This window comes from Castor canadensis, chromosome 6 (assembly GCF_047511655.1).
Source record: "Castor canadensis chromosome 6, mCasCan1.hap1v2, whole genome shotgun sequence".
Taxonomy (NCBI): domain Eukaryota; kingdom Metazoa; phylum Chordata; class Mammalia; order Rodentia; family Castoridae; genus Castor; species Castor canadensis.
The window spans coordinates 22,313,555-22,457,733 of record NC_133391.1 but is presented as its reverse complement, the minus strand read 5'-3'; the positions used below and the strand labels follow the sequence as shown (position 1 = coordinate 22,457,733).

The 144,179-nt window shown below is 37.6% G+C and overlaps 5 protein-coding genes and 1 long non-coding RNA gene across 10 annotated transcripts in view; 4 read left to right on the top strand and 2 right to left on the bottom strand.

The window, feature by feature from the left end:
• Positions 1 to 17,210, top strand: part of Pyroxd1 (pyridine nucleotide-disulphide oxidoreductase domain 1) — a 21,875-nt gene extending 4,665 nt beyond the window's left edge. For all 3 annotated transcript variants that reach the window (XM_074075914.1, XM_074075916.1, XM_074075915.1), the window contains 10 exons: positions 2,753 to 2,872; positions 5,442 to 5,570; positions 6,658 to 6,731; positions 9,551 to 9,711; positions 10,322 to 10,416; positions 12,382 to 12,517; positions 13,386 to 13,498; positions 13,967 to 14,089; positions 16,085 to 16,222; positions 16,796 to 17,210. In XM_074075914.1, the coding sequence (XP_073932015.1) occupies positions 2,753 to 2,872; positions 5,442 to 5,570; positions 6,658 to 6,731; positions 9,551 to 9,711; positions 10,322 to 10,416; positions 12,382 to 12,517; positions 13,386 to 13,498; positions 13,967 to 14,089; positions 16,085 to 16,222; positions 16,796 to 17,044 (1,338 nt within the window). In that variant the 3' untranslated portion in view covers positions 17,045 to 17,210. The remainder of the gene's footprint in view (positions 1 to 2,752; positions 2,873 to 5,441; positions 5,571 to 6,657; positions 6,732 to 9,550; positions 9,712 to 10,321; positions 10,417 to 12,381; positions 12,518 to 13,385; positions 13,499 to 13,966; positions 14,090 to 16,084; positions 16,223 to 16,795) is intronic.
• On the bottom strand, positions 17,198 to 45,691 carry Recql (RecQ like helicase). The gene is made up of 15 exons (XM_074075913.1): positions 45,605 to 45,691; positions 43,511 to 43,556; positions 35,976 to 36,173; positions 35,068 to 35,247; positions 33,937 to 34,043; positions 30,194 to 30,392; positions 25,058 to 25,224; positions 24,203 to 24,284; positions 22,971 to 23,119; positions 22,762 to 22,879; positions 22,012 to 22,150; positions 20,581 to 20,672; positions 19,407 to 19,626; positions 18,654 to 18,783; positions 17,198 to 18,073 (listed from the first exon to the last, which is right to left on the bottom strand). The coding sequence occupies exons 1-15, from the start codon at positions 45,644 to 45,646 to the stop codon at positions 17,924 to 17,926; spliced, it is 2,019 nt and encodes a 672-aa protein (XP_073932014.1). The 5' UTR covers positions 45,647 to 45,691; the 3' UTR covers positions 17,198 to 17,923.
• A 113-nt stretch (positions 45,692 to 45,804) lies between these two features.
• Positions 45,805 to 58,436, top strand: Golt1b (golgi transport 1B). Of its 2 annotated transcripts, XM_074075911.1 has the most exons (6): positions 45,805 to 45,962; positions 50,740 to 50,831; positions 52,650 to 52,828; positions 55,286 to 55,367; positions 57,796 to 57,828; positions 58,208 to 58,436. In XM_074075911.1, exons 1-5 carry the CDS (start codon positions 45,938 to 45,940, stop codon positions 57,802 to 57,804), a joined length of 387 nt encoding a protein of 128 aa, XP_073932012.1. In that variant the 5' UTR covers positions 45,805 to 45,937; the 3' UTR covers positions 57,805 to 57,828; positions 58,208 to 58,436. The 2 variants fall into 2 exon arrangements, with proteins under 2 accessions (XP_073932012.1, XP_020016058.1); XM_020160469.2 differs by lacking the exon at positions 57,796 to 57,828.
• Positions 58,437 to 65,057: 6,621 nt separating this feature from the next.
• On the top strand, positions 65,058 to 76,520 carry Spx (spexin hormone). The gene is made up of 5 exons (XM_074075912.1): positions 65,058 to 66,760; positions 67,166 to 67,246; positions 67,466 to 67,523; positions 68,151 to 68,213; positions 69,922 to 76,520. The coding sequence occupies exons 1-5, from the start codon at positions 66,755 to 66,757 to the stop codon at positions 70,122 to 70,124; spliced, it is 411 nt and encodes a 136-aa protein (XP_073932013.1). The 5' UTR covers positions 65,058 to 66,754; the 3' UTR covers positions 70,125 to 76,520.
• Positions 76,521 to 77,730: 1,210 nt separating this feature from the next.
• Gys2 (glycogen synthase 2) lies at positions 77,731 to 128,103 on the bottom strand. 2 transcript variants are annotated; one of them, XM_020160479.2, is made up of 16 exons: positions 127,676 to 128,103; positions 118,293 to 118,474; positions 115,391 to 115,582; positions 113,799 to 113,981; positions 108,956 to 109,100; positions 102,883 to 103,000; positions 102,395 to 102,515; positions 101,058 to 101,164; positions 100,048 to 100,107; positions 99,488 to 99,566; positions 98,630 to 98,743; positions 86,243 to 86,369; positions 83,145 to 83,240; positions 82,045 to 82,208; positions 80,480 to 80,560; positions 77,731 to 78,239 (listed from the first exon to the last, which is right to left on the bottom strand). In XM_020160479.2, the coding sequence occupies exons 1-16, from the start codon at positions 127,794 to 127,796 to the stop codon at positions 78,018 to 78,020; spliced, it is 2,112 nt and encodes a 703-aa protein (XP_020016068.1). In that variant the 5' UTR covers positions 127,797 to 128,103; the 3' UTR covers positions 77,731 to 78,017. The 2 variants fall into 2 exon arrangements, with proteins under 2 accessions (XP_020016068.1, XP_073932010.1); XM_074075909.1 differs by lacking the exon at positions 83,145 to 83,240.
• Positions 101,840 to 108,962, top strand: LOC141424022 (uncharacterized). The gene is made up of 3 exons (XR_012448814.1): positions 101,840 to 101,971; positions 104,708 to 108,028; positions 108,282 to 108,962. It is a non-coding gene; the product is annotated as an uncharacterized lncRNA (long non-coding RNA).
• Positions 128,104 to 144,179: the final 16,076 nt, after the last annotated feature.

The window sequence follows — 144,179 nt, the reverse complement described above, 5'->3', positions numbered from 1 at the left end:
GCACTGAGCTAGGCTCTGGATCATGCTGCTGTTCCAAGGGTGTAGGGCTAGGCAGAGGGAGAGGTGACAGCTGGGGACTTCTGCTGCTAGAAACTCACTCTTGGTGATGTCTGTCTCCTTAAGTAACCCATCTATTGGTTCTTTAAGAGTATGATGTTTAATTTTCCAAAATTCCTTCAGTTAATTAGTTTTTAGTTTCATACTGTTGAAACTTGGAAAAGATGACTTCAGTCTTCCTGTGTTTGTTAACACTTGTTTTGTGGACTGTCTTATGATTTGTGCTGCAGTTCTGTGTGCATTTAAGAACAATGTGCATTCTGCTTCTGTTGTATGAAGTGTTCTGTATGTATGTGTTGTTCATTTGATACAAAGTGTAGTTCACATCCAGTATTTCCTTACTGGTTTTCTGTCTGGATGATCTGTCCATTCTTTTAAGTGGGATATCGAAGTCCCTTACTACTACTATCTTATTACAGTCTCTATCTTCAGACCTATTAATTCTCTTGCCCCCTGGTTTCTGCAGGGCAGTGGTTCCAGGACCTCCCATGGATGTTGCATTTTCATATAACCTGTGCACATTGTCTCCAGATTACTTACAATACAACAGCAGTGCAAATGCTGTGTAAATGGTTGTTGGGGTACATTGTTTAGGGACTGACAAGAAAAAAGTGTGCATGTGTGATACTGATACAACTTTTTGAACATCTTTTGTCTGTGGTTAATTGAATCCACATATGAAGAACCCATGGATATACATAGCTGACTGTATTTTCTTTTTTTATTTAGGTGGTCCAACACTGAGTTCACATATTTTTGTAATATATATTTATAATATTGCTAACCTGATAAATTGGCTCTTTTACTATTTAATAATTACCTTTATCTCCTTTGCAGTTTTTGAGTTAACATTTATCTGATATAAATACTTCTCTGCTCTCTTGCTTTCCATTTGTATAGAATGCCTTTTTCCAGCCTTTCACTTTCAATCTATGTAGGTCCTTAAGGCAAACTGAGTCTCTTATAGCAGCATTAATTGGATCTTGTTTGTTTAAACTAAAGTCATTCTATGTCTTTTTGGTGGAGAACTTAATCCGTTTCACATTCAGGGTAAATATTGATAGGTATGGACTTTCTGCTGCCATTTCATTATTTGTTCTCTGGTTTTTTCTTCCTTTCCTTTCTGTCATCCTTTGTGACTAGATGATCCTCTCTGATAGCATATAACTGAACCATCTTGTATGATGCTACAAGATCCATTCTAAATTCAGAACACATCAGTAGATTTCAAATTAAGAGTGTGAAAAAAATCTTTGCTATGGTCTCAAATTCTACATTGCCACTAATCATTAAGAAACTATCACTTGCCATTTTTGTATAATATCATAAAAGAATGTATAATTATCTGAAACAGCTCCCTGTCTGTGTGAGGCCTGTGTTCTTCATATACTTCACCCAAAGCAGCATGTTACCATAGAGAAAAAACAGAACATATCTTCCATTAAATTAAAGTTTAAAGAGATTTGCAAAAAATGTAAAAGTGCCATTCTTGTCACTTAATTTGTTTTGTTTTGGAAAATATAGTTGTTTTTCATTAAAAGAATATTAATTTAACATATATAAGATTTATCATTACTTTTAAGTGAATTTGGAAATTCTTAGATTTTTTTCTCAACTTGAATTCCTAATGTGGCAAATGTATCTCTGTGTAATTCCTATAAACAAAAGGTCTTTAGAGACTTCAGTAACTTTCAAGAATGTAAAGCAGTGTTAGAACAAAAGGTTTGAGAACTCCAAGGACCAAGTGGCCATGTGGTAAGGTTTCCGTGCAGTGTTTAAAGAGCACCTTAGGCCAAATACTGATCTACAAGGCTGTATGGCCCTTCTGTCATTCAGACTTGTAGGTTGATATCTGCTTCTGGGTTTTCAGGATAATTAAGGGTAAAGGATAAGATAGCAAAGAAGTGAAGGGTTTGCACACAAGATAAATGATCTACAGTAGAGTTCTAGCTGGATAGGAAAGAAAGAGTGTCCAGGAGAATGCTGACAATTTTAAAGAAGAGTTCAAAGACTTGATTACAACAAAGTTAGCTCGTAAATAGAATGAAATGTTTGATTAAACTGTAGAAAAGTAAGTAGTACCCACTATCATTTTACAGGGAAAAAGTAAAGCCCAGAAATGACAGGACTAGTAATTGAGTTCAAGGCTTAAAATGCCAAAGCCTAGTTCTTTCTGCTGTAAATTCATGTGTAAGTCAGCTTACCATCTGTGTGACAAAATATCTGACATAATCAACTTAAAAGTAAGCAAGGTTTATTGTGGGTCATAGTTTTAGTCTATGGTCATTTGGTCTATTGCTTCTCAGCTTGTGTGAAGGCAAAATACCATAACTTGGAATATGTGGTAGCAAAGCTGCTCACGTCTTGGTGACTGGGAAGCAAAGGAGAGAGGAGGGACCAGGGTCCCAATATCCTCTTCAAGGTCATGCCCCCAAATGACACAGCTTCCTCCATTAGGCCTCACCTCCTGAAGGTTCCACTGCCTCCCAATAACACCACATGCTGGCCACCAAACCTTTAGCATGTTCCTTTTGGGGACATACAAGATCTAGATATAGCAGTGCAGTTGGCTAACTTTCTTGTTTTATGAACATGAAATGATAGAATATAAAAACAAATGAAAATATTTTACTAAGGATTTGCAAATAAAATATCTTCTAAATATATACATTCTTACCTCTTTGATATAATAAAGGTTTCCAAAATATTGGAAGAATTTGATGTTGAAGAACAACCAGGTACCATGTTAGAAAATCGCTTTCCCAACATTAAGATTATAGAATCTGGAGTCAAGCAACTGAAGAGTGAAGAACACGTAAGACAATGTTTATAAAATGACATTTTCCAGTGTTAAGTCTTGGTGAGGTTTTGCCAGTGTTCTTTGACCCCAGCTCTATCACCACCACCATTTAGATTGTAAAGTACAGTGGTATTGAGTTCCCTTACTAGAAAATTCACACTTTTGGGGAATTTACTGGGATTATAAAATTTTAGTTTCCACATTTCAAATTCATTACTCTCTATGAAGTGTCCACTGTGGACACTGCCTCGGGTATTGGGACACAATAGGAGTTGTACAGGGTACCTGCCCCTATGAGCTGTCCATGTCATGGGAGATATAGATTTGCATACTGTGTAGTCACAGATATGCAGAAAGTACAACCACGGAACTATTACCAAAGCTGAAGTGTCAGGGATTTAAGAAAACTTCTTCTATTTTTATTTATTTATTTATTTATTTATTAGCAGCATTGGGGGTTGAACTCAGGGCCTTGCACTTGCTAGACAGGTGCTCTGCCGTATGAACCACTCTGCCAGCCTTGTTTTGCTTTAGTTGTTTTTAGATAAGTTCTCATTAAAAAAAAAACAAAAACAACAACAACTGGGGCTGGCCTTGGACCAAGTTCCTCCTACCTACCCCTGAGCTGGGTTTTAAAGATGGGTGAATTATAAGTTCTACAAAGAGAAAAAGACATTACAGAAAGAGTAGACTGTATGTTCAAAGACCCAAAGGAAAGGAGGAATAGATATCAAAGGTATTAGGTGTGAAAAAGTAAAGGAGACTGGCAAACAAGGCTAGGGAATAGTAAGGTTCTCAAGGGCTTTTTATGTCATGCTAAGAAGTTGGATTTATTTTATGTTCATTCGAAATAATATGGGAGCAGGGCTGATAAAATAATTTTTTAGTAAGAAACATCTGACAGCAATGTTGAGAATGAACTTAACAGAGCAAGTAGCTAGTGTCCAGTGGTCTTATTAGAAGTCAGCTGCAGTTGTCAAAAATGATATAGGGTCTGAGTTAAGACAGGGACAATGTAGTTAGGAAGAATGTCCCAAATTAAGGGATGCTTCTGTAAACTCAGCAGGACCCTAGCCCCTTGTCCATGAGAATGAGGCAGGCACTCTCAGGAATGGATGTTATCAGATGATTCAGATATCCTCAGATGAACTTCAGGCAAGATAGGAAGTGGAGTTCGTAGTTGTTTCTATAAGGTAGCTCTGATTTCTAAGTGGAACACAAATAATTTGATACAAAGGAACAGTACATGAAGTTTATGAAGTTACAGATAACTTTCATGTAGATTAATTTTGCAAACTGAGGTGGGCTCTTGACACATTAAATGAGAATTTATGTATTAGGATAGTTGAAGAAATCAGTGCCTCCTGCTGCCATTTGAAAAGTGTCTAATCCAGTGATACCTGTCTAATCCAGTGCTAAAGCCTTTGTCCTACATGATTTTTAGGGAATTGTAAGTAGTGTTCCACTTTCATGTCTTCTTCCAAAAACTTAATAGTAGCTGATGAAAAGGGTTTTTGTGTTTGTGCTATTTGTTTTTATATCTGTTAAATTTGAATTATTTTTAAAGTTCATCTATTTCTGTCAGATGAAATTCTAACTAAATTATCTAAAAACGTATAAATTTTTATATAAAGTACGGTGTTTTGGCTGTGTATTTGTTATACAGTTGAAGAAGTTAAATTTGGTAATAAATGTCTCGGTGGATAATAAATACTATTATTTGTCAATTTTTATAAATTAAACACATGGCACATATGTGAGCCATTCCAGCAAAGTTGAGCATTTCTCATAGTAGCATGCACTATGTCTGTCTGGTTTCTAAAGGACACTGCTTGTAAGTAGATTTTCATCCAGTATTAATTAATAAAAACACTCAGTCTCTCATATAAACCTTTAAACTCATTGCTATTAAAAATTAACATGCATAATTTGAACTCATAGCATGCTAGTATTAAAGATTAACATGTTTTTACTTATATTAAATATTACCCTTAAAGCATTCAGTTTGCTAATACAATTATTGTTATCTATATTTAAGAATTTGACACATCTAATCTTTGTAAAGACACATTGTAACCTCTACCCCACACTACTCCCCTAACTCCTAACAAATATTAAGATATGATATGATTAGAATAACTAGGTCTTTTAGTAACTTCCATCAAGATCAGAAACCTTCATAGAGGCCCATTCCAGATAAAATGTCATCAGAATGCTCAGTATTAAAATTCTTTTGGGTTTAGTTTTTAATCTGAGATCAACATACCTTTCTAAACATCATGAGATTTCCTGAAGTTTAATGCAAAATTTTGTGTGAATGGACCTTTTGATTCCAGGGGAGAAAGAATAGTTTTCATCAGATTCTCAAAATGATTTATGCCCCTAAGATGACTTAGCACTGTATTAGAGAATGTGATCTCATGCTTAACTGGTTTTGTAATTGCTGTAAACTAAGTATTGAGTGCTACCAAGAGGTATCTTAATACATTATTTTTTGCTTTTGTCTTCTTGAATTTACATTTCACTTCAGTCAAATTGTACCCATATATAAATGTTTCCATTCCTTCCATTGCTGTGTTTACAGTGCATTTTCACAGAAGATGGCAGTCAGTATATATATGAGAAACTCTGTCTGTGTGCCGGAGCTAAACCAAAGTTGATATGTGAAGGCAATCCTTACGTATTAGGAATCCGTGATACAGACAGTGCCCAGGTAACATCTTAATGCTGGGTCTAGGGAATGGAACCTGAAGATTCCTAGACTTTCTACACCTGTATCAAAGTGTTCCACTTAGTGGTGGTAATTCCTAAACTATCACAACACAGGGAGGGTTTTACTTTTTAACTCATAAACCAAAGAATGGACTCTAGCCTTAGTTTATCTAGAGTTAATAATTTATCTTGTGCTCTAGTTCAAGCATTTTATCCACATTTATTACTGCACAACCTAAACGTAACAACCTTTTTTCTCAAAAGACAACATGTATCTACACGTTCCTGATCTTATTCCCCAGAAAATAAATTAATATTCATAAGATCTTTGTGATATGAAATCATGATGGAATCACAGAACTGAAAAAGGTTTATTTCTCTGCCCTAGAACAATGCCAGACTAAACCAATAAAATGAAACTTCTGTACCTTCAGCATTATGCAACTTCTTTGTAAATTTATTTCAGTTTATTAACTCTTACTGCCAAGAGGCACTTTCTGGTTTCATCTTGATACTATACTGTTGTATTTTAAGCTCTCATTCTGTCAAAGAGGTGATGCATTTGTATAATTTTGAAAATTGCTAATGCTTTCTTTCAGCCTGCTTTTAATCCTGTAGGAATTTTAGAGAAAAACCAAGAGAACTTGATTGTCTCCTTTAAGCAGTTTAGGGTTGGACCGGGGGCATAACAAGTGGTACAGTACTTGCCTAGCATGTGCATGTCCCTGAGTTCAGTTCCCAGTACTCCAAAAAAAAATTTAGGTTCATATTATCAGACATTGAATTTTTAACTGTTTCAGCTAGGCCGTCTCAATAGTTCTCTTGGTACTCATTAGTTCTCTTGGTAATCCTTATGATACTCAGCAGAGGCCTTGCTACAAGACAGATTGGTGTGAAAGATAAGGGGAATGTGTATCCTATTACTTGGGAGGGTGCATCCTGGCAGAGTGAGAAAATGAGATTTATTTTGTCATTCCTTTGTAAATTAGATAAAATACTTACATTTTTAAAATATTACCAGTGAAGCTTCTTGCTTCAGGTATTATCCATTGTTTCAAAACCTCTCATTATTTCCTTTTTTGATATAGGAATTTCAGAAACAACTTACTAAAGCCAAAAGAGTAATGATCATTGGGAACGGTGGTATTGCACTTGAGTTAGCGTAAGTATATGTTTTTAACTATTATTGAATTGCTGTGATTCATATGATTATTGAGACTAGAAAACATCCTGAAAATCAACAATAAATATGTTTTTCATATGTAGCTTTTGTGGAACTCATGATTGCAGAAAGTTCTTTATAAAACATAAAAGGCTCAGTAATGCTTCTGGTCTCAAGGGGTCCTGTACTCGTGGCTGAAAAGATTTACGTATATACTATGTTTAAGAATAATTTCAATATGCACACCTTCAGAGATTTCTTCCATCACTTTGTATTGCTTCTCTCATCCCGTTTCACTCATTTGTTTCCTGTCTGGACATGAAAGCCAAATGTTTATGACTATTTTAGGATGTGCCATCCTCTCAAGCTCTTAGTTTTGGGATTTGGGAAATGACAGCACATTTATATGAAATAGTTTCATCTTAAGACGATATTTCAAGTTCAGTAAACATTGAGAAGTATCCTGCTGTGGCCTGCAGAACATTGATTCACTTTCCATGTGAATTTTGTCTTTCAGCAGATGGAAACATGGAATAGTCTGGATCTTTTTCAGGCCAGAAAGTTGGGTCAGACCACAAAGATGACAAATGTGAATCAAAATTAGAATTTGCCAAAGCCTTGTAACACTTTACTGCACCCATTCCAACTATCAGACTAGATGCTTTGCCCTTGTCTTTTAGAGAATGGTTAGTTCCACAGCCTATAGGAGTTATGAATTGCTTGAGTAGTAGGGGTGGCAATCTTGATTGTAATTATGAAGTTTGTGGCCTTGTGTGAAGAAATGCAGAGAAACTCAGAGTCAAGGTTGAGGGTGTGGCTCAAGAAATAGAGCACCTGCCTAGCAGCACAAGGCTGTGTTTTCCAATACCAGTACCACCCAAAAAAATACGAAGTAAATCAGAGTCAGAACCAAAATATGGGCCAAAGGGCGGGGGGTACAGACTTATAGGAGGGGCTTCAGTCCCTGTGCACATGACAGATTTTCCCTGTCAGCTGTCAACAGAAGTATCACTTACTATATAATTACTGTTATTTATACTTAAAAGCCTATGTTCAAAAATGTTCAAAGTCTCATGTTTAATTCCCTCCTCATTTTCCTTAAGTTGGCTGAAGTCTGTTTACTTAGATAAAACTCCTATTTGATTATTTAAGAAAGGTTCTCTGAGTGGGGTCTTTGTCTCATGAGGAACAGTGACATCTTTGAACATGGAGGGTAACACTGGCTTTCATCGGTATGCCTTTATTTCAGCTACTGTCTCTTTTCTTCTTTCCAAGTGCAGGTTAATCCTTTCCTTTCCAAATAGACATAGCTTTCATAATTTTACAAAGCTAATACCTTGCTGCTGTCTTAGAGTGGTTCTTAATACTCAAGAGTATTAGCCTGTGTGTGATGATGTCTCTGAGTGTGTGCATCTGCCAGGAGTGCAGTTGCTGTGGGAAGAGGAGCAGAGGGTGTCCCTGGGGAGCAGTGCAGGAGTTACCTGCTCCTTACAGTAACCATGCCTAGTAGTCAGTCACTAGTATGTTAAACTACACTGATGTGCTTTATACTTGAAAATAGGAACTAATGAAATAAAAAGGAATTTTCTAATTTATAAAAAGAGAAGCATTTCATGGCTGCTAATATGTAAACACATAATTTATTACCAAATGCATATGTACTCTATCTCCTGCTGTTTTATGGACAATACAAAATATGTTCTCCTAGTATCTGAAACCTAGTGACTATAAATGTTTGTTGTCATTGGAGAAAAAAAATAAAGACATACTGGACATAGGTAAAAAAGCATGATTATCAGGTAACCTGGAGTCAGATATAATAAACTGTGTTTTCTACCATCTGTTTATTGAATAGTCTTGAAAAGTCATGTAACCTGTGTTACATTCTCTCAGTCTGTGAAATGACAATGGCAATACTTGGATTAAATATTAAAAATTAATACATTAATATAGAGAATTCTTATTGCTGTTGCAAGTTCAAAAGAGTGCTATTATAGTTAAGATGTCCAGATTGTCCCTACTTATACTGTGTTTTTACCAAAATAATTACTAATAGCAGATTGTATCCTGGGTGTGTGATAAATTATATGATCATCTTTATGATAACAGACTTTAGGAACTTAGTAAACGTATACTACAGTCTCAGTATCCAAACCTAGAAATAAAACAAGTGCACTGGGGGCTCTGGTCAGCTCATGAACAGTAATGAAGGTAGGTTCTATTACCAGGGCCACAGGTCTTTTCCTCAGGTCTTTGATCTTCCTGTAAGCTAGATCTTTCTTTGGCTAGATGGTTTGGGAGTTTGTGAAATGAAGGGAATTTAATGCAAGGTAATAATTGTTTATAACTGAAGACTTACCTTGTGACTCTTGTTTTTTCCATTCTCTCACGTAATGTGATGTGTAAGAAATTAGAGGTTGACTGTTATCAGTATTGTTAGCTATACAGCATCCATCCACTATAGATCACATTATAACTTGATAAAGTTCGGCTTGTACCTTGATCCCCAGAGGACATTCGTAACTGTCATAGATCTTGCACAGTATAAAATGATATTTGCTGTAATAAAATTTTTCTTCACATTCAGTATAGGTAGGTTCTTTCTGTGAACTGATGAAATTTCTTCTAATTCTGATTAAATTTTTTCTCCTTTTAACTCTTACTATCCTTAAAGTGTTCTGCATCCCTGTTAATAATCAGTCTTTCTCGATTTGCCTTAAAATATGTCCTTTACATTTGCTTTAAGGAATAATTGTTATTTGAAAGGGATTTCTACTTAGACTTCTGAAAACACTCCAAGTAACTTGAATTCCTTCCAGGTATGAAATTGAAGGCTGTGAAGTGGTTTGGGCCATTAAGGATAAAGCTATTGGGAATACTTTCTTCGATGCAGGGGCAGCAGAATTTTTGACTTCCAAACTCATTTCTGAAAAACCAGAGGCTAAAATTGCACACAAAAGAACTAGATATACCACTAAAGGTAAGTATAGCATCTGGCCCACTAATTATCAGATGAAACTCTGACTATACACAAAGGAGATGTTAAAAAAAAATTTAGTAAAACATACCTAGGAAATAGGAATGTGGCTATTTCTGAATCTTTACATGAAATTTTCAGATTTCCTTATATATGTGTGTGTGTATATATACATACACACACACACAATTAAAATGGGAAATTTAAAATAAATCAGTTTATCATTGTTGCAAACCGTTGGTATATTTCAGCAGTACCTAAAATATTTTCTAAAAGTTACAACGAATACAAACCTCACAAAATTTTTATTTAATAGCTTTTCTTTAAAAAAAAAAAAAAGGCTTATAAAATTCAAAATGAATTTTGTAAGTTTTGGAAGTACTAAGAATTGAAAAAATTTGAAAATTTAATATTCTTACCCTTCAAATTAACTAACATAGGTAATACTCAAAAGATAAGTTGAATGGGTTTATACATAACACTTATTGTCAGATTATCCATTTTGTAGGTCTGTATCAAAAAAATTAAAATGATGATCACTTACTTTAGTCATGCAGAACACAGGAATAATTCTCTGCCAGGCAATTTTTATATCATTGAGTTCACTTTTTAGGAATGAAGAAGGAAGCAAGGACAAAAGCTGATAATGTAGGCAGTGCCTTAGGACCAGACTGGCATGAAGGCTTGACTCTCAAAGGAACAAAAGAGGTATGCTTCCGTATTCTGGTTAAACGTGTCGAAATGCAGTGAAGGTAGTTCATTTTAAATCCATTGTGCAAGGAAAGGACCTCAAAGGCAGTTGGCCCCGATGCCCAACAGAAGTCAGTGAATAGCGCTGGTAAATGGATGGAATTGGAGAACATCATTCTGAGTGAGGTTAGCCTGGCTCAAAAGACCAAAAATCGTATGTTCTCCCTCATATGTGGACATTAGATCAAGGGCAAACACAACAAGGGGATTGGACTATGAGCACATGATAAAAGCGAGAGCACACAAGGGAGGGGTGCGGATAGGTAAGACACCTAAAAAACTAGCTAGCATTTGTTGCCCTTAACGCAGAGAAACTAAAGCAGATACCTTAAAGCAAATGAGGCCAATAGGAAAAGGGGACCAGGAACTAGAGAAAAGGTTAGATCAAAAAGAATTAACCTAGAAGGTAACACCCACACACAGGAAATCAATGTGAGTCAATGCCCTGTATAGCTATCCTTATCTCAACCAGCAAAACCCCTTGTTCCTTCCTATTATTGCTTATACTCTCTCTACAACAAAATTAGAGATAAGGGCAAAATAGTTTCTGCTGGGTATTGAGGGGGGGAGTGGGAGGGGGCGGAGTGGGTGGTAAGGGAGGGGGTGGGGGCAGGGGGGAGAAATGAACCAAGCCTTGTATGCACATATGAATAATAAAAGAAAAATGAAAAAAAAAAAAAAAAACCACACCAAAAAAAAAAAAAAAGAAGTCAGTGAATAGGAAATTGATCTAAAACTGTCTTGCCTTTTTAACTTCCCAGGGATTGAGAGCGCCACACCAAGTCTACAGTGAATGCACCTGTATTTTATTTTACTTTTTGACAGTACTGGGATTTGAACTCAGGGCCTTGCCCTTGCTAGGCAACTGCCCCGCCACTTGAGCGATATCCCCAATCCTTTTTTGCTTTAGCTATTTTTTGAATAAGGTTTCATATTTATGCCAGGCAGGCCTGGACCACCATCATCCTTATTTACACTTTCCTCAGAGCTGGGATGACGGGTGTGTGCCACCATTCCCTGCTTTTTATTGGTTGAGATGGGGTCTTGCAAACTTTTTGCCCTAGATGACCTCAGATCTGTCCTCCTGATCTCCACTTTCCACATAGCTAAGATTACAGGTATGAACTACCACACCTGGCACCTGCCTTATTTTATAATTCATCTTTTCTTAAAGTTCACTTCAGATGCATGCAGTTCACTTATATTAAGGTTGTTAGATTGACTCAAAATACATATTTAGTGTTGTAATTGGATAAGCAAAAGACTTGCTCTTACTTATTTCATTAGATATTTTAATTTTTTAAATGGTTGCTAAAAAGTTGTCCTATTTAAACATTGCATAAACTTGAATATAGATGCATGTGTCATTGTCTGATTTCTTAAAGCAGTTTTTCAGCTTTGGGTAGGTGGGAGGGAGGCTGGCTAACATGGTGTGTCTAATTTGGGGGATGGAAATAAAACCATTTCTTCCTGTACTCTCAGATCTCTTGTGATTAGTTGTGTTTTTAACTCAAGAACTTCAACAGTTTAGTTCTATCTATCTACTATCTACCTGGCACTTTACTAAGGTTCTGAAATACAGCAATAAGTCAAAATAGACCCTGAAGTTCTTATATAATCTGTCATCATTTTAGTTTTTTAAAAATGTATAATTATTTGTGAAATTCAGACTAAATCTTCCTGGCCAGTCATCTACTAGGTCTTTTAAGTCCTGAATGAATTTCTGCTCATTCCTTTCATACACAGAAAATGAGAAGCTTATTTTGTGACATCAGATGTGTTTCATTTGTAACAGATGTTTTCTCTATATGTTTCTATAGGTATATTGTATTTTTTTTCTTCATCTTTAGTAACTCAAGTCATTCTCTCTGGATGTATTATGGTAAGCCAGTTTTTTTTTTTTTTTTTTTTCTTAACTTCTAGTTTTCTCATAACATTCACATTGAAACTATGTGTGAAGTAAAGAAAATCTACCTTCAGGAAGAATTTAGAATTCTGAAGAAAAAGTCCCTGGCCTTTTCAAGAGATCATCATAATAAGTCAGTTAAACCTGATAAAGGTAAGTAATGAAAGAAAAACAATACAACCACTTACTTAAAAGAAATACAATTAAATCTTGCTATTATATTTTAAGCTTAGAGATTTCTGTATGAAATTTAAGAGAAGTAAAATAATACCCTAACATTAAGTAACTTCATTTCACTACTTACTTATCCTTTCAGTTTTCTGATAAATTAAATTGTATAGGGTTTTACATAGAGCCCATAGTATGGGCCGTCACAACCCAGTGAGATAATCAGTATTTTACAGATCACAACAACAAATTTTTAAAGAGTAGAGGTTTTCAGAGGTGAAATGACTTCCTCCAAATCAAACAGGCTGAAATGAGTATATTTGGCACTATGAAGCAGATCTTCCAAGTCCTATTCCACACCTCCTGTGAGAACTACTACTGTTCTGCCTACTCCTGTGAATCATTTGACATACACTCTGCCAGCTAGTGCATGGTATTCTACTGTTCTAAATTCTCTGAGCTTTTCCATAGGAAAAGGGAGTGTTAAAAGTTGGACTGAGGAAAAACACTAAAAGTGAGTAAGCTAGTTGTATTAAACTCCTAAGTAGAGTATAAAGTATTGGCTTTAAAAGAAATAATTTAGAAAGTGATTATCAATATAAATTTACTTTGTTAAAATTTGTATATCCAAATTTGAAGGAAGGCGTTTAGAATACCACATTGTTGTAATTATACCTAAATGAGGTTGTGCTCGTTGCATTCAAATTGTTCTGCCAGAGTACCTTACAGATTATTAGGAGATCATCTGAAATCATCTCCTGCCTTCCTTTTTCTCTATTTCTGTTATATTCACAGAATGCTGTGGATCATTTCTGATGTTTACATTTGAGAATAAAGTCTTTTTTTTTTTAAGAGATGTGGCCTGTGTATGTGGAATTGACCAATGAAAAGATATATGGCTGTGATTTCATTGTCAGTGCCACAGGAGTGACACCAAACATAGAACCTTTTGTCCATGGTAACAAGGTAAAGTAAAATTTATGTCTTGATTTATAGTATTCTTTACTATGTAAAATCCTTAGACAGTGGACATCTCAGCATTAAGTGTCATCAGGCGACACAGTATACAATTCCTTTATTGAAAGGTTGGTAAGAGACTGACACCTGTTAGGAATTATCAAAACTGAATCTTATACATTGTTCTATTTTGGTTTTTAGCACTTGAAGCCTAGAAAAACAGGTGTGTTTTCACAATTATAGATGGGGTAATCATGATTATTGGATATTTTTGACGTCAGAATTACGAGAATTTTATGAGTGTTTTAGTAAGAAATTGATCCTGGAAATTCAGTGTAGGAAACTGCAGCTGTTTTCACTTTCTCATCAGCAGTTTGCATACTAACATTTAAAAACTTGACTTGTTCTTTTACTTTATAATGAAAGAGTCATGTTTCAATTTTCTTAGCATGTTTGCTTATGAGAAACATTGTTTAGTTTGATCTAGGAGAAGATGGTGGCCTAAAAGTGGATGACCATATGCACACATCCCTTCCTGACATCTATGCTGCAGGGGACATCTGCACTGCATGCTGGCAGCTCAGCCCTGTCTGGCAGCAGGTGAGCCACATGTATGGAACATGCCTTAAAAGAGTTCACATGAAAACACAGCAGTGGCTACCAACAAATCTAACTTTCTGCTTTCCCAGCTTTTCTACTTTAAGTAAAATGCACTTACAGAGTGGTTTTGTGATTTTTTTTTTTTTAAAGTAGATTTCTTCTTTTTGGTAAATTACATAGCATTGGAGTCAACTGGGATATCTAAATTTAAAAAGGACCATGAGTGCTTTCTCATTCTCATATGCTCATTGGCACTGCCTGCAGTTCTGCACTGTCATCAGATAGCCACATGTATCACATGAGCACTTTAGATGTGGCTGAGGAACTCAACTTACCTTTATTTACTTTTAATTAAGCTATGTATGGCTAGTAGCCACAATATTGGACAGTACAGGAATTAAAAAAAAAATCTACTGAGATCATAGATCACATAAATAAAGCATTCTGTCCCTATGGTAATTATGACTGAAAAAAGTTCCTATACTGAGTAGCTCTCTTCTACCTTCACACCTCCGGGATGGATCCAGAACTCCCCCTGCCCTCACAATGTAGCCTACATCCTTCTGGTGGGGTTACAAAAGTAGTGGAAGAAAATAATCAACTCAGTGAGCACAAGAGGTTCTTTCAGGAGGGTGGAGACAGACAGGAAGCAGGCAACACTTGCCGTTGTTGAAGTCCCACTCCACAGGCAAGGTTGCTATTCATTCAGAGTGATTTTGGAGGCAGCTCCATCACTTTTGTGTTTTCATGTACAGCAGAGACAATAATAAAAGATACTTTTAGCCTGTTTGTTTATAACTTGCCTCTAACTAACTTGTTTTCAGTTTTTTCTATCATATGTCATTTCTGTGGCATAACTGTCATAAATTTTTAATTAGGAGCTGGAATTTGAGGGATTAAAAGAAAACTAAACCCTCTACGGTAAGTTAGATCTTTAATGCATGTCATAATTTGATAGGGAAAAATGTCCAAAAATAAACAGGTGTTCCCTGTTTTGAGTGAATCTCATAGATCCTAATTTGCACTCACAATAAGTACATGAATTTGTTGCAGAGCCCAAGGCACAAGCTTGAGGGATTTTGTGGCTACAGTACAGTACAGTGTCCCACTGCTGGACACATCTATTAGCCATTTTCTAGCTGTTATTCTTGGTCACTCTGCCCCTTTCACTTCATCAGCCCCACCTTGCTTAGAGATGGAATTAAAAAGTAAAATCATTTCTGGAAATTCTCAGAGCTCATGTCTATGATTACGATAATTACTTTTGCACATAAAAATCAGCAAACTAATTGATTTTTACAGGCCAACCAATTCTAACAGCCATGGAATAGGTGGTGGTGTTTATGTTTCAGGTGAAGAACTGGACTCAGAAAATTAAGTATGCAGAAGAGTTAGGATTCAAATCTGTTGTGAGTCCCAAGGCCAGTGCTCTTGTATTCTATCAGGAAATCCTCATAATTTGCAGAAATATAATAAATAAACAATAGAGGAGAAGTTAGTACTGTCAGAGAAATTAAATGACTTCCCAGACTTAGTTGCTAAAATCCGATGTCATGGAGCAACTGGTACACATCAGTGTGTGCAGCTGTCGGACCATTGAGGTAGTTGGACAGTAGGCTTTATCTAAGGCTGAAAAGAATGAAACAAAATTTTCAGTGATAGTATGGCATCTTAGTGCTTATGGAAGACTTTGGAGATGAGAGTAGTTAATTAAAATTTTATACTCATCTGACATAGCCTAAATACTTTTATATTTAGTAAGTTTTATCAGAATACACAGTTGGTGGTGTGTGTCATCACTTAATTTTAGAGGCAGTAAATGAGATAGAATTAACAAATAGTAAAATTGTGTTGATTGGTGCGCACTGGTGACTGCTACAAGAGGAAAGAAGACAGTAACTAAACCAACTCATCCACCGAACTATCAGACATCAAACTGCTTTAAGGGAACCAGACAGTGAAAAGAAATATCAAGTAACATTTCTTCTGTTTCAGATGAGGCTGTGGACCCAGGCGAGGCAGATGGGATGGTATGCAGCAAAGTGCATGACTACAGACAGTTTGGGAGACTCTATTGACATGGATTTCAGTTTTGAACTATTTGCTCATGTAACAAAATTTTTTAACTATAAGGTAAGATATTTAAGCAGATTAGTGCCTTTTCTGCACATTATTATGATAACCGTTATTGATATCTACATTTTGCAAATATTTACATGGTTTCATTATACCAAAAATGGTATTTTCTCATTTCTTACAAATCAGTATCTGGCACTGCTGCTTTTAATTCCTGGTCATACTTTAATTTTAATCATATTTTAATAATATTTTAATTCCTAATCATAATTATTAATCCAGGCTCGGGTATAGTTCACATCCTATTTATGTATTCACTAGATGTCTTTACTATTCATTTAGATGGCATACTATTGGCTACTTATAGCCTCTGTGTGCTTCCATTGTTAGCAATATTAAGCATTCATGTATTCACTGATATTTTCGATGTAGACCATGTGGCGGTACCATCTGCAGAATGCCATTCAAGTGCTTTCTTTGGGTCCTCCCAATGACATGCTGAGCTGTAAAATCTTGAGTAGTTTTTCTGCAGGCTAAAATGACATGATCCAAAATAACTACTGCATATTGCATACCCCCCCCCTTTTTTTTTTTGGTACTCACAAGAATACCTTTTATCCCTATCTGTAGGTTGTATTGTTGGGAAAATACAACGCACAAGGCTTAGGCCCAGATCACGAATTAATGTTGAGATGTACCAAAGGACAAGAGTACATCAAAGTCATCATGCAGAATGGGCGAATGATGGGAGCTGTCTTAATTGGTGAAACTGATTTAGAGGAAACATTTGAAAATTTAATTTTAAACCAAATGGATCTTTCATCCTACGGAGAAGATCTGCTAGATCCAAATATTGATATAGAAGATTATTTTGACTAAAATGGGAATTTCTTCAAGAACCACATAAAGTTCCAAATGAGGGAAAAAATGAATGACTGTACTAATTTAATGACAACCACATGAAGTTAAAAATACAGAAGTGATAATGATTTGGTGGGAAAGTATTGAAAGAAATAAAATTCTAAGGATAAATCAGTTCAAATAATTTATTTAAAGATATATTTTTCTAATAAAAAAATTGACCACTTACTTTATAAAGAAATCTTAATTTACCCATTTTTATGTTTTAAATGTTTCACTATGATCTAGTTTTGGAGCATACTTAAGACCCACTCCTGTCCTGGCTTAGCCAAAATGCACTCTGAAGATTCAGGTCCATTCCTGACTGCAAAAGACCAAAACAAGGCTGTGGCTTCAGGAAGCTAAAAATTTTGTTTTATTCAAATAGAGATGGAGTGGCATCTTATTTGCTAGGATTATTTGTACTGATATCTTCACTTTTACTTGAATTATGATATGCTTTTTTTATAACCTGAAATACATTATTTAGCTTCAGATGTCACTCACTTGTAGTGATGACCCTGTGTCAGTATAATACTGCTATCAAAAGGTAGTTACATCAAAAGAAAATACATTTAAGTATATCAAGGCATGAAGAACTTAAGGCAGTTTTATGAACTTATTCTCAAATAAAAAGGATTTGTTTCCCCTGTTTTATACTATAAAATTATACAATTCATGATGTGCAATTTTTAGCAGATTTTGAATTCTCAAATCTTCAGAGATAATCTCTGAAAATACGGTTCTATATATGTGAAATTTCAATGAAAATGTTTTAAAATTAAACTGTTGATTACAAGAATAATGACGTATACAAGCAGAAACCATTCTCTTGTGGAGAATTTACAAGCAGTCATCTCAGGCATCATCAACTTTTCTTTTTTTAGCCCCCGTGTTCTTAGAACCAGATTGCTGAAGCATATTTACAGACTTCTGGAAGTTACCTGAATTTTTTTCTTCCCCCTTTTTATCAGCTTGTTCAGTTTGACAAGTACCAGATGATTCAATCTAAAAGAAAATAACACAGCAAGTACCCTTGTAAAAATTCAGCTCTTCAGTTTTCTCCTGAGATTAATAATCTCAAAATAGTCTTTCTGTATCAGTCAGTTCTGTCAGTCTCAAGGGGTCAGGTTCTACTCAAAGATGAGCCCGATCTTAAATAAAAGGGGTTTGAGGTCAGGAAAACTCTGAAGAACACTGGCAGTGTCCTTGGACACAGTGGTGCATGCCTGACAGCATCTGGATGCTAACAGTGGCTTTCAGCCTCAGGTCAGCCCAGACAGGCATCCTAACCACAAGTGATACAACTCAGTCCTGGGAGGACAGGGGCCCTCACAAAACTACTTTAAAAAGGAATCCTCACATTCCTAGAGGCTGGAAACCCCTAGTATACACTGAGCTACTCTAAAGTCTTCCACTTTATCTGTATAGAGAACAAAGTTATGTTTTTTCTCTTCCAAACTCAGGATCCAGGAAGAAAACTGACTTATCTCTTGTGTTCAGCTGAACCTACGAAAGAGCTACAGAAAAGCACCCTGTAGGTAATAAACTTTGAATGAAAATGGAAAATGAATAGCCAGTCTGTTACCCTGAAACAGCTGTATGTGGGCTTCTTTACTTGCATAGTAATAATGTGAGCTTCACTGTTGAGAAGATGAGCTTTGGGTCCTATTTTCAAATAGGAAATGGTAGCATAAGCTGTAAAACTGTAGTCTTCTCTGCAAAACATAAAGGCCAATAATCAGAAACCTTTTAAGGAATAATAGAAAACTAAAATTTATAAAAGAAATAACCAAAACTTTAGAAAACACTAATGAGAAATAATAAAATAATACTGTAAGAAGAGCACAGATATCTTTTGTAGTACTGGGGTTTGAACTCCGGGCCTCACACTTGCCAGGCAGGCGCTCTACCACTTGAGCCCTTTTTTGCTTCAGTTGTTTTTAGATAGGTTCTATTGTTTTTTGCCTAGGGCCAGCCTCAGACTGCAATCTTTCTACCTGTGCCTCCCCTGGAGTGAGATTACAGACTTGTGCCAACACACTGTTTGTCTTACTTTTTGCCTGAACTGGCCTTCAATCATGATCCTCCCAATCTCCACCTCCTGAGTAGGAGGGATCACATACATAAGCTGCAGTGCCCAGCTTAAATTAATCTTTACAGAGAGCAATTCTGTACTGTTCTGACTTAACAGTGATCAATTGTTTCTATTTATTTAATAAAATGTTTTCTATTGCATTTAAAAGTACACATGAAATAATTACAAAACCATTGTGCTACAATTAAAAAACAAAATACAATCAAAGATAATTGGAAAGGGCAGGAAGTGGTGTTGATATACTTAAGGTATTGCTGCAGAAGAAAGTGTGCAATGATTTTCTCCAGGTCTTCTCGGGGAAGTATGGGAACAGCAACACCTGCTACTCTCAGTTTTGCTACACCTTTTCCCATCCATGAGTCAATCAGTTTCAGTGGAGTGAGTTTTTCATTCATTTCCTCTGCCTGCTTCAAGATCTTGATTAGGTCTCTGCAGTACTGTGTTACATTCTTTTTTTCAAATGCTGTAATGAAAGAGATATGGCTGTTGAGATTTAGAAATGCAAGCAAGGATAGGCTCTCTTAAGTGGTTATAAAATGAACTGTCCTGAAATGAATTTTTTTTAATGTACTTTGAATTAACAGCAGTCCTTTAAGCATCAATCACTAGATCAAGTTATAGTCTCTATAGCACACTTTGAGATTTATGGTGACAAACCAGAAAGTATCTGCCAATTACTAAGTGGTATGCGTTATAGGACAGCCTGTTCTTCACACTTACCTGATTTTGCTCACTAAGCCAAATCCTGAAAAGTAAGGCTTCTATAGACAAGAATGTCCTGGACAGATATTTCAATTACTAAGAGATTGGTACTCAACTTAACACATCACACTCTTATATAAGACAGTCTTTGCACTGAAAAATAAGAATTTTTACCTGCAGAATTAAAAAGGTAGTGACCTCCACCCACCAAGGAACCAGAACTCAATGAGGCCTTGAATGAGGAACTGGTCAGTCTAGCTTTTCAAGAACAATACATACACACAAGAGGAAGAAAAGTTAAAATACAGCACCAAACTGCTATATTTAAACTGCTGTATTTAACTAAGTTAAAGTCTTGTGAGTAATTTATTAAAAATTATTTACTGAGTCTATTTTGCACTAAGTTTTCTTCCCAGTCAGGGACTATAAAGTACTAAGAGAGTATTACAAGGTTAGCCTTTTCTTACAGTATTTCTGTTCAGAGGAATTACAATTTTTTCTTATTTCTTAAAAATAGCACCTCCTCATTACAGTAATATAAAATGTGTGCATACGTGTATGACTTTTAGTCACTTCATTTGAAAAGTCTGTTAATAATTTTGGATCTACAGTTTGTTTCACCTTTTAAATCCATTGGGGGTGGTCCTAATACTTCCCCAATGTTGTCCTAGCTATATGTAACAGATGGTAAGGGTTTAAAAAATAACAAACTTACAAATGTCTTTATAGCAGTTATCACACATTTTGTTACATGCTTCCGAGTTCCACACTTCATCAAAATGTTGAGCTATCAAAACACGGCGACACCTGCGAATACATTTGGAGGTAGAGAGTGTTAATTGATCAGTCTAATAAAGCTTTGAACATAGGATGTAATAAAATACATGTATTAGTTTTCTATAGTTGTCTTATATTACCACACACTTAATGGCTTCAAACAATACCAATTTATCATATGTTTTTGTAACTTTTAATTCTAATCTGGGTCTCACTGGATCAAAATCAAGGTGTCAGCAGGGCTGAATTTCTTCTGGAGGCTCTAGGAGAGAACCTGTTTCTTTGCCTTTTCCACTATCTACAGGCTGCCACTTCCTTGGCTCCTGACCCCATTCTTCCATCTTCAGAGCCAACAACAGCAGGTTGAGTCCACCTAACTCATGAATCTGACCTATCTCCCTCTTCCACTTTTAAGGACCCACCCAGATAACCAAAGACAATTACTATTTTAAGGTCAGCTGGTTAGCAACTTGAATTCCACTGGTAACTTTAACTTCCCCTTGCTTATAAGGTAAAAGCAGTTCTAGGAGTTAGGATGTGGACATCAGGGGACCATTCTATCCACTACATCTATTATGATCTCCTTCTCATATGTTCTTGATAACCACTGCTTAAAAAGTAACCTGTTGTGAAATTCAGTATTTTACAACTATTAGGAGAATGTTATTGACAATAGTTTCTTGTATTTTAAAGTATTAATATTTAAGTCTAACCCCCAAATGGGAACCTACTGGGCTTTTAAGAGGATTTTCATGTTCTCATTTTTTTTGGAGCAGTTATTGGAAAGAAGTACCATCTTCCATCACTGTTGGGTTAGTGCTTACCATTTCAGTGTTTCTGAGCCCTTCTGTGATAAACAGAAGAGTACAAAAGTGACCAGGACCTAGAGAACATCAGGAAGCTATTTGTTCTAACCAAAGCCACCCTAAGTAGATTTAGTTATTTCACAAGGAGAAACTTGACCCTGCCTTCAATGATTTCATTGACACATCAGCTGGCAGAATGGTATGGTTTCTGAGCTTCACTCTCCAAATGCTTACCTTATCACACACCTTTTCAAAATTACTATAGCATGTAGCTATGTACCATGCCAGAGAAAAAAAGTCTTCAACTCATGTCTGAGTATCAGAGCCTTCAATTTAAAAGATCAATTTTGGGGGATCACTTAAATGATAGGGCATCTTGTCTGGGATTAGGGTAGATCATGAAAGGTTCATATACTGCTTCCTACCCTTAGACATCTGCTTTTACAGATGTGCATGGTGGAGTTAACACCAGTGTATTCAGTAAGTACCAAAAGTAACTGCTGTATACTGTAAATATTAATCTTGTCTTTAAATAACCCGGTATAAGAAGGTATGTGGCTTACTTGCTTATGTTTTGGCAGTATGACACCATCTCATAAAGCTTCTGTTGTCCCACGTTTTCCATGACCACCATTGAGCTTACTCTGAATATGTCTCCAAAGCCATAATACAAAATACAGTCCGCTCTCATGTCGTCTCGTCCTGTGGTTTCAGAAATCTTGAGATTGCATGATTACTTTTAAAACTTAGTAACATGCAAACTATAAGTTTATGTAAGTATATATAAATACTTATATATATACACTATACACACACACACACACACACACACACACACACACACACACACACACACACACACACACACACACACACACACACATATATAAATCCAGGTGGCAAAGCTTCATATTACATCTAGAAATTTTAGAGATGTGAAACTTTATTTTTAATAGCTACCCTGAAGTTTTCAAGATGACAAGACACTTACCAACAGCTTTATTAAATTAAAATTTATCCTTAAGATATCCAGTTATTTAAGTTACAGATTTGAAACCAACAGCTAAATTTTTCAAGAGGCAGCGTGAACATCACAGGTATTATCACACACAAGAAATCATCCATAACACCCCCATAGAACATAAGTGGATTTTCTCCCTACAAAAATAAGCACAGATCTGCTAAAAAAGTACTCATTTTCCTAAAAGAACCACCTGATAGAGAACATTAAAAATAAGGAATTCCTAAGCATTTGTAATGTAGGTTCTGGAAAAGCACTGTAACAATTACTTCTGGATTTGATTTCTATATACCTGCACGTCCACTCTCTTGGTAATAATTTTCCATAGATTTACTCATTGAATGATGAATGACAAACCTCACATCTGGCTTATCAATTCCCATACCAAATGCAACCGTTGCCACGACTACCTAAAATGTTTGAACACTTTATTAGTTAATTAAGTCAAGTTCAAATATTTTTAAAGGTATGTTAGGCATCTACTGAAGATTTATACTTAACCTGAAGTTCGTTGGCTGACCATCTTGTATGGACCTTGGTCTTGTCTTCTGCTTCCATATTGGCATGGTAAGCACCTGCATGGATCCCCAATTTCTGTAAACTAACTGTAACCTGTTCAGAGTCTTTCTGAGAAAAACAATATATGATTCCTGCAGTAAAATATGACCAGGTATTAGATATGTGTAAATAGTAAATTCCAGGGAGATAATTTTCAACACACCCTTAAAGACATTGATTAATACAAAGTACAGAGGGATAGGAAGAATAATGAAAAATTCCAAAGCCCTAAGCATATATTGACTTTTGGGTATAATTCAAGAGTTGATCTCCAGCTTGCTCTGAACCAGAAATGAGCACTGAGCCACCAGTTTGGGTTCCCATTACCTCTTTTCTCTCTCCAACTTTATCTCCCACTATATAGCATTTCTCAAACTGAAGTCCCACAGCTCCATAAGATGTTAACAAGTGTGCTGTCAAAAAAGAGTTTCATGTGCAAATGAGTTTGGGGAACACTGCATTCAACACAGTGAAATAGGCATCTCTCTGTTCAGGCTGATCAGAGCCTCCAGTGTACTCACACCCTGTGCATCTCTAGGAGGGATAGATAGCCGTAGCCCTTCTCAACTTATTTGTCCTGGAACTCCTTTTACCATGGACACCCATTAATATCTCCTCAGAAAACAGTTTTGAAATGTTACCATTACACAAATTCTTGCTTCAGCATCACTCGCCTACTCTGAATCCTGGAACAGATAGTCCATTAGTTATCTGTACCAGCATCCTGGGGTAGCCATTCCCAACTCCATCTTTGCTTAACCTATTAAAAATGTACCATTTACTTCTTCATGTGTCATTTACTGTAAAGGAAATATATTTTATATCCCTTTAGAACACCAGTGCTTTAGCTTACACAAATATGCATACAAGTTACTAAACATGTTCCACTAATAATAAGCATTGTCACTAGGCAGGCCCACCCTAACGCAATTCAGTGTAAATAAAGCAAAAGCAAAAGTAGTTCTATGACTTATAATCTGTGACATAAGGAAATGCCAAGCCCAGTCTTCAAGATCACCAAGAGAAGCAACACATCGCAACATTTTCAGGAATCTTCTGCCGTAAGTTAATATTTGTAGATGTTAAGTCACTTATCAGTATAATTACCAACACAATATTAGTTACTGCTTGAGAGTTATCTCTCAGAGTCTAAAACTGGTTTATTTTTACATTACCTGATTGTCCTTTGTATCGCCCATTAATGAGCTTTACAATATCCTCAATGAAATCGTCAGTGTTTGAGGGCTTTTGGCGAACCTATAAGAAGAACTCTCTCGTTAAAAAGTCAATGAGTGAGTACCATCCAAGAAGACACTGACTTACAGCTTTTGTGGTTTTGTGCTTCTTTCATGACCATAGTGGGTTTTTCCCTCATTCCTCTTTTACATGCCTCACTGGACTCTACCCATCTGACTCACTCCTGCCACCTCCCAGCCTCTCTTCTTCACTCTTACTTGTTAATTTGCCATAGATGAGGTGGCACAGAGGCAATGAGTAACTGGTAAAGATGGAGACTTTTTTACTATTCAATGCTGCTTTTATAAAAACATAAACCAGAGATCAATGAGATCTCAGAGAAAATCATTAAATCTGTCCTTAAAGGGTTAGAAAAAAAGAAACAAGCTATTAGGATATATTTTCAAGTGCATGTATTAAATAAGATCTAAATGCTGTACTGGCAAAGCTTTAATGACATTCATATTTTTGTTATTTAGTAATTTCAACAGTGACGTCAGTAGGGTCCTTTCTCTCCATCCTTGAACAAGAATTTAACAAATATATGTGACTTGTTCAAATTTTATATAAAAGGCATTATCAACTAGCAAGGCAGTGCCTTCTATTTAATGTAATAGAGGATAGCATAGCACATGAAACACATAAATAAAGCACTAATTAATGAATCTTCTGACAATTATCTCCCAATGTTAAACACTTTTAAATATAGTTACTCTTATAAATAAACAATGAAAAAGTACAATCTCTGCTCTAATTCTTCACAAAAATAATAAACTGACATGAAAGTTACATACCTCATAATAAAGATTTGGACGATTAAAAGAAGCTGTAAAAGTAAGACATTTTTCAACACATAAAATTTTCTGTGCATCCTTCAAAACATGATTCGTTGCAGTTGCAGTCAGCCCAATTAGTGATGTGTTAGGAAACTGGCGCTTCAGAATACCAAGTGCCTTATAATCTGAAAAAGGCAAAGTAGTGCTCTAGTCTCAAAGTATTAAGTTACACCTTAACATATGCAGATAACCTGCAGCTCCTATGATTTTATCTCCATAGCTATCTGTAACAGTCAGTTTGTAGTTGTCTGCTTCTCCTCTTAAGTACATGAGCTATATTGTCCTTTTCTTCAGAAAAAAAAACATTCTCTCAGCTATGCGTTAGTCTATTCCGCTGAACAGTAGACTCAAGAGCCAGTGGGAATAGCCATAGCACTTGAATATATTGCAACTGACAAAAGATGAAAGAAGCAATCAGTTAAATCCCTACCACCTAGATTCACCCAAGAGTGGCTGCGTGGGGCAGAGAACCTTGATGAGGGCATTGCTTTTTGAGGGAAACCATTGTGGACTCCTACTTGTCACACACCTCCAAATCACTACATAAGCACTCTTTCATCACCCTTCAGTTCTTAAACTATGTGAAGGAACTTGAAAAAAATGCTAAAGACTTGCTAAATGCTAAGGTAAAGGACCACTATACAAACATGGAGGAGAAAGCAACTGCTCAGGAAGTTGTGATTTCAAGGAAATAACATTTGAGAGTCTTGAAGGGGGAAGAAGATCAGACAAAGGACACAGCATCCACACTGCAAGTCACTGGCAGTAATTCAGCATGTTCAGACACCTGCAGGCACCTCTGTGGGGCTGGATCACAGTGCTGTGCTGGATGGATCTACTCTCCAATCTATTCAGTGGGGAGTTCTATTTCCCAGAATTCCTTCCATAAATTGTTCCAAGAGCTGACCTGAAAGAAGAACTTTTGCAAGACTTGGGAGGCAGAGCAGAACCAGCTGCCATTACTCCTTGAAGGGTTTTCCAGGCAGATAGGATCATGAATAGACACAGAAGTGTCCAGCCAGCTCTTGCTTATCCTCCTTTACCACTCCTAATTGGGCTCTTCTGCCCAACTGCAGCCCTTCCAATCAACATGGCCCTGCCAGACACTTGGAGCAGACTCAGAGGTGATAGCCACTTAGAGGAAACAGCTTGACAGAGCTGCCCTCTGTGTTCCTCTTTGGCACTGGACATTCCTCTCTAGGCCCTGGTTCTTCCTGCACCAGTGCTTTGAGATTATTCAGTGACTTTTCTCTGATCCTCTAATGACCCCTTTCACTTCCCCAGTTCTTCTCTCCTTTCAGGTGTGCAAGGTCTATTCCTATAATAAATCTCTTATCCCATAACATTCCTAATGACTGATTCCCCACCTGAGCCCTGACTGACATTACCATGCAGAAATCAACTCAATTAAAACTATGAGCAGTATAGCCAGTTGATTCTAAGGTAAAGGACCACTATAAAAACATGGAGGAGAAAGCAACTGCTTGGGAAGTTGTGTCTTTATCCTATAAGACATGAGAAATCATCATAATTTTTAAATCATTTAGAGGACATAGATTTATGTTTCAGAAATCATCCTTTGGTGGCAATGCAAAGGACAAGAGAATAGGCAAAAGACTAAAGGAAAAGAAACCAGTTAAAAGATGGCAGCAAAAGGCACGAAAGCAAGTAATACAGAATATGAAAATAGTCATGACATAAAGGATAAATCAAAAAGAAAAGTTTGAAGAGAAACACAGAGCTAGAACCCTGCAGATCCTAGTGACTATTAGGATACAGGGTGGCAGGGGTGGTGGGAAGGACAATGAGATCTATGTTAATCCATTCATCAAGAGATAAATGTTGTCCAAGCAAGTCTCTAGGCACTGGAGATAAACTGGTGAACAAAACAAAGATGCTATGCAGTGCCAGACATGGTGATGCAGACTATAAATTCAGTACTTGGGAGGTTGAGAAAGGAGGCTCCTAAGTTCAAGATCACCCTGGGCTACATGGTGAGACCCTGCCTCAAAAAAAAGAGGGGTAGGGGTGCTATATCCTGTTTTTAATTGCAGGGTGCAACTACAATTAAAGCAACAAAACCTCACAATATAAAGAGTACACTGATAAATATGCTATTATCAGGGAGTGATAAGTGTTCATAGTGATAAGCTGAGTATGGTTGGAGCTTGAAGAGTGAGGAAGAACAGAATATCAGGTAGACAAAGAGGAAATAAACCACATATTGCCTAATGGGTCCCAGTCAAGAATTTTGAATTTTATTGTAAGTACACAGAGAATCTGGCTGGTAGTTTAGTTGGGAAGTAACATGATTTCATTTATATTGGGAGATCATTTTGGTGGTTCTGTGGACTGAACATGAAAAGTTAAGACTGCAATCAAAGACTAGTTGGGGAGTTATTACAGTAAATGAGTGGAAAGGAGCCCAGGTGGACTCAAGAGAGAGACAAATAGGAATGGGCAAACAAGATTCACTTTAGAGGTAGAGGTCCTAGGACTTGGTGGACCTGAACTACAGAGGTAAGATAAATCAAGGATGATGTGTCATGTATTACTATCTTTCTCAGTTCTAACTCTCTATTTCCACACTCTTTCAGCTTTGCCAGGTGGCCCTACATGACAGAACAAGGCTGTTAGTTTCCCATGTGCTTGTTCTTGTTTCATGACTGTAACCCCAGCAAGGCCTCTTCATTCCTGCAACAGCACTGTCCTTAGTAGCAGCTGAACACATTTGGCAGATTTGCCAACCTTTCAAGAAAGCATCTTTAACACAGTTCCACAGCACCGTTGCCTCTGCCAAGAGACTAGAGCACCAGAGAGGTCTGAGTGTTAGTTCCACAGGCCTTGCGTCAAAGTTTCTAAACATTATTACTTCCACCATTTGCTTCCTGTTCCCTTAGCCTGTCTATGGATGGTGGATATCACCACCATGAAATCTTTGAGTTTTTATTTTTTAGCTATTTATTAATTACTTTTTACCTAGTTAACAATTCCTTTTATAAAATTCTGCGTTCACAACAATGGGATTGGACTATGAGCACATGATAAAAGCGAGAGTACACAAGGGAGGGGTGAGGATAGGTAAGACACCTAAAAAACTAGCTAGCATTTGTTGCCCTTAACGCAGAGAAACTAAAGCAGATACCTTAAAGCAAATGAGGCCAATAGGAAAAGGGGACCAGGAACTAGAGAAAAGGTTAGATCAAAAAGAATTAACCTAGAAGGTAACACCCACGCACAGGAAATCAATGTGAGTCAATGCCCTGTATAGCTATCCTTATCTCAACCAGCAAAAACCCTTGTTCCTTCCTATTATTGCTTATACTCTCTCTACAACAAAATTAGAAACAAAGGCAAAATAGTTTCTGCTGGGTATTGAGGGGGTGGGGGGGAGAGGGAGGGGGTGGAGTGGGTGGTAAGGGAGGGGGTGGGGGCAGGGGGGAGAAATGACCCAAGCCTTGTATGCACATATGAATAATAAAATAAAATAAAATAAAATAAAATTCTGTGTTCAAATAACTGAAATGGTTTGTCTTCTATGCCCCAACTATATGCTGAATGAATATGGATATAGTCAGCCCTCCATATTCTCAAGTTTCCCATCCACTGAGTCAGTCAACTGCAGATCAAAATATTTGGAAAAAAAATTCCATCTATACTGAACATGTACAGATTTTCCTCTTACCATTATTCCCTAAACAATACAGCCTAACAACTATTTACATAGCATTTACATTGCATTAGACATGATAAGTAACCCAGAGATGAAGTAAAATGCACAGGAGGATGAGTACCCAGCTAGAGCAAAAGTGCTTAGACCCTATATGAAAAACAAACTAAAAGTCAAAGGACTGGGATATGGCTCAAACAGTACAGCATTTGCCTAGCTAGCTGGAGGCCCTGATTCAATCCCTAGTGCCACCAAAAAAAAAAAATATATATATATATATAGAAAAAAGACCAATTCTAGCAGGAATTTAGTTTTGGTCATCTAATTTATATATGCATTTCTAGTAAACAATCAGTAACATAAATGTGAAATATGGAAGTAGGATCATTAGATATGGGAATATTTATTACCATGTGGCAGCAGATCCATGGGTCAATGTGAGTCATCATAATACAAACAAAGGTAATAATCTCAAGTGAACAATGATCAGGTCACTTACTGAAAAAGAGCCCAGTGTGGTAATGCACCACACAGGAGTCTGAGGCAGGAGGATCAGGAGTTCAGGGGCAGCCTGGGACACATGACAAGCCCTGTCTTAGAGAAAAATAAAAGTTAGGCCCTGAAGATGAAGTTAATGATTTGAAAAGCTTGTTATAAGGAATGTATAAAGGAGCTGACATAAGGACAAGTAAAGAATAACTGAGCATGATGAAAAGCTGAACCAAGGTGAAAATTAATGCAGTTATATTTTTCCTGGCAATATTTAGCAGACAAACAGCAGGAACAAGGAGAGCACAAATCTGGATGGAGCCTGCATCTCAGTTTGGCTCAGGGTCGAAAGAGGTTGGTGGAGGGACCAGACTAACAGAAGCTTGTGGCATGGGAAAAAAATGACTCTTCTGTGAGGATGGGATGCATAGACAAATATGCAGGGATTAAAAGAGGGACCCAGGAGGTCCCTAAAAAGCCTCAGAAGAAAAAAGAGTGGCACCAGGGAGTAGGATTTTTTAATTTAAGATTTTTTTTGATGGAACAATTCTGAGTAACTTCCTTCAGGCTATGACTATGGAATTAGGCTAGTGAAGAAAAGCATTACTCATCTATCTCATCAAACTTTAACAGTAAGGGGTTGGGAGGGATGCTCGAGACACCCAGAAAGATGACAAGACAACTCTGAAGCACATGCAAGTTCCTCAACATGTGAAGGATAGAGAAGTCATAAATGTCACCGAGATAAGTAATACTGGCTAGAGAACATATCTCAAAGGATACATTAGTACTTCCATGGCCTCCCTTGAATCAAGGCAAGAGAAAATGAGTAATAACTATGTGAGAGGTGAATTTTAATGGATAGGGATTTCCATCATGTCAGGCTGAGTGAGGACTTCATTACTGACATCAAAGAGTTTTCCAGATATACATACCAGGTCTGAAATCATGTCCCCACTGACTACAGCAGTGGACTTCATCCACAGCAATTCGGGTAAATCTCCTTGCTTCATAGGCTTTCTCTAGTCTTGACATAAACATTTTGCTTTTTGCAATTTTCTCTGGAGTCACATAAATTAGCTTTAACTCGGAGTTTTTATTTACCAATTCAGCATGAACCCATTTTACGTGCTCCTATTAAAAGGCAAAATAGACACAATCGTAGTAGAATTAAGCTGGCAGAATACAATACAAAGTGAAAAATGAAGATACTCATTACTCAAAAGCAACAGCCTGGGGCTCTTCTAGAAGCAGATGTTTGATTCATTAAAACTGAAACCATGTCCCTGTATTAAACTTCATGGCAGCTGAGCAAAGAGTATTCCTGTGATTTACTTATATCCAAATTGCTAATGATAAAAGCATCTCACTTGGCAAAAAAAGAGAGCAATGACAAAAAAGTGAACATGAAAAAATTCTCCAATAAAGACAATTTATTCTGTGAAGGCATAACTATAAATTGTTCACAATAAATTCTAAAATATAAACCAAATGTACTAGCTAAATAGCTATGGATGGTTGTATAGCTATGAGTTTTATTATGTCTAACATTATGTTTGTCATCGATTTCTATATCTGGGAACAAAGTTTATTCTTGATTAGCTATTTTAATGATTCTATCAAATATACTTATAATCACTATTTAAATACAAAAACCATGGGGCTTTATAGAGTATCATTTATCAAATTAAAGTTTTTAATAGCAAATACCTTGTTAAAAGGTAACAATTATTAGGATCTCAATGCTCTAATATTTTATAGTTTATATCAGATTTAGCACTTGAGATGTCAAAGTCTATGGGATCAAAGACAATGATTCAGAAGCCAAATGAAAGAGGCTCTCACTACCAAAGTTGAGAGTATTTCAGCACAAAAATTTATAATAATGTATTAAAATATATCAAATGTGTCAGAAATCCATAGGATTATAGTGAGACTTGAGAAAAACAAAAAGACTTATTGAACAGTTTTGGATAATGCTAGAAAACCATCTCTGAAAATGGTAAAGAAAAGAGAAGAACTAAGCATTTTTATCCTGCAAAAAGTTAATAAGGGAAAAGTTTTTCTTTATAGAAAAGTATATGCTAATATAAAAAGGAGTGGTAGAATTAAAAATTACCATTGTTGGCCAGACACTGGTTGCCCACAACTATAATCCTAGCTACTCAGGAGGCAAGAGATCAGGAGGACTGCGGTTTGAAGCCAGCCCCAGCAAATAGTTCACGAGACCCTATCTCAAATAAAACCATAACAAAAAATAATTGCTGGTAGAGTAGGTGTACTACACTCAAGGTGTAGGCCCTGAGTTCAAACCCCAGTACCACAAAAAAAAAAAAAATTACCATTGCTTACCTCCCAAATGAAATAATGACTCTAAGGCTGGCAGGAATCATCAGTGGCTGCTAAAACCATTAGGAAAGAAGCTGATACCAGGTAGGCAGACATCACCTTCATTACTTAACTGATCAAAGTTAACACCACAACAGATAACCCGGAATTATGAACCTCCTGAGTGATACCACAGGAGGAATACAACTTTGGAGGGGAAAATATAAATATATTCAAATATAATCAAGTTTTTAAATCGAACTAAAAGGAAATGGTAAAGAAAAGAGAAGAACTAAGCATTTTTATCCTGCAAAAAGTTAATAAGGGAAAAGTTTTTCTTTATAGAAAAGTATATGCTAATATAAAAAGGAGTGGTAGAATTAAAAATTACCATTGTTGGCCAGACACTGGTTGCCCACAACTATAATCCTAGCTACTCAGGAGGCAAGAGATCAGGAGGACTGCGGTTTGAAGCCAGCCCCAGCAAATAGTTCACGAGACCCTATCTCAAATAAAACCATAACAAAAAATAATTGCTGGTAGAGTAGGTGTACTACACTCAAGGTGTAGGCCCTGAGTTCAAACCCCAGTACCACAAAAAAAAAAAAAAATTACCATTGCTTACCTCCCAAATGAAATAATGACTCTAAGGCTGGCAGGAATCATCAGTGGCTGCTAAAACCATTAGGAAAGAAGCTGATACCAGGTAGGCAGACATCACCTTCATTACTTAACTGATCAAAGTTAACACCACAACAGATAACCCGGAATTATGAACCTCCTGAGTGATACCACAGGAGGAATACAACTTTGGAGGGGAAAATATAAATATATTCAAATATAATCAAGTTTTTAAATCGAACTAAAAGGAACAAGTTAAATGACTTCACAAGGATATAATCAGGAAAATCCAGACTGCAGAAAGCTATAGGCAAATTAACTTGGGTTTCTTCAACAAGTAATGAGGGAGGAAACAAAAAAAGGAATAAGGGGACCTATGGATGTGTCAACCAAATGCAATACAATGCATGCTTATCCAAAAAAGCATAATAAATAATGAGATGGAGAAAGCTGAATTGATATTAAGGAACTAATATTAAATGGTTTAGATATAGTGAGGGCAGCATCACACTTAGGGCTTTTTTTAAAGTTCGAGATACATACTGAAATATTTTCAATTAAAGTATCAGACATGGGTTTTGTTTTACACAAATAAATCAAGGGGAAGTGGGTAGGGAAACTGGGGAGATATGGATGGAAAAAAACTGGCCATACAACTGTTGATGGGTACGTGTCATTTTTATACTATTCTTCCCACTTCTGTATACTTTTGAAGATTTCAACAGCATGCTTTTTAAAAAAAGAATAGCTGGGATATGGAGTCTAATGCACCCATGCTGTAGGCATGAAATAGGTTTTGTGTTCTTTTTCCTATTTTAAAAAAATACCTGGGAAACATTGTACAGATGAGGGTAAGATAGCTCATTCCCAAACAAAAGAAGTTCTACCAGTATAGAGTGTCTTCTTAGTAATTCATTTCCAGTATTTATTAGATTTCGTAGTTAGAAACTGCTATTTACTATTAAAATAAGTCACACAAAACTTGTCAGAAAATGTTTCCTGTAATGTGCCAGATAGTACACATTATGTTTTGTAGGCTTACATTTGCTCTCACTACCCAAGTTTGCCATATAGACTGAAAGCACCATACACAATATGTAAGTTAATAAGCATAGCTCTGTTCCAATAAAACTAAGGACAATGAAATTTCAATTTTATATAATTTCACATTTTATAAAATATGGTTTTTTTACTTCTTTTTCACCATTTAAAAATATAAAAGCCATCTTTAGCTCATGGGACATATAAAAACAGACAGTGAACCAGAACTGGTCCATGAGCATAGCTTGCAACCCCGTTTAGAGTTAATAGTTTATATTTCCATAGACAATTCAACTGCAGCCAAGACTCCTATTTCAGTGAAGCATTTTAATTTTTTTTTTTATTCACATGTGCATACAATGTTTGGGTCATTTCTCCCCCTTTCCCTCACCCCTTCCCTTACCCCCTCCCCCCGCCCCCTTCCTCTCCCCCCAACCCCCTCATTACCCAGCAGAAACTATTTTGCCCTTATCTCTAATTTTTTGTAGAGAGAGTATAAGCAATAATAGGAAGGACCAAGGGTTTTTGCTGGTTGAGATAAGGATAGCTATACAGGGAGTTGACTCACATTGATTTCTTGTGCGTGTGTGTTACCTTCTAGGTTAATTCTTCTTGATCTAACCTTTTCTCTAGTGCCTGGTCCCCAAAGCATTTTAACTTAAAAAAAAAAATAGCCACAGAAGCGTACCTTAGAACTAGAAGCATTTAACATGGTAGCTGAAATTCCTAGTTGTTTTAAAACCATTAATTGGTCTTCCATAAGAGAGATCAATGGGCAAATCACAAGTGTAAAACCTAAAGAGAAAAACAGAATAGCCATTTGGGAAGTGATTAAGTCAGGCAGGGACAGCCCTTGTAAGATGAGAGGACAAATGAGATTAGTGCCCTTATAAAAGGTGTTGAAGGGGATGCCTCTTCTCCTTCTCCCATGTGAGAAGGAGCAAGAAGCTGCCATATAAGAGGAACAGGCCTTCACTAGACACCACATCTGCTGTCACCTTGCAGCCTCCATTAACTGCAAGCAATAAACTTCCATTATTTAAAATATAAACTACCCAGTCTAAGGTATTTCATTGTAACTGCCAAAACAGACCAAGACAATAATTTATGGTGTTCTTCTTTCCTTCAGAACCATTCTTTTCCAAAGAGTATCTCACTCTAGCAGCTCCACCTCCTCAATCCTGCTCATTTTCAAATCATTGCCATTTGGTTCCCATCAACCTTCTTGCTGAAATTGTTCCAGCCAAGGTCAAAGATAGGCCCTCATTACTAAACAGAACAGAAATTTTAAGTTATTTTATTTTACCATTTGCCAACAAACATCATTATTGATCACGCCCTCCTTCATTTACACTCTCCTGATAGCCCTCCTTCTCTTGGCCACTCCTTCTCAGCCCTTCCCTGCAACCTCTCTTTCTCTGCTTTTCCCTAACCCCTTGGGTTTCTGTCCCTGGCCCTCTTCTCTCTTCATGCTGTGCTGGCAAATACAGTTCACACACTGGCTGCAGTGGCCATCTCCTCTGTAACAGCCCACATCATCTAATCCAATCTTTAGACTGAAATACCCTTCCACTCACAGGACAGTTCTACCCAGATGTTATCTAAGAATTATAAATTCCATCTAGCCATATTTGAACTCATCATCTTCCCTCTCTTTCCATCCCCAAACAAATTCTTTATCTAGTGTAACCTATTTCAGTGAACAACCACTATTAACAGAAATAAAACAGAAATGCAGTTGATTTTACATGTTTGATTACAAATTGTTTTAGAAGAATTAAAATATCTCCAGTTAAAAGTCACTATCATTTATACATACCTTCTGAACATAGTGCTGGTAACTGGTAGCATAAGCTCTTGCCACCCCCTGTGGGCATAACAAGAAACACCTCCTTTCCTGCCATTGTAACATTAATAGTTTCAAGTTGAAGTGGTCTGAACTTCTGCAGCTTAAAGACATTTTGCAGAACATCTTTAACCTTGCCAGACCATGGGAAATCTAAAAAGAGAAAAATAAGAATGATCAGGATTACAATGAGACAGCAACATAAGCGATGCTTTTATGATATCCAAGAATCAAGACATACATAAAACTTTAAATACTTAAGAGCCACTATGCTTTTATAATTATTTTGAGATTGGTATAACTCACTAAGCTAAGTGAAGCAAAGACCAATGAACTGAAATGTGATCAGTACATCAGAAACATATAAACATTTGGCAGTTGAGAATTAACCCACATCGAAGAGGAAGGTGCCATCAGGTATTTGAAGAATAGTCTGAATGCTGACCAAAGAATTCACACTATCCTAACCACCCAAATATCATGAGCAAAGTTAACAATTATCTGAAGTTTCTAGTGTAAATATTTTGCGGAAATAATCTCCACAAAATTTATAACTAGAGTTATAATATTCGATTACAATAAATGATAAACGTGAGACTTCATTCACTATTTGAATCAAGAATGGCTTCTTCACTGGATTTTGACAAAAAGCAAATTTTTAATTTTTTTAGTTAAAACTTAGAAAATTTTAGTTGAAGTAAATATCTTATTTTCCAAGCACTGACTGAAGTTGCAAAAACTGTATTAGAAAAAATAGTCTGAATAAAAGCTTAACTTAAAAGATTACAGAACATGGGTAAAGAAGGGTTGCCTACAATTTCCCATCCCCCTAAGGAAGGAGTTTCACTTCTAAGCTAGAAAAGAAAAAAGAAAAGGCAAACCCTCTTTATTCCAAGCAGCAGGTGAAGAATCACATTCATTGCTCGCCCCAGCATCAGAATCCTCTAAACACTGCTGTATTTTCTTTGTTAGGACTGATTTTTTCTGAAGGAGCTCTTGTTGCCTTTCTGTAAGTTCTTGGATTTGAATTTCCACTGCATGTAGCTCGTTGGTTACAGAATCCAGCTCCTCAGTTAGAGCTATTGGGTACAAGGGGAAACAATGACCATACGGACTTGATTACAATTTTAGATTTCCATATTGATTTTTAAATGTATCTCACTATGTCAATTATAGACAAACTTCAAGTAGCATCGCTTAGTGGTTAAGGTCACATGTTTTGAAGTCACGCAGACCTGAATTCAACCTCAGATCCTCCTTCCTCTTACCTGCTAAGTGATCTCAGGCAAGACAGTTACCTGTACCTCAATTGCCCCTTCAATAAAATGTAAAAAAATACCTAACTTTCATTTCTGCAAACCAATCATAAGTCTAAACCCTATAGGTGGCTAAACTACAATGTAAACTGAATTTCCAATCTTGCAAAGATTGCCAAAGTGAGGGCAGAGATTGGGAAGGAGTATGGTAAAAATTAGGGTGGAATCGTGAGAGAAGATTCCAATGAAACCAGGAACTTGAATCACTAAATTCTACCAAGTCTCCTTTCCCTTGCCTCCCCTCTCAAAAACAACCTCCTTTTGCCTGAAATTCCTTTAAAACAAACTATTTCCATACCCCTTGTTGCCTTGTAAGGGATTGCAAATCCTAAGGATCTACCCTCGCTTCCTCTGTTCTTTATGATCCAGGAAATCCTAGAGGATGAAGTACACAAGTGTGATCTGTAAGAAGTCACAATACACACCAATAGATGTATTTGCCAGGACAACTAGGGAATATATGTGGGAATAGATCCTAAGGGTACTGAACCAGTGTAGATGGGATATAATACTTAACTGAGCTAAATTTAATGGATAAGAGCTCATTAAGAAATTGTGGATAAATGTGCTAGATACTGTAGTTAGGAGTGACTAACAATTTGCTTGGCTGGTTGCTTGAAACTTGGCCCCAAGATAAACATCACAAAATTTGGAGGGAATAACATAGGAGTCCAAAGGAAGCTGAAGTGCTAGAACTTCCTGCATGTACTCTACAGAGGACTGGGGAGATGAGAGTGCTCCAGTGGAGGATCATGTGGCTTGACTGTAACCTCCTTGCTGTCTTCTGGGGGGATCAAAGGACATACTCCCTTCACCAAAGCTGTAAGAAAGAAACATCTGTGGAGAGCCTCGAAATCCCTGAAGAGCTCTGGGATGGTTGTTCACTCTGAGCCATGAATGACAGTGGGAAATACTGCCTTCAAAGTAGGCTAAATGAACTTAAGTTGGAATGACAGAATCCATGATATGGGGGCTAAATGGTGATAATTCCAAATGTGACCAAAGAGGAGGTGGACAACACCAGTAATCAGAACAGTCTGACCCACAGAGATCTTTGGTACTGGCTAGATGTCCTGAAATGAAAACAGATTACTTGATTCACTTTAGCATATCAGAACTCTATCATCGGTGCAGCCCCATGTCACAATCTAATTTACAAGCACTTTGGTTGTGTCTTCATTCTACCACACATTAGCCTAGTTCATTACATTGATGCTATGTTTATCTGACCTGCTGAGCAAGAACAGCAGCAACAGTCAGAGGTGGAAAATAAATCCACAAAAATCCAGAGGCCTGAAACTTTAGTGAAACTGCTACAAGTCAAAGGATGTGAGGCACGCTGAAATATCCCCATCCCATCTGGCCCCTCTGATTCCTAAGAAACGGAGGAGGACAAAGCCTATTGAGACTATTTGAATTTGGGAGGCATTATATATTTTGTTTACCAAGTAATCCAGGAAGCTGCCCATTTTGAATAGGGCCTGAACATGAGGCGATGCTGCAATACAATCTTTTTCCCACATTTTTACTTAATTTTAATATATTAATTGTACAGTGTGGGACGTTTCATTGTGATATAGCCATACATGCATATAATATGCTGTGACCATATTCATCCCCTCTATCTTGTCTTACTATTGAGCCATATGATCCAGCAGACTCAGGTACTTCAGTCTGTGATGGATAGGGATGGTACAGGGCACCTCTGGCATACAGATGTGTCACAACACAATCAGAATTTGGGGAAAAAGCCATACCATTTCCTTTCTTTTTTTTTAATGAGCGTCTTGCTATGTAGCCCACATGGGTTTTGAACTCACAATCCTCCTGCCCCAGCCTTCTGAGTGCTAGGAACACCACCACACCAATCTGCCACTACAGACAGCTATTATCCTTTTGAAAACAACTTCTGGCTTCTTCCTGGATCTTATAAGAGGTAATTTTACAATGTCTCTTATTAACCATCTGAGCCATCAGTCATAAGGCAGACCTCCAGCTTTACAATGGAAGTAGAATACACAAAAATGAGTTCAAACAGGTTCAAAGTGAAGGCATGAGCAAGGGGACCAAATACTTGTGGATTATACTCCTCTGTCTTGCTTCCTTCTTGTCAATCTGTAACTGTGACCTCATGGGGAGCTAGTTCCCTATAAGTAAAACTTATTACTAGGTTGAAGGGAAAAAAATGCAGGCCTTATTTACATAAGATTGTGCATGATATACTGGCACTATCTGAACATGAATAAACAAAGGATCACAGTCTTCTACAGTGGATCCTAAAGAACAGAGAAAGAAAATTCTCCCAGTTGGCAGATCTTCAGGCAGTGCACAAGTTACTGTGACAGACGCACAGATCCACAGTAATCCACTGGCATTGGCTGATGGACTAGCAGGATGGTTAGGAGCTTGGAAGAAAGAAAACTGGAAAGTTGGTGGCAAGGTCTGGGGAAGAAGTATATAGGTAATGACCTCTCTGAATGGGCATCAAGTGTGAAGATAAGTGTATCCCAAGTCAATGCTCACTAAAAATAACTTCCACAAAGACAGATCCCAATTAATCAGGTGGACAAAATGATCTAGATAGCATCAGCCTCATTCCTAGCCAAGGTTGTACATGTACAATGAGATCAAGAACAAAGTGCCCATGTTATAGGAACATGGACTGCCATTCATTAAGACCAATCTGGCTCTATATACAGCAAACACCATATACCGGCCTTGAGTCTCCATTGTGGCACCATTCTCTGGAAGAACAGTCAGATGCTTGGTGGCAAACTGATTACAGTGGAACCCTCTGTGATGAAAAGGGAACACTGTTCTCACTAGTGTATAGACATTTACTTACCTTCGGATTTGCCTTCCCTGCCAGAAATGCTACTGCTAAATTCACCATTCAGGATGCTCTTTAGATTGTCTTAGTATTCTACACCAAACTGCCTCTGACCAAAGAACTCATTTTATAGTAAATGAAGTATAACAAAAGGCTCATACTCAAGGAACTCACTGGTCTAATCATTCCCCTGAAGCAGCAGCTGGCATGAAAGAATAATGGAGTGGCATTACAAAGACTCAATTATGGTGACAGCTGGGTGGTGATTCCTTAAATGCTGGAGTAGTATCATCCAGGGTATAGCATGCTATACATTAGTAGCAATGATACTACTCCCACAGCCTCCGTCCATGGGCCCAGGAAGCAGGGTAGAAACTGGAGTGGCTCCTCTTACTCTTACCTCAAGTGAGTCACTTAATTTTTGCTACTCATTGCTAAAACCTTGGATCTACTGGTCTTGAGGTTCCAGTTATCTAGGAACAAATTCTTCTCTCAGAAAAGTTATAGTATAACTATAACTATGGCAATATGGAGTATGTCTGGAATGTAGGGGAGCCTGTAGGGCATCTCTCACAATTCCCATGCCCTATGAGTATTAGAAAATTACTAGTAAAAGATTCTACAAAATTACAGTAACCAATTATAAGCACAATACTAAAGTGACCTAAAAAGAAACAACAACCAGCTGATGTGCTTCCTGAGGGCAAAGGGTATGGCATAGGGTAGCAGAAGAGGGTGATTATAAAATACCACCTATGACCATATGACCAGTTAAGAAACAAGAACTGTAACAGCTGTATTTCTCCTCCTTACTTTGTTATTTGCATATACACCAAGTTTGGGGCGGGGGTTGTTTGGTTCCTCTTCTATTTCACAAATATATAATATAAAATGTATAAACAGCAATTCATCTCATATGTCAGGATTTGAGCTTCAAAATTATGAAGGAGGAGATGGTTCAGCACAAAGAGGAATAATGAGAATCCCTGCCCTCTTTTGGGGAGAGGCTCAGTGTGTACTTGGTTGTACACGGGATCATTACATAATAATAGGCAGAAGCATGATTGTGCCGTTGCCCTTATGTGGAAGTTAAATATGTTTAAGAGAGGAATATACAGACGCCACAGAGATAAGAGGTGGAGTATCATGGTTTTATGCTGTGAAAATTTAGCTGGTCTAGAAGAACATTTCCTGCACTTTCTCTCTCTATGTAGTTCTAGATCAGAGTTGCACAAGAGAGCTCTTAGAGATGTGGAGAAGAGAGATGATACAGTAGTTCTATTTTCCAAATTTGCAGTCAGTGTGCAATCAGAGCTGCTGACTTCATTGACCTGGAATAGCAAAAGGGCCCTTGAATCCAGCTACTGCTAGACAACATTTTGGAAATAGTTGGGTCTACAGCTTCTCCAGAGCCTGTTGGTTCTCCTCCTTCAGTTCCTATGACCCCTCTGCCACAACACATGCAACAACATGGTGAAGTACACCAGCTTTTTGACAGGTCTGCTGCATCATCGAAACTGGATGATAGGCAATGACAGACTAATACAGGTTCTGGTGAGAAACTGAAATTGATCTTCTTACATAGTAGTTTGTCTTTGCTTTCCCTCTTCATATCTTCTCATTCCACCTGTTGTCTCTGCCAGCATCAGGCCCAGAACCAGACACAAACAACATATACAGAGTTTAACCACTCCCACAGTCACATAAGGATTAATCCCTACAGTAAATTCCTTATGATGCTCACTACTTCAGCTTCTCTCATTAAAATTGTACCTGACAAAGATGTTAACATCAGCCAGGTGCTGGTGGCTCGCACCTATAATCCCTGCTACTTAGGAATCTGAGATCAGGAGGACTGAGGTTCGAGGCCAGCCCAGGCAAGTAGTTCACAATACACCATCTCCAAAACAACCCGAGCAAAAGGGGCTGGAGGTGTGCCTCAAGTGGTAGAGTGCCTGCTTTGCAAGTGCAAAGCCCTTAGTTCAAAACCCAGTCCAAACAAAAAAAAGTTAACAACATCAACCCAAGCAACAAAGTCAACATCACCACATCTTAAACAAAATACTGATAGACTAAGAATAAAAAATTAAGTTCAGCTAGTTGTAATACATCAGGGCAAGGGTATTTAAACATTATTCAAAATTATACCATTTCTAATGTTGGCCTATACAACTCAAGTTACTGTAGGAGGCAAAACTAAAAAGTCATGTGAGTGATTTCACCAGTCCATAATGGAGAGGGACTATAGTACATAGGCCTTAATCCTGCTATTTCATAGAAAGAACATATTGAACCAGCAGAGGGGTGACACACTCCAAAGTTCCTAAGTTTACAGCTACTGTATGAGAGCTACCATTCTTTAGATACAGTATATTTTCTAGCAATATCTCAATCAGAAATTAACAATGAAAGTGAATTGCTCCCATGGAAACCATCATATCCAAAGCAACAAACTAAAGGCAATTTCAAAGAGGAATTTCAAATCTAGTTCAACAAGTATGTAGAACAATAGAAGAGGTGGGTTTACCTGAAAAGGGTATAACTTCTTAAAATATACCTATTTCATTATTCAGGCATTTAAAAATCATACCCCACAGATAAAGCTTTACGTATTATTATAAAAATAACATATGGAATCCAAAAATGGCCATACTTCAACAGGGTCTAAGTTCAGTAACATCTCTTAAAGTCTCATTTTTTTCATGAAAACTACTTGGGTAAACATTTAATTAATACAAATTGTTACTACTTATGACTAACCTTCAGCCTGTGAAAATGAACCATGAGAGTAACCCAAAACCTTACGTCATTATGTATTCACATTTACATTTAAATATGTTGTGACGTGTGTGTGTGTGTGTGTGTGTGTGTGTTTATGTGAAGTGGGTGCTGCTCCATATTTAAGAAAAACATTTTTGAAAGTATGAAAGATGTAGCACAGGCCATATTCATTATGCCACACAAAACTGAAAAATGATTATAAGTTCCTTACCCCTGCCAATCACCAAGATAGCAAGCTCTCATTGTATAATCTCAGTGCAATCCAATCATGTGAAAACCAATAATGGATGCAAAGAGTGGCTGTTTAGGAAAGGTAGATTCATGCATGTTCTTCTCCTTCACGCTTTAAAAAAAACTTCAAATAACTCCCATTTCAAGGAACTTATCTTAAAGACATACTCAGAGAAGCACACAAAGATTTAGATTCAAATGTGTTCAATGCAGCATTGTTTACATTTTAAAAACACAGACAACCTAAAAGTTCAATACTAAAAGATTAAATAAATAAATAATGTCACTTTTCAATAACAAAACACAGTAAAGGTGTTAAAAACAATAAATACAACACAGAATTTATTTAACAACTTATCTATATTCTATATTTATGTTATTTTTTAAATCACGTTACAAGATATGTAAAAAACATTAAAAGTTTTGTTGAAAAATAATACAATTACATTAACGGTATTAAATTGAGCAGTGGATTAAAAGTGATTCATATTTCCTTCTTTATACTTTCTTCCTAGAAGTCTATCAAATGCTGGTAGGAATATAAAATAGTACAACTATGGTAGAAAACAGTATGGCAGTTCCTCAAAAAGTTAAACATAGAATCACCAGTGGATTCAGCAATTCTAATTCTACTTATATACCCAAAAAAATTGAACAGTGGAACTTAGACACTTCTACACCAATATTGAAGTAGAATTATTCATAATAGCCAAAAGTTAAAAAAAAAACAAACCTCAAATGTTCAGCAATGGATAAACAAAAACAAAACATAGTATATCTACACCATGGATTACTATTGGACTTAAAAAGGAATGAAATTCTAATACACGTACAAAACTGACGGACCTTGAAGACATTATACTACTTGAAGTCTGACAAAAATTAATGATTCCATCTACATGAGGTGCCTAAAATAGTCAAATTCCCAGAAAGAACAGAAACTATCAAGGGCTGAGGAAAAGGAAGAAATGAGGAGTTTTAATGGGTACAGAGTTTCAGTAGGATGGTAAAGAGGTTTTGGAGCCGGATGGTGGAGATGGTTATATCCTAGTATGAATGCACTTAATGTCAATGACTTGTTCACTTAATAACAGTTAAATGGTAAATACTACTGATTACACTTTACCACAATAAAGAAATCTGAAAAATCATCGTTACTATAACCAGAATTTTTAAAAACAAGCATTTTTTAAAAATCAATGAACAATACAATCCTAACTACAACAGAATGAACTACAACATAATCACTTCTACTAACCTGAAATGGATTCCATCCTGAAATTGAACTGGAGATCCAAATTCTTCTAAAAATGAAAGAAGAAACATGGTAACAATTTAAAAAACAAAACAAAACAAAACAGTACTGTTTGGGTTGGAGATGTAGCTCAGTGGTAAGTGCCTGCTTAGCATGCATAAGGTGCTGAGTTTAATCCCCAGCACCACAGAAACAAAACCAAAAGAAACAGCACCACTGAAAACGCTCAATGACAAATTTGTCACTCTTAAGCACACACACACAAATTAAAAAAATGTTAGAAGGTAAATTATACATTGCAATGACCTTCCAAAAAGGACTAAATTGTTCTTCCCAGTTTTTTTTTAAATCCTATAAATTTTAGAGAAGTGTCCAAAGTTGATGTTTATAAAGACAAGTACGATGTCAGTACCTATTATCGACCGTCCTACAAAGTGACATAGAAAAAAAGAGCAAATATTAAACTACATTACTGTGTGACCTTAGCAAAATTACACCCTATTCCTCTAAGACATTTTCTCCTAGCTATAAAACTTGGATGATAGAACCTACCTTATAAATAATAAGTTGGACAGATGCAAATGTCCCGAATTAAGCAAAACATATGAACATAAGTAAATTAATCATTTCACATTTTATTGAGCATTTGCTTTAACTAGGAAAACAAATATTCTAGGCTACTGGGTTAGATTTCAGAAGGAATGAACATGGAAAGGCTAGAGATGACAAAAAAGAATGGTATTGTTTTAATGACTAAAATTTAGGCATGTGTGTAAGTAAGTGGAAGATGAGGCTCCAGAAGTAGGAACTTTAAATTCTCACAACCCTATGAACACCTCTCCCAACTCCCTGGTATGGACAATCAACATTTTCTAAACGCTCCTGCAAAGCAGCTTCAGCACCCTGCTCCCTTTACTCATACTACTTCCTACATGGAAGTATTCTATTCCTACACAGAATTCTGAAGTCACTCTAAGACTGGAGAGATAGACTGAGACTTTCTTAACCTGCTAAACAGTATTCAATGGTCACATCACTAAAAGCCAAGGACTTGCAATTCTTTATATATGGAAACTTCTCTTCACTGCCTCCCAGAAACGTCAAACTCCTCCCATAGACATCGGGTCCTCTAGGCAGGCAGGGGTTGAGCCTCTTCACCTTTGCATCCACATAGCTTAGCAAAGCGTTTTGCATTTGGTCAGGTCAGGTTTGCTAAAACTAAAGCAAGGGCTGTCTCCTACCCTTAGGAAGGGATAACATCTATGTCCAACTTTCCCCCTTATCTTATTTTTTTGCTGTACCTGGGCTTGAACTCCGGGCCTACACCTTGAGCCACTCCTCCAGTCCTTTTTTGTGATGGGTTTTTTCGAGCTAGGGCCTCGTTAACTATATGCCCAGGGCTGGCTTCCAAAGGCGATTCTCCTGATCACTGCCACCTGGGTAACTAGAATACAGGCGTGAGCCACCGGCGTCCAGCTTAAACTACTCCTTTGCTTATGCCATTAGAAGACTGCTCCTCCCCCAAATGATGTAATTGAGCAGGCAAAGATAACCCAACCTAAAATGCATTCAGAACTAGTGAGCTAATATAGCAGCTCTGTCATTCAGAAGCCAAAGACAGGTAACCGCGGGGGGGGGGGGGGTCGGAGTGACAGCAGTCATCAGTGTTGGAGGAAATGTCACTGAGGTCCAACAGGCTACAGCAAACACACACCCCTCCAAGTCCTCGCCATCCGAGGCTACAGTGAAGCTGAGGGCCCTAGCGCTACTGCCCATAACCCACGGCTTTGATGGACAGATCTCCCGAATGGAAAAGTCTGGAGGAATAAAGAGAACGATGGCTGGCGAGCGCGCCCCAAAGACCCACGTTCCATGACCGCAGAGCGGTGCCAACGCCCTGAATTCTCCCCGCCAACGGGTGTGAGCCACACACCGGCCTCGCCCTCGGGCAGGAAGGGGAAGAACCCAAACGGACGGTGCTCTCTCGCCCTTCAAGGACATAACGGCAGTGACACAACAACCTTGGGGTGAGGGGAGCCCCGTCCCATACCCGGGTCACCAAACCCTAAACCTCGGGGCCTCAGTACCGCTACGCACCTCTTTCAGCCACAAATCTTCCCGCCACCCAGCCTGGAGCATCCACCCTTCCGGGTCGTAGCGCTCAACCAATCGCCAACGACCACTTTCTCTAATTGGTCAAAGGGCGTGGCCAGCGTGCGCGTCACCCAACAAGACCACGGATTATTGGTGCAGATTAGGAGCACGTTTAGCCAATGGAAATCTGTCTTGCAGCGGGAGTGGCGGTGGCTGCGTGTTTCCGGAAGACGTGGCGGCTCTCTCCTGGGCAGCTTTCCCGGCTTCATTTCTCTGGTCACCGCTTCCCACCCTGCACTCCGAGGGGTTGCTGCCGCTGCCCCAGCCACCGCAAACATGATCTCCTTAACGGACACGCAGAGTAAGCATCCGCCCTGGGGGTCTCCTCCTCGAGCCCTGCACGCCCCTCGCTGGGTTGGGATTCGGGGTTCGCCCGCCGGTCCCTCCGCTGTGTTAATGAATGGAGCACGGGTTGGGGACGGCGGCCTGCGGTACCTGCGGGCTGCCGGGCGGGGACAGGGACTAGATTTGCGGCGGGGAACCTGGAAGTCGGACGGCCATCCTCGGGACTGTAGCGCTAGGGTCCGCATGTCCATTGAGATGCGCTCTTTGTTCCTACGAACCGCCAACAGAGAAAGTTTGATGCGTGACCCGCCCTGTCTTTGCACTTGACATTCTTGGGGTGCTGTACGAGTCGCTAGCTGGTTGGTTGTTTGGAGGCTATATTTCAGATGTCACCTACTGTGGGTTGTATTTGCAAATGTACTTGGATGTTTTGCATATTTGCCTTTGCCACCACTGGCAGCCACCGTCCAGAAAAAACTCTTGCAGGGACTTCACTTTTCAACCTACTCTAGTTCCTACGGCGGTAAAAAGACACTTTGTGTTCAGCTAAAGGATTTCGTTCCATAGTTCTGTATATTGCTTTCTGTGGCTGGTTTTATTGTTTTAGCACCCCTTTCTGCCTACCAGAAAATTCTTAGGGCGTATCTCATTTCTAAGGTTAGCTGATGCTAACCTGTTTCCACTTCTTTCAATGTAACATGGCCACTTTTCTACCCCTTCTTGATCTTAGGAATTTTTGTATTTAGGTATCTGCCCAAACTCTATGCTTCCTTATTTTTTAATGGTCACGATAGCCTCTTTTTGTATCACTTTCCTTTGTCTGCCATGCCTTTCATTTCTCTCTGCAGTTTAACTTAGATTTTCAGGTGTTTTAAGAATTAAGCAGTCCATTGATGTGAAACCTGAAGTTCACTTAAAGTGCCCTTTAAAGTGAAGTCTGAAGGTTTAAATTTAAGTCATGACGAACTTCACATTGCTCTAAGGTCTTCTACACATACTGTCAGTCCAGTCAGGCTCTTTACTCCCGAGTCTGAACTGGATCTGAATAGTGGGGTCACCTGTTCTAGTCGAAGAAGGCTACCCATTTTGGTCCATCACCCTCACCCTATTCTTCCTTTGTTCTGATCAGAGAAAGTAAAATATGAGTGTAGATCTCTTTGTTTTTTTCCTCTGTTCTTTTGTGTGTGGTGGGGGCGGGGAATCTACTGCAATTACTAGCAAATACATGAAGGTATTTTCTTCCATTTTATCATGTGCTTTCATATAAGTCATTATGCTTAACTCTTTTATGAGCCTTGTAAGGCAGAGAGGAAACACACCCCACTTATTAAATTAAGGCACAAAAGAAAGTCAATACATGGTCCTAAGAAAAATGACAGAAACAAAATTTGATCCTGCTCTCCTGTCTTAAAAACTTTTGTTCTTTTCCTTGTACCCCACCAAGCATCTAAGAAGACTTGATATAATTTTGAGATCTTAGAATGATCAGAGTCTGTAATATTATGGATAATAATCTGAATTATCCTGTGCATAGATTCTCTTCCATTGAAGGCTTACAGGGATGAGTACCCAATTTACATCATCTTAAAGTCCAAAACAAGGGGGTGGAGCTGAGAAGTCTTCTCACCTCATTAAATTTCTGAGGAAGATGAAACTTTACTCTCTGCTCTTCACTTACCAAATATTTTAGGTGAGAAGGTAAACTGACGCATTAAATAATTTGTGAGCCAGAGGTTTTTGCATTTCGAGCTGTGTTTGGGTGTCTGCATTTACTGCTGGTATTGGCCATCATTCAACAACGTGCCAGGATTGTTCTGGGGTTTCAGTTCTGGGAGAGAGACCAAGCATTGGTCAGAGACAGTAAAGAACAGTTAGCGATTGTTTTAAGATTCCACAATAGTTCTCTCCTACTCCACAAAAACAAAAGGAAAAACCAACATTTATTCAGAGAGGTGGAATGGGGACAGTTTTCATGTTGTGTCTAATTTGTCACTTTATTTTGTCACATGAGTAAAATTTTACCATGTTGTTCAGTTGATGTAGTCACTACAGTTGATAATTCTTTTCTTACTAATTCTGTGTTTTAAGAACATAGTAAGAAAGTGCTACTTTTAATCAATTGGAAGTAAAATACCAAAATAACAGTGATTGCCATTGGATTATACATGCTATGCCTTATAAAATTTCTGCAGTAGGTTTTTTTATGTTAAATAACTTAGTCTTTTAGATTGCTTATATCAATTTGTTACATTTTTTAAAAACTTTCAAGCAGGAGAAATGAAGATACAATTCTATACAAAAGGAAGATAAATTTATTTTTCCTATGATCCTGGTAGAAAAAAAGGTAACTTCATGTAGGGAGTTTGACAGTTAAAAGACTTATGAATGTACAATAGGGAAGAAGGAAATTTAGGAGATGAGAAATGGCCATAAAATGAGGCCAGTTCGAGTCTTTTGACCCATTTAGATCAGGGGATACTTGATATATCATGCCAGAGCTAGTTTTGGTAAAGATGCTGACAAAACTGTTCCCTTCTGACTGCACTGGATAAAGGAGTAGAAATACTTGGTTTCTGTATTGCAGTTGTAGGGCCATGGTTGTGGAATGAGAAAATTGGATCTGAATTCTAGCCTGACCCTACCACCACGACCCATGTACATACCTCTGCTGAGTCTGAGATATAGAGCAAGTTATTTAATTGTCTCTGGGTCCTTGGCTGCCAGTATGAATCATGCAGTCATTGCTACTTTGTACCTCACAATTTTGTTAAAGGAATGATGAGATACATGTATAACACTGCTAGATCACAAACCATACTCTGAGGTCCTTCTTCCCTGTAGTCAATTTCTGATAGTTCTGGCATCTACTTAGTTATTTTAGATAACAAACTAATATTAAATTTGGATCACTTAAATATGCTTCCTCCAGAAGTTCAGTACCCTGCAGTACCCCTGAGTTTAACCAAACATGTAACCTGAAAAAAAAAAAATTGTCCTCTGTGTAGAAGTGTGTTACAGTGGTTAACACATGTGCTTTGGGTTCAAGTATAGAATTTGATTGGGCAACTTAAAATAACTGTAAACTTCAATTGTTCATCTCTAGAATGATGTAATTATACCCACATTCCAATAATTTGCGAGAATTAATTTATAAACTTGAGTGAAATAGCTCATAATACCTAATTCATGGTAAATTCTTGGCACATTTTCATATAATTTCCTGTCTCATGAGCAAACATCTCAAAATTTTTTATGTAATTAAGGTAATTTGTGAAAAGATGGAAATTAGTCAATTAATTGAGCTTCTGTGATTAAATCCTAATTATTTAATGGAATTTTGCTTGCTCGTTTATTCCTATTTTCCTCTAGGAAATTATGTCCGATAGTTTGGTAAATTCTCTTAGGGCTTTTAAGCATGAAGGAATTAGCCTCAGATTTTCATTGGAATTTGTGTATGTGGAGTACATTTATACTGGTTTATTTATAGACAGGTGTGTAAATTTCTTTAGATTCACTTTGGGAGCAAAAAGTAGCTAGAATGGAAGGTAGTAGTTACCAGGAATTTGAGGGGTAGAAGATGTATAAAAAGGTAAAGTTGGTGTAAGTTTTTAAATCATCAGAACATTTTCATGACCTAGATTTAAGCTTTCCGAGGCTGAGACAAAAAAAAGTTAAGTAACATCAAAAATCAATAATAATGTATTTGATTTAAATTTCCAAAAATTTGGGGGCTTTTACTTTGACTTGTTATCTGTTTGTCAATAGTGCTTCTAGAGTAAAGGATAAAAGGATTGGTAGCTGTTCTCTAAAAATAAGTAAAATGTGCTTTGTAGCATTAACAAAAGAGTATATCTGTCACCTTGGAAAGTTAAGACTTCACTCTAAAAATGTAAGACCTAGAGAATGTGAGGACAATAATACTTACTAATTTTATATGCTATATAGGATGGACATAGATTTCACCACTCCACAGTCAGCACCCAGAACAGTTTCTGGACTCAGATAGTTGAAAACAACAATTCCTGTTTTTAAATGTAAAAACAAAAATCTAAAACAGAAATATTAGGTCTAAATTTCTTTGAAATTTTGGAGAGGTAATTTTAGGACTTGATTAAAATATATAAACAGATTCATACTTTATATGAATTCATAGATGTTAAATTTATAATAAACCATGAAGAAGTTAAAGGTGAGTCAGGCAATGGTAGCACAAACCTCTAGTCCCACCTACTCAAGAGACTGAGCAGGGGGAATCACTTGAGCCCAGGAGGCCAACCTTGTCTCAGAAAAAAAAAAAAAAAGTTAAAACTGAAAATTGACTTTTTTGAAACAAAAGCTACCATGATTCTCAAAATATTTCTTGATGCCATTGTGAGATATGGTGTACAATTAAAAGAAGTAAATCATACTGACCTTCTATAGCATTTCTGATGAGTTAAAGAGGGAATTAATTGTAAGAAGGAAAAGGAGGAGCTAGAGATACTGTGCATGTAAGTAATAATAAACCATGAAAGGAGAGAAATGGTAAAGCAAACCTGGCCTAACACCACAAGAAATATATCCAAAGGTTTAAAATCCAAATTTACCTGTTGTAAGTTCAGGGGCAATTTGTTGGTACTAATTTAAGCTGTTAATATATCTTAATGAGTGTCATGAAATTAACCTGTGGTGTTGAGGACCTTCTTCCTTGTATCAGCCAAAAGAAATATTGAAGAATCTTCTTACTTAGTTTAAAGGAATGTTAATGTGATTTTAATTTTTCTCTGCCTATAACCATATAATTTATATTGCAGAAATTGGAATGGGATTAACAGGATTTGGAGTGTTTTTCCTGTTCTTTGGAATGATTCTCTTTTTTGACAAAGCACTACTGGCTATTGGAAATGTGAGTTTTTAAATATATATTTTAACTAAATTCATAAGGAAATTAGAGCTGTCAAATTTGGGAGAAATAATTCACTATTACTTATGTGTAATTATTATTACATTCTCTATTTCTTCAGGAGAGAAACCTGTCAGCTTTCTGTTTAAATAAAAGATAGACACTTAATGAGGTGTTCTAACTCCATAGGATAGATTAAATCAAGGCTATCTCTAAACAGGAGTTCAAAGTATATGACTTGATAGCCCTATGTCTTGGTAAATTGATTAAAATGTTTTGACTGCAAACATCTGAGCTTCACATTTGCTTGAACTGAATAAAATAAACAGATTTTTAATTACCTTTAGAACCTTTCAAACAGTACACCTCTGTGTTACAAGCTGGCTTGCTTAGAAAGGGTGTGAGTTGTGTATATGGAATGTATAGAATGTTACCCACATGTAGGGTATGCGAAAGTTTCTCTGAGTAGTGTTTCAGTATTTTTCAGAGCATAGATACCATCAGCTTTCGATTTCATTTTTTTCTTTTCTGGTGGTACGGAGGTTTGAACTCAGAGCATCAAGCTTGCCAGGCAGGCGCTATACCACTTCAGATACACCTCCAGCCCTTTTTGCTCTGATTATTTTAGAGATAGAGTCTTACCTATTTTAGGCATCCTGCTATCACTGGAATGACAGGTGCATGCCACTGCACCCCACAAACTTTTTTTTATCTTGGCTATCATGGAATCATGATCCTCCTGATTTCAGCCTCCTGCTTAGCTTGGGATGGCAGGTGCATGCCATGCTGCCCAGCTATTGGTTGAGATAGGGTCTCACAAAGTGCCCAGGTTGTCCTCAACCACAGTCCTTCCAATTTCAGCCTCCAAGTAGCTAGGATTACAGGTGAGAGCCACTAGCACCTGGCTTGATTTTAATTTTTTAAGTTTATTTTCAGTTTCAAATTTTTGTTTGGCGGTACTGAGGTTTCAACTCAAGGCCTGGTGCTTGCTAGGCAGGTACTCTACCAGTTGAGCCACACTGCAGCCCACATCTGACTTTTAATTGGAAGTAGGAAAAGATAAAGGATAGTAAAATTGGTATTTTAATAAAAGATAATATAAATAGCATTCATATACAAGAACATGAAACTTAACCGTGAGGGAATATATATATATAATTGTCTATATATGTATATATTTGTCTGAAGAAAATTGATGTGAGAGGTAAATGTTTTGAAATAAAATGCAGGAAAAAGCAAGCTTTTAGTAGATTATCATTTCTTCTTGTCTGTGGACAGTAAAACATACAAAATACATGTATATTTTAAATACCTGGTTGTAGTTTTATTTCTGCTGCCCCTAGATATTCTCTAATTAAATAAAACTGTAATCATCCTGATGTTGCATTTTCTTCTGCTGTCCACTTAGCCATGTCAGCATTTCTTCCATCCACAGACAACTCCCATGCCATGGTGAATATTTCAACCAGCAGGAATACCTTTAGGTGGCATGTCCATGCCTTGCCACCCCACCTGCTTGACTTAAGCCATCCCCTTACAACCAACATTGGGAAAACATGGCAAGTGCAGACGCTCATCATGTCTTGCTTCTTCTTCTGCATTTAACCAACATAGATGAGGAAGGACACAAGTGGACAGAACTTCACTTTTCTCCTCGTTCTGCTTCTCAGTTGTGCGTTGCAGTTCTCTCTGGACATTGCCCACTTTAAAAACCAAACACATGTGCTTCTTTTTATTATATTTACCTTTGACCTTACTTTTCAAATTTATGTAGTGTGTTTAACCACTTTTTGTGTGTTGCATTTTCTCTCTCTCTCCTAGGTTTTATTTGTGGCTGGCTTGGCTTTTGTAATTGGCTTAGAAAGAACTTTCAGATTCTTCTTCCAAAAACATAAAATGAAAGCTACAGGATTTTTCCTGGGTGGTGTATTTGTAGTCCTTATTGGTTGGCCTTTGATAGGCATGATCTTCGAAATTTATGGATTCTTTCTCTTGTTCAGGTGAGGCATTAATTTTATTTTCTATTAGGTAAGGACTGTTTCAAATAATTATTGCAGAAACATGTGCATAAGATGTTCATTTCCTTTAATAGACTTTTGTTATAATATTCGATCAATCAAATATAAAAAATGTTTACTGAATATGACTGCCTAAGTGAGTATAAACTGTCTTGCATAGTATTTGCAATGCAACAAAATTTATTTTGTTGGCATTTTAAAGGCACTATATATGTTTGCTATTTTCGTCAACTAAACAGTGATGATAGCTAGGTAGGTAGGTAGGTAGGTAGATGGATAGATAGATGACAGAGAGATAGATGATTTTAGTATGTAAATAAGATACTTCATAATTACTGCTATTTGTGGCAATTTGTTTAGTTCATGCACATATTAACAAATTTTGTACCAGATACACTTTGGAAAATTTTGGTCAGTTAGTGTTTTACAAATGCCATTTAGCAAGTAAATATGGATGTGAGAAAATGTCTTTAAGAAAGGTAGTCAACCTTAAGTATTTATTCTCCTATATACCACCCACCAGTGAACTAAATGACAAATCTGCTTTAAGGAGTCACTTATTTCTAATATGGGAAACAGACTGTAAAGATTCCAGTGGGATACAGTTATAAATGGACATGGCAAAATATTAAGGAAGGAATTAATAAATCCAGAGAGAAGTAAGAAATATTAACTGATTAATTTGACCTTAAGGAATGAGTAAGAATCCATCCAAGTACACAGCTTGTTCTGAAGAGTAAATAGTCTGCACAGAACAGGAGCATGAGACACAGAGAAGAAACGCTTTGCAGCAAGGTAGTAAAGGAAGTTTGGGGCCAGGTTGCTTCTTTTTATTCTCAAGCCAGATTCATGCTGGGCAACAACCTGAGTTGGGGGAGGGATTGGACAAAGATCTTTAAGCCAAAAATGATACAGCCAGGTAGATGTTTTAGAAAGATTGTACTAATACCAGGATAGAGGGTGCATATTGAAAAGAGAAAAACTGAAGGCAGAGAAGCTGTTTAAGATGCGATTGATGTGGTGAAGACTAGTAAAATTGCACTCTTGGGGCCTCTGCCATTTTTGGTGGGGGAAAGAAGAGAAAGAAACACTGGAAGACAGGAGGAGAACTAGAGTAAGAATCATAGTGGCCAAACTAGTCACAAGTATAACCAGAGGATGCCATGTGTTTTAGAATTTTTATGTAAGATTGTCATGTGACGTGTGTTTGGTATTACATCAAAACATTTAACTTTGAAAAAGGAACCATAGTGGCTGAGAAGGAAGAGAAAAGCACAGCAGTTCATCATGATAGCTGTGCCTTGCCGCAGACAGCTAGAGCACGCGAGGCTGGGAGGGACGCCCTCTGGCTTATCCGTTACATAGGAACTTCAGTAACAGCATTAAAACAGATCATTTCTGAAATGATAGAAATGAGACGTCTCAATATTGTGGGTAAAATAAGAATAAAACATTGTCTTCGTGGCGTAGTGAAGTGTCTGGCACAAATGCTAGTTTATTGTTGCTTTTGTTATACTATGAGATGATCTTTGTTTGAGATATAACACCAATGGTCTTTAGTATTCTTTTTTCAAATATTTATCATCCTCAAGAGTAGCATTGTAAACATACATTTTTATGTTTAAGAATAATTTCTATAAAGATCCTTTTGAATTTAATACTACTAAAAAAGCGTTATTGTCTTCAAAACATACATATATACTGTCAACATAATACCTATTTTTCTATGCTAAAAAAATTCTGTTTTCTGTGTAATGCTGTTCGTCTGTATATTTAACTTCTACAGATTCATAATGGAATCTTGTTGTTTTATTCCTGAACTCTAGCCAGTATAATATTTCACCCCACCTTTCTAATTTTAAGATCCAGAAAAAGTTTATTTCCTGTGCATTCTTAAACTGTTTTCTTCTCTTCCTATATACAGATGGCCTAATTTATCCACAGTTAATTTTAAACTGAAGTGATTAGCTATATAATGTCTGCGGTCTTGTATTTGTACCCAAAAAATGTGACATATTTGAGGATTTCCATCTGTCAGGTGGTCTGTCAGCCATTAATTAAATGTTGGCACTTAGCATTTATTCAGTGAATGGTAGCAATTATTGTCTGCATGTTTCTAGACACATGGTCTCAACAGCACCTCTAAATAGTTTCACCCACACAGCTCATCACAGTCGAGGGGACCTTCAGCCACTGAGCTGAGCTGAGCTGAGCTAACTCACAGTCTGATCATGTAGCCCAGCTAAGCTTCATTTCACTCTTCAAACATTTTGAACAATCAAAATATTTTAAATTGCATTTGTAATAACTCATGATTCTAGGTGTGAAATCTCCTAAACATTTCACAAATATAATAGGACCCTTTCTTACTTCATTAGCGATAATTTTAGAACAGATAATGTGTTAGTTTTAAGACTTAACCCTTTTTCTCTCTCCCAGAGGCTTCTTTCCTATGGTCATTGGCTTTATTAGAAGAGTACCAGTCCTTGGATCCCTCTTAAATTTACCTGGAATTAGATCAGTAAGTAATCATGTATTTCACAATGCATTTTTTAAAACCACCGAAATGAATACATTTCGATGCCTTGTCCTTCAAGAAATTTGAATAATTGATATGTGACTCATTGATGAGTTTCTCACTATGGTATAAATGGTGATATCACATAGATCATGATTACCATGAATACTAGAAAATAACTATTGCTAAACCTGTAAAACCTAAAATTTTATTTCACTATATCCATTCTTAGTATTGTTCTCAGATTTTTAATGTTACTCAGATTGATACTTCTGTGCTGCCTTTCTCTTTGAGAATTTAAGACATTTTTCAATTATTTTTTATATAATCTCTAAATTTAGAGGCAATGATATAAAAAGGAAACCATTATTTCTTAGGAATACTTATATCACCAGATGGAGTAGGTAAGACAGTTTATGCACTATTACACTGAGTCAGATGATAAGACTCTTCCCAGCTCTGTCTACAGTTTGAGCAGTCTTGGTGAATCTGAAGGGCCTTGGCTTCCATATTATAAAATAAAGAAGTCAAGTCAGATAATAAATAAATAGGAATTGACAGGAAAAGTTTCTTTCCTTCATTAAGTATTCATTGGACAAATGTTCAGTACTAAGCTAGCTTGAGTGAAGGTTGGCCTATCTCTCTGTGGACACATAGAGGCCTTTCAAGATTCAGCTTATTTATTGCCTCCCTCGAAAAAGTTTTCCTGATTCCCAGTACCTGACTCAGGATGTGCTCCTATTAACATCCCTGCACACACCTCTATCATGGCATTTACCTCTGTTTTAATTGTTGGGAAAAAAAGAAGGAAAAGAAAAAGGCTTATACATGAAACTACTGTCCTCAAGAGTAGATAGATTGTATTTTTTAACCTTTTCTTCCTCCCCCAGTGTCCATGGTAGCATACAGCATATAATGTGAACTTAAGATATTTTTGCTATATGAATGAATGAACAATAGCATTTTGTTGATCTCAGAGAACTAAACCTATCTCAAGACAACTCCAGGTGACTTTCTTTTAGTTTTAAAGCTAGGTGAGATGTTTTAATCCAGAAGAATCTGGGGAACCTGGAATTTAGCTGAATTGGGAATAATCCTTTTGGCTCTAGAGCTGACTTACATCAGGAGTAACCCTAATCCACAGTCATCTTTTGGTCAGTTTCATAGTTCTACGTTTGTTCTGAGCATCTGGGATAAAGGCAGAAAGACTGTAAATAGGTACTGGGATGGGGGGTGTTGGCATGCTGGGGGAGAGTGAATGAAGGAGATTAAGGTGAGGGAATATGGTTGATGGACTTCATATACCTATATGAAACAGAACTATGAAACTTCTTGCAATTGATGGAAGTAGGGCAGGGAGGGGACCAAGTAGGGGAGACAGATGGTGGGGACATTCTAACCAATATACAATGTAAGCCTATTTGGAATTGTCACAATGAATCCCCCCGTACAACAAATTTAAAAAAAAAAATTTTTTTTAAAGACTTCAAGGTATGATTAGGTACAGGGAATCTGTCAACTTCCTAAAGTTGTTTGCAGATTTTTGTAGCTGTTTCTAGAGAGAAAGTCCATACCATTGATTGAACTCTCAAAGAGCTAAAGGATGGCTTCCCATAGGAGCACAAGTATCACTGTAAGCCTGATCCTGCTTCAGGCCCCAGATTTAGCATCAGAAACTCACAGCCAAGAAACCTAGAAATTTGAACTTATCTTTGGAGAAGAGAACATTGTGCTTTTTCTCCACTGAAATTTACCTTAAAATTCTGGTGAATCCATGACTACTTTCAAAACAACCTTTGGAGTTTCAGTACCTATTTGTGGTAGTATAAAATGTTGGAACATAGGCTTATACAGGTATGTCCTGATTTCATTTGCATTTATCTCTAGACTCATACAGTAGTAATGATATTTATAGTTACAATGACTTTTGAATTTACTGAAATTGCTAGGTATAATCATTTGTGTCCTTACTTAAGAGTTCTGCGGTATTTGCATAAATGGATACCCAGTACAGTGGGTCATGTTTACATATCATTATTACTTCATCATAATAAACATCTAAGAACCACATAGAGTGAAATAAAAGAAATGGTTAGATGATTGTTAGTATTTGATAATATTATAACCAGTTGGTTTATATAGCTTTTAATACCTCCACTAATTGTATACTTTGTTTCAATGTTTACATCACCATTTAGAATGCTAAGAAAGCTGAAGTGCTTTGCTTTGAGGTAGAACAAAGTAGGTAACCATTTACATTAATGTGTTAAGATTTGTATTTAATAATTAAAATTTATGTTTGCAACATTAAATATATTTTAATGCCATTGCCGCTTTGAGTCTGAAGTCCAGAATACACATTTAAAGTATTTTTAGTCAACAGCCGTTGTTAATTATTGAACTTAATGGAGTTAAATCTGTTTGTTCAAAGACTCCATAGGCCCAGAAGAGATCCACAGTAATGGTTAGTTGAAATATCTTATTGGGTTCATTAATGCATGAATGGCTGACATTTCAAGTTTTTGTTTTTTTAATTTTTTGTTAAGCTGGCAGTGTTAACTTCATTTTATACAATTTTTTTATTCATTGTGTTGCATTTTTTCATGTTGCACCCTTAAATTCATATATATAACATGTCATGCAAAAATAACTTTTACAAAGATAATTTTGTATACATGTATATGTCAGAAGATGGTGGTGAGTAATACTGGATTAACCATTGTCAGTCATACTTTGAATTTCCACAAATCTTGTAAAGCTAGATTTTTTAAATCAACATTTAAGATATCGAGTAATGTTTATAATGTTGTAGGCTTTCATTTAATTATGTTTTTTTCTTACAGTTTGTAGATAAAGTTGGAGAAAGCAACAACATGGTATAACAACAGTGAATTTGAAGACTCCTTTAAAATACCGTTTTATTTATAAAATCTTTTGAAGAATATTCAGCACAAAGTTAAATTTCATGAAATAGCTTGTAATGTTCTTTACAGAAGTTGCAAACGTGTAGCCTACAACATACCAACAGCAGTTAGCCAAGAAGCAGTGCAAACAGGCTTCTAATCACGTGGTGTGAGAATTCACAAGCAAACTGTGGGTGAAGCTCATGTTACGATGCGCATTGAGACTCTGGAAGGCTGTTTTTATTGTCTTTCACAATGTGCAAAACACAGCCATCCTTGGAGAACTGTAGTGCCTGTTACTTTTTTGGGGTTCTTTTGTTTGTTTGTTTGTTTGTTTGTTTGAAGGTTAGAAACATCCACAGGCATTTACTTTTTATAAATGTCCACCGTGATTGCAAAAATAATTCCAATTTCACTGGGTCTCTGAATGTGATGTATGGGATGGATTAGATTATGTTGCTTTTATATATGCAACCCAAAGAAAACCCAGTTTTCATATACAAATCACTTTTTTTTTGTAAATGTAGCTAAAATAAAACTTTAATGGCTCTGAATCTTAATATTGTAAAGCCAGATAGAAATCTGATCTAGGTATTCTTTGTTGGAATATGCAAAGGTCATTCTTTGCTAAGTTTTGGTTACAAAATTGTAGCTGATAAAGTATTTCTTGGTCAGTGACACACCCTGGAAACACTCATACTTCTTAGTGCGAACGCCTGCATATCTGTTTTCTGTGGTTCATCACATGTAAGCGTTCAACATGCAGTAGTCTGTTACACAGCTTGTTTTTCTGAATATATTTTTATTTGAGATACTAAATGATGCAAACCAAATGAATTTTCTCATGCCATGATGTAGTTTTTCTTTATTTTTTAAATTTGGCAGTGGTTTACTTTGTTTTTCCAAATTAAAATATAACTAACTTTCAGTAGTGCTCGCTTTAAGAGATGTGCCATGTTCAAAGGTTAAGCCTGTAACTGTTTGTGAGGTCTGTTCATTTGATCTGGAGTTTTCTCTTATTTTTCACAGCATACAAAATTCACACTGTGCATGTCATGTTTCCTGTGATGAGTCACTCTTCACCCTGACCTGGTGGTGAAAATACCCAAATTCACATGTAAAGTTATTTTACTATAATTAAACTGGCTCTGGTGTCTTTAAAACCTGATGCTAAAATGGTTTGTTTCTTTTCCTTGCATTGTTGGTTGACAGGCAGTAAAAAACAGCAGTTGTTTCTTCAGTTTCCATGCTGGCAGCTTTTGTGTAGATGTAGGAACACATTTCAATAGCCACAGCTGGCTCCTTCACCACTAATGATTGCATTATTTATTTTTAACAGTTGAAAAACTTTTTAATACATACAATCATAATTGAAATTTGTGGTATTTACTTGCAAACATGTCTACAAAGCACATTACAGCATTTGAAGTTATTTTTAGCTAAGTTTCTTACACAAAGAATTCCCAACATCTACAGAAAGATTGGTCTGTAGCGTGATGGCTCAGTCTTTGGATGACTGTGACTTTTGGTACTTGCATTTGACTTATGATGTAATCTGTGAAAATAAGACAAATGGAGACTCCTACCTCAATAGTTCAAGGAATCATAAGACCTAGTGTTATGTCTGATGTTCTTCAAAACGTAATACCCTCATTTGGAGAGTGTCAAATGTATATACTTTGAGAACTGACTTACATAAGGTGCCCTATAGGACTCTTCTATATATTTTTGACTACCCATGTTATTTACAGTAGCTAGATATTCCTCCCTTTTTAGAGCAAGAACAGTGTCTGTTAGTGTAAGGAACAGCTATATCATTAACTCCTTTGTAGACATGAATTCCTCTCAGGATGTTCTTTGTACTGTTGCTTAGACCCCCTTGCCAACAGTCTTCTATCAGAAAGCATTATTGGGCTTGAAGAGGTGTGATAATCCCTGGTCCTTTGTAAGATTGGGGGCGGGAGCAGTTGTCAGTTTCAAATGAGTGCAGTGAAATATCTGTCAAATACGAATTTGAGACTGCCTGGCAGCATTGTGTATTTCTTACTCAACCTGAATAAGGCTCTATTTTTAAACGTACTAACCCTCTTACAGAAGCCATGTTGGGTTTTTCTCCCTTCCAAAATCAGCCTTGTGTGTTTGTGACAAAAATGTACTTTGATCATTTCTATTAAGATGGAGGAAAAGGTCTAACACTACTTAGCCTTAAGTGTTTCTGTCATTGTTCAAATGTATTTTCTGTAACAGAAACATGTGGAATGTTTTTCTTTCCCCTTATAAATTGTAATCCCCGGAATACTGCTGCTTTAAAAGTCTCACGGTCAGATTATATAATCTTAACAACTGAATATTGTAAATACACTTGTCTTACCTCTCAATAAAAGGGTACTTTTATAGTAATTGGTGATCAAGTGTATTTTTATTTTGAAATTCTAAAACTTAATTTAGCACTGTAAAATAACCCACTTCATTTTTTAAAATTTAACCATATATGCAACTTTCTTCTTATCTATCAAATGGTCTTCACACCTTTCATTTCTAAATTGTACCAATTGAACCCAAGGCCTGGCACATACACTCTACCTCTTGAGCAATGCCTCCATTCCTTTTTGTTTGTATCTTGTTTTTGAGATAGGATCTTACTAATTTCACCCAGGCTACTCTTGAACTTGCAGTGCCCCTGTCTCCACCTCTGAGTAACTGGGATTACAGATACATGCTACCACACCAGCTTGTTTCTATGTTATTTAAATGTAATCACCTATACAAATAAAATTTAGATGAGCAGAAACACTCAATTTTGAAAAGTATTAAAATTACTCACCTCAGGCAGTATGTTGTTTTAAAACATTAGACTATTGTCTGCTAAGCATTGGTTATTAACAGACATTATCTCCTGAGAGCTAAAAGTGTCCATTACTGAATATGAGAGACAGAATAAAATGTGGTGCCTGTCCATGGAGAGTTTGTAACTCTAATATTACTTGTAAATTCTTAGCCTTGTTTCCAAGTAACTCATCCTGAGGTGTACTGCAAATATGGTGGTGGAATAATTTGTGATGAGGATACCCTAACTTGTTTCCTCCCGAGCAAGAATTCATAGACTGTCTACCTTTCAGCTATGTGAGTGATTTGTGTTTTCAGAAGGTATCTGGGGGGAGGGGAGGTGATGTTAGCTTTAACTCTGGGAATTTTCTTTCAAGATGTGATTTCTTGTGCAGTTCTATGTATATGTAGTCAACTTATTGGAGGGTTTTTTTTTTTTAATGTAAGCCTAGGGATTAAGAACTGTCATGCTATTTGTGTATTAAGAAGCCTACTATTGAAATTTTATCACTACAGGCAGTTGGGACCATTTACTGATATCTGCTGTGATTTCTATCATTAGTTACGAAATTTTAAAAGTGAACTGTATTTTCTGAAAATAAAAGGAATGTATCATAGTTAAGTACTTGTCACCTAAGTTTAAAAACTTCATATCTGTAGTATTTTAATCATAAATTTTGTTAAGGCCAAAAAAAACCACTGACCAAATCTACCACTGAAGGTACCCAGAAAGTATTTGTTGAACCCAGTAATGAAACTGCAAGTCTTGACAGTTGTCAGGGGAACTGGAAGTCTTGAAACTGTTATTAAATATCTAGCTTATCTCTCTAAGCTCATCCTGGGCTAAAAGATTCCAACCTCTGTCCTTCTGCTACCTGTATCATCCATGCAGGAGACTGAGCACAGAAGTAGCCTGCCCAAAATTTATTGACTATCATGCTTTTGCATGACTACTCAGCTCTCAAGGACTAATCAAAATGCTTCTTCTATCATCTTCCCTGACCCACGAGACCAAGACAGCCGATCCCTCTTGTCCTCTCATAGAATTGTCTATTTGTTTTACCTTTATTTGGTGACAGAGGATTTGGAGAATTCAGACCTCTTCTTATATTTGTACCTCCAGTTCCTGATATTTCACAGGTACCCAGTGAATACTGATGGAATAAATGAAAGTTCACTCTTCCAACTCTTCTGTGTTGTCCCCAGTGATCACCTCTTATTATGTTGTGTTGGCCTCACAGAACAGGGGTTTTCTGTCAGCTATAAAGCTGAGTTGAGGGCTGGAAGCATGGCTCAAGAAGCAGAGCGCCTGTCTAGCAAGTGCAAAGCCCTGAGTTCAAACACCAGTACCACAAAAAAAAAAAAAAAAAAAAAAACCGTAGTTGACACATCCTAGTCTACCACTAACGACCATGCAATATTAGTTATCCTGTAGTCATGGTAGCCATACATTAATTCATAAATACAATGCCCAGACATTTGGAACTGAGTTTAAAGTAATCTAGGTAACAGTGCAAAACAGGTGAAATTTTTTAGCCTCTTTTCACTTTTCTTTACCCTCAATTCCCTAGATAGTATTTCTCTTAACTTTCCTCAGAAGACCTTCCCTCCCCCTATATGTAGTGCAGGGGAAACAATCTAGAAGGATTTGTAAACAGTTACTACATTATCTATCTTCCCAGGGTGGGATTTCACTGGTAATCACTTAAGTCAGGCTGGGTAAAGACATTAGCCAATGAAGAGGAAGTTTTGTTTTAGATAGCAAGCCTTCCTAATGTCCCTAACACCCCTCCTAAAATTGGTTGCCCTGTCTAGAAATGATTTTTTCAACCTGTTGATGAGACAACTGACCCCTGGCAGAGAACAAAGCCAAAGTAGGAGACTGAACCCATGGTTTCATTCAGACTATACCAAGCCACACTCTGTTCTGTTATTGAAAAGGCAGTTTGGATATTTTGGTGCCATAGTAACCATATTCAGATAGCCTTATACAAGACACCAGCTGTTCTCCTTGTGAGCACAGTAATCACCTGACAGAATGAATGTCTTTATTCTACAGTTATTGATACATATTAATTGTAGATATTAATGGATTTCACTGTGACATTTCTATGTATACTTTGATCATATCCACACTCCCACATCCCTCTTACTCTCTCCTCTTCCCCTCTCCCCCTGAATCCTTTACCTTTTCCTGGTGGTCCTGCTAGGTCATCTTTAAAAAAAAAAATCTAGATTCCATATATGAGAGAAGATGTAATACTTGTCTTTCTGCATCTGGCTTATTTCACTTAACATGACAACCTCTAGTTTCATCCTTTTTTCTGCTACTGACATTTTATTCTTTGTGGCTGAATAATGCTCCATTCTGTATGCCATAGCTGAAAGAATCTCTTTAAATGGTGACAGGTGGTGACTGTTTTAATGGGGCCTGGATACCCTATAATCACTGTAAGGATTCAAATAACCTCAGTAATGGAGGCGAAATACCCTTGAATATGCTTCTAAGAAAAATGTTGGGGCCTATTTGTTCAACACCCTGTCATATTATCACAATAAAATTCAATAGTTTGACCTATCACCTGTTTCTTATATATAACTTATATATTTGTTTCTTCAATATAGCTTATTGCCTCTCTTGGTTTAGACCTGTAAAATCTTAAAAGTTTTGTGATTTAACAAAATATTCTGTTGGGGACCAATGCCCTTTGGAAATCCTTTGAGAGCAAACATTTCCGGCATGTTTCTTTGTAAGACTGCAATATTGATAACATGTCACAAAACATTCCCTTCATTGGCGCATATGAAACTGAAAATGGCAGCTTTGACGTAAAACATCTACTTGTGAATTCTCTCCCTAAACAATCATAACAAAGCATGTTTACTTTTCCTTAAGAGTGAAAAGTTCAAGCATGTTTTATTGGTCATCTTCCTGGCCCTCTTTCTAAAACCTTTTTTGTGTTTTCTGGTATGGAAAAAGGAGAAAGGTGTTTTATTGAGGTAACCTGGTAATTGGGTTTCACCCATTACATCATTTAAAACAACCACAGCATATTATATATCCTTTGTCGCTCTTTCGGAGGTATTTGCTACAATCCTATGGATTTCAATTTCTAAAATCTGATATTTGAAGCTTTAGTTTAATTTTATCCAGTTTCATCAGCACTCTTACTATCCTAAGGTTTTATCTGTCTTCTTTCCTATGACAGTAGATATAAAACACTGCATTCATAGCACTGGCCCTTGATTTCTTTACTTATTCCTTGAAGAGCATAAATAGTCCCTGAGTTTCTACCTGCAAACTGCTTTCTATTTTCATCCTCATTTACTAACCAACTCTTCATTTTCCTGTCCTTAACATGGCTGTCAAGTCTAAATATCAAGCACCGAAATCCAATCTGTCCTTTCCAAATATTTGCAAACAGACCGCACTAGCTCTTCATATTTCAATCCTAAATGGAACACTAGCACTATAACCAGTATTACTCCAGAAAATCAATTGCCTACAGCTACTGCTACACCAGGATATCCCTCCATCCTTGAGCAGGGCATGCTGCTCAAGCCTCCATCGGAACACAAATATCTGATTGGTGACCCCAGAGCAATGTGCCTGCACTCTACCTGTAGGGAGTGTGAAAATTAAGGATCTGGCATTTTCAGCTAGTCTAATAGTTGGAGAAACCTACCTCCAATAACATTTATAATTCCACAGATCATAATTGAGGGTATTTTAGGAAATTCCTAAAAGTGACAAGGTTCAGATGATACAGGAATGCCATAAAGAGCAACAAATTTCCATCACACTGAAATATCTTTAAAAAAAAAGATTCTTCATTTTTCCTTCTGCCCCTTTTGTGACATTTCTAGAGACTGCCCACACTCGACTTTATTTACTATTCAATTCATTCAATCTTGCTTTTCTCCTCAAAAATCACCATACATCCAGATTCATTGGATACTTCGTGGATCTCATCTTTTTTTTTTTTTTTTTTTTACTAAATGTTCTTTTGGCTTCTGTGATGTCAGGCTCCCCTGAAATTTCTCCTTTTTCTGACTGCTGTACCTCAGCCTTCTTTTCTGGCTCTTTATCTGCTCATTTTGCTCCTTTGTTTTCATAGCTCTGCCCCCACCTCTTTTCTTGTTCCATCCACTCCCAGACTTTTTCCTGACTTAAAATTTTTAGAATTCTTAATATTCTTAAAGCTGATCATTCCTGCTTTAAAAAAAAATCTATCATCTGATGACCTCTTTGCTAGGTTTATAGAGTTTGTATTTCCAAATGCCTACATCATACTTGTACTTAGATGTGGACTAAGTACACATGTTACATGTTAATTATAGTGTGCCCTACAGGAACTCTTAATTTATCTTCCTTAACTGGTTCCTTAAGAAGTCTCTATGGTCTCCAAAAATTGTGTCATCACTTACCCAACATTTAAGCAAAAAAAAATCTGAGCTGAGGATGGGGCTCAAGTGGTAGAGCACCCACCCAGCAAAAAAATCCAATTGGCATCCTTAATGTTTTTCTCATACTCTCATTTATCCACAAGACCTGTTTTCTGCCTCAAACATACATCCCCAAATCATTCTAGCTCTCCAGTCCTTGCTACTTCTGCACTAGTTTAGGCCATCACCATCTTTTGCTTATACCACACTTCTATATCCTCCTGTCCAACTGTGTTTCAAAGTGCTTTTCTTTGTCACCCCCACCACTTTGCTCCCAACTTCCTGCTCCTTAAACAAGCCAAGCTCTTTGATGTCCCTAGATTTTGCTTTTCGTTTTTCTTCAAGGAATGCCTGGAATACTAACTTGCACTCTTGCCAATCCCACGTCTCAATAGTTTGTACCCTTCCCAATCCCATGTCTCACCCTGCCTGGTCCTTGAAAAGTCCCTATGACATTTACCTTCCCTGGAGTTGCCTACCATTTACCCCATCATGTCATCTTTCCTGCCTTTACTTAATAATTTAAAATGTTGTGTAATTGTCTTAGTTACCTGTCCACCAGTTCAGAGTGTTTCTGCTTGACTAGAAGGTAAGCTTGATCAAAGCAGAGACCACATCTTTTTAGTGCATGGCTGCATCCCTTGAAGTAAAAGGAGGATTGACTGACATGTAGTAGGCTTTTGATAAATATTTGTTAAATAACTGAGTAGATGGTTAATTAAGTGAATAACCAAAATCAAATTCCATTGAGATTCCCTAACCTTTTCATTTTTACTTGTGATTCATCTTCAGTTATCAATGATAGTGCAATAGCTAATCACTTACTTTGTTGGTTTTGTATTCTGCCCTAGACCATTGATTGTTTTCATTAATAATAATGATGATGATGACGGTTAAATGCTTTGGACAGCTAACAGGAAAAGCAAGGCAATGATGCTGATCCATTCAGAATCCTCATCCTGACGGATGAGATCAGTATCTAAACAAATGATGTCCACTCATCAACATCCCTCTACTTCCGGCAATTGAATCTCCCTTGGGAAGCCATCAAACACTCTCAGCCTTGAAGACTGACAAGTCATCCCTGTGGACTCCTCACCTCTATGCAGATGGAAAGCAGTCCTGGACACTAAGACTTTAAAAACCCCAAGTTTTTAAACCAGAACACTCACGGTGAAGTTGTAGCTGTTGCAGGGTTCTGAAAAGGAGCAAAACATGAAGGTGAGCAAAGGTTTTATGCCATTTTTATTCTTTGAAATATTTTAGCTATTTTATAAAAAAAGACTTTATAGCTTTTCCTTATGTTTAATGAGAATTTTAGAGGTCAAAGGATATTTGAGCCCTATGCCTTTAATATAGTAGAATTATTTTTGTTTTACTGAGAAAAATTCACTTATGCACCCAATCCTTCATTTGGGTGAGGTAATGAAAATGTTTCTTAACAATTTGTTAAAGTGGACTCTGTGGAGTAAGTAGAAGGTATTATGGGAGAATCCCTCCACAAACTGAATATTAAGATGGAACATAGCCTGAAGTAAGGGGTTTTTAGTTGTCCAGGCCTGTAGGAATGAAGTAGATGATCCTATGAGCACGGAAATGACATCTCTGGTCAATCATTCCATGTAGGGACCCAGAAGTCTGGCTGCAACCACCTTGGCCCTTCTCCTGGCATTTTCTGTCCTGAGAAACTCCAGCAGTGCTCCGCAGGTGATCAAAGCAGGGCTCCTGAATGGATGCTGTTTCTCCCTCTGTCTGTCTCTTGCTCTTTCTCTGTCTTGCTCTCTCTCTCTCTCTCCTTTATCTCTCTTTCCTTATCTCTATCTTTCTCTGTATCTCCTTATCTCTCTCTTTCTCTCTTCTCCAAATAGAGGACTGGGCAGCAATGTTTTATTACCTGTTCTTCTCCCCACCCCCATCCCGTTGTAGAGACTCTTTGAGAGAAGGAACTGGACTCCCCAAGCTATGCTGTACCTGAGGGGAGCACGTAAGTCCCAAATACTCTGCTCTTCCTCCCATAATGGAAACCCCTTAGGGATGTGTGACACCATGAGCAGATAGATGGAGAGCTGTGGAGAGAATAATACCAGAGTTTGCCGCCTGAAATAACTGAGGTCATCCTGGTCTCAGGTGATCCAGGGAGAGGTGGGGGAGGGACAGTGGAGGAAGGTGGGCAGGAAAACTCCCTAATGACTGGAAATCCTCCATCCTAAGGCCGAAGGCTGCTTATCTGTTTTCTGAAGGTAACTTTTGTTTTCCCATTCAGTTGCCTCCAAATTAAAAATCCACGTTTGTGTGAGTCGGGGCTGTGTGTCTTCTAACAAATTAGAATTGAAATAACTTGAATATTTAGCAGATGCTTTTTCAGTCAAAGAATTTATGTGGTCAAAAATGTAGTTGATTAGCTCAAACTTCTTTGGGAGAAAGTAGGTAGTTCAGGCTCCAAGCTAGATCACATCTAAAAACCCGGGGACTCTGCCTGAGGACCTGCGCGCGCTGGCTGTGAACTTGACCCTGGCTGTGATGCGCGCGGCGGGGCGTAGCGCGGGCTGGCGCGGGACACCTGCGGGCCGGGCCGGGCCAGGGCCGCGCTGAGCCGCGTCTCCCTTCGCAGAAGGCCGCCGCTTCATCTCCGACCAGAGCCGCAGGAAGGGCGCCTTGGAGCGGCTGCCTCCGGGTGAGTGACCACGACAGCGAGGGCGCGGCCATCGATCCCTGGGTGGGCCCGGCAGGGCCTGGGGTTCTGCTCTGACCGTTGGAAAGAACTGCGCGAGTCCTCTAGAAATGCATGCATCGCGGGAATTGTTATTCTTATTAGTGTTTAACTCTAGCATCGTTACAAAAATAATTGTCTGCGAGCTGCAAAATTATGCCTAACGGGAGAGGGAAAATGAGTGATGTACTTTCTGTACAAGAATGAATACAGAATTTTTAAACCCGTTGAAATCACCTTAAGAAGGGGACTAAGGTAGAAAGGAGAAAAATACCGGAGATGCGCAAATTCGAGTTATAATTCATATATACATGGAAATGTCACAAGGAAAATCCCTGTATAGCTGTCTTAAACAAAAACGTCTTTTTTTCAAAAACAGAGAACAGGAAGGTAAAAACAGGTCCTGTCTGGGGGGTTGGTACCAACGGGAGCGGGGATGGGCACAAGGAAAGGGTGCAGGAGGTGAATATGTTGGAAATATTAGGTACTCATGTGTGAAAATGGAAAAATGAGACCTGTTAAAACTGTTCAAGGAATGGAGGGGGTGGTTATAAAGGAGAATACAGGACGCGGTGAATTCAACTACGATACATTGTAAGCACTTTTGTAAATGTCACAATGTGTCCCCAGCACAACAATAATATGATAATGAAAAATAAATAGATTAAAAAAATACAGGGAAGGGACAGGTAAAATATAAAGAGCAAAATAAGTGGTAAATCTGATCAAATTATAATGTATGCATATGTGAAATATGCACTAATAAAAAGGAAACTCTAGAAAATTTTCTGTAAGTTTGAAATAAAAAGTAGTGGAGGAGAAAAAGAAAGAGCTTTCAAAAGGTTCAAAACCAGTTAAGTGGGGGAGGGCATTAAAATGGGGCCAGGGACTGTTATTTTTTTAATGCTAAACCTTTCTGTGTCATTGAATTTTAAAATAGCAATTCAATTAATTTTGATTAAATTTTAAAATTCAGATGCTAAGAATAAAACGTATATTTGTTTTGAAAAATATCAAACACTGTGTTGAGCACATGGTAGGTGCTAAACAAATTTTTGTTTCCATTCTTCAGGCTTGCAGTATCATTAAGATTATTTATTTTCCCTGGGTAGGATTTGTTTTCCCCTTCTGTTGTCTCCAAGTTAAAAATCAAGGTTTGTGTTGAATTGTGATAGTGTCTCTGTCAATTTGAATTCGAAATAACTTTGAATGTTTAGCAGATGCTTTTTCAGTCAACTAATTACCTTGTATGTGGCCAGGAATATATATTGTTATCTAAAACTTTCTTAGAAGGTATGAAGAAAGTAGGCATTCTAGACTCCAAGCAGGCTCACATCCTGCCCAGACATCCCATTTTAAGCTGTGAAGAGGGACATTGCTCATGTACTCTTTTTCTTAATCCTGTTTGCTTTCATGATTTTCTCTTTAGTATATAGTTGAACATTTTCTTCCATACCCTGCATGTAAAAGTGACGTGACTCTTTGGAAGTCAGTTCCAATAAAAGTGTGAAATGTTCCAATGTATCAAACTTAGTATGCTGTATGCTCTTTGCTTAGAGCTCAAAACTCTATTTCATACAAGTTTTTCTAACATTATAACATAGCAGAATAGAATTTCTTTACATAAATATTTAAATACTAATAGAGCCTACATACATTTTTGTTTCCCCAGAAAGACGAAGCTCAAATCCCCAACTACTAACTCTTCCAGAGACAGCAGCCCTATTACTGGCTTTGTTACAAAAACCACAAGAAGGTACAGGTACAGTGATCTCTTCTACTGCAAGACAGTTTTGCTTACTTTTGGGGATTTTGTGTAGCGTTCAACCTCATACATTCCCCCAGTTAACAGACATGTTTATTGAAAAAAGATAAGTATATTCCTCATTAAAGTGAGTTCCCAGAAGAAAAATATTTCCTTGGTAAGACTGGGGAATTGTATATGAATTTCATAACCCATGGTCTATTATAACCTTTCTTTCTCTTAGAACTCTTAAAGCTGAAAGACCACCAAATCTCAGGGCATTCTTTCATAGTGGGAAACACCGAAGCCAAAATGATTAAATAATCACAAGTCAGTTGCTCATGATGAAAAGTAAAACCAAATGAAATTGCTGGCAGTCAGCCATTTTTGACTGAGAAACAACAGCTCCATATGGTTTGCCCTATAGATACAGCCAACTCTGACTCTAAACCTGCGTAATTTCACTACCCTGTATAGCTCTTCTATAGCAGGCCTGGATGTGATTTTTAAAGGGAAGCATTCTGCCCATGTATCATTAAAACTAGGTGAATTAAGGCATCCTGGTATTGGTTCAAACATGTCTTCTGAGGTTAGCAAACCTGGGATTAACTCCTGGCTCTGCTGCTTTACCCACTGGGTATTTTATCAATAAAATTATGCAATGATGATACCCGCATAAAGGGTCTCTATGAGAACCCAGTATGCTGCATAGTGGCTCAAGTAGTGGAGTGCTAGCATGAGGCCCTGAGTTCAAACCCCAATACCGCAAAGGAGAGAGAGAAGTGAGAGAGAGAGAGAACCCAGTCCACCCAGGTACATGATTTTTATTATCATTAAGAATAGAAGTCATCAAAGCATAATAAATAGACCCCCAATTTTTTCCCTCTCAAAAATTGCCTGGATGCCATATTTAACATATAATCTAAATTTTAAAAAGTATAAAAAAAATGAGTGATTTGGTGGCCAAGGCACACACTGTTGACCCTGTTCCCTGACATATGTGCTACTGAAAAGCATGTATACTGTGCCTAGGATTGGACAGGGCTAGGACTAGACAAGAAGGAAAGAGAACAAAAAGCACTTTCTGGCTCCAAACTTTATTAAAAAAAAAAAAAAAAAAAAAACACCTATGAGAGGCAAGTGGAAGAGAGAGGGACAACAAAGTCTTGAACTCAGAGCAACGCCACACTAATTTGGGCATGAATAATAATACTTAAATACACATTTATGCCTAGTAGAAGCCACAAAGTATGGTACACAGAGAAGAAAGCAGATTAAGCAAAAGCATGCATGAAAATAGGCTTTGCAGTGAAAAAAGCAGTGAGTGGGATGTCGGCGCATAGGAGTGGTAGTTATTATAGCGCTAACTCCTGCTGCTGCTACTGTTACTAGATAGCAATGATACAGTGCCTAACTGTGAGGCCATAGGCCAGGTACTATGGTAAGCACTTGACGTGGACGTATACATTTATTCCTCACAATAACCAGGAGGAAGGCACCGTTCTATATAACAGTGGAAACAGAAGCACAGGAAGTTTACGTAACTACCCCACCATTGCACAGCAGACACAAAGTAGAAGCTGGATGAATGCAGAGCTGACTTGTTCTTTATTTGAGGAAGAACAGATGACTTGTGGATTTTCAGCAGAAAGATGATGTGATGAAGGAAGATGAGTTATGATGCATAAAGTAACAACAAAAGCAGTAATAATAGGTCACAATAAGAGCTAGTAACCACACAGGAAAACCTACTATGTGTCAGACACTGAAAATCTATAGAGCTCAGAGGTATATTTACTATCTTACGGTCATGCAGATAGTATGAAATGATATTGAGGTTTTTTGTTTGTGATTTTTTTTTGTCTTGTGGTGCTGGGGATCAAACCAAGAGCCTTATGCATATTAGGCAAGTACTATATCACTGAGCTACATCTCCAGCCCTTGTTTTGAGATTTTAATTCAGGTCTGTATGACTCTCTTTCAATTAAGACACGACCATTTGCAAAGAATTGTATTGAAGAGGAAAGACTGGTTGGAGTTCTGTTTTAAGAAACCAAAGAAGTAACACAGGTTTGAAGTCAGGAGGTCCAGTGACTCAGTGAGTATAGATGGAAAGGCTCGACTGAGGTACACCAGAAAAAGGCACAGATAAGATGGCATAGCTATTTGCTAAAGATATGAAAGAAATTCCAGAGCCAAGCATATTTATCAAGTGCTGTGTCAGAATTAAAGTGGTAACATTGATAATAAGGGATAAAAATCTCCATGATGTGGAAGAGAGTTCAGCTCAAGCTGACAGGAACATTCCAGTAAATAAAGATGTGTAAGCCAATGCTTCTCCACTGTCCATGTGGACTGGTTGTCAGAATTACCTAGAGAACTTACTGAAAAGCAAAGATTTCTTGACCTTAGGCCCAGAGATTCTGCTTCTGATCCACTGGAGTGAGCCCCGAACATCTGTGTCCTTAAGAACACCCAGGCCCCACCCTGCCGCCATTATTCTGATAATGGGTCAGGCTCTGAACCAACTGGAAATACAGTGCCAGTTAACAAAGGTTGGAACCATGAAAGCAGAAATCCCTCCTAGGAGCTTAGATATAGTGGGGGGATGAGTAAATAATCAAACATTAACTTCAGAAAACACCCACAAGTCAAGGCAAAGGAGGTGGGGATAGTGCTGGTGAAGAGACACTAAGAGCAGGCAGAAATGTGAGAGGAGAATCAGAATAACCAAGTGCCCAGCTGCTGAGGAAGGCAAGTGTCAGGAAGAAAGTAATGAGATGTGTCACATCTAGCAGGATGGTGGAGACTGCAGAATTCAGAGAACATTAAAGTGATTCACAAGACTTCTGAGCAGCTACCAGTGACACAATTTATTGCTGCCATACCCTATCTGAAATTTTGTTTACAGGAATTTAGCACAAGAAAGTAAACTAGAGAAGCAAGTACTAGGTATTGGGGAACTGTCATGGTTCTCAGAATTCTAGCAATGGAAAGGTCAAAAATGGTTGAATATTTGATCCAGGATGCTGAATCCAACATGGTCTCTTTAATATTTAAGATTTAGAATACTTACCAATTTTTGAAGTCAGTAGGAAAAGAATTTTGATGGAGTTTGGTTTACAGTGAAGTTTTAGATTTGATTGTTGGTATTTACAGAGTCAAGGAGGAAAATTAGCTAGAACTAAGAAAGAAGAACTAGTTTTTTATTGTGGTTTTGTTTTGAGACAGGGTCCCAGTTTGAAGCCCTGACTGGCCTCAAACTTGTGATCCTCCCGCCTCAGCCTCCCAAGAGTTCTGTGATTACAGCTATGCACCACTACACTGGGCAAGAGCTGTTTTAAAGAAGAGTAAGGATACAATTATAGGTCTCCATTTCAAGTCTTTTTGGAAAGTAAATATAATTTTTTAATTATTGATGCTTTCTAAGTGATTTGTCTTGAAGATGAAAGAAACAAAATTTTATCAGTCTAAATTGATGGAAAATTAATGACCAATATGATATATTGATCACTAGTCTGTAGTATTTTGATTCCAAAGTCTCTAGATGTTATTTGGAAGGCTCTTATATCCTGAATTTTTATTTCAAAGCAGTTTGTACTGGGGTGCTTTTCTGGTTGTGCATGTAGGTGTCTGTATGTGCATGTACACGCATGCATGTGTTTCATTCCCTTTAAAAAGCAGTGCATTATCTACAATATTTCACAACCCAGATATTCAAATTATATTGTAACTAACTGAGAAAATGCGGTTTTATCTAGAGGTGATCTTAGAGAAATACTAGGAACTATATTTTACCTCTGATCACTCCTTTTCCCTTCTACCCTATTTGTTGAGTCCCAGAAACCTGCTATTGTCTGACTCCTTAGGAAGTCCCAGTCCATATGAGATACTCCTGCTCTGAATTGCTCTGAATTGTTGCAATCATCAGGCCAACAAGTGTCCCTGGGTTTTGTCTCATTGAGTCCCCAGAAAAATCAGCTAATGAAGGAATATATGAAATATGTCCCTATGTCGTCTATCCCAAGTAAGAGGCACTGACACAGGACTTTTGGAGAGACAGAGCACTTTGATGCAAGTGAATGGTTGTCATGGCAGGGACTTTAGACATGAAACACATTTATCAGAGCAAGGCACATGGCCCTTTCAGATTGTACCAAACCTACCATCTCAATATTTCAGCCATTCAGAGATTCAGATGGAGAATGTAAATTCCTCAGTGCATCCCACACAAGTCAGTTAAAACCAAATCAAAAGTCATCTTTTTAAAATTTTCCAGGGGCTAACTGTTTATTTCCCAAGGTTGTCTTTGTACTACCTTCTCTCCCTTTGAAGCACAGAATGTGTGTTTATTTATTTTCTCTTTCAGAGAGAGAAGAAAACTTTGATCAAAGCAGATTCCTAGAAGACAGTCTGCTAACCTGGTGAAAATACACCAGATTCTATTCCATTCTATTCCTGTTGGAAATGTGAACCATGTGAATGAAACCCTTGGGCCCTTTTTACTCCATTTATAATCCTGGAAACATGCACTAGTAATTTTATTCTTTTAGAAGCAAAAGAAACGTAGAATTCTTAATTAAGAATATCACCTTCTGTCATTTTGGCCGTTTAAATTACCTTGTGTGGTACTCGAGCTTCAAGCATTTCTAATAAGGGTGAAGACTGGAATTGTTCTTCCTTTTCATCACAGCAAGCACCTGTCATTGGTCTTACTGTTGGTTTGTTTCATTCTGTTACCCATGTGCATTTTGGCATCCCTCAGCAATGATGCTCCCTCTGTTTCTTCTTTTTCTCATCCTAAGGAGGGAGGATGCAAGGCATGAAGGGAAAGAGAGAGTGACTCTCTGTAGCTCATGTACCAGAGGTAAGCTTCCCAGAATGCCTGGGAAGAAGCTCCTGGAGAAGACCACTGACTCCTCAGGGAGGCTTTGAGAGAGTGTAGCATTGCTGAGGCTGGCACCACAAAGGGTTTACTGTAAAACACAACTGGGAGCTCCCCTTGTGCTCTTTAGGGGTCTTCCTGACTTCTGTTTAGAATCTTGGATATAAAATATCCTGGGAAATAATCAGATGGTGACACAGTCCATTTGTGTAGATAGCATGCAAAGGGTGCAAACCAGATTTTAGAGACAACCCATTTCCATGGCTAAACAGGCTCAACAGAGTCTGCTTACACTAATTTCCTAGAGTCTGAGCTGTTCTTGGCATCATAACATGATAACACAAGTGCATGTCATACACCTGACTCACTCCTCTTCAATGTCAACTTGTGTTCAATGTCACCCGAACACACACGCCCCTACAGTGAACATAATTATTCATTTGGAATAATAAGGCCATCATGTTATTTTGTTACCCAGCTAATTCAGAGTTATTATTGGTAAGTGTCATAAAAAGAAAATACTGTCATTCTTGTTGTCATCATCACAGAGCTCTTGTTTAGTAGCCATGAAGTATATGTAAGTGAAAGTCTCTGTAATTTGAAATTATATCATGTCAAGTAATCAAAACCATGCTTATAAGATTTGTCTGCATCTTGTTTCATAATTTAATAATGCAACTATATTCAAGTTAATGTGTCATTGATTTCTGCTAAAAATATGCAAGCATTAAAAAATTATGTGGCATTGTAACAGCATCTGTCATTAATTAATACTTGATTTTAAAGTAAATTTACTAGACACTGCCTGCTTCTAATTTATTAAGAATTATTTACTCATCAGACATAAACTTATATGTGTTGCTTATTTAAATAGTATGCTTCTTCCAAGAATACTGGATTTTGTTCCTGTTAGGTTTTTGTGTTGCTGGGAATTGCGCCCAGGGCCTTGTACATGCTATGCAAGTGCTCTACCACTGAGCTACATCCCCAGCCCCAAAAACACTTTGAAGATTGTCCTTATGAAATGATTCCTCCTACAACTATCCCGAACAGTCTCAAGCACTTCACACTAAAATAGCATTTTTAACAGAAAATATAGCTCCAAGTAGCACAAGTACTTGAACTCCTTGAATGGTCAACCATACAAATGTACTGATTAATTACAAATGTTCCTCTCCCTGGCTTGCTAACACTTGAGAACCTTCTAGGGTGTTCGTCCGTTTTGTTGTTGGTAGTGTTGGAATTGCAGAGTACTTGAGACTGGGTAATTTGTGAAGGAACAGGCTTATTTTGGCTCAGAGTTCTAGGGACTGGGAGCCCAAGAACATGGCTTTGTAATCTTTTCAGCTTCAAGCTGCTTCATAGCAAGGCAAAAAGGCAGAAGGGCATGCGAGCCAGTGTGGAAGAGGCAAAACACGAGAGCAGCCATGTTTTATACCAAGATGCTCTTTGGTAACTATTCCAGTCCCCAAGCCTCAGAAAACTACATTTGTCACTTTGAACAACCTAATAACTTGTGTGTGTGTGTGTGCGCGCGTGTGCATGCACTGGGGTTTGAATCTAGGTTTTTGTACATGGTAAGCATGTACTCTACCACTAAACTATGCTCCCACTCCTCCAATAACATCGTAAAGTCTCCACCTCTCCACACCAATTCAATGGCCATCAGGTTTCCACACAAGTTTCAGTCAAGACAAACTTTATTTGTCTTTTTAGAAACTAAAATGAATACATGATCACACATGAAAAAAACCTTTGACATTATAAGGCTTCTTGTATTTTATACTGGGAAATTACCGCCTTCAACATGTCCTAGAATGTGCCAGTCTCCAAATCTTCCTACCACTCCAGCTGTCCTTCTTTCTTTGCCTGGACGTCCTCCCTCAGCCTGGGCTCTCAATGGTTCCTTGTTCCCTGGGTTTCGGGTAGATGCCCTTCTTCCCATTCGCCCACCCCACCACTGTGTTCCTAAGAGAGGAGAAAAAAAGCAAAGGGGTTCTGAACTTCACAACCACCATGTGAAGTGGGCAATTATGTCACCCACATTAATTCATAGAAATTTGGGTTCATTCTATGACACTACTTTGGATTTATTCATGGGTACTTGCCTAGTCCCTCTTGTGAGTTCTGGGGAATGTCACTGTGGTACTTGTGACACTTTATATTCACATCTATATTGTAAAAACAGCTCTGTTCACTTACTCTTACTCTTGCCATGGCTTGCTTGAGTTGCTAACACAAGATACCATAAACTGGGTGGTTTATAAACAAAAAACTTATTTCTTACAGTTCTGGAGGCATGGAAAGTCAAGAACAAGGTGCTGGCAGAATCACTGTCTGGTGAGGGGCACTTTTTCATGAGTCATAGCTGACTCATTGCTGAGTCCTCATATAATAGAACAACAGAAGGGCAAGTCAACTCTCAGAACTCCTTCCTTCCTTCCTTCTTTCCATCTTTCCTTCCTTTTCTTCCCCCCCTTACTTCCTTCTCACTGTCCTTCCCTCCATCCCTTCTTCTGGTGCTGAAGATTAAACCCAGAGCCTCACACATGCTAAACAGAGACTCTACCTCTAATCTACATCTCTAGCTGGGGCCTCTTTTATGAGGTCACCAATCTCATTCATAAGGCTCTGTCCTAATGACCTAATCACCTCCCAGATGCCCCACCTTCTAATATAATCATTTTGATGGATTAGGATTTCAGCATATGAATTTTGAGGTGTCATAAACATTCAGACCTTAGCAGGTAGCACAATCCATTAAAAAAGAGTTCCTATTGCTGGGCGCTGGTGGCTCATGCCTGTAATCATAGCTGTAGAAAGCTTATGATGATGATAATCTAAAAATAAACCCTGATGAAAGAAAATCTTTATTGCTTTAATTAGCCATTTTACAAAATACCCACAATCTTGCCATATTAACACCCCTTCTCATGCTGAAATTTACGAGAAGAATTAGAGATAATAGCTTGGATTTCATGCTAAATTATACAATTGCCATTCACCTAATCTCCACTTTTTAGGCAGGGAATAAACTCCGTTGTCATATTTAAGAAAAGCAGAGGACGTGTGGCATTGTCTTTCATTTAATCTTCATCTTATCACGTTCTTGCTACATTAGCTCCTCCGCAATGTGGAATCAGTTCTTGAATTCACCATGCAGTTTTTTTTTCCCCCGAGGAGCGTGGCTCGGAGAAAATGGTGACTTAATGTTTAGCCGATCCCGTTCAGCCTCTTCTTCCTCATCGTATCGCTCGTCCTCATTTTCATCTTCCACATCACTGCTCTGAGGGCTGGAGGCCTGAGAGCCCGATGGAGAAGGTGGTACTGAGGAGGGCCTGGGATATTTAAATCCTTCTGTCTGCCAAAGCAGATAAGACACATATATTAATATTAAGACATGTATATTAAAAGTAAGATGTGTATATTAATTGCTTCTTATTTTTCAATGAAGCAAACACTATATTTGCACATTAATTTTTATAACAGATATCTTTTGTGATCTGTGCAGGTGCTACTAAACTTTGGTTCTGGTACAAGTTATCCTGTATTAAGGATTGAAATGTGCCTGGTGCAATATACATGTTAGGTCACTTAATCTTTTAACAAAAAGCCCCCCCCAAAAAAATATTTTTCTGCGCACTTACAGAAAAAAAAAACGAAGGGTGTAGAAACCAAAAGATGTTCCAAGGTCACATGGCATGCAAGTGGTACAGTTCCAAGGTCACATGGCATGCAAGTGGTACAGCAAAGATTTGAACCAGGTTAGTGATGACTACGGGCCCTTTAAACTCAACTGCCATGCACACTGCTTATCCTACCGGCCTCTTCATTGGCCTTCAGATTTTCTCAGAAAGTTGCAGGCCTTGGGCAGCTGGATAAACTATGGACAACAACCATTAGGACCCATAAATTGACCCATAAATTCCACGGGTCACTGTCATTTTAGTTCATGAGCAAATATGACTGGGTTTTCATTGCATTGCTCTGAGCCCTAAGATTCACTGAGAAAACTCCTTGGATAAGCGTGGGCTGAGTACTGCCTAAATGTATCTCAATGCCAACAAAGAAACAAGTTGAAAAATGCAATCCCTTTCCCCGGGCTTGAACCAGGAGACAAATGAGTAAAAACATTACAGCATGTGTCACTCGATATTTTGACTATTTTTATATATTATTATGATGTCATACATGTGCAGTCATTTCAAATTTTGGGCACTTTATCTGAAAGCAATACATACAAACAGCTGAATCCTGCACTTAGGACCTTAGTCAGAATAAGAGCTAAACGCTTATTAATTGAATAAGCAGGAAAATGTATGAATTCACTTGAATTATCAAGTGTCTGCCTTTGAGAAGAGAAGCAATCAACTCTCCGAATGATGGAATCATAACCATGGGAGTTGAGATTTATACATGGAAGGATTCTGAAAACCCTTCCAACTTCTCTATGGGCAAATCTTTCTAGATCTCTTCCTCTGGAAAACTAATACTGATAGAATATATGTTGTGTTATTGGGCAACATTGTTCATGATAAAAGTAACCTCTGAGTGACCCTTGATTCAATGACACCTGAAATCGAAGGAGTTATACTTGATGGGGATACATAGTTTTGGGGAATCTCTGGAAATAACTCTTGTAATTAAGCAAATTTCATGAAAAGACTGTGGAAGCTTGTCTGTGGAGATTCACACAAGACCTTTGTTCCTGCAGGACATAGATACTAAGCTAAGGTGGATCTGTTTGTTTGTTTATTTGATCATTTGTTGAGATGGGGTCTTACTATGTTGCCTAATCCACTCTCAAACTGTTAGGCTTAAGTGACCCCCCATCTCAGCCTCTCCAGTAGCTGGGAACACAGGTGCATATCACTGCTAAGGTGATATTGCATCTTATGTATGGGTCTTATTTTCTGACACCTATGGTGTCATCTAGTAGATAGAGGGCTAAAAAATATTAGTCCTTGGATCACTGTGTTGATTTCAGAGAAGACTAATCTCACTAAAGAGGAATGTCTGTTGCCACCCCACCTCAAACTGTGCTTCCTGTCTTCTTCTCTTCCAAGTGAATCTGATGGCAGATGTGACCTATGGCAGGCTCATGAATATAAATGCTTTATTGAACTTTAGAAGGACATTCCCTAGTGAGCACTGTGTAATTGCCCATCTGGTCCAGTTCCACCTCTGATACTTGAATTTGCTCTATTTTACTCTTGGCAAGTGGCCATCCTATATTTAAACACTTCCTTGTACAGCAAATTCACTTCCTGTTAAAGTAGCCCATTTTATTGTTGAATGACTCCCCAAAGAACAGATGTCTAACAGAGCCACTTCAAGCATTATGGCACCAAGGGTTTCAATATGGAGATCCTCCTCCAATGGCATGAATTAGCTGTCTACTCATCTTATAGACAAGGCTAACTCGGAATCAGAGTTTGAGACAGTCTGATTTGTGAATTTCTCTATTCCTTGCTTTGGTTCAACAACACAAAATGTATAACAGTTTGCATACTTGGCTATTTCCATATAAAAGGTATTATTAAAACCTGTCACAGATAAGAAAATTACCTTTAAAAACAAATAAACAATACAAATACTAACCGTCGGTGGTAATGTGGGTTCCATATGGAATTTATCCGGAAAAGCTCTGCTTAACGTCAGGTGTCTGGCATGCTGGTAAAACTGTTTGTAGAAAGCCAATTCATAGGTTAAAAAAAGAACTAGCTTTTGCACTAACCAAATTATTATATAAGGTCTTATTCGCTAAGGTTTGAAATCTGTATGTAAACATTTAAAAATGTATTTTGAACTGAAACATAAAAATAGTACATATTAATGGGGTAGCATATAATATTTCAATACATTATACACTGTTCTGAAATATATATTTATTTAACAGGATGTGGTGCTGCACACCTGTAATCCCAGTACTTGAGAGGTAAAGACAGAATGATCAAGATTTCAAAGCCAGCCATGGCTACCAGGCCAGCCTGGGCTACATAGCAAGATCATTTCTCTAAAGTAAAAAAGAAAGCTATATGGACAGAGAGAGAGAGAAAGAGAGAGAGAGAGAGAGAGAGAGGAAGAACCTATTCATCTTAAGTTTGAGAATCAGAAAAGTAATGACAGTTTATAGTTCTATTACTTTTCAATGTACAGGCAAAGAAATACTACAAGAAGTTGGGGGTGGAGAGCATTGCAGTAACAGAGACACTGGTTTCATTCTACCAAGAGGCAATACTGCATGGAAAAAAGATGGGATCTAAATTTTGCCAGACTGTCTGGATATAAATTCTGCTTCAGCTCTTAGGGAAGAAACACAACTGCTAAGCCGGCTGCCCATGGCTCACACCTATAAGCCCAGCTACTTGGGGTGCTTAGATCTGAAGGATCACCTGTGAGGCCAGGCTGGGCAAAGAGTTCTCGAGACCCCATGTCCAAAATAACCAGAGCAAAATGGACTGGAGGTGTGACTCAAATGGTAGGGCGCCTGCTTTGCAAGCACAAAGGCCTGAGTTCAAACCCCATTTCACCAAAAAAAAAAAAAAAAATAGAAGAAACACAACTTCTAAGAGCCTTTTTCTTCCTCTGATTTCACTCTAAAATGAAGGTGGTAAAATCAACCATCCAAGTTATACTGAGCCATGGCACTACAGTGTGGAGATGATGAGAACACTACCCCATCTGTTGCTTGGTGGGGAGAGCCCAGCAATGCAAAGGCAAAGTCAATTCACTTGTTATTAAATCATTCAGTTCTAAGATATGTGAACATCTGGGTGTTTATATACCTACTGCATGACTGGATAGAGGGATTTCCTGTACTTGTCATTTTGAAAAAACAGTATCATTTCCATCCTTCTAGTATAGTTCTAGCAATGATTTCATCCTTGGTGTTCTTCTTCACAAACTGTTTCTGCATACCTGTACTGCATCGAGTGAAGCACTGATCTTGGAATAACTGGTCAGATTAGTGCTACACCCTGACAGACTTGCTGGTTTGAATGGACTCAAACTAAATGCAGACACTTGAGTTTAGAAGTTTGAAGACTCACACTAAGTAAAGAGCACATGAAAAGGAGATGCCACAACTGGATTCTGAACTGACTTTACAGATGATGACTGGAATTAGCACTTTAACAGACCAGTGGGATTTTAAAAGTGCTTACTCTGCCTAGGTATCTCCAGTCCAGTAGGTCTGAGAGCCTCTCAGTCCGGTTCCTCTGGATAATTCTTTGGCGGCGTGACTGTTTGCAAAATCCATAGAGAAACTGAGTCAGCTGATTGCAAGAATCATCTGGAGAGCAGAATCTCCTGTCAACAATGTAAATACCTGAAGAGCAGAAAAGCCAAAGCTCAGGTAAAAATAGAATCTTAAAACATTTCTTCTCCTACTCTTTGTTTTCTCTTTTGCACAACCAAAGACCATAGCACATGTGGTCATCTACCCCCTCCCTCGCTATGGCCTCTACTTTCTCTTTCCCTTCTAAGATTTTATTTTTCTGTGACTGCCTTCTAATGGTTTAAAATCATTACCCAACAAAGTGGGTTTTACTGATAAAAGTTCTGGCCATTTGGGGATACTGCTGACTGGTGATTCTTCAGGGGCCCCTCACTAACCAGAACCTCCAGGTAGGTCCTGGTACCAGTGCTTTGTAGGTTCCCAAGTGTTCTCACCACACAATCAGTGCTGAGATCCACAGCTCTGACCAAAAAAAGGAGAATAGTCACAGTGCAACTTCCAAGACCCAGGGAACTGGCAATTCGATCAGAGAATCTATCCCATTCTAATGTCTCTTGCTGCTAGGCAACATGAACAGACAGATGGTGATATGCAAATGTTCCTGCCATCTTAATCACTTTAAACGAAGTTTTCTAATTTGGCATGGACCTTTAAAATAATAATATATGTTTCTACATATGGCAACCAATATGTGTACTCTAACGCCATTGTTATTGTAATATCACTTCTATGAAGTAGACCACCAACTCAGACTTCAGAAAAGACCCCCTAACACCCCCCAAAAAATAGATTAAAGACAAAGTTTTTACAGATTTTCACTCCTTTTTGTGGTTTGTCTATTCAGCGATACGTTTAGTATTAATAGCATTCTTATCTATGGACCACATACTTTAACCTACTTTTAATTAAGAAGTATGAGCATCAGTTGAATTATCAGGATAGCCTTAGAGTCAGGCTCTATGAAGAGCCTGTGCTGTTTGGTTAGAGGTCAGGTATCTGCAGTTAGGTTAGTGATGAAAACCTCACCATAAGCAGTAGGATCAGCCACGTGCGCCTGCATGAAGCAACCAAAGCCGGACAGGTTTGTTGTCACGCTGGGGATGCCCATCACCGTGCATTCAGCTGCCAGGAGAAAGAGACACAGCTCAGCTTCAGACCGGTGCCCACATGCATGTGGAGGACAAAAAGCCCCAGTGCACACAGTAGCAGAATTTATGATGTGCCCAGCATGGCTCTGGCTCTTTGTGGGTATTATTAACACACTGAATGAATCTTCTCTACCACCCTGTGAAGAGACACGATCGTCATCTCACCCGGGAAAGAACTGAAGCACAGAGAAGCTACACAACTTGCCTACCTTCATGTAGTCAGGGGATGAGTTGGAATTTGAAGCCCAGGGCCAGGTTCCAAAGCTAAATCTGCTTTAAGTCCAGCAGGCTTTTTCTTTTTGTTTTTATTGGTCTATTCTGAGCCAGCAGCTCTTCTTGCAAGTTTATGGGGTAGGTTAAATATGTTTTGGACATAAATGGTTTCTCCTCACATACATCTCCTTGGCACAAATTCCTGCCACTGTCTTAAGGCTGAGTGAACTGATGATCTGGATCACTCTTCTCTCACTTTTGATCAAAACCTGCTTCCCACAAAATATCTGACATGTCTTTAAAAATCTATGGCTCTCTGTTTGTATGTATTATAGCCAGATTTGGTTCAAGTGCCACAAGGAAACTCCCTGTGTAGTTAGCTTAAACAACCAAAAATGTCATTTTTTTCTTCTTCTTTTCTTTTTCAAGATTGGAGAACAGGAAGGCAGAACAGGTTCTGCCTGGAGTGTGAGGGTGCTGGTACCAGTGGGAGAGGGGAGGAGGTGGAGAAATGGTGAAGGAAGGTGAATATGGTACAAATACTGTGCACACATGTACAGATAGAAAAATGGTATCTGTTGAAACTATTCTAGGAATGGGGGGAGTGGGAGATAAAGAATGGTGGAGGGGATGAATTAAATTATATCTGATACATTGTAAGAACTTTTGTACATGCCACAATGTACCCCAACAAGCACAGCAATTTAAAAAAAATAAAAATCTATGACTCTCAAGAAGGTCTGCTTTTTATTTATTTTGGGGGTACTGGAGTTTGAACTCGGGGCCTCGCACTTGTTAGGCAAGTGTTCTACCACTCAAGCCATTCCACTGATACTTTTTGCTATAGTTATTTTTCAGATAGGTTCTCCCTCTTTTTTGCCTAAGGCTGGTCCCAGACCAAGACCCTCCTATACCCACCCTCCAGGTACCTTGAATTACAGATGTGTACTACCATTCCCAGTCTGAAGTCTGCATTTATAACAAAGAAATTATATTTGTTTATGGAATTACCCTTGGTTATTGAGTGGGGATGAGTAAAAACTGGATGTCCCCTCTACCCACACGAAGTAGTACAGGAGTTTTATCTCCTGTTCTGTATTTTCCCCTTGATTTAGCTCACTAGGTACAGAACTGTAGTTCTCTAATTTGGGGGAGGAGATTGAGGAGGGGAAGGGAGAAGGGGATAGTCACCCCCTTTGAGAACTTGGTGAAAATTCTGGATCTCTTCCCCAGAAAAACTCAATATTGATGTACATGAAAGCTTTGTCTGTAATCCCATGGGAGTTCACAGATCCTTATTTTTAAAATAAATATTCATTAGTTCAGTTTTTAGTTAAAATACCAGGTAACCATGTAAACTCAATATGTATTCCTTTAGTGAATTTAATGAAATAACTGCTTACATTCATTAAATTTGTTCAAAATACAGAACAAATTTTAATGAGTGCTTTCTGGACTGAGGTAGACTCAGTATCCCATTATATTATTCTAAAAAGAAAGTAGTTATCGAATATGGCAATGCTAAATCAATACCACCAGAAGGCTTATTGTTTCCCTAATTATAAGATTAGGTGGGGAGCAGCCAACTCCCTTTGGTTAATTTAAAACAAAATGACTCATTCTCTATGAAGTGTTCCAAAAATTCCTTTCTATATCTACATATCTACTATAACATCTTCTCTGGCCTTTATCTTAGGACATTAGATACACCTCTCTTACCATAACATGACATTTTGGTAGAAAGGCAACCATTAGTTATATATAGTATTCTTTTCAAGCAATGGGATGACTTCCCTCATTCCCACAGTCATTCAGGCATTTGGGTTTTTGCTTCTCTATGATACTTCTTGAAAAATTACAAATGAAATTCTATCTAAACAGGAAGACTTTCTTTGATTACTAATGAGATATAAGAAAGTCATTATTGATTTTTTTTCCACTTGGCATGCACTCAAGGTATTTTTTTTCTCGACTACTATTTATTTATTGGTGGGATAGGGATTGAAACCAGGATCTCACACAAGATAAGCACACACCTCACCAGGGAGCTTTATCCTCCACCCAAGTTTCTATTTTAAGTAGGCATTTCAGTAAAATTACAAATCAATCAGTCTTAACACTAATAGCAACCAGTCTACTAGGGACCCGAAAAGAAAAATAAATGGTAGATCTGATAATCCATCATTTGTTAAAAACAAAAAAATACTGGGAGTAGCTCAGGGGAATGATGTCACTAGTGACAATACCTACAACTGAACGACTGTTTTCTCTCAATAGTACTTCTGTTTTGTGGGACAAGCATGTGAAAGATTTTCCACATAGCGCCCTTTTTTCTTTTCATTGCTTTTTAGCCATATGACTGTGTTGCCTATTACAAATTAAATGCATCCATTAGTTTTTTTTTAAAGATGTGTTCTTCTGAGATGAGTCTTACCTATGTTGCTAGACTTTCACTTCTCATATCAACTCCACTTGTAGTCAAGTTATCCTTCACATTAATGGATGGGATGGGTAGCAATAACTAAATTAGTGCATAATGCTTGTAAAACATTCTTTTTTCTTCAGGATACAATGAGGGAATAGCTTAGATTCTCACAAAAAATGCCCAACCACACTATGACCCCTGAGATGGATTCAACCAAAGCCACTTTAAAAACAAACTGGAAAAGTACAAAACCTTCATAGAAACTACATATCAACTTTAATATTATATACATGATATACAACCAAATCAACATTCCACAGTCTATCCATGTCACATACCTGGAGTATAACCCCAGGGTTCATAGTATGACGGGAATACCCCAAGATGACAACCTCGGACAAACTCTTCATAATCCATTGGTAATAAGGGGCTGGTGGAGGATAGGAACTCTGGGTGCAAAATCACCTAAAAAGGAAAGTCCTAATGAGGAAAATATGGGAAAAGCAAAAAACAAAATAATCTCCTACAGTTTGGTTGTTTAAATATTATAGAATCCTTGTGTTCTACATTCAAGGGTCAGGAGATTGGGGGAAGAATGAGATAAGAAATACGCCTGAGTGCTCTTTCTCCTCTCTCTACTCCGTGTTAGTAAAAGTGTATTCTGTGCACACTTAAGGTTCCCTCAATTTCCACAGCTTTGACTGCAGGACAGGGAGTTAACATACCCATTTTTAAATAGGAAATCCTATTTAATTTCTGTAACAATTTTTATGTATAAATTTCAATGAAATTTTCTATAAATTTTAGTTGTACAATAATCACTTAAAACTGTCCCAAACTATAAATTTCTCATGAACAGTGTTTTTTTTGTTTTTAAACAATGAGCATTTGTGAAGAAATGACAGTATTGGATTTTTTGAAACAATGAATATTAGCAACACTTTCAAATATACACTGTTTTATCTCACCAGATCCTAAACTTCTTCTGGTCTTCTGAGTATTATCCTAATTCTATCTATCTATATTATATATATTAGTTATACTGGGATTTGAACTCATGACTTTGTGCTTGCAAAGCAGGTTCACTACTGCTTGGGCCACATCGTCAGACCATTTTGTTCTGGTTATTTTGGAGATGGGTTCTCATGTACTATTTGCCCAGCATGGCCTTGAACCACAATCTTCCCTATCTCAACCTCCTAAGTAGCTAGGAATTACAGGCATGAGCTACCAGCACCTGGCCTAATATAGTATTTCTTAACATGTATCCAAGTATCTTTGGTATTATTAGACGATAAACTCCAAATTCATTGATATCACTAAGCTAAATGAAGACAGAGTATACACAGCTATCCCTTATACCAACATTTCCAGAACAGATACAGTCTTTTCATACAATTGCCTTTAATTTGCTCTCACACTAAACTGCATCCTCCAACCCAGCCTAGTCAGCAGTAAAGGTTATATTTAGTTCTCAAACTGCTGACCCCTGTCTTATTTATCCATTTATCCCCAAACTATGCAAATTATGGTCCCCAAATTTAGGAACAAATTGATAAATAAGAGAGGAGCTGTATAATGGACCACTCTGCCAGGCCCCCAGCCTGCAGTAGCCATGTGAGATTGGACTAAGCCACAGAGCAGATGTTCTAGGAACCTCATCAAGATTACATCATAGACTCCAGGCCTCACTCTAGACACTCTCCTCTCACCTGGAGACAACAGCCTCCCACCACATCTCCTTGCTTCTCCGTCACCAGGGTCTCTACTCAACATGACTTTTGTGACTCTTTAAAAACTCCAGTCACTCCCCTGCTCGAAATCCCATTTGACTCAGAGGAAAGTTAATATGGTTACTACAGCCTGTGTGCAGTGGTGTGCAGATGCTTAAGAATGGAGAAACCAATTGCTAGTTTATAATACACTATAGTGTATCATAAAATTTAACTATGTAAATGATATATAGCACATAATTTACAAATAATAAAAAGTACATATGAAAACCTGCACATGGATATTTATATCAATTTTTTTATAATTGCCAAAATATAGAAGTAACCAAGATCTCCTTTAGTAAGCAAATGATTAACTGCAGAACACACAATGAACTGTGAATCAGTGCTAAAACAAAAATAAATAAAAAGTTATATGAAAAGACATAGAGGAAGTCAGGCGTTTGTGGTTTATACCTGTAATCCTAGCTACTTGAGAGACTGAGATTGGAAAGATCAAATAGATCGTGAGACCCCGCCCCCATCTCCAAAATAACCATAGTGAAATGGACTGGAGGTGTGGCTCAAGTGGTAGAATGCCTGCTTTGCAAGTGCAAAGCCCTGAGTTCAAACCCCAGTCCCACCTCCCCCCCCAAAAAAAAAGAAAGAAAAACAAGACAAAGAAGAAGCATCGTAAATGGGAATTGCTGAATGAAGAGGCCAATCTGCAAAGGCTACAGTGTGTGTGATTCAACCATTTGATATTCTGGAAATGACAAAACTGTGAGTGGTTGCCAAGGATTAGGTAGAAGGGAGAGACGGACAGGCAGAACACAGGGAGTTTTGGGACAATGAAACCACTTATATCATACTGTAAAGATGAACACCTGTCGTTATTTATTTGTCAAGACCCACAGAACGTATGGGACCAAGAGTGGACCCTATGGGAACTGTGGATTTGTGGTGATAATGATGTGTCAGTGTAGGCTCATCAATTGTGGCAAATGTGCCATTTGGTGAGGGATGCTGATAGTGAGGAGGCTTACATGTGGAGGGTCAGAGGTAAGTGGAATGTATATTTTCTGCTTAATTTTGATGTGATCTAATGCTGCTCTGAAAAAATAAAGTCTATTAAAATACATATGTTCAATATTCCTTGCTGTAAATTCTATATAGCCAATTAATTCTCTCAAAATGCTCTTGTTAATTTTGTATTTGTAACAACTGTGGCTTCAGTTGATGACTGAAGGTGGCTCTGACATCAATGTTGTGAGTTAAAAGAGAGATGAGTTAATGAGTAAAAGAGAAATAACAAATATTTGGCCGCACTACATAGGCTTATCAATGTGCGAGAGACTTCTTTGCTGAGTTGCATGTTGATTTTTAAATACTACAAAATGCTTTGCATCACTTGCAACATAATGACTGTAGGAAAAAATGTATTTTTAAGTTTCATCTGCATTATTGATACTTTTTCGTTACTTCCTTAAGCCAAGATGTGAATACACAACAAATCTAGCCATGATCTGTAGTGCTCATCTAGTTTCAATCTACAAATAGTGAGGCAATGGCCAATTGCAAGCTACTAGCGTGGTGTTACAGTGCTGAACGTGGGTTTAGGGAGAGCAGAAGCATGTCCTTACAGAGTATTTGCATCATTTGGATACAAAGGACACAAATAACCTCACAGCAGAGGTAACAGAAACATGCAGCAAGCAATTAAGATGTGCAGAATTTTGAACATCTCCTTTCTTTTTAATATAATTGTCTTTAAGTTTGTATAGTTAAACTTTTTACAAGAGTTATACTTAAAATTGGCTCACAGAAATTCTGAAAATTGAACAATTGCACTGGTCTGAATTAGTTCTGGGACCACCACTCCAGTTATTTTCTTTAAAGACAGACATAAGAGAGCATGGCTGTGACTGGAAATTCATGAGAACGGCTGTTTAACAGTTTCTCCTATTTATCTTATTTATTACAGTCCTCACTGAGCTATTATTAAATGGCTTTCTCAGTCTTGCCCATACCTTAATAGTCATTAAAAATAAACAAAATCTGCCAGGTGCTGGTCATTGATGTCTAATCCTAGCTACTCAGGTAGGAGACCCGATCTCGAAAATACCCATTGTAAAAAGTGAGCTAGCGGAGTTGCTAAAGAGTAAGAGTGCCTGCCTAACAAGTGTAAGGGTCTGAGTTCAAACCCCACTGCTGCCAAAAATCAATCAATCAAATAACAAAATCTGACTTAAAAGTAATAGAAATCCCAAATTTACAGAAAATTTCCATGCACAATATGAAAAGAATTTTATATTCTTCTAGAACCATGTGATTATGTTGCTGGACCTCATCTCCGTGCAATGAGTATTTTTCACAAACAAGAACATTCTCTTGACCTAGGCATGGTGGCTTATGCCTATAATCCCAACTATGAGGAAGGTGGAGGTAGGAGGATCATTGTCTGAAGCTGGTCCCAAGCAAAAAGCACCAGACCCTATCTGAAAAAAAGATTAAGGAAAAAAGAGATGGATACATGGCAAGCACAAAGCTCTGAGTTCAAACCCTGGTACTACCAAAAAAAAAAAAAAAAGCCCAACACACACAAAATATCCTTCTTAGCATTACCACAATATAAACACATCACTACCATATAGTTTTTAAACCCCATTCAAGTCTCTCCAGTAGTCCAAGTGTGTTCTTTAACCTCAGCATTTTTTTTTGTATGTGTGTGGTAGAGGGGTTCCAACTTAGGGCTACACCTTGAGCCACTCCACCAGTCCTTTTTAGTGAAGGGTTTTTTGAGATAGGGTCTCACAAAACTATTTGCCTGGGCTGGCTTCGAACTGTGATCCTCCTGATCTCTGCCTCCTGAGTAGCTAGAATTACATGTGTGAGCCACCGGAACCCAGACCTCCCCCCTTAGCATTTTTGAAGACTACAATCTCATTATTTGGGAGTATGTCCTTAATACAAGTTTGTCTTATGCTTCCCTGTGACCAGATAGGGTTGTACATTTTCGGTAGATCACAGAAATAGTGTGCTGTTTTCATTGCATTTTGTAAGGTGGCACAAGATTTATGCTTTCTCACTGCTGTTGATATTTATCTTGCTATCTTAAGACCATGTCTTTTTGGCTTCTCCCCTATAGAGTGATTCTTTTTCTCTTTGTTATTAATAAGTATGGAGGGTTATTTTGAAACTATGTAAACTTCCAATTCCTAATTAAACTTTCAATTATGGAACTCATGGTTCAATGCATTCTAATTTATTATTTCTAGTAATGATATCTAATATTATTATTTTGATACTCAATTTGGCCATGATTGGTTGGTAGGATCCCCTGTAAGTTGGTTTCTGTGTGTCTTTGATAGAGCTCCATCATTCCCTGAGAATGTCTTTATTTTTGACATGTAAGGTTCCAGGCTCATCTTGTATTTTACCTGTCACAGCCCTAAAATCAGGCATTTCTCCAAGGAGCCCTGGTTCCTTTTAGTGGAGAACAGCATTTAGAAATCAGGACCTGAGCGCTACATGTGCTCATTGTTTGGGGGCTGCTACTTCCCCCAGACCCCTCAGAGAACAGAGGTAAAGAACGGACACATGCAGACACACACACACACACACACACACACACACACACACACACACACCCATCCCTTCCTTCCATGATCTTTGTTACCTATCAAGTCAGTCTCCTTCTGTATGACTCACCTGCTCATGTGCACGGACGTCCTCCTCACTCCAGTCTGGCTCTGACTCTGCTCTTTCTCATCCCACTTAGGCTCTGATGCCTTTCTCTGGACTACCATGCACCCTCCCCATTCTAGTACAGATGTACACCATGTGTTGTGCCTCTTAAAACGTTTAGAACTAAATTGTTCTGAAAAGAAAGGGAATATAAAGCAAAATAGGCAGAAGACAGAGAAAAGAAAGCCATATTTTTCATTTTTTACTCACAGAATAAGTATCTGATCAATGACTGCCCATCTATTGCACCCAACAGATAAAAGGAAAACAAAGAAAGGGGGGGTGGAGTAGCATTGTGCCTATTTCAGCATTTCCAAGTTCAGGAAAAGCTGTACTCTCCAAAGTCCCTTTTGGGTGGATCACGAAAATACCGTGGCTCATTCATTTTGTTCCCAGCCAAAGAGCATGACAACACAAATAAGAAAACAGCTGCTCTGGCCATAAAACAGCCAATTACAGACATGTAAGGCTGAGGAAGTGATACTAGTGGTAAGAGAGGTCAGCCCAAGGCTATCGAGAAGATTAGATGAGATCTTGTAAACAAAAGACTCCAGCAAAGCACCTGACTCATAGATTATCAGGAAAAACAAAAGCAGAACAGCAGCCACAAATCTTGTCTATTTATCCCAGGAGGAGTTCGCAGAGTGACAGCACAGCCTGAGACCTGCAATCTACAGTCCGGGCTTTCCCAGTAGGTCATACTGCCAAGGCAGAAGAGGTGATAAATAAATTCAAATTTAAAATAATGTGCAATGCTTCTGGTTTTAATGTCAAAAACTCATTGATCCACTTTGAGAAGATCTACTTTGTAGCTGGGTGTGGTGGTGTGTGCCTATAATTCCAGCACTCAGGAAGCTGAGGCTGCAGGATCACAGCTAGAGGCCACCCTGAGCTATACAGAAAGACCCTATCCCAAAAGCTGAAAAAACTCATCTATAGAGTTCTATAAATAAGTCCCGAAATTAGCACTTCTAAATTTTTGTCAAATTTTAAAGAATTCCATAGAAAAGTTCAATTCCTAGTTATTTACATAAAGAATTGTTCATTGATTAAGATCCAGCTAACAAGTCGTTGCTTTTATAAGATACCAAATCCTACAGGAAAAAGATAACTCCACTTTCTTTCACATCACCAAATTCTGTTCATACCTGTCTTCTAGAAATGACTGCATACCTATCATGTATGAAGTACTGGGCTAAGTACTAATAAAAGCTAATTTTTATTATGCATTTACCATGGAGCAGGCATTATGCTAAATGCAGCACTTACTTGGTATTAAGTCCTCACAGTTTTATGCATGAGTGGCTATTTTACCATCACTTAACAGATGAGAAGAAAGAGGTACAGGCAGACTAAGTAACCTTACAAACTGGGTAAGTGGCAGGGATGTACAGACAGACAGTGTGATCACTGTCTTTCAGGGCTTTGCTTTCTCTGTAAATGTGGCAGCCTGGAAATGCAGCTCAGATTTCCTTTAAGAGGTCCTGGCCCCAAAGAGTTGACTGACAGCCCCAACTGCTTGCTCCCCTGTGGATCCATTACATCAGCTTCTTACAGGCTAAGATGAGTATTAGTGTCAACTTCTTTCTACCCAGTGGGTGATTCCTTTAATGGGCAACTTTTCCTTTCAGGAATCCCTATTAAAGCCATTGGATGTGATTGCACATAGAATAAAGGACACATCTTTTGGATGAGTGGCAGGTACACTTGAAGGTAAGGCAAAGGAATGGCTGCTAAATACTGAAAAAAGTTGTATGTACGATCATTGTCATATTTAGAATAAGTCAACAGTAAGCCACTTTACACACAGCCACACACACACACATACTGGGCATCTTTTGTATTAAGAAAGAAAGCATGGCAAAATATTCTGAACTTGTGTTAGTTGTAGGTCGTGCTGTCAAAATGATTTTTGTTTTAACTTTTTGTGTGCCAACATGTGTGTATTGTGTCTGTGTGAATGTACACTTGTATGTAGTTCAGTTTCATTATGTGATAAGCTGTTAGTGATCTTGGACCATTTTTTTTCCTTTTGTGAGTCACTCTGCTGTTGTGTATGTGATTTTTTTGGTATATTTGCTAACGAATATCCTTAAGTCTAGTCTTTTGTTAAATATACTTGACTTTCATTTCTGAAAACAAGAAGAAAGGAGGGAAGGGAGGGAGGAGGGAATTGAGAAGGAGAGAGAGAGAGAGAGAGAGAGAGAGTAATAACACCAGCAAAGACACAAAGTATGAAAGTCTTTAATGTGTTTAGGAAATGAGGGACTTGTTCATTCTTGGGAAATTGTTTTACTGATATCAAAAACAATTTTTTAGGGTTGGAAGTGTGGCTCAGTGATAAAGTGCTTTGATCCCCAGTACCACAGAAGAAAATAATAAACAAAGATTGGCAAGTCATTCTCTATTCAGAGCTCTAAATATCAGGGGACCTTCCAGCCTCAGTTTTTCTAAGAGCAGGGGACGCTTGAGTGGCCATAAGCTTCATAAGGTATCATCTTTCTTTATCCTCCCTCATCTGCACTCATTGTGCATACCATGTGAGGGACACCAGAAGATGCTCACAGGAAGACCCACAGAGTTAAAAATGAGAGGGACATAAACAGTTCTGAGAAAAACAGAAACATACAGGAAAATAAGAGGTCTTTCTTGCCCCTTCAGTTTCCTTTCTAAGAAACACAAAATTGAGAAGGTTGGGTCTAGGATATGATACACAAGAATGGGACCAAGTTAGTGCTGACACAGAGCAGATAGATAGAAGTCCCTGTGGTCCAGTCCTAAGGAAAAATGTAAAGGATGCGCCCATGACATACATGTCCTGCTTTTCCACAGATGTAGCTTGTTGAAGGAGTTGGGCTAGGTGTAGGAACTTTAGAAATATAGGCACATTAGCAAAATAGAAAAGCACCCATAGTTGTATGGCACAGGCAATATATAGGTGTGTGTGTGTGTGAGAGAGGAGAGAGAAAGGGAGGGAGGAAGGGAGGGAGGAAGAATATACAGGTGTGTGTGTGTGTGTGTGTGTGAGAGAGAGAGAGAGGGAGAGAGAGAGAGAGTGAGGGAGAGAGGGAGGGAGGGAGGCAGGAAGAATATGCAGGTGTGTGTGTGTGTGAGAGAGAGAGAGAGAGAGAGAGAGAGAGAGAGAGAGAGAGAGAGAGAGAGAGAGAGAACATACTTGAAAGGAATGGGCTAACCAGCATGGAACCTTACATAAACTTTGTCTTTTAATGCCGGGTCATGCGCTCTTCCTACCATTATGAAAACTTCTTCTAACTTTGATTTCACACATTATCTTCTCTTTTAATTCTCTGCTTCTTCCTCCTCTCCCTGAATTTTCTTCTAATCTATTTGTAATCTTGAGGGTCCCTTGAGTCCACATCCATTCAGCTGGACTTCCAGGGTGTCAAGTCCATCATTCCTTTGTCCCCAGCACTGCCCAAGTTCTAATACCTCCCTCCAGGGTGTCCTTAGAAGCCCCACACCTGAGTTTTCTAAGTACTTGTTACAAACCTTGAGCTGGCTGTCACACACACCTCAAATTCAATCTATCAGTGACTGAACTCAATTCATGATATGTACCTCAAACCAATAGTCTTTAATCTCAGAAAATATTGGTTAGATAGTGAAGCTAGAGCCTGTTATCTCCGGCTTCTCCCTCTTCCTTACTCCCAGTGTGGTCGAACATTCAGTAGGATGTTTTCTACATGCAACTGTCTCCCCCATCATTCAGCACATCTGGCCTCATCATCTCACATCTGCACTATCACAGTAAGCTCTTAATTTCTCTTCCTCCACTAAACCTATTCATATCTAGCCCAGAAGTAGCTAGGAGATTAGAGATGAATTGAAGAATACTTTTTTTCCAAGAAGTTTTGCAGAAAAGAATAAAAAAGACAGAAATATTTAAAAACATCAGGAGATAAGGTTGAGGCAAAGTTTGTTTTTTATTGTAGAGAAACTTAAGGAATATTTGTAGATAGCAAAGGGGTACTGGTAAGAAAGAAATCCTCACTGTAAGAGAATGTAGGCTGGGCAACAGTAGCTCATGCCTGTAATCCTAGCTTCTTTTTTTTTTTTTCATTTTTCTTTTATTATTCATATGTGCATACAAGGCTTGGTTTATTTCTCCCCCCTGCCCCCACCCCCTCCCTTACCACCCACTCCACCCCCTCCCGCTCCCCCCCTCAATACCCAGCAGAAACTATTTTGCCCTTATCTCTAATTTTGTTGTAGAGAGAGTATAAGCAATAATAGGAAGGAACAAGGGGTTTTGCTGGTTGAGATAAGGATAGCTATACAGGGCATTGACTCACATTGATTTCCTGTGCGTGGGTGTTACCTTCTAGGTTAATTCTTTTTAATCTAACCTTTTCTCTAGTTCCTGGTCCCCTTTTCCTATTGGCCTCAGTTGCTTTAAGGTATCTGCTTTAGTTTCTCTGCATTAAGGGCAACAAATGCTAGCTAGTTTTTTAGGTGTCTTACCTATCCTCACCCCTCCCTTGTGTGCTCTCGCTTTTATCATGTGCTCATAGTCCAATCCCCTTGTTGTGTTTGCCCTTGATCTAATGTCCACATATGAGGGAGAACATACGATTTTTGGTCTTTTGAGCCAGGCTAACCTCACTCAGAATGATGTTCTCCAATTCCATCCATTTACCAGCGAATGATAACATTTCGTTCTTCTTCATGGCTGCATAAAATTCCATTGTGTATAGATACCACATTTTCTTAATCCATTCGTCAGTGCTGGGGCATCTTGGCTGTTTCCATAACTTGGCTATTGTGAATAGTGCCGCAATAAACATGGATGTGCAGGTGCCTCTGGAGTAACAGTCTTTTGGGTATATCCCCAAGAGTAGTATTGCAGGATCAAATGGTAGATCGATGTCCAGCTTTTTAAGTAGCCTCCAAATTTTTTTCCAGAGTGGTTGTACTAGTCTACATTCCCACCAACAGTGTAAGAGGGTTCCTTTTTCCCCGCATCCTCGCCAACACCTGTTGGTGGTGGTGTTGCTGATGATGGCTATTCTAACAGGGGTGAGGTGGAATCTTAGCGTGGTTTTAATTTGCATTTCCTTTATTGCTAGAGATGGTGAGCATTTTTTCATGTGTTTTCTGGCCATTTGAATTTCTTCTTTTGAGAAAGTTCTGTTTAGTTCACCTGCCCATTTCTTTATTGGTTCATTAGTTTTGGGAGAATTTAGTTTTTTAAGTTCCCTGTATATTCTGGTTATCAGTCCTTTGTCTGATGTATAGTTGGCAAATATTTTCTCCCACTCTGTGGGTGTTCTCTTCAGTTTAGAGACCATTTCTTTTGATGAACAGAAGCTTTTTAGTTTTATGAGGTCCCATTTATCTATGCTATCTCTTAGTTGCTGTGCTGCTGGGGTTTCATTGAAAAAGTTCTTACCTATACCTACTAACTCCAGAGTATTTCCTACTCTTTCTTGTATCAACTTAAGAGTTTGGGGTCTGATATTAAGATCCTTGATCCATTTTGAGTTAATCTTGGTATAGGGTGATATACATGGATCTAGTTTCAGTTTTTTGCAGACTGCTAACCAGTTTTCCCAGCAGTTTTTGTTGAAGAGGCTGCTATTTCTCCATCGTATATTTTTAGCTCCTTTGTCAAAGATAAGTTGCTTATAGTTGTGTGGCTTCATATCTGGATCCTCTATTCTGTTCCACTGGTCTTCATGTCTGTTTTTGTGCCAGTACCATGCTGTTTTTATTATTATTGCTTTGTAATATAGTTTGAAGTCAGGTATTGTGATACCTCCTGCATTGTTCTTTTGACTGAGTATTGCCCGCTATTCGTGGCCTCTTGTGTTTCCATATAAATTTAACAGTAGATTTTTCAATCTCTTTGATGAATGTCATTGGAATTTTGATGGGAATTGCATTAAACATGTAGATTACTTTTGGGAGTATAGACATTTTTACTATGTTGATTCTACCAATCCATGAGCATGGGAGATCTCTCCACTTTCTATAGTCTTCCTCAATCTCTTTCTTCAGAAGTGTATAGTTTTCCTTGTAGAGGTCTTTCACATCTTTTGTTAGGTTTACACCTAGGTATTTGATTTTTTTTGAGGCTATTGTAAATGGAATTGTTTTCATACATTCTTTTTCCGTTTGCTCATTGTTAGTGTATAGAAATGCTAATGATTTTTCTATGTTGATTTTATATCCTGCTACCTTGCTATAGCTATTGATGATGTCTAGAAGCTTCTGAGCAGAGTTTTTTGGGTTCCTAGCTTCTTGAGAGACTGAGATTGGGAAGATTGTGGTTTGAAGCCAGCCCAGGTAAATGGTTGATGAAACCCCATCTTCAAAATAACCAAAGCAAAATGGACTGGAGGTGTGGCTCAACTAGTAGAGTACTTGCTTTGCAAGCATGCAGCCCTGAGTTCAAGCCCTAATTCCACGAGAGAGAGAAAGAGAGAGGGAGAAGATAGAGCAAGAAGTTTCTTAAGAATATTGAAGAGAATGAGAACAGTAAAGAAAACACAGTAAAAAATCTATGTTTAAGACCAACATGGAGGGACACCGAAGAAGCTCATAGCTCATTGCGTTCCCAAGGATGTCATCTCTTAGAGGTGAGAGAAGGAAGGGAAAGTGGAATGTTTGCCAACAGCTTGTGACAATTTGACAGGGAGCACTGATAAATGGGAGATAGTCGGGTTGAGCAATGGTCTGTTCATGTGCTCCAGCACTCTGCCTGGAGCAGAAAAGTCTCTGAACACCATGGGATTAAGCTCCTGTTCATGTAAATACCTTCAGCAAACAACACAGTGCCTGCTCATGGTAGAGACTCAAGAGTCCAAAGAATGAATTGATCTACAGAAAATTACATCAAGAACACATTAAAGCTGAAAGCTTCTCATGTCACCTTAAGTTGAACTTTATCAGGAATATATAAACATAATTCATGTTCATATTGGATTCTGCCATTAAACTAATCCTTAGAATATATTTCTATCACTAAAAATTAGGCAGTTTTCTTAAGCTTATGGATAGCATTGTGCAATAAAAAATAAATGGTAGAATTACAACTCCCGACCATAAGTATGCTCCAGTTTTCAAGAATGGTATCAAAATATTCATTATACTATAATTACGTAGAAGAAATAGAATTAATTTTCTTTAGAAGTACTTAAAATATTTCTAGCATATGTTAAAACAACAAAGAGAGACTCCTAATAAATTCTACAAAAATATGTCCTATATAATTTTAAAGTGACTTGCATGAACAATTAGCTGTACCTTGACTCTGTCTGCACGATTGTTGAAAAGTCCAATCCTCCTAATGGTGCTGAGGATTGGATCTGTTGAGTCATCAATCATATTGTGGGTGGTCACCGGAGGCAAAGACTGTCGCTGAAGTTAGGGAAGAAGAAAATGTCAGTTGCAGAATCAGCAAGTGTGACGAATTTCAGCAGTAGATCCTTGACATTTCCTGCAACCTTTTGTGTTCTCAGTCATTTGAGATGACACTGACATTACGGCTAAGTTTGTGTATTTCAGAAGAAGGTAATGGGCTCGAGAATGTTCTTCATGATTGTGAACATGAAGCTTTTTTTTTTTGGTCATCATCAGCCCCTATGTGAAACACCCGGACTTCACGACTGTTTCTGGGGCTCATCTGGAATACAAGGGTGCCCTGGAGTCTTCACTCGAGATGAACTTTGCGGCAATCGCCTAGCAGAGCTGAACTCCTGTAGCTGTCACTGTTTTGACAAGAACTGTGGTGCATACATGCCACATTTATTTTAACTATTTTATAATAATTACATTCAGCTAAGAAACATTCACATTGTTTTCTACTGTAACACAAATTCTATGCTTCTGGAAAAATTTGCTATGACAATGTACACAGATTTTCAACTGGAAACATTCAAAATGTGATACAAAGACAGGTTTTATGAGATTTTTTGAAAGAAGCCCTTAAGACTATTCACAAACGAACGCAGTCACCTAAGTGACTATGTATGAATGCTTTTTTTTTAAATACTAACTCCCAGGTCTAAGTTTCCCAATTCACCACCTTCCAAAAAATTAAAATATTGACTTGGATTCATCTTAATAATTATGATAAATGGGGGGCACTTCTTTCTTTTTTACCTGAGTTGAAAAGATGGCTCTTTTCATAATTGTTAGGTCATCTCGGTCCAAAATATTATTCATGTCAGGTATTTCTCCTCTGTGAGGAAAACAATGTTAGTAATAAAAGTAAAGCCAGCTGGCACTAATGAAGAATTTTCTACCTGTCAGACATACATGTTTCATTTATTTGAATAAACAATGAAACTTACCACTTGCTAAGTAAAGGTGTTAACACAGATTTAATATATAAGTAGTAAATACATATTTAATATGTATTAAGTAAATATATATATATTTTAACTCAAAATCTCCCTCAGCTTCAGATTGACATTCTAACCTGTAATGAGTTCCCTGTTGACTTACCTGCCTTCATATGCAAATGTAGACTCTTATGAACAAAGAATTTACTGGTGTTTGTCACATGAAGTATAAAATACTCTGCACATGACACAACAAATCCTCAAAGGCTATTAATTCCTTTATGTTTGGAACAAAACAAATACATGATAGTGTCCAAATTGCTAAGGTTAATAGTGAAACCATAAATTCTTGGATTGTTAAGTCTTTTGAGCACCTACCTTAACAAGGCATCATACAGTTTCTTTCCAAACTTTTCCTTCACAGAATGTACAGTGTCCCTGTTTGAAACAGAAAGATTTCTGGGGGCTGTGTGTAATGGGTCACACCTGTCATCTCAGCTACTTAGGTGGCTTTAGGTAGGAAGATTGTGGTCAGAGGCCAGCCCCAGCAAAGATGCAAGACCTTATCTGAAAAATAACTAAAGCAAAAAAGGATAGGGTGTGACTTGTGACAAATCACAATACACCACTACTGCCAAAATAAAAAAAAAGATAGAAAGATTTCTAAATCAAGACAGCATCCTGTGGATGCATAGCCCCTTCTGTTATTTTCTTGTTGGCCAATTTAGCTTGAGTGAAACATGCCAGGGCGGAGGCAGGAGAACACCCTGAGCCACTCTTTCAGCCTCAGAAAACATAGTGATATTAATAGCAATCATTACCTATTTTATGACCTGAAACGTGTTCAGCCTGATGATAACTGGGGCGGGGAGAGGGAGGGGGAGTTGCTGGGTGAGAGAAGGGAGGGGCAGTGCATGGAGGGGCAAATTTGGAAACTGGTTGATAACTGTTAGTCAAGACTGAGTAGAAAGAGAGTCATCACACTCATCTATTTTGTACGTGTCTTCAAATTTACACAATAAAAAGTTAAAAACATATTCAACTCATGTGTAAGGATTTCTGAGAGGCGTGCTCCTTCCATGGTTGCTCATACCAAAATTTGTCTGATAATACCATTCATTGTAGTACGGTATTATCACATAGTAGCACGAAGAAATAAAACCAAGCAGTGTTCATGCTAGAGTAATCTTAAGGAAGAAAAGAAAAGTTCTAGGAGATATTCCAGAGGTCACACTGAAAATCACATCTGTTAGGACTATAGACATAGCTCAGGGGTTGAGTGCGTGCCTAGCATGTACAAAGTCCTGAGTTGGAGCCCCAGCACTGCAAAAAAGCAAAGAACCCCCCTGTACTTGTTGCTGAAGAATGTTCACAAGACATGAGATTACCAGAGCTGTTTTCGCACCGCTTGTCCTTTCAAAGTTTCCACATTGAAATTATTTGTCTTGGCAGGCATGATGAAAAACACCACCACTGTGACACTGCTTTTATGCATCTGAAGTTAAAAAACACAACAGAGTCTGCTATCAAGATGAAAACAATGGTGGCACATGGACCATAGACTTTTTAAATCAGTGTTTTTAAAAAAAAAGAATTCTGATTTATAACTCACAGAGAAGTTATTTCCATCTTCCCAAGACTTTTTCAGGAATTTCAATTTAAAATCTGGCTTCCAATCAAGATTTGTCAACTGACTGTTTGAAAACTCATAAATAAACTACTTTCATAGCATTGATTATCTAAAATAGGTAATGATTGCTATTGATGTTACTATGTTTTCTGGGGCTGAAAGAGTGGCTCAAGTGTTAGAGCACCTGCTTAGTAAGTCTGAGGCCCTGAGCTCAAACCCCAGTACCACAAAAAAAAAAAAAATTATAATAATCACTATGTTTTACTGTGATTTAAAAAATAACTTAAAATGTAAGCTAATATTACAAAGCCAAAATTAGTTCTTTAAAATTTCAGATTAGAAATTTACTAATGATTTATTCCTAGATTATTGCAATATCTTAGTAAGATTGAAATTTTGTATTCATGTGACTATTTCCAGTACTCATTCTATATTTTTATGTGACAGGACTGGAATATAAACCAATCATGTTAATCAATAGCTAACACAGTGCCATTTTCTATAGTTGTCTCTCTTGGCACCTGCTTTATTGCTGAATTAGTTGGTGACCCCTTCTGAGCAAAACTTGATTCCACGGTGTTAGAAGAAAGAATCTCCTGTCCTTCCTTCATGTTTCCAGGTGGTGGGGCACCTCCGAGATGAATGGTTCAAGACTCTTAAACTTGGGAGGAGGTGAGTGAGCATGTGTTTGTCCTGTTCCAGCAGGTATGGGGGAAGTGACACTCTCAGGGATGCTTCAGGGTGTGGTGATGGTCAGAGTTGCCTGTGGTTAGAGGGCTAAATGTGATACTAAGGGTCAATAAGGGGACACCTATTGTCATATATGCCAGCCACATCTTCTTCTAATAGTATTGAGATATATCCATAAAGGGACGTGATAATGACTTCTGAAAACACAGACAAATGTTCAAATGAGTGATGTATAACTCCAGTATGTAAACTGAAAGGATGAACGTCTTCAGAATGAAGTTATATTAAATCTTCAGAATCGTTTGTCTTCTTAAAAACTATTTCAGAAACCAGAAAGTACTTCACCTCCCACAATAGGAAGTGCTCCCCACAGAAGCATTGGGTCATGCCCTGGAACTTTCTTACCCTCAGAAGGAAGTTTAGCCTGGATAAGGACTCTAAGAAGATGTCCGCACCTTTATTTGAGAACTCATACCTCCCAGCAATGAAAAGGAATAATGTCTTTTCAAGATCAAAATCCAGGTGACTGAAACAAAACAAAACAAGGTAGCAATGAGATAAAACAAAAGCAAGATGTGCACATGAAATCTGTTGAAGTACAAAGGGGGCAGGGAGAGAGCAACATTACTATAACAAACCTTTGTTCTCTCTTCTAAAGATCTTAAAAATCACGTGCTATTTTGGGGGAGGACTTGAACTCAGGGCCTACACCTTAAGCCACTCCACCAGCCCATTTTTGTGATGGGTATTTTTGAGATAGGATCTCGTGAACTATTTGTCTGGGCTGGCTTTGAACCATGATCCTCCTGATCTCTGCCTCCTGAGTAGCTAGGATTGCAGGCGTGAGCCATCAGCACCAGCCACAAGTTAATTTTTAATAAAGAAAAGCACACCCGTAGAAATGGCCCCGAACAAAGTCTTGGATCCTGGCCTTGTACATGGCGTGTAGATTTTGAAATTCATGTACAGCTGAAAACTTCTTCACATTCAAGCCATTCGGAGTAACTACATCTGGAAAAGCAAAACACAATCATGAAAATTCTCCTTGGAGAGGGGGGACCATTGTAGGAGAAAAGATGCTTTAAAATCTATAACAGTAAAGCCTATTTGCATTTCTAGCTTGTGACTTCTGAGGAATTTAAAATTCATAGAAACTCATAATTCAGTCTCTTGGTTGAAACAGGAAATCAGGAGTATCTGACTGAAATAATAATAAGTGACTGGTACAATTAGATGAGATTCATGCTTTCTTATTTTTGCTCAGTTATTAACTCTATTTCTTCTTTCTAACTCAGTGGGCTCATTCAGCCCAGGAGACTTTGTTGCTCAGGGAGAAACTGATCTACGACAAGACAGAGAGATTACTGTGAACACGCAACAGAAACTGTCGTCTGCATTGGTTACATGGCTTATCACAGTTAGAATCAAGAAAAAATAAAGCAAGAAAAAACAAAGCTATATCAAAAACTTTCCTATGTGGCGATAGAAATTTGAGCTATTATTTTGAAGAATCTTTCATGGTTAAAAGCCTATTCTTAGTAGTTATTACTATCTAACAAAATACAAATATTAATGACAATTTAGGATAAATATTGTTTTTTAAATAGCTATTCTCTTGGAATGGTTCCACAAAATCAACCCTGGTTTCTCAATCATTTCGTACTTAACACACCTAATTCCTATGAGTTTTTACTAAGTAATCAGGCACTTGTTGCAAGTCATCCCTTGGCATCCCTGAGCGACTGGTTCTGGGATGACACCATGCATGCCAGAATCTATGCACATCTTCCTGTATACGTTAAGTCAGCTCTGGATTACTTGTACTACCTGACAGAATGTAAATGCTATGTAAATAATTGTTAGGGAACAATAACAAGAAAAAAAAACAACTGTTCAGTACAGGCACAATCTTCTGAATATTTCTGATCCATTTAGTTGGAGCTGTGGTTGCAGAAGTCTCAGATACAGGGGGCTGATGATTCCTTCACAAAATACATATAAATATTTGGAAAAAATTGAGAGTGTACCGACCATGCTTTCTTGACATCATTATAATATATAATATGTTATATTATATATTATATTATATATATATGTTAAGAGCATAGATCATAGTATATGGTAGCAAAATAATTAGGAAGTCTTGAGTATTTGTATAGTTAGTTAGTTGTAAGTTTCTATAATGTAATGTTTAATAATGGCTGTGTTTGGCAACCAGCTCACAAATACCTAAAATTTAATAATTGGATCTCAGGAGCCAGGATGACCTAGTTTTAACAGCCTAATGCCTATGTAGCTAAAGAAATCAGGTTTAAAAATCATTTTATGCCTCCTTGATAGATGAGGAGTCACATGAGCACTCTTACACAACGACATAATTAAAATGTACCTTTTTCGCTAGAATAAATGTGCTAATATAGAGAGTATAATCATTACAGATCATGTGTAAGATGGTCCTGTCAACACTTACTATATAAGCAAGAGTATCTTCAATTGGTATTGGCAATCAGTTCCCTTTTACAGCTAGTACTACTCTCAATTGTTGTTTAAGTAGTTTACATAGAATAATCAAGTAGTTATATTCTCAATTCATTTATATTAGATTAATATAAATGAATATATTTAGATTAATGATATAGTGATATAATCACATCATTTAAATTTCAAAAGTTCCAAATATATACCTTAAAAAGCCTCCCTTCCACTTTTGTTCCCTAGGTTTTTCCTCTCTCTGGAGGCAACATTGGTTACTAATTTCTTGAGATTGTTACCACGTGTAAGAAATCGGGCACCATCAACACACAGAAAAAAACACTGACCGAAAGATGGCAGCTGAAGAAAAAGCCTTCAACAAAATTCCTCATCGCTTCATGACAAAAGCCCTTAAGAAACTAGGAAAAGAAGAAAGATACCCTAACATAACACAGGCTGTGTATGACAGACCTACAGCCAAAATTGTGTTCAAAAAGGGAAAGACCAAAAGCATTTCCCCTAAAATCAGGAACAAGACAAAGATGACCACTCTCTCCACTCTTATTCAAAATAGAACTTGAATTCTTAGCCAGAACAATAAAGCAAGAGAATGAAATAAAAGTTATGAAAATAGTAAAGGAAGAAATCAAATCATTCTTATTAGCAGATGATATGACTCTATACTAAAAAAACCCAAAAACTCCACCAGAAAACCTTTAGATCCGACTAACATTTTCAGCAAAAGTATCAAGATACTAAATCAATAAACAAAAATCAGTAGCTTTCCTATACACCATCCATGAACATTCTGAGAAAGAAATCAAGAAAATAATTCCATCACAAATTACCTCAAAAAATGAAATACTTAGGAATAAACCTAACCAAAGAGGTGAAAGAACTGTACAATAAAAGCTATAAAATACAAAAGAAAGAAACCAAGGAAGAGATTAGAAGACGGAAAGACCTCCCATGTTTATGGATCAGCAGAATTAATATTGTAAAAATGGCTATAATACTGAAAGCAATCTACAGATTTAATGTAGTTAACCCATGAAAGTCCCAATAACATTCTTCACAGAAAAAAAAAGTCTAAAACCACAAAAGACCTTGAATAGCCAAAGCAATCCTGAGCAAAAAGAGCAATGCTGGCCGTATCACAATACCTGACCTCAAACTATACTACAGAGCCATAGTAACAAAAAACACATGGTACTGGCACCACAAGGCAGGAAGACCAAAGGACTAGAATAGAATGCAGAAATAAAACCACACAGATACAACCACCTGATTCCTGACAAAGATGCCAAAAACAGACATTGGAGAAAAGACAGTGTCTTCAACAAATGGTACTGGGAAAATGAGAAATCCATGTGTAGAAGACTGACATTAGACCCCTGTCTCTCACCCTACATAAAAATTCAAAATAGACCAAATACCTTAACATAACATCTGAAATGTTGAAACTGCCAGAAGAAAAAAAAGCCAGAAAAACACTTAAAGATCTAGGCATAGGCAATTTTTAAGAGAACTGTAATAGCTCAGGAAATAAGAGCAATAACTGACAAAGGGAATTGTATCAAATTAAAAAGCATTCACACATCAAAGGAATCAGTTATTAGAGTGATGAGATAGCCTACAGAATGGGAGAAATTCTTTGAAAGCTATTCATCCGACAAAAGATTAATATCCAGAATATATAAAGAACTCAGATAATTCAACACCAAAAGAATAAATAACCCAATTAGTAAATGGCCAAATGATGTGAACAGTTTTCAAAAGAAGATGTACAAACGGCCAATAAACACATAAAGAAGTGTTCGACATCCTTATCCATAAGAAAATTCAAATCAAAACAACATCGAGATTTTGCCTCATCACAGTCAGGATGGCTATCGTAAAAAAAACAGACAAAACTTCTGGTGAGGACACAGGGGAAGAGGAAGCCCTTATACACTGTTGGCTAGAATGTAAATTATTGCAGCCAGGTGGAAATCAGCTAAAAATAGAACTACCATGTGATCCAGCTATAGCACTCCCAGATATACACCCAAAGCAATGTAAGAGAGCATACAACAGAGATACCTGCACATCAGTGTTTATTGTGACACAAATCACAATAGCCCAGAAATGGGATTAACCTAGATGCCCATCAGCCAATCAATGGATAAAAAAGTGATGTATATTTTATATATATACTCTACATAATGGAGTATTATTCAGCCATAAAGAATGAAATTATGTCATTTTCAGGAAAATGGATGGAACTGAAGATCATTATGTTAAGGGACATAAACCCATGTTGTCTGTCATATATGGAATCTGGATACATAAATATAAGCAAACAAATCAACAAAAAGTCATGAACCTAAATGGAGGACCATGGGAGGGGGGGAGCTGTGAAGCAAAGGGGACAGGGACAGTGATGGCAGGTGAACAAAATCAAATACAGTAACACAGATAAGAATTTGGGAAAATCTGGACAGTGATCCATACAAAATAGTAATTGCTAACTTTTTCTGAGCTGTACAACCAACCAGGTACTGAGCTGAGTTCTTCCAATGTATTAACTCTTCAAATCATTGAACAATTCTGCATCAGAGACAGGATTACGATCCACATCATGCAGACAAGGCAGAGGGAACATAAGTAACTTCTACCACGTCCTGTAGCTAGTAACATGGATTCAACACAAAATTATTTTTTATATCGAACTCGGACAGGTTGTCCCCAAATCAGTGCTTTTAACCCTACTTGGCAGCTGTATTTCTAAGAAAAGAAAAATTTAGGAAAATAGTAAAGAAAGCAAGATCCAGAATAATCTTGGAGAGTGCCTATTGTTAAAAGACAGGAGGAAGGAGAAAATCTACCAGACAGCAGAGAAGAATCATACTGGAGAGAACTTAGAATGTGTTGTATAGGAAAAGCAAGGGGAAAGAGTTGTTCAGATGAAGCATAAAGTGTTTAATACCAGGGAATGTCTAGGACCACTTAAAAACCAGAGAACCTGAATTTCGAGATATTTTGGAAAAAACAATTCCCAGCTTGTGTTGAAGGTTAGAAGCCAGAGTCCAAGGGGCTCATGAGCAGGTAGAAGCATTAACTATGGTTAACTCTTCTACTGTGTCTGTCAGCAAGAGAAAGGAGTTAAGTATATAAACTTTTGACAAGGTCATGGCCTTAAGAGAAACTTTGATTTTAGAAGAGGAAAAACAAAAAAGAATGCTTGTAAGCTCTGAAAAGGATGCCGTAGACAGAGATCAAAGGAAGATCCAAGAGAGGAATGAGCACATCAGTGAAGTAAACGCCTCTAAGAGTCATGACTGTGAGAATCCAAGAAAATCTGAAATCCACAGTGATCTTTGAAAAGAGAAAAAGAACACCACAGATGACTATGCTGTTGCTATTTACTATGATTTTTGCTTGTTTGTTTTTGTTTTATCTAATACCTCAAAATACTTCCTTTAGGCACTCAAGTGGCATCTGAAAGTAAGACTAGTGGCAAGACCACAGGAATCAAACAAAGAGGATTAAATCAAAAAAGAAGTATTAGGACCATCTGCTTGCAAGGTATAGAAACCTACTAACACTGGCTTAAGTACAAAGTGAGGAATTTGCTAATAGGATGCTGGAGTGTTGCATGGCAAAGATTCAGTTGGGCCTGAGAGTGACTTTAAACAATAGTCTAAATCATTGTGAAGAACCTAGAGCTCCCTTTCTTCTCCCTTCCCCTCCCCTCCTCTCCCCTCTTCGCCCTTCCCCTCTCCTTCCTTCCTCTTCCTTCTGATAGTACTGCATTGTATTTTGCCTTCTTTATATCTAGGAAAACAGAACAGAAAAATGGACATTGCCAACAACTTCAAAGCTGACATTCAATTACACAGAAGGGCACTCAACAGACTTGACTCTTCCTATAGGAGCCTTCTGTTTGGCCTGGCTAGTGTCAGATGTCTACTTTTGGACCAATCAGATGTGGCCAGGTAATAATGTCATGTTTTTTAAAAATGCTTCTTTGCATTGCAGATTCCCTTTGGGTTTGAGAAGTTTCCAAAAAGACTTGCAGGGAAGACTGGGGAGAGGCAAAACAACAGATTTCTGCCAAACAGCTCCAAAGAGGCAATAGTATAAGATTTGGAGTGGGATAATTTCACACAAATTTCTGAGAGTTCCTTCACTTTCATTTTCTTAGAAGAGAAATATCAAGTCTGGTTCTTACACATTCCAAGTCACTATGACAACTCTGTTCATACTTAGGGCACTTCAAGCATAGCTCACTTATTCAACAAACAGTGAATTTTTACTATGTTGGAGATATATATATATACTTTATTGTTGGTTTCACTGAAAAACTACTGAAACAAATTATTAAAATGCATATAAAGATTTGAGTGGTAATAGCAAATGCAACATTTTCTCTACTTATGCTGGAAAAAAATCCTCATGCTCTTTTGTCATTTGGAACTGAAAGACAGGTGACATCTCAGGGGTAATGATTACCAGGCTTTCTCTTCAGCATGTGCTCTGCCTCGATGGCTGTTATTTCAGAAACGGTGGTGAACACATGAGCACAGTGTACAGAGGCTCGCTCCATGCAGTAACGGTGGTATATCTGCCTTTCCCCAGCCTCTTTGTCTATGTTAAACTGTGAGAAACAAACAAACACATATTTCCATGCTCTGAATCTTCCCCACAAGCAAAACAAAATCACATATTTCACCAATTGCTTTTCCTCAATGCTGTATGAAACTGTATAACCACAAAAACATACTAAAGAAATTTTATTAAACCTATTGCTAGAATATTTATTTATGTTTTTGAAAGCATTGTTTGTTTCATTTCTTCTGCTCAATTGCTGTTTAACCCTCTAACTAAATGCTATTTCTACTTCGCTATAATTGTACAGAAGTTTTGAATTTTGGGCATTTTAATTATACTTTTACTTACTCCACATTTTATAAATATAGGGCTAGTCCTTTTTCCCAAAGCTCTTATCATATTTTCCCATAAGCAAACAAAGAAGCAAAGCTGACATTAAACTTGACACTAAAAATAAGGATAACTGCTATTTTCCTTAATTCACTGAGAGGGAACCTGAAAAGAGAGAGGACAAATGCTTTTCATGGTTATAGAACTCTTTCCACCTTATAATTTCAAAGTTACTTCAGTTAGATAGTGTGTTAGGTTGTGGAGCCATCTATCATTCTGGACATCTTAACTTAAAAAAAAAAAAAGCCAGATCCCTAGCAATCACTTAAATAACTGGCAGTAGACTTAGTTACCAAGTGTTATATCTCATACAGCTTACTATGAAAGTAGCAGTGTCCTAGAGAAAAAAAGGGGGTGGCATGGTATCAGCCAGGTGCTTTTCAACACCACATGCTAACTACTCTTCAAAGCATGTCATATTTAATCCTTATAAGACACCAAGACACTTATTTTGTCTTCATGTTAGAGGCAGAAATTGAACCTTTTAGAGGTCAGAAAACATGTCCAAGGTCACATTTCTATTAAATATCTTAGCAGAACCCTATGTTGATTCCTGATTGATCTGACTTCAAATTCTGCACTCTTCCTTGCTCTTATATCACTAATACTTAGCTCTATCAACAAGTCAGTCCCAACAGTTACTGCATTGTAGAGAGGATAACACTAAGACAAGACCCATTCAATGAGTATACTGATTGTGACAGGTAGCATTTGCAACTATCTCTCTGCAAATCTTTGAACCAGGGATCTCTATGGCATACTTGCATGGGCAGATATGTTCTTAAATGCTGGTCCCATTTGTTTCACCAAATCTCTCATTCAACTAACACTTGTTGAGTAATTTATGTTTACCTGTTACCTTTCTTAGAAAAACAGGTAAAAGTCAGGCAGAAAAGAGCGTGGTACAAAATCAGAGCCAAACTGATTCACTTTGGCTGAGGATAGGGAAAAGTATTTTATTCTCTATAATGTATTCATGATCACTGTCACCTCTGGAATGTGAGATTTTTAAGTGTAAGGACCAAAGCATTTATCTGTGTATCTCCAATTAGTTGGATGAATAAAATGGGATTCAGACTGGGATGTGAAACTTTAATTTGGGAAAAGATATTTTGGACTGAAAAATTAGCTGCCCTAAAGAATGAATCTAAAACAGTTCTGCAACGTGCAGAAAATCGCAGAATGTCTGATGTGACTGGAGAATGTAAGAGAAATGTCTGGTGGATATAATAAGGGTAGATGATGGATAAGGAATTTAGCTTTTATCCTATACCCAACAGAAAGCTACTTATAGGGTTTGCTTAGAGGTATGGTAAAACCATGCACAGTCTAGGTTTAAGAAAAATATGTTTGGAAAGAAGTATGGAGTGTTTACTATCTTGTTGAGCTTTGTACATTTCAAATGAGCGAACACATGTCACATATTTAGAAAAGTGCTTGTCACATAGAAAGTGCTCAACAATGTCAGTTACTGCTATTGTCCTTGCAGACAATATTTCACAGACGAGATGGCATTTGACACTGAACATGCTGAGTATACAAACATACAGGGGGAGGACAGCAGGCTCCTGGCAATTCCAGGACAGTTGTGCATTTGCATAAGTTCTGCCTTTCCTGGTCCCACGGGCACCTTTATCTTTTTCCCTTTTTTCTAGTACTGTGGTATGAACCCAGATCATACTAAGCAAATGCTCTGCCTCTTTCACAACACTGCCCAGCCCTTTTGTTTTTGTGTTTTGTTTCTGAGATGGGGGTCTCACTAACTTTGCCTGGACTGGTCTGTAACTCTAGATCCAGGCCTCTTCCTTCCAAGTAACTGGGATTATAGGCATGCACAAGCACACCCTGGTGTGGCTCCCCTTTCTTGAGACCTGTGGTATGTTTGGCCTCACCTCTGGCTTTACATCCTATTTACACACCATGTCCACCTTCCCACACATTTATGACAGTACAGTAAAATCTCTGTCAGATGATTCTAACATCAAGCATCTAGCTGGACCTTGTACTTTTGACCTTGGTCTTTCTTTCCTGTGTTTTCATGCATGTCTGTAACTTTTTATTGAGTTCTAGACCAGGTTATAAAAGAGTAAAGAGGGAGATAAAGTATATATATTAGCCAATAAAATACAGTCCAGTGAAAGAAAAGGGTAACCCTAAAATTGAATTTGATTAACTAAAAATTTGGCTAAATGAAATAGTTAAAATCCATCAAACAATTGTCTAAGGGTTCCTTCCTCATTTTCTGTTTCTAAACAACACTGTTCTCAGATTTCTATCCAGGAAATTATTTGCCATTAAGAGAAAAAGAGAACAAAACATAAGAAAATAAAGGTCTTTACAAAAGAAGCATTATCTATTTATGCATTATAGTTAGGGGAGATGACTGAGCAGTAGCTGTACTTGAGAGAGTGAGTTTGTAAACACCTACTTGGAAGTTCTCAGAAAACTTATAAGTTGACTGAAAATGGTTGTCCATGAATTTTAGAAAAGTTTAAGCCAACATCAAGGTGTTCGTTCATTAGCTTTGAACATAAAAGTGTTTTCAGGTCACAGTTATTATTTGAGTAAAATATTTCTAACCTCTCTGCTTCTCCCAAAGCTGAATTCTTTTATTCTTGCTCCCATGTTTTCTCTGTGTTTGCCCAAGTCAGTACTTACTGAAACTGATCATGGGTCCTGCATCAAAGACCAAATTATAAAAAAAAATCTTCATGTTGCACTTTTAAAAACATGTCAGGGACATAATTTTGTGTGTTTGCATATCATTCAATTTCTTAACTAGAGTGAGCCTGGAGGCTTCTGTTGTGAAAAATGAGTATGAATTTAATGCAAAGCCTAATTGTTGACTACTACTTATCTCCTAGTTACTAGGCAGAACAGTTTACTAGAAAGATTGCCTGGGATGTGACTAAGCTTACATACCTCAACCAGTGACAAGCTTGAAATACATATAATCCTATCTGTGAGCAGTGTGATATAAATACTAACCTTTTGTAAAAGGATAAAGCTATAATACATAACTAATACAATACACACGCATTAGTGCTTTTGTTCCTTAAAAATAAAAGACTATCCAATGCATATTATTAGCTGTGTTAGTGTTTCTACAATATTCTTAAGCATTCTGAAGTGAGATAGTCCATGTGCCACTCCAATATTTCCTCTCATAAAGATCAAAGACTGCTCTTCTCTGGGAAACAGTTGTTGAGCTTAACCACAGGTCTTGCCTTAACCACAGGTTTGCACTTATTAGTCCAACATTACCATATGCCCTGTTTTCCTGGCTTTCTGAATCTCTTGGTGACTTTATTTCGAATGTACGTATTATGTTTATAATTTGACCTTTAGGTTAGGGTGAACTTTTCATAGGACAGCTCTCATTAGAGCCACTCGCTGCTTTGCAAATGTTTTTCAGAAAGAACTTTCTTGAGCTTAGAAATAGTAGTGTAATACTCCAGTACCTTTATCTTAGCATTATTTATGCACTACACACCATGCACACACATACACATTCTGTTTCATAGAATCCTAGAATAATTTACACTGAGATGTTTTTAGAAATCAACTTTCCAGCTTTTTAATTTTTCTCAGTGAAATGGAATCTTAAAATACAAAGTTGACTTGATAGGTAAAATAGATATTAAATCTGAAAAGCCTTTGAATTTATGGTACTCAAAGGTTTTAAGATTGTTGACATGATAATATAAAAGATATGCTTTTATTATTCTAAATATCTGATAGAAAATAGAAGAAGGAAATCAAACTCAGTGACCTGGGGTCAGGAAATTGGTAGCATACAAAAATAAGTGGACATTACTGCTTTCCATGACGTCTGTTGTATTTGACCCTACAAGAGCCCCACCTGTGTGCAATGCAAAGTTCCAGGAAAAAGCTGACCTCTGGATGTGCAATGTACTTCCAATCAATGGTTCATGTGAAGGATACAGGAAGTGAGGCTCAGACTGCACGTTTACACACCTGGAATCTCAGTTCTCAACCTGCCACTCAGAGCCGGGTGTGAATTTTGTCTTTACAGTATTTCCCAAGCTACAGGGTACAGTCCAGCCTTGGGTACACATGGCGTCTCATTCCTACCATGCTACTCTGGGCCTATTTTCCCAAAATGGAACAGAAATCAAGATTTCTTAGCTCTGTACTCCATGGTATTCTAAACTAAGTTAAACCACATCAGCTGTCTGACAACCTAGAGGGAGATTTTTCCTGAATGCTAATTAGCTAAAAGGGCATTTCTGTCATGGAGTTGGCAGATGAAATATAAAGGTCAATACTTTACATCCTCAGCTTCTGTGGTCTGAAAGAAAAGTGGGTGAGGGGGAGGAGAAGGACTGTTTACCTTGTCAAGATGGTTGTAGAAGTCAGTGTTTGCTGCACAGAGATACCTCCCAAGTAGTGTGGCGTGGGTTGTGAATATTGTGGCAATAGGGAGATTCCGGGCTCGAGAAAGGATCAGCCCAGTTCCCGCCTGCCATTCATGGAATTGAACAATGACATGTTTGCCATCTGCATAGTCTGTCACCTGTATCAGACAAAGACGTTTAGAAAAGTTTCTGGGAAAGCTTGATCTTGATCATTGCCCAGCCCACAGCATAAGAAGAGACACAATTTAAATGGGTGTAAAAATGAGGCACATAGGTTTAGCAAGGATAAATGTTTTGTAGGATTCAGTGGCAGGCTCATTTATCCACACACTTTTATATCCTAATCCTCCCTTTCAGTGATGGATCAGATTTATTTCTGTGTCTACAAAAGAATAACTATGAATACTTATTGGTAATACTATTAATAAATTGAATGAATGCACAGTAGGTACAGAATAATTATTTGAGTGGATGATTTTCAAGAAGTTTTTCATGGCTATTAACAGCTTAACAGAGGCGCCAGCACAGATGCCTTACCTGGTAGTCTGGGATTGTTTTTCCCCCAGTACCTCTACTGACCTTTTGAACCAAAGAAATCTGTATTTCTGAAACTGTTTACTTTAAAGAAAATCAATACTGTCACTTTCTTGTTTCTTTCCTGTCAATTTCCCTTATCAGAAAGAATGGTGGGGAGGCCCCCTACACACAGACACATCTCTTGGTGGCTGGCCACTGCCAGAGGCACTGGCTCAAGGAGGCAGATTGTAGAGGAAGAGTTGTTTCCAGTAACGTGTGCTAAAGAATAACACTGTGTATCTGTCATGGCTGGTTCTACCAAGTCTCTCACCCTTCTACACTGTTACCTCCTTCAACTCAAGGCAGCCATTCATGGGTATTCGATAGGACTTCATCAGAAAGAAAGATTGGTCAAGGGAAACACCCTCCCAACATAAAGCTCTTTGATTTTTTTTTTTTGTCATTAGGTTTAACACTATTCTTTCATCATCTGATTTTTGGGACAGATACAATCATCTGGAGGTACTGAAAGGGATGCAAAGAAATTCTACTTCCATGCTTTGAGAACATAAAAGGGTGCAGGCTTGGCTCATTTAACAAGAACTGGTTTTTAATGCTCTGGCTTTTTGACACCTATGGAATATTCTACTGCAAAGGGCCCCTTCTGCTCCTAGCAAATAAAGAAAATATCTAATTGCACCAACACTCAGTGCATAAACAAGACAGAATGTTTCAAGCTTTTTCCACTCCCAAGATTCTACAACTCATGTATATAGTGCATGGCGTACACTCTGCATATCAACTGCATATCATCTGTATAGTTCATAATATAATTGGATGTTTTATATTCATCATTAAATTTAATTCTTATATGTGGTAAATGTTAATAAGTATTATAAATTTAAAGAAATCTGAGGATTCCTCTAAAAATATATTAGGACAATCAAAAACAGAATTATCTCAAAATTTGCTTAATGTTGCTGAGATCATTGCCAGACACTGAATGTAGCTGTACCACTCCTCTGTTGAATCGTTCTACAGTAAACTGTACCTCTTTTAAGAACCAGGCAGTTAAAGACCCAAATATGAGCATGTCACTGGCTTCTCGGTCATGATGAGGGATGCCAACACTGCATGCTTCCCAGAAGTCTCCCTTCCACCTGTCCAGATTCCACGCCGAAGAGCCTATGTCAAAGAGCACCACATAAGGACTCCCTTCTATCAGCCATCTCCCAAAATGCACCTGTTATGGGAAGAACACACAGCCACACAGTAACACTAAGTGATGCAGGAGAAGAAAAACATATTTGAGCTTAAAATTATTTGAAGCGCAGTAGCATATTAAGCAGCAAGCATTATGGTTTGGATCTGAGATGTCTCCCAAGAGGCTCATGTGTTGATGACTTAGTCCTAACTGATGGATCTAATTATTGACAGATGATTGGATCATGAGGGTGCTGCATTCAGCAATGGATTAATTCATTTTTGAATTCAATAGCTGAATGGGCTATTAGAAGTTGGGGCTTGGTTGAAGGAAGTAAGTCACTGGGGGTGTCTTTTGAAGTTGTATCTGACCCTGGTGCCTTCCTGTCACTCCCTGAGAAGCTTCTACCACACGCTCACCACCATGACATCCAACCTAAAAACAATGAAGCCAGTTGAACAAGAACTGAAACCTCTGAAAACATAATCCAAAATAAGTTATTCCTCCTTTCAGTTGTTCGTTAGGAATTTTCACAGGGTCTCGAAGTCTGACTAACACAGCAAGCTACATAGAAAAAAGTAGAGGGTAACATCTGATGACTGAGCCTGGAGCTGGACTGCGTTCACATCCTTTCAACCACAAGTTTTGTTCTTCCTAAAATTTGGTTGTTTAAAACCAATGTACATAGATCGTGTAACCTTCTGCACCTCAGTACCATCCTGTTACCTTGAGCTCATAGATACAGGTTTAGCATTACAGTCTATGCTCTTTATTTGTTTTGTTTTGTTTGTTTGTTTTGGCAGTGCTGGGGCTTGAACTCATAGACTCACGTTTGCTAGACAGGTGCTCTACCATGCCCCTAGCCCTTTTGATGCTTTAGGTATTTTTCAGGTAGGGTCTTAAATTTTTGCCTGGGGCCAGCTTTGGACCCTGATCCTCCTTCCTATGCCTTCTGTGTAGTGAGATTACAGTGGTGTACCACTGCACCTGCTTGTTGATTGAGATGGAATTTTGCTAACTTTTTGTCTGTGCACCATCATGCCCAGCTTTTTTTTGTTGTTGTTGTTGTTTTTAAATAGATGGTGTCTCACTATGTAGTCCACGGTAGCTTTGAACTTGCTTTTTCTCTTGATTCAGCCTCCCAAAGGTACAGGGATTACAGGTGTATGCCACTTCACCCAGCTAGTCTATGTGTTTATGAGAGTCATAAATGAAATGCTCTGTATCTTTAATGACCCATAGCTGGATTTAACATTTACATTAGTGTCAGTTATTTTCCTTTATGTGGTATTACTTACTCTATTTTCTGCTAAAAAAAGAAGTTGATTCTGTAGATAAATGTGTATAGTATATGTAACTACTCCTGTTCAAATGATGTGACCCAAAATGCTTCCCAGCATGGTCGCCACCAAAAGTCTTAATCAGTATGTCACCCAAGATATTGAGATACCTTATCATTTAATCCAGCATTTCAAAGTCTAATCTTATTACATTCTTCAAACTGACTTCTTTGCTTCCTATTGTATCTTGTCCAGATTTTCACGCATTAGCTATCTAGGTTTTTGCCCATTGTATTTGCAGTCACTTGTATATCTAAGTTTTGACTTTCCTTTTGGTCTCTGTATTTCTATAGTAACTTGCTTGTTCTTTTGACTTCGTTTTTATTGGTTATTATCCTACTATGTAATATGAAACTTCATAAATCACATCAAATCCCTTCTGGAACTCAGCAGAAAGTTAACAGTCTCTCTAGAAAACTGAATGTAGCCACATTGCTTATACCTTGATGGTTAGGACACCACCCAAGGCCAAATTTTGCAATGCTTGGAAGCCCAATTTGATTGTCATTTCTTCCCATAGAACTAAGATATCTGTGTTGACATCTCCCCCATGTGCAAGCCTTGGCCAACTTTGAAAATCCCTCATTACATTGCTTCTAATTTACTACTCTTTCCTTTTGAGATTGAATTTTCAATAGTTTTCTTTGGGGGACATTCATTGATTCATGTATTTATTCAACAAATATCTACTGACTACCTAATACTTGACATATGATCCAATGAGCCTAGACCATAGAGAAAGGCAGAAAATACAACAGAAAAAATTAAAGTACCTTGTTTTGACTTCCAGTTAACTCTCAGCTACAAGGTAGAATCATGCTTATACCAGAAATCCCAGAGAAAGAACCAAAGTGCATATCTAACATTCCAGCCTCCTCAGCTATTCCAAAGGAATGATTCTATCCCTCCTTTCTCAAGACACCAGCACAACTTGATGCTCTTTAATTTTTTAGGCCACCAAGAGCACTGACAGCAGGGTGAGGTGTCCACTCTCTAGTCAAACTGACTGGGGAGAAATGTCTCCTATATTTAGAATCTTGAGACCAGATTCTTTGCTTCAGAATAGTTCATGTACTTTCATCCCAATAGTATAACACGTGCCCTTTTATCACTCTAGAAGCACCCTCACTATGGAATACTTTTTTGGTGCTCTCTGGGACCTCATGGGCTCTTGTGAACGGTACATTCTGCTCTTCAAGCCTTGCACATATCTCCTACACACCTCTCCTTGGTTTGCACAACTCGTTTTGAGTGCAGTCCATTTAAGACCAAGTTCATAGTCTTTCCCAAAGTGCGCTCTTCTTCCCAAAGTAGGTGAAAGATCTCTTGTGAGCTGCTGTAAGTCGCAACGTTTGCTCGTAACAGTCTACTGAGAGCTGCCCAGTGAAGCATCACTCAGTGTCTTTTACCTGGCAGCCGTGCTTATTCATTGCCTCCACCGCTCTTCTGACAGTATCATTTATAGGTTCACACTGCTCCACCTGAGTCTTCATGTTGTGCTCAAAATATGGGCCAATCAAAAAATAATTTTCTCCCCATTCATCTGCTGTTGTTTTGGCCTTCGTCTGAATGACAGTATATATGCCACCAACTGTTAAAAAGAAAAAAGGTTTCCTTGTTTGGATTAGTAATGTGTTTTAAGTAGTGAAGGCATGCAAATCAGTTCTCATATTTTAGGTTACCATTTATCATCCCAAAGCACAAGATTTATTTCACTTTCTAAAAGAACGGTTTAACGTGTTGCTGAGGATACAATTCTGTGGCTTTTTTAAAGCCCCTGTGGATGCACATAGTGGTATGCGGGCTATAAGAGGCAGGTACAACACTTCCAGGAAATCTGAAAAGAGTGCTGGAAAAAAGCATTTCTTGACTTAAAGTCCCTTCAAATTGAAGTGCAAAGTAAGGACAAAGAGCCATTGTCATACCCTCAGCAATAGTCATCTTTCCCCTCTTCTCCTACAGTGGCTCAAGAAGGACTTTAGGTGTGCCCAAGGAATAGTCACTGCTGCTTGCAGTTGGTAGCAAATCCCCCACACTAATGGTCGTTCCCATTCTAAGGTATCAATCAAGGTACCTTTGACAAGGGGAAAGAGCCTGGCCCAATCTGACGTTAACCCAGTGACACAAACACAATACAAATTTTCATAGTCTCATGATATATTTCTCTTCCTAGAGTTGCTGTTGCATTTTCTTCCTCTGGCATTGGTGTTACCAGTACTAAAACATAAAGCTAGAGAAAACTGTATACTCCTAAAAGAAAAATAAGGAGGGTGCCAAAAGATAGGTATATAAGAATTTTTTTTGGTGAGACCAAAAGCTGAATGTTGATAATACTTTATCATGCCAACAAGATTCATTAATATAAAAGGCAAGAGCTAATGTAACTCCAAAAGGTTAATACTAAATCCAGCAATTTTCATATAAGCCTACACAAACCATCTTTAAGAACTTCGTCATTAAGGAAAGATTTCCGACTCTCCCAAAAACAAATTTAGACTGTCACTTCAGCAGTATACCAGTGTTATGAGCAATCACAGGTCAGACGGCAGGTGAGAAAGGCAACATGGAACACCTGGAGAAGATTCAAAACACGGAAGGAGAAACTTCTGGATGAAACCAAAACTGGCCAGATTCACTTAATCCAATGAATCTTAGACTCAATGAATACAAATCTGAATCTTAGATTTGATGAATCTAAGTCTACATAAATTTATGTTAAAATCAACTACACCTAAGAATTTTCCCAAATCCTGGAAAATTTTATGATCCATCATCATTTCTTGAGGACAATTAGGTTAGAGAGCAATAGTTTGCAAAGAAAACTAAAAAAAGTTTTCCTTTAGATGTGAGAGTCACATCTTAGTAACCCATTTAAATACATAAAAGTTTTATTTAAAAACACTACCCACAAAAATGTAAAAATTTCAGATTATTTCTCCTCTTCTGTAGACTTTTTTTCTTCATCTTCATCCTCTCAGGGGAAAATGCTATAAAGTTCTGAGGTTCCCATTTGAAAGCCTTATTTGCATTTTTATTCTTAAAAACCTTCTTTTATTTGTAACCACCTATCTTGCCCAGAGATATCAGAATATCCTTGTTCATTAAGTTATGTATTTCAGATTCATATACACTTGGGTAAATATCAACACATTTTTATTTGCTAAAGTACTTAGTGGGAAACAAAAATTCTTTACTTGGAGAAGAAAACGATTTGGGGAATCAAAATGAAAAAATAACCATAGTTAATTTGCTAGCTCTTTCCCCCAGCTGGTGCAGTCAGCCTTGACAGATGTAGTTCCCAAATAACCTTGGCGGAGTTGTAAGTACTATGACTATGATCTTTCAGTCTATCAGGAACAAAAATGCAAAACTTTTTGAAAAGCCCATCCTGTACTGGTTGAGGACTGGCTGTGAATATGTCTTGGCCCTTTAGACCTCTTCTTGCCCAGCCTTTCTGTGGCGGGTCCTCCTGGTAGTTCCTGTACTTAGCACCAGTTTAGTCTCTCTGTGATCTACACGTATCTAATTGCCAACTAGTCTCCTCTAGTTTTTGTTCTATTTATTTATCATACTTTGTAACAGATTTCTCACTTAGCATGCTGCAGTGTAAGTAGGTTCATGGCACAGAGACAGAATCATTTCCACTTTAAAATCTGGAATACAGACCAAGAAGTTCACCAACACACATTTTTGGTTTTTTATTTTTTTTGGTGGTACTGAGGTTTAAACTCAGGGCCTCACACTTCCTAGGCAGGTGTTTTGTGTTGGGTATTTTCGAGATAGGGTCTCAAGAACTATTTGCCCAGTTGGTCTCAAACTGCTATCCTCCTGATCTCTGCCTCCTGAATAGCTAGGATTACAGGTATCAGCCACCGGCACTTGGCTACACATATTTTTTAATCTATAAATAAAAACAGCTTTATTCCTACCTACATGTAAAAATATACATTCAATATTACTAATGAATTACTGCTTTACCACAGTGTGGGCTATTGAATTTGGACTTCACCTTTACTTTCAGATAAGTACTTTGTATTTTATTGATCCAGTTTCCTGAAACAACATGGGAATTCTCTGTAGTGTAAGGACAAAGTATCAGGTCTTTCATAAACAAGAAAAGAAGAGCTACCATGGCATATACAGCCTTAATTTTTCATGTAGAAACACTCCGATTTTATAGAAAATCACTTATTTCAAAGTAGGATAGAACAGTCAAAATGGGAGTCAATCAATCTCTCTCTATATATGTATATATATATGTGTGTATAAATACACACACACATACCCATAACATATATACACACATATATAATGTATGCTACATTATATATATATTATACATATATACATATATAGATGCAATATATACAATTTCATTTATATATACATCTACATGTTAATATATTGTGTTATATAAATGTTAATATATTGTGATATGCATGTACAATGCATGATATATATCATATGCTTACATGTGACCTAGTAATATTTATAATATGTGTGATCACATATATAAACTTGGGGAAATGTTACTTTTTTGTGGTACTGGGTTTGAACTGGGGACCTTCACCTTGAGTCACTCCACCAGTCCTTTTTTTGTGAAGGATTTTTTCAAGATAAGGTCTCGTGAACTATTTGAACTATTTGCCCAGGCTGGCTTTGAACTGTGATTCTCCTGGTCTCTGCCTCCTGAGTAGCTGGGATTACAGGCATAAGCCGCCAATGCCTGGAAAATATTACTATTTTTTTAAAATATTCAACTTATAGAATTTAGAAGTCATTTGACTGCTTTGGGAGGTGTGTCTACTAATCCAATTCTCCTGTCCCAAGGTGCAGTTGCAGGAGCAGAGGTAGTTATGTTGCAGGTAGAAAGTCATACAATGAAACCATGGAATCAGTCAAAGTTAAATCCAGAATGATGATGAACGATCCCACTTTCTCATTCTATGAATAATCTTTGTGAAAAATTAACAGTAATTGCTAATGGCTACAGAGTGTTTATTAAATGCTAAGCATTGTTGTGAGTAACTTGTAATGGATAACTTTCACAACACTGCTATAGGTAGAAGCAATTATTATCTTTATTTTATAAATGGGGAAACTGAGACAAAGGCAGGGTTTGTGATGGGTCCAACAGCACACAGGCAGTAGTGGAGTTGGGATCCCAGCTCAGACAGTGTGACTGCGGAGTCCTGAGGCTATAGACAGCAGGATTGGAATGAAATGTATGGAGTGACAAGCTGATGAATCTGTAGAAGTGGTGTGAAAAGGACCATAAAAAGACAGACAGGTATTTGGGGCTGTGGTGCTGGTGGTGACAGAAGAATTGTATGAAACGATAGCTGGAGGAGTTTTTATTTTCCTTCTAGATACTTCTGCATTAATAAAAAGGAGCTCAGTGGCTTAGAGAACTCTAGAACCATGGTTATTTATTTTCTTTGTCTTCAATGCATAAACATTGGACTTATTTATGGGGGGTGTGTGATATTTCTATATATGTATATATTATGCAATTTCCAAATCATGGGACACATGTACATAACTAACATCATATTAAATGGGGAAAACTGAAAGCTTTCTGTCAAGTTCTAGAACAAGATAAGTGTGCACACTTTAACTTCTTGTATTCAACATAGTATTAGAAATTCTAGCCAGAGCAAACAGACCAGAAAAAGAAATAAAGACATCCAAACTGGAAAGAATTGACACTATGTGAAGAAGATATGACTTTTATATAGAAAATCCCAAAGACTCCACCAAAAAACTATTGGAATTAATGAATGAACTGAGTAAAGTTACAAGATACAGATCAACATACAAAAGCAGTAGCATTTCTATATGACAAACTTTAGATGGAATTCATCTAAAGAAAGAAATTAAGAAAGCAAATCAATTTGCAATAACAAAAAAAGTTTAAACACCTAGGAAAAAATTTAAACAAAGAAGTGGAAGATCTCTACCATGAAAACTATAAAACACTGATGAAAGTAATTGAGAGGATACAAAAAAATGGAAACATATCACATTCATGGATTGGAAGAAGTCTTACTATTAAACTGACTATCATAACCAATGCAATACCTATCTAAATACCAATGACACTCATCACAGAAATAAAACAAAATCCTAAAATTAGTACAGAAGTACAAAAGACCCTGAAGAGCCAAAGCAATCTTGAACAAAAAGAACAAGCAGGAGGCATTGCACTACCTGACTTCAAAATATATTACAAAGCTATAGTGATAAAACAGCATGGTATTGGCAAAAGAACAAAGAAAGCCTAGAAACAAGCTCGCACATCTACAGATGACTGATTTTGACAAGGGTGTTGAGAACACACATTGGTGAGAGGACAATCTCTTCAGTAAATGATGTTGGAGAGATGGGATATACACTAGCAGAATAATAAAACAAGATCCCTGCGTCTCACCAGTTCTAAAGATGAATTCAAAGTGGATTAAAGACCTAGATGTGAGACATGAAACTAGTAAAGAAAACATCTAGAACACTGGAAAAGGCAAGGGCTTTTTTGGATAAGGCCCCAAAAGTACAGAAAAGAAACAGAAGTAGACAAACAGAATTTCATCAAAGTAAAAAGCTTCTGCACTGAAAAGGAAACAATCAACAGAGTACTGTGACAGCCCATGGAAAGGAAGAAAGCATTTGCAAACTGTTTATATAATAAGAGATTACTTTCGACAAAATACAAGGAATTCAATCAACTCAATGGCAAAAAAAACACATTAAGAACAATAATCTGACTTAAAAGTGGGCAATAAACCTAAACAGATATTTCTCAAATGAGCTGTGGTTCCTACATCAATCATGGAGGCTCTGGAAATCTGATCAAAGTTCTCATCTCAGAAAGAACTTTTCCACATGTGCAGATAATAAAATTTTTGGTGGTGGTAGGGATGGAACCCAGGCTCTCATGAATGCTAGGCAAACTTCTTCTGAGCTACATGCCCACACCTGCGCACAAAATTTTCAGAAAGAATTTATAAAAATTCCCAAGCTTCTTGGGCTACACTTACATCAAGGTCCTCCCCTTTAGAATGCCTGTCTCTTGATAGAGGACTTGTGGTCATACTGATTTCTACCTCACATTTGACTGTAGTTTTCTGAGTTCCACATGTCTTTTGTACCACGTGACCTAGAGCTAGGGTATCTGGTTTAGGACAAAGCAGGTAAAAGTATTATGGCCATCAACATACTGCCTTAAGGCTAAAACAAATCATGTCTAGTCCACTTTAAGAAGGAAGAATCTATTTGAACACCAAGTCTCAAAAATCTTTATATCTCAAGTTAGCATTTATTATCTGTGACAAAATCCATTAAACTCCTTACAGTAATCCTGAATATCCTCAATAAAATATGCCCATAGTCTATAAGGATCTGCTCAAGTCTATACAGAAGACACATGGTAAAGCCTGAGCAAAGAAGAAGATAAACATTTTGTTTCTGACATTTGGGTAAAACTTTCCATCCAAGGGTAGTCCGCCATCTAACTTTTCTATTCTCTTCTCCACCAACTACTCACAGTGTGTTTTGTAAGACACAGCAGACCTTTAGTACTTTCCACTGTTTAGAATTTAATGGCATCCTATTCATTGTTCCCAGATCAGAGACCAAACTCTTTAAAACTCAGAATTCATCAGGAGCTCACAATGTAGCCCCAGCAGGTCACTCCATCTTCTCTCATGCTTCCTCCTTTCCCTCTGACCTCTGAACAGGTCACTCTTCTGTGCCTGGATATGCACCATGCATCTGGGGATGTGTAGTTGTCTCACACAGAGCATTACCTCCCCTTAATGTCTTCTCCATCATGTTCCCTGCAGCCATTCAACCTGTAGGTGTCAGCTCAAATGTCTTTTCACATGAGGGCTTTCCCCAAACCCTAAACTAGGTTAGGAATCCCACTGACAATAATACCCTGTACAGCCTTCGAGAATCTTCTTTTACCCTCACGTTCACCACGTTTGACTATAACAGAACATTGATGCCTGTCTTCCTGCAAGTCCACACATTCTGCAAGACTGAGAATTAGTTCTGTCTTGTTGAACCCTAGTTTCCTAGTACCTGCACCATTAGGCACTTGATGATCTTTATTGACTAAGAAATGGGTAATAAGGAATGGATTAATGAATTAAAACAACAAAATTGAAGTTAATACAAATAGCTGCAAAAGGTTATTCTGAGGTCTGAAAATTAACATCCAATAATCTAGCTGTGACTTCATTTCTTACACATCACACATTTCCATCATTCCCTGGAAAAGTCCTAGCACTGAGGGAATTTTTCTTGGATAAATACACATTTTTTGGTTTGCCACAGAACATTGTAAGATGGCTGAAGCATGTTGCAATAATTATGCTTATGAAGAAACTGATATTCAGATGATTTAAGGGATTTTTTTCAAAGTTTCAGAAATCTCTGATATTTGACTATAAGTCAGAACATTTTCATCAATAGGATATTTCCCTAGACTATGGGGATTTTCATATTTGTTACATGGTAGTAAAAAAGAGAATTGAATGCATTTGCTTGATCATTTAATGCCTCTGTGTATCCATTTCATTGATGAGGGAAGTGAAATTGCTGAACTCACGATCACAAGGCCATGAACTGCAGGACAGTGACAGTCAAAGTAAATTTTAAAAAGAAACTGCAGTGCCAATGTGTTATCAGAAATGGACACAATCATTACTCATGTATATAAAAATTATCAAAAGCCAGACTGTGAAAAATAATAAAATGAACATACGCTGAAGATGTCAGCTTGAGTAAAGAGCATTGTGTGGCCTTTTCTACACACATGAAAGTTCCCTTTCCTACCAGGGGAAAGAAAAGCCAATGACTATCAAAGGCAGCTCAGAGGTTAAAAAGTAAATGTATTTATTCCTTCATTTAAAAAAAACCCATTGGACATTTTCTATGCACAAGGGACTCTTCTAGATCCAGATCAGATCACATCACTAGAGTATAAGATCCATGGACAGCAGTTTTCCCTAGTGTACTACACAAATGATCCTCCATGGTTTGTCAAAGGAGAGAAAAGCAGGAAGGAGGAGGGCCCATGCTGAAATGCAGGAACTTGGGCAGAAGTTGTTTGGACTGATTCCTGGTGCTAAAGATCCCTGCCTCAATTTTTCCACCAACAAGCTACGTGCTTGAGTTGCTGCCTACTGTGTAGAGGAAACCCTATGTCAAGGCATGCTCATGAAGAGTGGAATTGGCTCTATTCCCAGGAACTTTGGACATATTTAAAAACTGGAGGGGGTTAACCAATTTGGGTTATAATACACATATACATAGAAATGTCCAAATGAAACTCCCCTTATAGCTATCTTAAACAAACAAAAATGTCTTTTTTTTTTCAAAAACAGAGGACAGGAAGATAAAACAGGTCCTGTCTGGGGGTTGGTACCAGTGTGTGAGGGGGTTATAAGGAAAGGGTGTGGGAGGGTGAATATGATGGAATTATTATGAATTTATGTATGAAAATGGAAAAATGAGAATGTTGATACTATTTCAGGAATGGGGGAAGGGAGAGAAAAGAGAATGGTGGAGTGGAATGAGTGAATTCAACTATGACATATTTTAAGAACTTTCATAATTGCCACAATGTACCCCAAGTACAACAATAATAAAAGGTAAATGAAAACTGGCGAGAAAAAAAATCGTGTGACTGGAGAAGGGACATCAGAAAGTGATACAGATAAATGCTTGTCATCTACTCTAAGATTTGTGTGCTCTTTGCTCCTTGTCATAACTACAGAGAAAAAAAAATGGGTCTGTTCCCTACCTACATTTCTGAACTTCTGCACAGGAAAAAGTGATTGTTAATTTTGAGTTTACGAATTTTAGAAATCTACACAGGAGAACTTTGAACTTTTAGCATAAGTTGAAATTCAGAATAGAGGTCAAATGCAATTCTAACTGTGGCATGATGCTGGCTCTGATTACCAGAGGGGACAAGTGGTGTGTCACCTTCATGTTTCATTGCAGGTCCTTTAAATCCCACTGGTCATACTGCCATTTATTCACCTGTCTCTGGACCTGGTTCAGAATTCACCCTCAAAACTACTGCCTTTTCTTGACTAATATTCCTTCAATAGCACTGATGCTCTAAACCTAGAGAATATTAACCCACAGGATTTTTTATGACTTTAGATACCTGTGTATAAAACTCATTTAGGTGCCTTCTCCATTGCAGCTCAAATGAGTTCATAATGTATTAAGATATTATTGTATTTTGATCAATTTGATTTCCTTTCTTATTTTATAATTTTTATATATACCTAGCATTGAAGAAAAATTATTCCGAATAGGAACATAATAATAGACCTTCTGAGTAGGTTCTAAATTAAAACTTTAATTCCAAGCTAATTTTGAATTACTAGACATATTATTAAATGTTTCATATAATCACTGGTCTCGATAATACACAGTTCTTCCTAAAATACTTACTTTGCTGAGAAAAAATGATAAAATTAAAAATATATTAACTTTTTATTTCTAATTTGTCACAACATGGCCTTAAGATTTTTACCTTAAACTCCCACTTCCTGGAAACAGCTACCATTTTTGACTTGTTCACTTTTCAACACATACACAAGTCTATGCTTTTACTGCCTGTTGCAATAAACAAGACACATGTAACCTAAACATACATTCAGTTGAATGGTGCCCTTGCTCACTGGCAATTCACAATCAATGGAGTCACCTATGAAGACCTACTCTACTTTTGTTAGCATCCTGGGGAAGAGCCACCCTCAAGAGCAGTACAAACCTTTGTTGGTGACTTCCCAGGAAACTTCAAAGAGCAATAAATCCTCCACAGGAAGGTGTTCGGCTTCCCACTGAGGAAGCCCACTCAGGGATGTCACAGATAAGGACCGGCCTCGGAGCATTCTTCTTCAGGCCTTTGGTCCCTTTCTGAATTCCTGTTTCAGTTAACTGCAGTCCCAGGAGAGGTGCACTTAGGCACAAAGTTTAGGGCTGCTAGGTTTCAGACTTCTGTATCTTGTCTGTAGGAATGAACCTGTAGAATGAAGTTTCCAGGAAAACTACCAGTTGAAGGAAGAATTCTTGGCTCTTTTTGCTGTCTTTCTGAGCCAGTGAAGAGAATGTTTAATTTCTATCTACCCAAAGAACCCAGAGCAATCAAAGTAAAATCCTCCTAGCTCACACCCCAGGCAGGCACCGACTGGGACAGGCTGAGCATGACCCAAGTTCAACCCTTCAGCCCTTGTCCTTTGACCAACCACTAGACCCACATCGTCACCTTATTTCATCATTCCAGAGTGATTCAACAGTAGTTCCCCCACAAAGTTTGAGACTATTTTAGATTGTATGTAGAAATAGCTGAGATATGTTTCTAGCTTTAAATTCCTGTAGGTTTCTATTCTTTTGATTCCTCTTTCTAGAATTTTGAAAAATATTCCTGCTTATTTTCTTCTATATTTATAAATAGAATTACGTTGATAGTCATAGGTATTGCTTCTCTTTTTCTTAATTCCTTTTTTTTTAAATTGCCTTATGAGAAAGCATGAATCTCAGTGTGTCTTTGGGTGTACATTGTAAAAATATAATTTTGACTGATCAGTGGTCATTGGCCCATATTTTAATAGGATAATGGAAATGAATTTTAGTCACATCTGTACATCTAAAACCTCAGATATTATCAAAGTTTATATTATTTTATTATTATAAAGAATAATTCTATACATGTGAAAGTGTACAAATATGGAAGAAGGTGCAAAGGATATTAGGTTCTGAAATATTACCATGAACTCATTGCCAATAAATATCATATATTTACTTGTCCTGTGTTTGTATAAATATAAGTGTGTATGCACATGTGCCAACGTGTACACACATACACACAATGTACTGTTCCTAAAGGGAGTAAGGTCATTCACAAAAAGGCTTAATTTTGAGCTCTCTTCCTTTATAGATTTAGCCCAAATCAATATTTCCACATCATTATTCTATATAACAGAGAACTGAAGCTTACCTCAAGTATTCTTCACATTAGAGTTACAAGCAGAAGTGTCATAGAATAATTTGTTACTCGTTAATGCAAATATTTGGGATCAGCAACCTTGACATTGGTTCTTCCAGCATCAAACAGGCCACGGGAAAACTGATTTATATTATCCACCTTACACTATGAAACCACTTTCTTTGCTGTAATGTGTGCCAGGCACCAAGTGCGTGGATGTGAGTCGGACACTTGGGTCAAGTCCAATCAACCACTTATCAGTTATGTAAAATTGAGCCAAGCTTTTAACTAGGTTCGGTTTTCTAATGCTCAGCGTTATATGTATAGTAATGCTCAGATGTAACGATGGTCTGGTAAAACCTCCCCCTCTTGGCAGTGGTTACAATTAGAGAGAAGAAGAGGAAAGGGAGACTTCCTTAATTGTTTTGAACGCTGTTCCATGCACATTATTACCTGCTTAAATATTTAATTACATCAAACACTTTTGGGGAAAATGATCTTAGAAAAATGAATGTATTTCATAACATACTACACTACAATAAGTAGGATGTAAAGTCATATAAACAGTATGGCTGACTCAACTTTGAAAACACATACTTGTATTCATGAAGTATGTATGCATGGGACAATGGAATAGACAACAAAAGACAGGGGACTACATGCTAAAACTCTTAACAATGATTGTCTTTAAGTGATAGTGATTAATACTTATATTGTCTTTTTGGTTTGTGTTGTACACTCAATTATATATATATTATATATAATATAATAATATTATAATATATATATATTATATAATTATATATATATATATACCATACATAATATAAATAAAATAACTTTCAAAAGTTTCATCACATAGTTCGTGATTCTCTCACACATCTATATTCTCACTATTTTTTGTTGTTGTTTGAGATTCCTGATCCTTTTCATTTTCCTTGTGGCAAGTACCAGCATTTTCAACTACACATGTCTCCTAATGACCCCTCATAGAAGACTCGCATAACTCTTTTGATCCTGTTCTCAACATGAGGACACGTTTTGCCAATTCTTTGCTTTTTAGTGGTGAAAACCATTTTCAAAATTGGTCTTGAGTCAAGAGAGGGAAAATAAACAGAACATTAGGAAATATGTTCATGGAATATGTTTTCATCTATCCATGTTCACTGGATTAAGTCTCATCTTTCAGATACATGAGCAGAGAAAAGAATTCATTTATGCAATAAGATTTGGAAGGGGATCTGAGAAAGTTCTCTGCTTCCCGAATACTCTTCTCTAAGGTTAATGCGAAATGCACAAATTGATGAGTCAGCAGTGAAAGAGAATAGTCGTTCAGGGAGATGGGATTTCTCTAAGGTGGAAGAAGGATGCTCAAAAGACATTGATCACTCATTTCACAACTATACTAACAATTTAACACTGAATGGAAAAAGACAAGTGAGCAATTAGGAAAAAGTTAAGACTTGAATTTGGATCCCTTGGTAAATATTCCAGCAGGGGTCACTAGTTACATTTAGAAAACCACACATTTGCTTTGACATTTTGGACTCTTCTTGGAAGTCTTTCACCAAGTCTTTCCAGGGCTAACTTGTTTAGCCTTCACCTGCATATCCAGAATGATTCTGTTAACAAATTTATGGATCACCTACTATGTGCTACAATTTTAGTCATTGGAGATATTTTCAATAAACAGCAGACAGGGCTCCAACTTCATATGGACATATAGACATTAATTTTGTGAACAATAGATGAGTCATGTTATGTCAGGTGCTCGTAAGTTTCTGCAGACTGCAAAATGGTAGGGAGTGCCACTGGATGAAAACATCCAGTACTTTAGCTAAAGAGGTCAAGAACACTCCCTTTGAGGAGTGTTTGAATTAAGGCACAATGGTGAGTAGGTGGCAACACTTTAGGAACTAAGAGAGGCAATAGCAAAAGCTTTAATCCCTTTAAGAACAGAAAGAAGACCAGTGTGCCTGGGACTCAAAATATAAAGAATGCATGAAAGTCTGGAATAATAAGGTGAGAAGAAAGTGGGGAACAGACCATAGAGAAGTTATTTGAGAACTTGAGTTTTATCCTGGTTGTCACTGCAAGGTTTTAAGCAGGGGAATTTGTTGCAAAAAGTGGAATATTAGGAAGAGCAAGAGAGGAGACTTGGATACTGACACTATAAAGCCTGCAATCCAGCAACAAATCCTAGAATGTAAACTTCAGCCCTTCTGCAGATTGTCTCCTATTGTTTTATCAGTGTCATAAAAGCAGCAATGAAAGGGAATTTTTCATCTTTCAATCTGTTCTTCTTAAGGTTAAAGAGAGTACTTTTATTTTTTCCAACATGGATTCCCGCATATTTTACTTCTGTGTTCTCATCTGGTCATTGTGTAGACTTCATTATATATGTGTTGACATGATTACAAAATCTGGAATAGAATGAAGAAATAAAAGCAGTATGTCAGGTGCTGTGATCATAATTCTTGTCCTCAGGAAGTTTATGATCTAGCAGGGAAAGCAGGTATGAAACAAGCAATTAAAGGGCTTTGAGGACAATAAATAAAACAGAGGGCTTATAAGAGCATGTAACAGAAGTCACCCTATCTAGAATGTCAACACTACCCTCCCTAAGAAAATAATATTTAAATTGCGACTGAAGATAAAAATGGGAGAAACTCTAAGGACAGAAGAGACTTACAGCAGAAGAACTTGTACATTCAAAGACTAATAGGCATAAAAATGTGAAAATTCAAAGAATTAAGAGATCAAGCTGGGCATGACGGTGCTCACTGGTAATCCCAGTACGTGGGAGGCTGAGACAGGAGAATCACAAGTTCAAGACCAGCCTAGGCTGTAAGTAAGACTTTGTCTCAAAAAACTATTAAAAGATTAATATCTTTAGATTGAGAGACACTGAAGTAGAAAGTGATTCTGGAAAGACAAGAAGGGGCTGTGAAGAATTTTTAATTTATCTTAACAATGAAAAGCTGTGATAATATTTGTGCTACTTTATTTTTAAATAATCTTTTATTTTTACATTTCAAGTTGAAGTGGAACACACAGATAGTAAAATGCATAAATTATAAGCTTAGTGAAATATCACATTATAACTCCCCATTAAAAATTCTAACAAGACACACCAGAGTGAATTTCTCAGTTTTCCAGAGACCTGATTTCATGGTGTGCCATACTTTAGGGACTCAGTCTGCAGGTACGCATTTTCTAAAGTTCATAGGAAGGGATGAAATTTAGGATGGGGTGTGTGTGTGTGTGTGTGTCTGTGTGTGTGTGTGTGTGTGTGTGTCTGTGTGTGTCTGTGTGTGTGTGTGTGTCTGTGTGTGTGTGTGTGTGTGTGTGTGCATTTTGGAAATGTGTTAGTTAACATTTAACTTCTGGAAATTCAGTCTTATCTACTATACAAAGATACAAAAGGACAAGAGACGACAATTTGAATAGCCTGGGAGAATGTAGTCAAAGAGAGGATTCCCCAGAAGGAGGATAAGCCAGGAGAATGCAGTCCTCCAGTTGGTGGTAGTCTGAGCATGTCACTGCCTGCATGTGCTTATGAGTTGACACACACATTTTGACCAGAGTTCCCACCTTATAGACTCCCTTTAGGACCTACCCTCAGGAAAAAAATGGCTCCAATGTGTCTAAGGCTGAAACAGTGACAACTTGTACCATAAGGGATGGCAGTGGGACTAAAGAAAAGTACACAGTGGACAGCTTTAAGAGTTTCCAGGGTATCTGACTGGGTATGGTGGCTCACGTCTGTAATCTCAACTACTTGAAAAGTGGGAGGATCAAGACCAGCTGGACAAAAAGTTAGCAAGACCTCATCTCAACAAATAACCCAGACATGGTGGTGAGCGTCTATAATTTCAGCTACGTGGAAGTCTTGGGTATGAGGATGGTAGTCTGAAACTGGCCCCAGGGAAAAACACAAGACCCTATCCTAAAAACAACTAAAGCAAAAGGGGGCTGAGGACATGGATCAAGTTGTAGGGTGCCTACCTAGAAAATGTGAAGCCTTGAGTTCAAACCCCAGTATCACCAGAAGGAGAGAGAGAGAGAGAGAGAGAGACAGAGAGAGACTTTTCCAAGGTGTGGAGTTGATTGTTGGGGAGAAGTAAGAGTTTCTAGTTTGGCAACTAAGTAGTTAGTTGTGCAGTATATTAATATACAAGAAACACTAGGGTGGGGGGATAGATTTGCTTGAGAGATTAGGTAATGGCTTGGATTTTAGACATGTAAGTTTGAGACCAGCCAGGTGCCCAGTAGAAAGTTAGACATTGTGTCTTCTGGAATGTCAAAGGAGGACTCTGGCACACCGCTGGCAACTGCCTCTGAGAGTAGAAAGACCTCTGGAAGAAGTAGTACAGAGTAGGCAGGCAACAGTAAGCAAAGCTCCAGAAAGTTCAACTTTTGAGGAACTGCCACAATATGGGGTCCTGAGTTTATCTTGGTATCTACAGTCCTGGCATTAAAGGTAAAATTATTTCTCAAGCAAGAGAGATTTCCCATAAGACTTTGAATTTCTGTTGTCTCAGAAAATTAGATCTGGTCACTCTCAATCTCATTTGCTTACTTCATGGCAACAATGAGCAGGAGCTGAATAAATCTGTGTTTTCAAGGTCATCATAGTCATCCCCCTATCCGTGGGGCTGCTTCACTCATCTACATTAACTGTCAGGTCTTTAGAAACACAGAAATATTTAGCTCCTGAACATTTTTTTCTTCTGTGTACACTGGAGTCACTGAGCAGGAAGCAGCCTAAGGTACAGGAAGTAATTATCCTTAAATTAACCTTATAATCTAAGCTGACAGTGTCCACCCACAACATTAAAAATGCTGAGTGGTATTTTTGACCTTGACTGTTGACATTATTTCAGTGGCAGCACAAATTGAGCTTCACTCAGATACTCAGAACTTGGTTTTGGAGTGGAGATTTTGTTTGCCTGAGTGTTCTTCTCTGGTTTCATTTTAAACTCTGCTTTTACTAGGTAAAGTGTACAAGATAAAGGGTTTTAGAAAGGTAGCTTTAGCCCTGTGGTTAAAGAGGTGAAAGAATGGGATTTTAGGAGAAGAGAAAAGACAGAAGTGCTGTATCCCTGGGGAGGGAGTAAGACATCCATCTCAATTCAGTCAAGAGCTTTGCTCTTTCAGGCCTGATTTGATTCTGTGATGTCAATGTACACTTCTCTACCATCTCATTAAATTTTAATAAAATCAACATGACCAAAAGATTTTGATATAAGTTTTAAAAGCTGAAGTGTGGGGCAAAAGTGTGTGACCATGAGACATTGGCTGTCAAGAGTGGATGTCAAGACCTGAGGACGATCGAAGTTTACCAGCAGGTTGCTAGATGGGTGGCATAGTGAAATTGTTTCAAATAGGGGTTTCAGAGTCAGGCCACTCTCAGTTACAGTCAACTGCTTACAAGACAGTAAAATGGGAGTGATGATATCTACTTCACAAAGTTGTGGTGAGGATTAAATAAGAGTTTGTATGAATGCCTTTGGTACAATGTCTGTGAAGTCCTGCTTGGGCTCTGACTTCAAGGATTGCACTGTGAAGTCCACCTGATGGCAGGGCAGTTCATGCTGCTTATCTGCTCCTGTCCTGTCCACAACCAAGAGACCAGTAGATGACCGACTTCTGACTCCCTTTTCTCCAAACTCTACTGGGGGTAGGAACTGTGATGTGAAGGTTAGAAATACTGATAGCTTACTCTCCTGACATTGCTTTCCAAGTTTAGGGAATGAAACACTGCCAAATCTTGTTTGCACAGTGATTTATATGAAAAAGTTATCTACGTATGCATAGATAGATCTATATCTAACCATATATATGTATACTGTAGAAGCTTTAAAAAATACAGTAGTACGTATTTGAGTAAATGGAAATATGACAAGGATAACAAGTCAAGCATACATATGTCAATGTCATACTAGTAGTTTTTCAAAATGGTGTCATAGAAATAGTTGATGTAATATTATTTGTTAGTTTGTTTTAAAAAGCTGTACTACTAGTACAGTTATTGGGCCAAATTGTTTTCTGACAGGTGGAATGCCGTCAGTAATCACCTTCTTGGCCTTCAATGTCAGTGTTCAGGGTAGTTAAGCAAACTGGAAAATTAGTCCTACCCCACCAGGATGATACCTGTAACACACGAGACCCCAAGTAACTGCTACCCTCAGTGATAGCGGCTGTCTTCCTGATAAAATATATGCTTTTGAGTCCAGCTGTTTCTGCCAACCTAAAAAGATCTCCATTTTTATGTGAAGAAGGCATAAAATCATGCCCTTATTAAGCAGGGAAGTAATGGAGTCAGACCAAAAGGAAAAGTTGTAATAGTCATGGATTTTTCCCAGCCTTGCTATAATCCCACTTCTTCAGGAAAATTAGATTTTAATATTTAAAGGTAGACTGCATTTGAATTTAAAATTATTTTGTAAATCACATCACTAGGTTATTTCTCAGTCAGCATACTTTGAAGAAAATAATTGCTTTAAGTGGCTGCAGTTCCACTAGAAAACAAGCTGTTCGTGTAACACACATAACCCTTCTGATCAGTGACTATGACCCTCTTCAGTTTAATAAGTTGGGAGGAGGTAAAAAGTGTCAGGTTTTTCCTAAGCTTATGTTTTAGCCCACAGAGGGAAAATGTGTTCTGCTGCTTGTATTAAGAGGATTTATAGCACAGTGCAGTAAATATTGGTGAGAACAATCTATACGTCACCATCAACATCGCTTAGAAATTAAGAGCATAAGTTTGACTCATGGATTTGCCTATTTTTAGATGTGTAATTTCTACCATGTTCTCTAAATGGAGTCACTGTCTCACCAAACATGTACATAGCTGCCTTGTTAAAGCCACCAATGAATAAATAAATCAATAAAGAATAAATGAATAAGTGATAAAGGTAACGATACTGTCTACTATCCACAGGGCATGTTGACATTATTACATAAAAAAGATTTTCCTTTAATATTTTAGACATTACAATTTAGCAATGTTAACTTTGCTAGCCAAACCAAACTTTTATTTCATAAATGAAAGTAAATTTTAAGAATGCTTACTTTTAGATCATGTGCTCAGTTTCCCATTCATCTTGAAAACATGGCCACTTGGTTGGCAGAAAAAACAAATTTCCCAGCTTTCTGGAAACCAGGTGTAAGTATACAAATCATTTTCATGAAACAGGTGTGAATAGAATTGATTCATGACTTTGCATTCATTTTTTTTCCAAATCCCATAATCCATAAAAAAGTTTTTTTCCTAAAAATTTATTATATGACATCATAATTAGCTAAAAAGTAGGGTTTTCTTTAGGGGAGGGTTGTTGGGGTTTTTTTGTTGTTTTGTTATTGTTTCTGCCAAGCAACAGAAGCCTTTATTGTTTCTATTTTTGCTACTGGCTGAAATTAGTACTTGATTCAGGAGTAGAACATAATTTTCACAAGACTACTTGTAGACAGATAAGATCTTGCAAGTAGTTTTCATAACTTATTTTGCCTAAAATGGTATAAAGCTTCCTTAGGAATTTGTAAACATTCTAATATTTTTATGAGAGAAAAAAATCTATTCTTTGGAGCTGGGCAAGTTGTATGACTAACAAAGAATAGCTTTATGAATTAATATAAATTTTTAGTTCAATGGCCATCACAATGTATCACACCACAGGAGCTTCAAGACATTGATGTGTGTATGGATCTGTGAACATGTGTGCAAAACCAGGACTTTTACCTTAATTGTTTAAGTAATAGAAACTCACCTCAACCAAAACACAGCATAAAAAATAAATGTTTTCTCTTCTTTGGGGAGGAGGAGTGCAGTTAGTGGAATAACAGGAAGAGAAAGTTGTTATCTGTGCTAAACATCTGTCATCTCTTTCTCCCTTGATCTTTTTTCTTTTTTGAGAGTTTCAACAAATTGTAATGCCTTGACTTCTTTTTTTGGGGTGGGGGGATGGGATTTGAACTCAAGGCTTCCTGCTTGCAAAGCAGACACTCTGTCACATTAACCACATTCCCAGTCCATTTTGCTCTGGTTATTTTGGAGATGAGGTCTCCAGAACTATTTGCCTCAGCTGGCCTCAAACCTCAATCCTCCCAATCTCAACCTCCCAAGTAGCTAGGATTACAGGCGTGAGCCACTGGTGCCGGCTTGCAATGCTTTGACTTTTACTTTTCTTAGTGATGATAATTATTTACTAAAATGACCTTAAAAAAATCCTCATGGAGAGTTGATCTCCTAAGTCTGCCTGAAAGGACCCTGGTTTCCACAGTGAACTCCTTCTCTAGAGTCTACACATCACACAGAAGCTGGGCTCCAGGCAGAATTCTACATGAGTGGTGTGCACCATTTCTTGGTGAAAACTCTGGTTTGTAGAAGCTTGGGTAGCACTCAGGTGGCATTCACAAGTTGAAACATGTAATGCAAAGAAACCTCTGGAGGGTTTCATTAATCTAGGATTTTAGGAAGACAATACAGTTAGCTACGTAAAAAAAAGTTGAATTCATGTTACACCATTAATAAAATGGGCACATTTTAAGGATGTAAATTGGATATAATCTTAATCTCAGCAGTAATGTACAAATGGCAGTTTCATTGGTAGTTTTTGCTTTCTTCCCTGCCAGGAACTGCTGAGAGTTCTTACTTCGGAGTGACTGAGAGAAAACCCTTTTTGTTTCTGGATTTCTCTTATTTTCAAAAGGTCTAGGGTTTATTGATGCTTTCCTGAACCATGTCACAGGTCTTTTTGTCATGTCACTCCTTACTGGGTATTTTAATCTTGTGTCGGAGGCCTTTATTAATAATTCTAATTTTTCATTCTGTATTTGGAAACATTTAAATCTAAGCCCTGAGACATATCAAATTGGATATCCATCTATCTATCTATCTATCTATCTATCTATCTATCTATCTATCTATCTATCTATCTATCATCTATCTTCTCCAAGAAGTTGATTTTCCTCTATTGCCTCTGCTGCTGCCATAGTCCAAGCCACCTTCTTCTGTAATCTGTTATCTTCTTTTTCCTTCTTACTCCTCCTACCTAGTCACCCCGGCAACACACACACATATGTTCCTCATTCTTCTCCTGCCACAAACTCACACAGTGTTTTTTCTACCTAGAAGCTAAAGTTATTATTTTAATAGGAAACTATGACCTTATTGTTGTTGTACTTTAAAAGTCTTATCTAAAGTGCAATGCACTTGGCTAAATCCAACTGCTCCTAAACAATAACCCTCCCTTTCCACCCACCCAAACAAAAATAGAGCCTCACTCATGCCAATCCTGCTTGGCAGACCAAGTTATTTATGCCAGGAAGGATATGTTTTATGATATGATATCTTCCCACCTGGGAATTTATAATGTCTATTTACTCATGTCTTTTTATTAGTAAATTTTGTTATTTTCTCTTTGTAACATTAAGCTTTTCTTACTTATTTGTTTATTCCCAGGTATAATTGAACCTGTTTCTTTAGTATGTCTGTTAGTCATTTTTCTGCTATTGTAACAAACACCTGAGATTCTCGACTTTAAAAAAAGTCTTATTCAAAAAAATTCTTTTATTATTGTTTACTGGGGACACATTGTGACATGTACAAAAGTCCTTACAATTTATAATAGTTGAATTTACCTCCCCCCCATCATTCTCCTTTATCCCCTCTTCCCCATTTCTGGAATAGTTTCAGCAGGTCTCATTTTTCCTGCCTGTCATGGGGCAGCACATTATTTCTGGGAACATGAAGTGCAGCAAATCTTTCACCTCATGGTGAGGAAGCAAAAGGGAGGAAGAGGAAGGAGTAGAGTCCCACAGTTCTCTTCAAGGGCCCGCCTGTAGTGACCTACACCTGCCCTAGGCCCCATCTCTTAAAGGCTCCACCCCTCCCAAAGGTGCCACGGGCTGAGGACCAAACCTTTAAAATATGGGTCTTTGAGGGATATTTTGAGCCCAAATTGTGGAGCATGATATGTGAAATGATTTTTTTCTATTTCCATTTTTAATTTCTCCTTGAAAAAGGAGATCTGTTCATGTTTGCATAATTACGTTGTAGCTGCAATATTAATATATTGTCTTATTAGTGCTGATGGGTTTTTAGTGGCATTTCTTGATTTTTAGATAAGATAATCATCTAAAAATTGTGATTTTTTTCCTAAGATTTATAACACATTCCATTTTTTTTGTTCTTTTGCAATAGTAGAATATACCAAGCATTGCCAAATAATAATGAGGACATTCACATCTTCCAGGCTTTATTGAGACATTTTTAGTATTAATATTTTACCATAATGTGTACTATGGATCTCTGAAATATAGCTTGTATCATACTCAGTTTTCTTTTTCCCTTTCTTTCTTCCTTCCTTCCTTGCTTCCTGTCTTTCTTGCTTGCTTCCTTCCTTCTTTCCTATCTTTCTTCCTTTCTTCCTTCCCTCCCTCCCTCTTTTCTCTTTCCTTCCTTCCTTCCTCCCTCCCTCGCTCCCTTTCTTCTTTCTCTTTCTTTCTTTCTTTCGTTTTAATATTTTGAGACAGAATCTCACTATGTAGCCCAGGCTGCCCTTGAACTCATGATCCTTCTGCCTCTGCCTCACAAGTGCTAAGACTATAGGCATGAACCACCACATCCTGGTTTGTTTTTACTTTATCAATTCCATTCTTTTTTTTTTTTCAAATTTGTTAATTTCAGGAATCGAATTTTATTTTAAATGATTTCTTTTGCTTTCTTTTCTTTTTTAACTTCAATCTCCTACACTAATCCTTAGACAGATAGAAACTGTCACCATCACTTGATCTCTCTGTACCTAGTAAATTGTAGGCATTTCACTGTATTTGCTTAAAGAATGAATGAATGACCATGTCTCAATGGCTTCCTAAAGAGGTTCTTGCTAATTCCTTATTGTCTGAGGGAAAGATTCTGATGTCACTTTTAGATTAGTGCTCGCTGTTTGGAAACAGCCCAGATGCTACAACTGAATGGATTAAGAAAGTGTGGTATATATACAAAAGGAGTTTTATTCAACCCTAAAGAAGAATGAAATTATGTTGTTTGAAGGCAAATGGATGGAACTGGAGAAGATCATGTTAAGCAAAGTAAGCCAGGCTCAAAAGTCACCTTTTCCCTCATACATGGAAGCTAGACCTATAAGTTAAATGTACACACAAATATATATATGATTATATATATATATATATATATAGAGAGAGAGAGAGAGAGAGAGAGAGAGAGAGAGAGAGTTGGTCTATCTGAAGGGACTATGGGAAGTAGGAGAGGAAAAGAGAAAGTTTGAGAGTAAAAAATATTGAAACATCCCACCTGTATACAAATATAATATAACACAATGCCCTGTAAGCTGTTGAATATTAGGGGAGCATGGTGATAGAGAAAGAGTAAGTAATGGGGACTTAATCTGATTAAAACATGATATATACATGTCTGAAATGCCAAGGCAAGACCCCTCAGACTATCAATATATACTTCTTAAAAAATGAAGGGCAAAAAGTGGGTGGGTACCAGTGGGAGAGGGGAGGGCATAAGGAAAAGGTGAATGAGGGTGAGGGTAAATATGGTGGATGTGTTTTCTATTCATATTTGAAAATAGAATAATGAAATCTGTTGAAATAGTTCTTAGAAGGGGAGGGGGAAGGGGGATGAGGGAGAATGATGGAGGGGTGAATCTGAGATATATTGTAAGCACAGATGTAAACATGTCATGTATCCCTCTGTGCAACTATTATATGCTAATATAAAAACCTTAGTCACAAAGAGATAATATTAGTACACACTGGTATCTGGGCAACTCGTGTGATTTTGATATTCAGTGTTTGTTCAGTATTCCCCCACACAATTGGTGCTCTTTTGTTTTTCATTACATTTTAAAAGGAGAGCAATTTTCTCATTGAGAGCTGATTTGAAAAAAGATTCTCTCATTAGGCAAGAACACAATCACTTCCTGTAGAATGTTAGTTTAGAATGTCACAATGTCATGCCCTTAAATGATTGATTCCAAACAAATTTCAGCAAATACAGTGAATATCCTTTCTGAGAGTCCTGTTTGGCTCCTCCTTGTTCTCCACCTACATTTCCCGTATTCAACCTTATTAATAGCATTTCTAGAGCACTCAGACATGCCAGTCAATGTGCTAGGTGCTTTAAGTCTGTTAAGTATTTAGTCCACACAACAACCCTGAGGGAGAAGTTCCATCACTGTGCTCATTCTACAGATGACAAAACCAAGGCTAAGGTCAAAAGACTGGGTGAAAGTCACACAGCTAACAAGATTCAGAGCCAATCTTTACACCGGGAAGTCTGACTCTAGAATCTGTGCTCTGGGGCCTGACCACTGCTTGTGCCACTTAAATTTTATCAACGTATCCTTATAAACATCGCCAGAATTCTCTCACTTCTCCAGTTTTTTGCTACCGCCACCCTAGTCTAAGTCACAACTGTGTCTTGCCTGACCTTGGCAATGGATTCCATGGACCAGTTCTTGCTCTTGACCATAAAAATGTGAGGAGTTACCTTGATCTTAAGTAGTTAGGGCTGGGGACCATGAAGATGCAATTAAGGTCAGCAACTGGTGTCAGACAAAAGAGCAGAGATAGCACAGACAGCCCTGAGGATGCAGATGTGAGCCCAGGACCTGTAGAAAGAGAGGATGAAGAACTGTCAAGGGAAAGGGAAGAAAAAGGAGGCTATTACTCTATAAGAATAAAGACAGGGGCCCACCTATCAGAAGGCTGTGTCCACATCTTGTAAAAGTACTTACAGTGTGAATTGGACTCAAAACTTGCTTCAAGATCCTTATTAGTCTATATGAAGCTGGAAGCCATTTTATTCTCTTCTCAATATTCATAAATTAGTATTATTCCTTCATTAGCACATATTAATTGTACAAATGAGTTTCATTGTGACATTTCCAGGCATGCACATAATGTACTTTGATCAAATTCACCCCATTACTCTATTTTATGGCTTCCTTCCCCTCTATATTCATAAATTAAAAATAAATTTCTCAGTATATCCTATTATTATTTTTAAATGAGTTTTGGGAACCAAAATACATTTTTATAATTAAAATTTAAATGACCTTACTACTTATTAGATGAGTTGAAGCAGCTGAGAAAAGTGTTCAAAAGTCTTTTAACTTTCTAGTGGTATACACACACATTCTTGAATTATAAAGTACTAAAAATTGGCATACATATGAATTATGTTTTCTTATGCAACTGTATTGGTATTACCTAAATATATTTAGGTTTAATGTGTTTTTATATCAAAATATGTTCCATTAATATGCAATTGAACTGACATTCATCAAGAGTCTGCTTGTGTTCTCTCATCCTGCTTGTGTGTTAATATTCATGATAAAAATAATTAAAATAAACAGAATAATTTTAATGAATATTTAAATTTTAAATAAGAAGCTCACAATACCTTCTTGCAAAGCTCAGGGCGAACTGGTTTGTGTTATTTTTGTCTACTGTTAAAAATATCTCATGCATTACTTTGAAAATTATGTAGCTGCTTAGAAATGACTGTTCAAGTCTGCAGCATGGATTGAAAGCAGCAGCTGCCTGGGATGAGGTGAGAGGAACAGGTTCCATTCCTCACTGCTAGATGATATGCCTGGCAACCATCAGTGTTTTGTAATGTGGGAGCCAAATACCATGTCAGTGGAGCAAACAAGAGACAGATGATAACCTGGGAAGTGAGCTGTCACCACCTGCTGATTGATTTTCCTCTTTGGGATAAAAATTTCCTGTGTTATTTAACCCTTCTAAACCTTCAGTCTTTCTCTGTTTCAAAGACAGTTTTTATCCAAACCCAGATCATCTCAGAAAAATCTTATGACCTACATCTATGCTTTTCTGACCCCTAGCAATGAAATTTCTTGACTGTTTCAAAATAAATTTAATTAAATCAGGCTCTTAGGAATCCAAGAATTTGGTTTTTTTCCTCCACATTACCCAATTAATTCTATTGGTTTTGACATCGTAAAGTCTGACTTTTATTATCTGTGATTAATATAGGATATTTAAAAAGAAGGCTGGATCTTCTATCATTAACTTCTGTGGATTTCAAACTATAATAGAGATATAGGGAAAATTATGTCTCAATGCTCAGTCTATCATGAAATACAGTATCTACTCAGATACAGCTTGTTGTGTGGGCTTGAAAGTGGAACACAATTGTTCATCTTAACTAATGATTATTACGTGTTATACAATGAGAATATCTTAAGTACCATAACTTTAACAGGATCTCAAACTTTCCCAAAGAAAAATTACAAAAGCGTGAACTGAGCCTTCTACAAACAATAGCAAAGAGCTCGTGCAATGTAGTGATCTGCCATGGCTTGCTTCACTTTGTGACAAGAACAATTAAGGAGGAAATATCACCACTAAACATTCCAAGTGTTTTTAAAATACGCTTCATAAAACAGAAAAGATTTAGTATTCCTTTCTCACAGTGTCAGAGGCTGAAAAAAATAAGAAACAAGAAGATAATAGTACTCTATCAGAATTTCTGAAGATTTTAATGCCCCTGCTACTTTTGACTTTGAAAGGAATTTCTAACATTTCTTCTTTATACACAATATAACACATATGTTCACCTCATTCAAAAATCATAGAATATAAAAATTATACCTTAAAACTCTCCGTTTCATCTGCTCAAGGCTCACCATTCTCCCTTCCCCCAAACACCACACCCTGAACCTTAAAGGTACATAGACTTCTTTGTTGCCTTGCAATTTCTTAATGTAAATGCAATCAAATGTAAAACATAGTTTCTTTTCCCCAGTTTTGTATTTACCATGCATCTTTCTGTATTGAGTGCAGACTGTGTGCTCTTTCTTTCATAAATGGAATAGTATTCCATTGAATGAACAGATAAAATTTACGTAAGAGGCATCCTGGTAGCCTCCTGTCGTTCTAGTGCTGTACGTTGAACTAATTCTCCAGAATGGTACTGAGTCAAGAGGCATGTGCTTCTGCCTGATAATAAATATTGCTAAATCATCCATCACAGTGGTTGTACCAATTCATGCTCTTTCCAGCAACTTATGACTTCCACTTCCTCACTGCTCAGTGGGTTTTCAAACATTTGGAGTTTTCAGCATCAAGAAAACAACAGCAACAACAAATAATGGTGAAGGTGCACAGAAAAGGAGCCCTTATGTTCTGCTGGTGGGAATGTAAGTTAGTGCAGCCACTATGGAAATCAGCATGGAGTGCCTCAAGAAACTAAAAATAGAATTAGCATAGGATCTATCTATAACAG

Coding starts and splice junctions, on each gene's coding strand:
- Recql (XM_074075913.1), bottom strand. CDS start 45,646: ATGCTCCAGGCTGGGTGGCGGGAAGATTTGTGGCTGAAAGAG. Junction 25,225..30,193: donor GGGACATGATTTCAGACCTG/GTATGTATATCT, acceptor TGCCTTTTTCAG/ATTATAAGGCACTTGGTATT. Junction 23,120..24,202: donor GCGATACAAAGGACAATCAG/GTAATGTAAAAA, acceptor ATTTTACTGCAG/GAATCATATATTGTTTTTCT.
- Golt1b (XM_020160469.2), top strand. CDS start 45,938: ATGATCTCCTTAACGGACACGCAGA. Junction 45,963..50,739: donor CTCCTTAACGGACACGCAGA/GTAAGCATCCGC, acceptor TTTATATTGCAG/AAATTGGAATGGGATTAACA. Junction 55,368..58,207: donor ATTTACCTGGAATTAGATCA/GTAAGTAATCAT, acceptor TTTTTCTTACAG/TTTGTAGATAAAGTTGGAGA.
- Spx (XM_074075912.1), top strand. Junction 67,247..67,465: donor ACTCCAGCAGTGCTCCGCAG/GTGATCAAAGCA, acceptor ATCCCGTTGTAG/AGACTCTTTGAGAGAAGGAA. Junction 67,524..68,150: donor GCTGTACCTGAGGGGAGCAC/GTAAGTCCCAAA, acceptor CTCCCTTCGCAG/AAGGCCGCCGCTTCATCTCC.
- Gys2 (XM_020160479.2), bottom strand. CDS start 127,796: ATGCTCCGAGGCCGGTCCTTATCTGTGACATCCCTGAGTGGGCTTCCT. Junction 118,475..127,675: donor CTGGGAAGTCACCAACAAAG/GTTTGTACTGCT, acceptor TCTTTTTAACAG/TTGGTGGCATATATACTGTC. Junction 83,241..86,242: donor ACCCTGGGGTTATACTCCAG/GTATGTGACATG, acceptor TTCTCCTGGCAG/CTGAATGCACGGTGATGGGC.